Source organism: Heterocephalus glaber, unplaced genomic scaffold, assembly GCF_053883595.1.
Source record: "Heterocephalus glaber isolate CG9 unplaced genomic scaffold, H.glaber_assembly_v1.0 deba00001773, whole genome shotgun sequence".
NCBI classification, from domain to species: domain Eukaryota; kingdom Metazoa; phylum Chordata; class Mammalia; order Rodentia; family Bathyergidae; genus Heterocephalus; species Heterocephalus glaber.
This window is the reverse complement of record NW_028258463.1, coordinates 6,814,137-6,952,748: the sequence shown is the minus strand read 5'-3', so window position 1 is coordinate 6,952,748 and position 138,612 is coordinate 6,814,137. Positions and strand designations below refer to the sequence as shown.

Sequence of the window (138,612 nt, the reverse complement as noted above, 5' to 3'; positions counted from 1 at the left end):
CAAACAAACAAAAAACACCACAGAAAATAAATCAAAGGAGGGAGATGTCCCAGCCTGTTGCACAGACGAAGAGGAGGACAGGAACCAGGGAGGAGAGGGCGGCAGGCTGAGAAGCAGCCCAGGAGAGCAGTGTGCTTCCCGGGCTGAGCGGCATCCTCTGGGAGGGCAGATGGGCGGCAGGTCCCAATGCGGTCCCTGGGCCGTGGGCTGGCTGAGCCTTTAGTCACTGGGAGTGTGCCCCCCCCCCCGCCTTCCTGGCTCCTTTTCTGAGGGCTGAGGGCACGCAGAGGTGTCCCTCGGCTCCGGGTACCAGGTGCAGGAGCTGCGATTGTTGTTCTCCGTGTTTCCCGCGGTGCTTGCTTGTTTGCCAGGCCAGTGCCCAGGGACATGCCCACTTGCTCTATGCCTGGTGGAGCCATGCATTTCGCCACTTGCTGGAGGCCCCTGGTGGGCAGCCAGGTAGGAGGGCAAAGACCCTGGTACCAGGCCCGCTGTGGGAAGCAGAGACGTCTGGCTCAGGAACTGGGAAGCTGAACCTCTGTGGATGAGGAGCCTGTAGAGCTCCTGGAGGGGGCTGAGGGGCAGCCAGAGGGAACAGGGGGTGAGGCTAGGGTCAAGGGGAAGAGAAGCTGGGCTGGAGGTATCTTTTTTTTTTTTTTTGAGACAGGGTCTCTCCATGTAGCCCAGGCTGCCCTGAACTCAGGGCAGTCCTCCTGCCTCAGCCTCCCAAGTGCTGGGATTTCAGGCGTGTGCCACCACGCCTGGCTATGAGCTAGGGCCACTATCAGAGTTCCTTCCTAGTCCTCTTCTCATCTCAGATCCCTTCTTCCCCAGGGCCTTAACTTCTCCTCCAGAGCCCAAGCTTCTCTAAGGCCTGCCCCAGTCTAGGAGTGGGTGAGGGGGTGTGCTAGGGGGTGTGGCCCATCCTCTTCTGGCCCTGCCCAGGGAAGCCCTGTGCTCCTAAGAGCTGGGGTCAGTGACTGCCAGGCCAGCCCTGTTGGGACACCTTGGCCTCCAGACGTGGGACACCTGGACAGCAGCTCTCCCTGGCAGGCCGCCCAGGTTCCCCTCCAGGAGGGAGGGGACTGTCCTTCCTTTGGAAGAGCTCAAAGCTTCTGGCCAACCAACTGCATCCTTGGCCTTCTTTTTCCCCGGGGGCCTGGCTCAGGAGGGACCCCTTCCTTTGCACTGGGGGACAGCAATCTGACCCCTCTGTGGTACCCTGGGGAGACCCTGTCCTGGAGGCCAGGGCTTCGAGCAGGAACTCGAACCTGATGCTTCCTGGGAGGCCAGGCTGGAGGACAAGGAGGGGACCCAGGAGTAGGAACATGAGTGGTCTCTGAGTCTTCTGGAACTGAGACTTTGTAGTTCCAGGAATCTATGAGCCCCGACCGAGGTCCCCAGGTGCTGAAGTCACAGTGGTTGCCATTATGCTACTAGCACAGGCACTGTGACAGAGGGGCATGGCCAGCTCACGGCTACAGAGGAGGCTGCATGGGGTGAAGGTCGCTTGGCCCCTGAGAGTCAGGGGGTCTGGGTTTGTCTGGCTGCAGAGCTGGCTTCCAGAGCTGCTTCTCTGCGGCTTCTGTGGCCTGGACCCTGGATGTCATCGTGTCCCTCGCCTGGTCACGGCTCAGCACTGGGGGAGGGGGTGGATAAGACCACAGCTACCTGTCCCCATCTGGGTCCTGGACAGGCCTCTGCAAATGAGGCCACAGAGGAAGACAGGGGAAGAGGGCATTTCGAGGTGGTCGGTGGCCATGCTGGGCCATCGCAGTGGACACTTGGAGGAAGAGAGGGTTAGAAGGCCTTGGGGTTGGGAGCAGAGGGAGCGTGGCTTAGCTGTGTCCCCACCACGAGCCCATGGGCATCTATGAGCACCCAGACCTGGCTCTCTGGGCTCTTGGTGGGCCTCTGAGGAAGTCCCCGGCATGCACCCGTCTGCAGCACAGCCCAGAGGCCACTTCCAGCCACTCTCCAGCAGAGAAGTGGCACCTCAGGAGATGCCATGCCCTCCCCCTGGGCTGATTAGCTGCAAACAGCTGGAGTGGGACATCTGCGCTTCCCCCAGGGGATGCCCGGCCTTGTCCCCCCAAAGGTATGGAGCCGCACCTATTTTGTGTCCCCACTCAGGGGACAAGGCTACCTTCACAGGCATCCTGCAAGAGAGAGGGAGAAAAGGACCTTTAGTGAGTGCCAGCCTTCAGGCAAGTGGGGACGTCACCGTCCTCATTCTGCCCAAGGGAAAACCATGATGAGGCAGGTGCAGGCACAGGCACCGTCTCACAGGGGTCACAGAGGGTCCCTGCTGTGGATCTGGCTCCAGGGCCTGCCCCTTTCTGGCTGGGGCAGGGGTCTGTGGCCATGAGGCCCTTTCTACCCCAGCCCCAGCTTGGACTCCCGCCCATGAGTTTGTCCACCGAGGAGCCCAAATGTCACCAAATGTCACCAAGGAGCTGAGGTTGTTCCCTGGAGGAGGTGGAGCACTATGAGGGGTGCAGGGGACCTGGCCACAGCCATAGGACCACCCAGCTCCCCCTGCATCCACGCTGTGTTTTTAACAGCTGGCTCTGTGGCCCTGTAACAGTCATACGAGCAGGTCCATTTTACAGGTGAGGAAACCAGGGCTCAGGAAGGCCACAGATGCATCCATGAAGCTCAAATGTGACCCAGCATCCTCTCCACTCTCCCACTCCTGGAGGATGCAGTCTAGGGTGTGTGCTCTCTGTCTCCCGCGACCAGGGTCTGGCTGGATTGAGAGAGAAAACCTTCTCCCCCTGTCCTGTCTCCTCTTTTGAAAAGGACCAGCCCGGGGCACTGGAGGCTGAATTTCTCACCTAGCAGGGGTGTTGCATGGCTGCAGGAGGCAATGAGCTCACCTCTTTTGGGCTCCTTGGTAGAGAGGCGTTGGAAAGGTTTCTGGTGTCCGGAACCTGCTGTTGTTGTAGGGTGAAGAATTGAGAGAGGGCTATTTAAAAAGAGGGGAGGCCAGGAAGTGTGGGCAAGGCTCTTCCCAGCGCTGACAAAGCATGTGGATGGCTGAGCCGGGGACCCAGCAGGTACCAGGGAGGACAGCTGGTCCCTTCCCCTGATGATGTCCCCACCCCGAGGTTCCCTGGGGATGGGAGTTCCCTGTGGACACCAGGGACAGGCACCGCTCCCTCAGGGGCCATAAACCCTAGCTCTGATCCTGTCCTGCAGCCTCCAGACAGGGGAGACAACGACCCGGCCAGTGAGATGGGGGAGAAGATGGCCTGGTAGGAGTGTGGACCAGCCTTCTGGGTGCCGGGTCCCATCAGGCCCATGTGGCCTTTGGGGGGAAGCCAGGGTTGCACTACAGAGTCCAGGCTGGCCTTGAACTCACAGTGATCCTCCTGCCTCAGTCTCCTGAGAGCTGAGATTACAGGCCTGTGGCACTATGCCCGGCTCCCATGCGGACTTTTACATCTCCCTCCTCCTCCCCAGCCTCACTACCTCCAGTCTGACCTTTTGCTGCAGACAGTGCTACTGCTGAAGAACCTTGCTGTAAGTGTGGACTTCCCTTGGTCAGAAATCTTCCATGGCTCCCTATTGCCTGCAGAAAAACATCCAAATGGCTCAGTCTGCCTCTCAAGGTCCTCTGTTAGTGCCTCCCGGGTCCTCACCCACATTGGCATATGTCCTTTGCTCCACCTTCAGTACCCCCTGCACTCCTCACCAACCGTCCTGCTTAGGAAACTCCAATGAGGACTTCCGGTGCGGGCTCAGAAACTGCCTTCCCGGGGCCAGCTGTGGCCAGCGTGGCTGCTTTCCTCGCTGGCAGGACCACAACTCCTCCTGTTTGTACCCTTGGCACCCAGTAGCTGGTACACAGTAGGTGGTCACAAGTGCAGGCTAACAGATTGCTTCTGTCATTCCCCCATCCGGCGACTCCTCCATTTCACTGTGGACTCCATGAGGGTAGGAACTGAGCTCTCCTAAACTGTAGCCTCGATGCTTTAAAACATTGACCCACACAATTTAATGTTCCAAATGAATTCAGCAGCAGCCCAGACTGGTGGTGCAGACCTGTCATCTCAGCACTCTGCGGGGCTGAGCCAGGAGGATCCCAAGTTCAAGTCCACACTGGGCAACTTAGCAACTTAGCAAGATTCTGTCTCAAAATGAATAAATAAAAAAGGGCTGAGGATGTAGCTCAGTCCAAAGGCCTTAAGTTCAATCCCCTGTGTAATAAAAAATAATACAAAATGAATTCTGCAGACAGTGACTGGGAACCTGTGCCTGGCACCGTTTGGGTTTCTTCTTTATTTTTTGTTTTTATTTATTTATTTATTTATTTTTATTTTTGGTACCTGGGATTGAACTCGGGTCCTTGAGCCTGTGGAACAGGTGGTGGAACCACTGAGCTAAATCCCTGGCCCTGGGTTTCTTCTTTAAATGGATGCAAAGTGGGATTCTTATTTTGTTGGGGGCCTTTTGATTGGGAATCCAGCTGACACCCCAAGTAAGTGATATTCATTTCTATTTCTTCATGAAAACACATTTCAAGGGAAGCTTGTTACTTCTGGGCAAAAACAAAGTTGGCTACTCTTGAGGGGGGTCAAGCTCAGCTCTACCTTTTCTTTTTATTTTTGGGGGGAGGTGGGGCAGGATCTCAAGCTGGCCTTGAACTTGCGGCGATCCTCCCGCCTCAGTCTCCTGAGTGCTAGGATTGCTGGCATGCAGCACCATCCCCCGGCTGAGAGCCTCTTCTGACACTGGCAATGTCCTGCCATCAGGGTTGAGTCCTGGCATTCCTGAGGTTCTGCCCAGTGCAGAGAAAGGTCCCTTCTGAACTGCAATGTGAGGCCTGTCTTGCCCGGGAGTCTGACTGCGTCGTCCTGCAGGGGCCACCGTGATCTCCCCTCCCTGGTAGACCCTTGGTCCCACGTCTGAGTTCCTGCCTCAGGGTTCCTGCGGACCCCTCTGCCCCCCGCCCCGGCTCACCTGCTTGGCCTCTGTCCGAATGACACAGTGAGGTTATCCTGGGGTTCAGACCTCAATGGGGGCATTGTTCCCACCTCTTCCAGAGGAGGATCAGAGAGCGGACAGGGCAGAGACTGGGAATATCCCAGGTGCCACACAGGCTGGCTTTGTCCTCCTACTCTTCCCTCTCCCTTCCTGCCTCCTACCCACCAGCCCCTCCTTCTCACCCTTCCCTGGGCCCCTCCATAGCCTGCTGTATAGCTTGGGGCAGTGCAGCTGTCACAGGGATGGGGTTCCGGGTGGCCTTGGGCACTAGTGTGGGAGCGAGGTGTCCCCCTTCATGATACCGGAGCTGGGCTTTTCTTTGGCTAGGTGCAGCCCTGCGTGCCCAGCTTGACTGTATGGCAGCCTGTCTGGTCCTTGTCCCAGGCCTGTCCCCTCCCTCAGGGCATCCACCGAGGGGCCCCCAGGAGGCAGGACAGGCCAACCAGAACCAGGACTCCTGGGCTCAGGTCCCTCTCTGTGTGACCTTGACAGGCTGCTGCTCCCTGGAGGCTTCCTTGGTCGTCCCATCTGTAAGGTGGGTGCCTTGGGCCACCTAAGCACCTGCTGGGCTTTGACCTTGTGCAGCTGCCTCTTGGGAAGTGGAGACACTGCTGGAGACAGCCGAGAGAAAAGACCTCCCGGCCCCTGCCCCTCCTCAACCTCCAGCCTCAGTTTTGTCCCCAGAGCAGAGTGACAGCCAAAGAAAGCTAATGGAAGCCCGCCCTGCTGCAGGTGACACTGATCCCCCGCTCCAGATCCAGTTTCTGCCCTGGCGGCCCCTAGGCCCCCCTCACACCTGCTCTGGGCCCTTTGTTCCCTAGGCCGGGAGCACGGCTGTCTTTCATCCGCCTCCTGCCCCATTCATGCCCTAAGCCTGGGCACCGCCTCCGGCCTCCTGGCTGGCCAGGCGGGCACCAGAGCTGAGCTGAGCGGGTTCCGCTCTCCCCTCCTTTCCCCTGTGAAGACCACAGGGAAGGAAGATGAGGTGCGCAGGAGGAGGGCGCTGTGCCCTACCGGATGCAGCAAGTTCTCAGCTCTTGGGGATTTGGGTCTTTTCACTGAAGAAGGTACAGATTCAGGAGGGCTTCTTGGAGGAGGGGCAGTTTCTCCAAGGGTTTGCACCTGTTTAAACCCAGCGGTGCCCACGAGCAGGGATCAGACCTGCCCTTCCTCTCCGGACTGGCCAGTGCCATTCATGTACGCGCTCATTTATTTATTCATCAGATATTTATGGCCTTTGACTCTGTGAGGCTCGTCCTGGGTGCTGGGAGTACAGCTGGAAGCCCCAACCCGTGTCCTGAGTGAGGCTGGAGGAGACAGACACAGATAGGATGTTAACTGGTTATAATTGCTTAGGGGCAAAATTAAATGGGTAAAGGGACAGGGAGTGACCAAGGGATATTTTTGGTAAGGAACTCCACAGGCCGGGCAGAAAAGGTGACACCTGAGCAGAGACTCAGGTGCAGAGCTGAGGGAAGACACCTCAGGCAGAATGGACAATAAGCGCAGGGGCCCTGAGGCGAGGGCAGGCCCTTTCCCTGTTAAGAGAATTGCAAGGAGGCCACAGGGGTAGGAACGGAGTGGAGAGAGAAGGTAGAGATGAGTCTGGAATTAGGTTTTATATGGTTTGTAGACTGTGGCCAAGGCTTTTGATTTTATTCTGAGTGAGGAAGGGAAGGAGAACAACCAGAGTGCTCCTTCTTTCAGGATGCCCTTCTTCCTTGATGTTCTCCAGGATTAGGGGGAAGTTAAGAGCTAGGTTTGGGGATCAGACAGACCTAGATTTATCTATCTATCTATCTATCTGTCTGTCTATCTATCTATCTATCCATCCACCCATCCATCTACCCACCCACTCATCCATCCATCCACCCCTCATCCATCTATTTATCTATCCATCCACCCAACACCCATCCATTTATCTATCCTTCCATCCACCCACCCACCCATTCATCCACCCACCCACCCACCCATTCATCCACCCATCCATCTACTCACCCATCCATCCACCCATACACCCACCCATCCATCAATCCACCTATCCATTTGACAAATGCACACTGCATGCCTACTCTGTGCTTGCTGCCGCCACTTGTTAGCTGAGTGATCTTGGGCAAGTGGCTTATTTTCCTTCTCTGTAAAGTGGGGCCAGCAATTATCCATTCTTCAGAGACTCGAGAGTTAAACAAGACTGAGTGCTTAACTGCTTCGCACAGCATTGGTATATAGTGAGCAATGGCTGCCTCCATGGCTGCGGTTATCATCACCTTTAGAAGCTCCTCTCCAGCCCTCTCTGTGATCCAAATTCTTCTCCTTCTGCCCCAGCTGCCCCACCCTGCCCCCTGCCCCAAGTCTGGGACCAAAACCTCACAGAACCCTTTCTCCGGGCTTCCCATTATCATTCACCCGCAGACTGCCTCTGTATGCCCAGCCTGATGCCACCTCTCCCCAGAAAAGCAGGCACCCATTTGGTGGCGCCCCTGGGAGTACAAAGGCGAGCCTTCCGGGAAGTGAAACCTGGGAAAAGCCCAGGCTTTGAAGCCCTGAGACCTTCGGAATCAGACCTATTGGGCAAACCATGGCTCCAGATTTAGATCCCTGCAAGTTGCTTCCTGTCTCTAGGCCTCAGTTTCCCTGTCTGTAAAAGGGGACGGAAACACTGCAGAGCTGTTGGAGGACAGGAGGGTGAGAGCACACTTCACGGGTTGATGTCATGGGTGAGGAGCTGGGACAAACACCCCTCACTGAGGCAGGGGGTCTGGACCCCACCTGGGGTGTGAGTCACTTGTGCGTGTGCTTTTGTCTGGAGTCACAAACCAGAGCTTCTTCAGATTCTGCAAGGGGTCCTTGAGCCAAAAAGATGAGAATGGGAGATGGCAAGGCCACAATCTGAAAGAATGCTCTAGAATGTTCAATTGAGTCCATTCATTCTCCAAAATTCATTGATTCAGAAAGCATGCTTTTGGTATTTACCCTGCACCCAGCCCTGTGGGGGACTCAAGGACATCCACTGAGCTAGGTGTGGTGGCCCCACTTGCAATCCCAGCAGTCTGGGAGGTCAAGGCAAGAGGTGGCAAGTTCAAGCCTCGCCTGGGCAACTTAGTGACTCAGGGAGACTCTGTCTCTAAATAAAAAAGGGGCTGAGGATGTAGCTCAATGCAAAGGCCCTGAGTTTAATCCCTAGTATTGCAAAAAGAAAAAAGACAGCAGCACACTCCCAACTCCCACCCCAAGATGCTCCCACTTGGCAGTGGGCATGCTTCCCTTCCAGCGTTTGGAGCATCTCTTCTGAGCCGCCTTCACTGGACTTTTCTGCTCCCCGGGTGGGAAAGGCAGTGCAGGTGGGGGCACTGTTTGAGGGGATCAACTTACAGAGATGCTATGACTGGCCCCAAGCCACAGCCCTCCTCCTGCATGTCCACTGGCCCATCAGGAGTGGACAGCCACTTCCTCCAGGCTCCCTGCCCTGGCATCGTCGGCACCTTTCACCATCCCTTCTCCTCTCCTTGCCCATGGAGGCAGCTCTGGCCCACATGCCTCCCTCACCAGATGCCATGGCAATCAGCTGTCACTGAGATATCTGACCTCTGCTCCCCATTTCTTCTTTGCCAGTGTTGAGTGGTGTCGGGAGAGCCAGGCTGGCTTTGGAGGAGAAGGTGTGGGGAGTTATGAGAGACAGAGGCACCTGCTGAGGGACGGTCCCCGCGCATGCACCCCAGTCCCTGATGCTGCTGTGGATAAGTCAGGCTCCGGCCCACGCGAAACTTCACACACACCTGCAGCTCCAGGCGGTCCCCTCGCCCTCGTCAGGAGCTGGCCCCTCGCCCAGGTCCCAGCCCAGGGCGCCAAGCAGCACTGTGAGGGGCGGGAGGCCCTGCATGTTCCAGTATTTATTTATTTATTTGAAGGGCCAGCATGTACACATACCTGGCTCTGCTTCCCCCCAGGGCCGGGAGGAGGGGACGCTGCTGCCTGCGCCTTTGATGTCAGAGAGGAGAGATGGCAAGATGTGTTGAGGAGTCTCTGCGCTGTGGGGTGTGTGTGCGTGGGGGGAGCCTGCTGATGTCACCTCACTGGGCCATGGACAGCAGGCCCTGTGGCCTGGCCCAGGGGTGACTGGAAAGCATCAGAGTAGGGAAGAAGAGGGAGGCCCTTCCTGGGGCAGATTCTCAGCCCACAGCCTGGTTTCTCCCCAAGCAGGGGTTTGGAAGCATGGCTATCCCCCAAGGAGAAGGCATGGGGCCGCTTATCTCCCTCCCACAGGCCAAGGGGGCCATTGTCACTCCAGGGAGGCCAAACAGAGGCCTACAGATGGTAATGCAGTCCCCGAGAGGTCAGAGGCATTGAGGGGACATCGAGGACCACACCAGAGGGTCACTCAGAGCCACCAAGACACACCAAATGAGCCTGAGAGCCGATCCTCTGTCCCCTGCATAGGCCCAGAGTGGTGAGGGGCTCACTCACGAGCCAGCAAGTGAGGGACGGGTGGACAGAAGTGTTGACCTGATGCACAGACAGGGGACTCAGTGCATCTAGAGGTCACCCCTGGATGAAAAGTGAAGAGAAAACGTGGGGAGCAATACCCAGGGGCCACCCTGGGGAGGGATGCAGGGATAAAGTAGAGCAAGAAGGGTGGCTGCAGAGCTGGGGATGGTGGTGAACACCTGTGATCCCGGCACTCGGGAAGCTGAGGCGGGATTGCTACACGTTCGAGGCCAGGCTGAACCACAGAGAGAGACCCTGTTAGAGTTAGAGTGCGCAAGGCTGGTCAGCCATCCTCCTTAGCTCTGTTCAGAAGGGATTTCAAAAGGTGCACTGTGAGAGCAGTACAGAGAAGCCTTGGAGCTTGCACCCGATTGATCAACTTTTAGTATTTTTGCCCATATCTACCTACCTACCTATCTATCTATCTATCATGTATCTACCTACCTATCTGATACTTCTATGTGCTCCCCTCCCCGAGTCATTTGAGGGGAAGTTGCGTGGACTGTGGTCCTATACCCCTAAATAGCTCCGTGTGTATGTCCCGGGATGGGGACATTCTCTTCCCTAACCACAGTGTAGTTATCGATTTCATTAATTTTCATTGACACAATCTTTTATCTAATCTACTGCCCATATATCCGTATTCCTTTTGTTGCTCAATTTTTTTTTTTAGTTTTATTTATTTTTTTGATTTGTTTTGTTTTGTTTTGGTACCGGGGATCGAACTCGGGACCTTGCGCTTGGGCAGCAGATGCCGGAAGCACTGAGCTAAATCCCAGGCCTCTTAATTCTTTTTACTTCTCTTCCATCTCTTGGTCTTCTTCCCAGCATGTTTCCATACTCTGATCTTGTCCCTTGGCCTAATGAGACCCTTTAAAGCATTTCTCCCATCCCCTTGAGTTCGCAGGAGCCTAAGAGGTCACAGAGGGACAGGGAGAGGCAAAGCTGTGACAGCTGTCGCTGCATGGCGTGTGGGGTTGGGACATCCTGCTTACTCTTTGCAGACCTTGGCAGGGAGAGGGGGTGGCCAGGACCCCTCAGTTACCAGTGCCAGGCGTCCCTGCCTGGCACCCCCATTGCCAAAGTGCCCTGTGGCCCGGATACCTCACTTTCGACCACCTTGGGAAGCTGCCTCCTGTAGGGATGGCTTCCTTCCTCCCTGGCACACACTTGGCATGGAGGAAGGGAGTGGGGCAAGAGCCCCACATCGGTTGTTCCAGATGTTCCAGCTGACAACCCCAGGCTCAACAGGGCCAGCAGTGGCCAGTGGGAAAGAGGTGGCCCAGTACTGGGGGGGCCTCTGGGACTTAGGATGGTGGAGTCTGCTTGGAGTGCCCTTGCAAAGCTGAAACCCCCCTGTTCCTCCTCAGCCTTTTCTGGAATCAGCCCTCTCCCCTCTGAGGGCCCTGGCCTATGCATACCATCTGGCTATGGCTGGAGGTGGACTCCTGTGTGTCCTCCCTGCCCACACCCAGTAGACATCAACACCTGTTTGTGGAAGGAAGGAAGGAAGGAAGGAAGGAAGGAATCAACCAGTGGACAGCTTTCCTATCTATCTGAGAGACCAAATTGGCACTTACAGTCAAGGTCCTAGGACTCCCCCAAACCAGTCGTTGGGTTGCTAACGGGGTCTTCAGCTTTATGCAGCACTCATTCCACACTTTGGCCAAGCTGAGCCCCACCATGCCCCACCTACTGGGAACCATAGAAGGGGCTGGAGACAGAAGGCAAGGTGGGAGCAGGGGGCAGTCTCCAGCTGGTCTTTGCACGGACCGGCTCCAGGCCCAGTAGGTGGGGCTCGAAGCCAGAGGGCTCTTGGTGCCACATCAGGAAGGGCCTCTCGGTGCATTTGGTGTATCTCGGCAGGTTTCATCGTCAACCTGTCTGTAGCCGAGTGGATGTCAGGGGTGCCTTCTGCGCCCTCCCAGACGGGCCTTTAGGGCCCCCAGGCCCAGCCAAGGCTCTGCCCACCAAGCGTGGGTGGCTGGACTGTGGAGATTGACTCAAGCCTGCATCCTTGGACTTCGCCAACCAGGCCAAAGGTGTCCCATACCCTGCCCAGTCTGGGACGGTGTCCAGACCCTGGTCCCCAAGGTCTTCCCACCCTTGCTGGACAGCGGCCTCTCCCAGTGACTCAGCCCTGATGTCATGGGGCGAGCGGAAAGGCCATGGGCGTGGGGGGTGGAGGCTCCCTCCCTCCTGTCCTCACCTCCCTGGGCTCAGTCCCCACAGCCTTCTTCCCTCCCAACATCCTTGTCTTCCTCCCATGAGCCTCTGTGCCAGGAACTGTTGCCCTTGGCCGTGGAGACACGACCGATGTGTGCTTGGCCCCTGTGGGTCATGCATCCACGACACAGTGACACAGAGTGCACCCCACTCCCTCCCCCTCCTGCAGCCCCATCCTAATGGGGGGCAGTGGGGCACAGCCCCTCCTTTGGCAGCCAAGGGCATTCTCTGTTCACACTGGGCCTCTCCTTGCCGCTGGCCCTGGATCCCCTTGTCTGCCTCCCTCAGCTGTTTGATCTCCCCCAGATAGAGTAGGATCTCTGGGTTCCCCCCCAACCCGCAGGCCAGTGCGCTTAGCCTCCAACTCTGTCCTGTTGCACCTGCCCTGCTGGCCCCCTCCTCCACCCCACTTCAAAGCCCAGAGCTAGCAGGAGCTAATTACATGCCCCCCACCCCCCTCGCTTGTTAAGTGTCATTAGCCCCAGTTTACAGATGAGGAAACTGAGACTGGGGAGGTGAAGGACGTCACCCCCTCCATCCCCACCCTGGCCCCTGAGCCAGGGCTGGCACAAGGTCTGGGGGCCCTGCCAAGACTCCCTTCCATTGGACCTGGGGGCCCAATGCCCACTTCCAGCTCCCACTTCGTGCCCCCGCCTTTTCCCCAGCTCTTGAAACTTTCCCTGGGAGCCAGCAGAGCATTTGGGCAGAGCCGGGATCCCCAGGATGGGGTGGGCAGGGAGCCGCTCTGAAATCACACACACGCAAAATGCAAATGAGCCCCCAATTATTACCGAGTCAGGGCGAGGCGCTGCAGGTAATGGGACTTGGGAGTGGAGGGACCCCCACCCTCCTGCTCATCGGCTTGCAAAGGCCCCGCTCTGGGAAAGGATGGTCGATGTTCTCACTCTGAGTGGGCCTGAGTGGGCTAGGGCGGGGCGGTGCTGACACCGGCAGGACCTTGGAGGGTGCAGCTCTGGGGCTGCCAGCCAGGACAGCCCTGCCCTGGGGACGAGAGAGCCCTGTGCCGTAGCTTGGGACAGCTTCCCTCTGTGGTCTGGGAGGAAGGCCAGCTCTTTGACCTTGTTTGACTTGGCCAACTGGGGCTTAGAGGGCTGATGGAGCTTCAAAACACCCCCTTTACAGATGGAGAAACTGAGGCCCGGAGAAGACAGTGATTGGCCCAGCAGGGGCCACACCATGCAGAGGGAAAAGCAGAGGATTTGGAAAGCTCAGTCAATGAGAGTAGGGAAATGCGCATTGCTCAGGAAGGTGTCGCTATCCCGAGGGCTGGGATCTCATGGTAGATTCTTTCATGGGTTCCGCTGGCAGATGGAGCGCTGGCCTGTGACCGGAGATGCATGCTGAGCTGCTCGCTAGCTAAGGTTTTTGGTGCTAATGAGTCCACGAGTGCCGTTGTGATGGAGGGCAGACTAATCCCAGCATTCAGGAGGCTGAGGCGAGAGGATCGCCATGACTTCAAGGCCAGCCTGGGCTACATGGTGAGACCCTGTCTCAAAAAAAAAAGAGTTGGGTAGCAGAGAACCAGTCTAAGAGCCCTATTTGTCCTTTGGCCGTACTCTTCCCTCTTACCAGGGCAGGATGTGAACCTTTTGGGTCCTTTTGGCCTGGTGACCCCTAGGGAGTGTCCAGGGGCTGCGGAAATGACTGGGAAGGAGAGGACAGAAAGCAGAACACAGCGGGGTCCTTCTCCAACTCTCTCTCTTTCCATGCTGGTGACACCACATAGAAAGACATTAGTGGACCGGGGATTTAGCTCGGTGGTTTCGCCTCCTGCTGCACAAGCACAAGGACCGGAGTTCAATCCCCGGTACCAAAAAAAAAACAAAACAAAGAAAGACATTAGTAAGCAGACCTGCTGTAGGTCTGGGGAGGGGGAAGCTCCCTGAGGGTCTCTGTGATATTCACGTTGCTGAGCTCCATGTCCCTTGTGAGTCCCAGCCCCAGAATGCATCTCCTTCCTTGGCTCTTCAGCAGGGGACTCACTCGTCCCCTGGACCTCCTTCCGGTGCCCTACTGCTCTTTGCTGGCTCCTGCCACCTCCCCATCTAGGCAGGGATGGCCCAGGTGCTCAGCTGGATGGAGAGGTCGCAGGGCTGGCTGCTCTCTGGCTTCCCCATTCAGGGGGGATCTGGAGAATGCCCCTGCCCCCAAGAAGTTTGGCCTGGGGCTGGAGCTCTGGCCCTGGTCCCGATTCCCTGCTGATGGGCTCTGGGCCATAGGTGAGGCATTTCCCCTTCCTGGGTCTCACCTTCACTGGGGCGCCTGCACAGAGCCTTCCAGTTTAAATAGTACAGAAAGTCTGTACTCAGAAGCTGATCTGGTCCCACCAATGACCCTGTACCTCTTTAGTTCATTAGAAATCGTAAATCCTACACAAATCTTACAAGTCTCCAAGTTTCTGCTGAGGAGTCTTGCTTTGATTTCTTCCCTCAGTGACCCAAACAAAGAGCTACGCCATGAACAGAGACCCTGACCTGGCCACAAAGGGTGCTGGGTGGGTACCGGGTGGGAAGGGATAGCTGGGGGACAGGGTCAGGAGAAGCGGCACCAGGGAGGGAGGTGAGACATTTCTGCACTTGTAAACTCATCGTGCACCTGAAAGGGGTCCCAGAGAGCTCATAGGGTGGTGAGTGGGAGAGCTCAGACTTGAACCCTTGACTTGCGATTCCTCAGAATGGCAGGCTGACGCTGGAGAGGCTTGGAGGTAGAACCTGGAGAGATGGGGTGGAAGTGGGGGTCTGCCCTGCTCCCCAGCACCCCTCAGGCTGAAAGCTGAGCAGTTACAAGAGGCCAGAGATCTACGGGGAGGGCCAGGCCCTCTGGATGCCAAGGGGTCCCAGACTGTGAAAAACTGGCAGAACCTGGCTGGAAAGGTCAAGGGGCAGTGATCCTTCCTCCTGGTGTTCCTTTGGGGTTCTAGAAGGATTTGGAAAAGGGGGAGCAAAATCCCCTCCCCTTGAGGTCTGGCAGGGTGAGGGAAACCACCCGCCCATTTTGGGCTGCTGGAGACAGTCGAGTGGTGGCAGGGGATGTCTCCAGCCCCATGACCCAAGAGGAAGGCCATGGATGACAGAGGGGCTCACAGTGACAGGCTGCCTCCAACAGCTGGTGTTCAAGGCAGCTCCTTCCTCCTCCTTAGCCAGGGCGGTCATCAGGGCTGCACTGGGGAAGGATGAGGGGTCAGATTCTATCAGGTTCCCTAAACCCTCAGAGGAGATTAAAGCACCCCCACTTTTGCAGGCCTGAGGGGCAGAGCCAAAGGGCAGGGCTTGAGGCTGGGGTGGGGACGCATCTGGAAAGTTGCCGGGACTCATTCTTCAGGGGACAAGGGCCAGGGCTCAGCCACTTCACCAGCCTCCAGCCCCTCCCCTGTGGTAGGCCTTGCTTCTAGACTCTTCTCAAGCCATTCATAGGAGATGGTGGGGAGCCTGTGCATCTGGGTCTCCCCCTTCTTACCAGTGACTCTCTCTCTCTCTCTTTTTTTAGAGAGACAGAGTCTTTCCATGTAGTCCAGGCTGGCCTTGAACTTGCCATGATCCTCCAGATCGGCCTTCTGAGAACTGGGATTATAGGCATGTGCCCCTACACGTGGGTTTTTTTTTTGGATGTGTGACTCTCTAGACAGAGCCCCCCTGAGATGAGACCAATCCCCCCCCAAGCTCATCAAAGTCACAGCCCTTGTCCTGGGGAGACAGTCATCAACCCAATGGGGAGGCAAGACTCCCCTGTGCTCAGGATATAGAAACAGGACGACACAAGAGTGACGTCAGGGTGAATGGCAGGGTTGGGGTGGGGCTAGGGCACAGAGCTGGGCCGATAGAATATGGCAGACTGCATGGGAGAGGGGAGCCAGGACCCCCTCGGAGGAGGAGGAGGGGGCACTGTGTATTTCCCCTCCCTGTGCTCACTGTGGCTCTGCCCTAGACAGCCTGGCCCCAGCAGGACAGGACAGCAGGGCCTCAGTGTGGTCTCGGGATAGGGTTCAGAGATGCTGGCTTCAAGGCCCAGAGAAGGGAGCGGAGATCCTGGGAGAGAGCGTGGAGGAGGAAGGCTGGAAGCCAGAGAGTCGGCCCTTAGTCCCAGCCCAAGGGGCTGAGGGGGTGGAGGGAGGACGCCGAGTCCTCCTGGGCACAGGGGCGGATGGGAGGGATGCAGGGCCCAGGGTCAGGCCTGGGCCGGAGCCCTGACTGCACTCCTGTGCTGTGCCCACTCCAGCCCACCCTGGCTCTACCCAGGGCCAGCCGGCCCCGGCTCCCCCCAAGCCAGCCTGCCAGCCCCCCGCCCCTGCCTGGAGAGAGGGTGCCGGGCTGCTGCAGAGGAGCGGAGGGAGCCTCGGTGGGGGATGATGGGAGACCGCCAGGCGCCGCTTAATAGGATTTTAATTATACAGCTCCAGCAAGAATTTTCCCCCCTGGGCTTGGGCCCTCACAGATACCTCCGTCTCCACCTCAGCATCTTCCCAGCCCTGGCAGCCCGTGCTCTGGCCCCCGCCGCCTGCCCTCACCCACCGCGGGGGACTCTGGCCTGGCTCTTGGTCGCCAGGGAGGGCTTGGCATCCTCCCCCAGCCACAGTGGCCAGGACATGGGCTCCTGGGAGGCCTTGTGTGGGGAGCCCCTGGGGGTCGTCTGCATCGGGCATTGGGCATGGCGGCCGACCTCGGTGCGGGGCAGAGAGGGTGTGACCGCCACTTGATTCTCCGTGCTCTCCAACCTCATTTTTCCGGGGTGATTCTGCCCCCCGCCAGGCCCTCAGGAGATGACTGTCCCATGTGACGCTTAGCACTCTGGGAGGCAAGCGAGCAGATGGAACAATAATCTCCACATTATGGATCGGGAAACTGAGGCCCGAGAGTCGAGGTGACTTGGGAAGGACACGATGACTAAGGAGTCTGAACTCCCTGAGGACTCCACGCTCCATCCGAGCCCCAGAGGAGCTGTGACATCCTGGGCCTCCTCCCTGGCCCCATCTCTCACCTCTGACCTTCAGCGTCGCTGCACTACATCCCCCCAAGTCCCAGTCTGGGTCCCTGACGTCACGCTCCCACAGTTCCTGAATTTGTCCACCGTAACCCATGACACTGTATGGTACTGGTGCTTACCAGCCTGGCCGGTCACCTCCGTGTCCTTGACCCATCACAGTAGAGCTTCCTGTGTCCACCAGGGAGGTGCTGAGAACTTCTGCTATGGCTTTGCTCCGTACAATGTCCTCCACCTTGCAGCTGGCCTGCCGCCCTCCCAGGTCCCCGCAGGCACTGTGAGCCACCAACACGTTACCAACTTCCTCAGCAGCAGCACTTTTGAGTGAAGTGTTTTTTGTATGTCTTCATATTTTTTACACCTACTTTGTAGTTTCGACACACAGGAAAGTTGCGCATGTAGTACAGAGGATTCTCAGATACTTCTCGCCCAGTGTCCCTTATTGTGTTTTGTTTGGTTTGGTTTTGGTTTTGGTTTTTTGAGACAGGGTCTGGCTATATAGTCCAAGCTGGCCTTGAACTCACTATATAACCCAGGCTGGCCTTGAACTCACTATGTAACCCAGGCTGGCCTTGAACTCATGGTGATCCTCCTGCCTCCTGAGTGCTGGAATTACAGGTGTGCACCACCATACTGAGCTTCCCCTTTTACTAACATCCTATATTACCAGGGTACATTTGTGCCAGCTAAGAAACAAAGATTGGTATATTACTATTAACTCAACACTTTTTTCAGATTTTACTATTTATTATATTTTTAATTGCCACAAGTAATACATGAATACATTCTTGTGTGATATAAGCAGTACAATACAGATCACTCTTTCCCCAAGGTCTGGCCTGCCCCAGGGGTAATTCTTCTGCCCCTCCGTGCTGCTTAGCTGCTGGAATTCTGTAGTTACTTGGGAGTGGGGCTGTGGATTCGGAGTGAACCAGGGCTTCAGGAAAGTCACCTGGCTGTCACTGGCGGTGGGCCAATGTGTACAGCAGGAAGGAAGGTATAGGAGACCCAGGGTCTGCCCTCAGGGGTCCCCGGGCCTGTGCCGGAGGTCCCAGCCCAGCCTGTCCTGGTTCCTGGGTGACCATGGCCAGCAGCATTCTGGCCAGGCCCAACTGTGTGCCCAGGGCTGGACAAAGCCTCTGTCTACCTCTGCTGGATGTGGCTTCGTGTTTTCTGCTGGAGGCAGGGCCTGGGCTCAGCCTTGTCAGAGGAGGCGGCTGTCTGGCAGCCTCTTCCACCTCATCCTTGCCTCCTTCCCTAGAGGGCAACTGTGAGCCACGGCTGCAGCCTACCTGCCCAGCAGAGCCTGCTGTCACCCTCCAGGGTCACAGAGGCCTCCACTGATACTGTGCCATGTTTCCCCACACTTTCCCGGAGGCCCTGGGAACAGGGCTGGGGCTGAAAGGGGCTGTGGTAGCTGAGGACCTGTCCACCCGAGGAGCTGTCCATCTCCATATGTTGCTGGCCACTCCATCCATCCCTGCTTCAGCTCTTGCTGGCCTCTGCCAGTCGCAGGGAAAAGAGGAAGTTTGGGTGAAGATAGTGGCAGCAGCTGTCACCCACAGTGGCCACCATGGGGCCCAAGCTCAGGAGAAGCTGTGGAGCTGGCCAGCCAGGGGGGCGGGGACAGCAGCATCCCAGCCCTGCAGTGGCACGAGATGAAAGGCCAAGAGCAGGGCTGTTGGCAGAGGGACAGGCGGCTGGGCGGAGGCGGGGTGGGGGAGGGGAGATAACCATCTGCCAGGTGTAGACATGGCGGAGTGTGGAGGACGTGGGCAGAGTCTTAGCCCTTGGGATGAGGAGCCTGAATTTGGAAGGGTTCCCTGTCTGTGAGGTCATCTGGTCCAGCCTTGTGCCTTCAGGCTCTTGGCCTCAAACCACACAGGCCCTGCCCAGGGATGGCTTCTTGGGGCTGGGTGTTTGCCCCGGCCTTGCACCCAGTCCAGAGCAGCACGTCCTGAGCCCTCACTCGGGACTCTGGTGTGCCTGGCAGGCGCTGGAAGGCACAGCCCTCCCTGGGGACGGTCAGCCAGGCCCTGCCTTCTAAAGTCACCCACTAAATGTGAGAGGCCATCAGCACCTCCAGACTGGGTCCATCTGGGCCATCGTTTGTCCCTGATTCTGAATTTCTCTCACTTAATCTTTGTAATTATTGGCCCATCCCAACCTTGCAAGAGAAGGTTCCTACGTGATGGGAAAAGGTGAAGGAACTTTCTTGCTTCCTAAATCTCTCTCTACCTCTCTAAATTCACCCATACTTCTCTAGCCTAGGCTTCCACCTTTTGTAACCCAGAAATTCCTCCCCCATTCCCCACTCTGGGCCATTTCCCCAGAGCTCCCATAGTGCCTTTCTAACATGAGACTCGAAGTATCATTCTCTGCTCCACACTCGTTCACGAATTGCTCCCCAGAGTCACTAGGGGAGCCTGGCCGGGCCCCGGACCATAAACGCAGGGTGAGACCTTGGCTAGAGAGCTGCCAGCAGCCCAGGGGTGCAGGATCTGCTTTGTTCTGCAGAGCGCAACCCACCCGTGACTCCCACCCACTGAGCCCCAGTCAGGGGCTTCTTGCTCTAAGTTGTTGAAATAAATAGCAATCCTGTCTGCATGCCAGTGTCAGAGGTGGGATTTGTAGAAGCCCTGGGATGAAATAAAACATATATTGATATCCTTGTTAAGTCCTCCTTCCTTTCACAGACATATGTACCATAGGGTTTTTTTTTAATTCAAGAATAAAGTGATGGATTCTTATGTAGAAAAATTTCCTAGTAGGGCCAGGGATTTAGCTCAGTGGTTTCGCCACCTGCTGCACAAGTGCAAGGACCAGAGTTCGATCCCCGGTACACCCCCAAAAAAAGAAAAGAAAAGAAAAATTTCCTAGTGGCACTGAGCACCCATGTTCTTATATCTCTGAGTCCTAGGGTACTCACGAATTAGCAAAGTATTCAAAATAGATGTACATGGCGTGGTGGGTGAGAAACATTTTGATCTGCTAAATAACCTGCATAATTCCACTTGTGTAAAGGAGGGTCTAGGTGGAGCACTCATTAAATTTGGTAGTGAATCTTTTTCAGCACTAGGGGTTGAACCCAGGGGCACTCTACCACAGAATTACATCCCCAACCCTTTTTATTGCATTATTTTTATCTGTTTTGCTAAGTTTCCCAGGCTGGGCTTAAACTTGGGAGCCTCCTGCCCCAGCCTCCTGAGGGCTGGGATTATGACTGTGTACCTCTGTCCTGGCTGATACTGAATCTTTACATTGCCAATTTGGAGGACATTGAACATTGGAATTACAAAGCATTAGATTTTATTTTTAAAATCCCACTTAATTAGATTTACACAATTTTACATTAAAATGTAGATTTAATTAAACATTAATTTAATGTTTTGATATTCATTAACTATAAGTTTATATTCTCCCTTTTAAGGTGTTTTTTTTTTTTTTTTTGGTACCAGGGATCAAACTCAGGACCTTGGGCTTGCGAGGCAGGGGCAGAACCACTGAGCTAAATCCCCGGCCCTAGTTTTTTTTTTTAATTTTGAGGCATTTTCTCACTAAATCACAAAACTGCCAAAACTGGGTTTAAATTTATAATCCTCCTGCCTCAGCCTCCCAGAGTGCTGGGATTATAGGTATGTGCCACCATTCTTGGTTTAGAGTATTTTAGTCACATAAATATTCAGCCATATTAAAAAACTTGGCTTTATGCAAACTTCTGATTTTCTTGTTATAAAGCAATGTTGTCAGTCGAAGTAGAAAGACCATATTTTATTTAGTAATTTATTATCTCAACTTGTGGCCAATTGTATTCCAATTGCACTCTTGTCCTGGGCTCCAAACATTTTGGGGATGGTCTGCTCCATTGCTCTCCATTTCCTGCTGGGCTCCTTGGTGTGGTCACAAAAGCCTGTACCACCCAGCCTCTGCCTGCTTCTCCAGGTCCTTCCCCAGGCCACCCTGGGTGTGGGGGTCCCAGGACACAGACGTCCTGCTGGCCTGCCCAGCCTGATAGGCCCTCTCCTTCCCTTGAGGATGCTACTCCTGCTTGGAGCCTTAACCCGGTTGTGCCTCCCTGGCCCCAGCAGGCAGAGGGGAGTCCTTCCAGGTGCGTGGCAAACAGTTCTCCATCACATGGGAGGCTGGTGAGCAGCCTCCCCATGGATTGGGACCTGCTGGTAGACAGGAATTTGGGGCTCCATGGGCTCTAGGGCTCAGGGTGGGATGCCACGGGCCTGAATACCTCAGAAGTCTGCAGGACTTGGGCACTGAACAAACTCAAACTCTAGGAGAAGCTAGCTGAGGCCTTGGGCTTTGCCCAGCAGTGTAAACCACTGAGTGGGCCCCAAAGAGCCAAGGCTGGTCTGAGGAGACTGGAGGATCCATGATCAGCTACTGTTGCTGCCATCTTTGAGAGCCAGGTGGTAAATGGCAGCCAGGGGCTCAATAAGGAGGGCAGAAGGCAGAACTCTGGCCATCTCGTTGAACCCCACAACCCTCAGAACCGTAGCGTGCCTGTCAGGGCGATGACTACAGACTGCCTCACCCAACCAAGTCTCCTGGCTGACAGAAGAGCAAAGTGAGGCTCGCGGGTAGGGGTGTCTTGTCCCTGGGTGACGGAGAGGTAGAGCCAAGATGGAGTTGGGGTCTCCTGACCCCTCATGAAGGGGTACTCTGACCATCCTTCAGACCTCTGGTTCAAGGACATTCTCTGCCCGGAGCTGGTGGAACCCATAGCAATGAGGACGCAGCCCACTGTCGTCGCAAGTCACATGGGAGAACTTCCTGGCACTGCCATCCTTGGGCCTCCCATGGCACACAGTGCACGGCTCCTCCCAACCCCTCCCGCCTCAGCCTCCTCTCTCTCTCTTGTGGACTGGAGACTCTGGCCTCCCTGGCCTTGCCTCCCCTGCCCAGCCTTCACCCCTGTGGGGGCCTGAGCCTGAGGTTCCATTCATCCTTCAGGGAGGCTGCCTGCAGGGAGCCCAAAGCCACCCCATCAGAAAAGGCCAGAGAGGGCTGGCTCCAGGCCCACCGGGGCATCCGGCAGTGAGCAGAAAGGGGAATGTGGAGCACCTGAGCCTTAGGTCCCAAAACATCGAGGCCAAGAGCGGGTGCAGCGGGACCTCTGGTGCACACCTGTGTTGTTCCAGCCATTTCTGTGTACTCCCAGAATGCACTGGGACAGCCCCGAACACACCTGGACCCTCCGTCTTTGAGCACCACTGCTGCTCAGTCATCCTGTTCCCAACAGTCTCAGCCCCTCGTGGTAGAGCAGAGGCCTCACCTGTCTCCCTTGGAAGCACTGGCCAGCAGGAAGGCAGGAGTGCTGCAGGCGGAACCCTGGGCCAGAGATTGCTGGAGGCTTCCAGGAGGTGCCAGAAGTTGAACCTGCCTAGGTTGGCCACCTTTGCTAGATTAAGCTCAAATAACTGCAACTGCCTGTAGTGAAATAAAATGGGCCAAGTAAGGAGGGAATGAGTTCTCATTACCGGAACCTCACAGGAAGGTGTGGTGACTTATGAAGGGTATAGCTCAGTGAAGCTAGGGGGAAAATATAAACAAATCTGATTGTGAGTTTAAAAATCCAAGTTGGGATAGGGGATTTAGCTCAGTGGTTCTGCCACCTGCTGTGCAAGTGCAAGGACCCAAGTTCCATCCCCAGTACCCCCCCAAAATTAAAAGATAAATAAATAAATAAAAATCCAAGTTGGAGGGCTGAAGATTTAGCTCAGTGGTTCCACCGCTTGCCTCACAAGCTCAAAATCCCGAGTTCGATTCCCGATACCAAAAAATAAAAAATAAATAAAAATTAAAAACTCTAAGTTGGGCGTGGTGGCACAATCCTGTAGTCCCAGCACTTGGAAAACTGAGGCAGGAGAATTATGAGTTTGAGGCCAGCCTGAACCACATAATAAGACCCTGTTTTGTTTTGTTTTTTTAAAAATCAACTTATAAAGGAAATTCAGGCTGGGGATTTAGCTCAATGGTTCTGCCGCCTGCCTTGAAAGCACAAGGTCCCGAGTTTGATCCCCAGTACAAAAAAAAAAAAAGCAAAAGGAAATTCAAAGACTGGATTGGGCAACAGCATCGATGTTCTGCAATAGGTCCTAGTAAGCTGGAAAAGCCACTAATGAACTGGAGAGAGGAATGTGGGATGGAGCACTTGGGCACTAGGGAGCCAGGTGGGTACCAGAGCATCAGAGAGAAAGCTAAGTCTTGGAAGGATGAATTAGACAGAATATGCTGTATCAGATTAGGGTAAAGAGGGATGGGGAAAGAAGAAGACAAATTACAGTACTAGCCAAGTGCACAACAGGGCTGTGTGTTTGTGTGTCTGTGGTCACATGTACAATGTTGTGCATGCAAAACCCTCCAGTGTGTAGACACCCAACAATGTGACAGCATTGAATGGTGTCCAGGTTTGAAGCGGGGCCAACCTGCCCGATCTCCCAGCCCATTTCCAAAATCTTAGGCATGTCCAGGACTGTGTATGGATGTGTGTGTACACTTAGGCACACATGAGTGTGCGTGGACTCCACCACTGTGTTCATCGCCCAGGAACTGTGTATCAGTAGGAGTGTGTACCACAGGATGGGCTGGTGTGGGGGGGGAACTTTGCAGGCTACTCTTTGGGTGAGAAACTGAGGAGCAGACTTTACAGATGCGCATGGCCCTGTGGATTCTGGTGTGCCAGGTGTGACACACTGTGTGTGCAGGAGGTGGGACTGGGGAAGTACGGATGGTGAGCGACCTTTTGTTCTTGCAGGATGGGGAGATGGGGGGGAAGGGCTGGCTGGTGTGTAGCTCTGTGTGAAGCTCTGATTTGCATCAGCCTGGGGACCTCTGTATTGGGGGTGCTATGAGCCAGGGCCCTTCCTACACCAGCCCAATGGGTCGTCCTGTGTGTCCTGCACGGGACCAGTTGCTGTCTGTGTCTCAGCAGGTGAGGAGCCCTGCCAAGGGTCACACTTCTATCCAAAGCAGAGCTGGGCCCCAGGACTCCAAGCCCAGTGCTCTCGCCTTAGTGCCCACCTGTAGCGTGGGGGAGGCCAGTGCTGGGGATATGGTGTGGGGGGGGTGGACGGGGGTGCGGCCCACTGCTGCCTCTGGGACCAGGTAGGGTACTTCCTCCCAGGCCCCTAGGATGCCAAGTGAGTGTCCACCTGCCCAAGTTCTCTGCCTCCATGGGGGCTTCATTTGCACCACCTCCTGGGCTCATCTGTCCCCCGAGAGCCCCGCTCCCTGCCAACCATGCTCCATTCGCCCGTTTCCACCCAGCCGGGTGCTCCAGTCATTCTTCTGGCGCAGGAGGGCAAGGGGGCGGCTTGTGGGCGTAGCGACGCCGTGCTGTCTGCTCAGACCGTCCGCTTGTTATTACCTCTCCTCCAGGCTCCCATTAGCCCGCCTGCCCCAGAGGCCCGCACAGCCTCCCTGCTTCTCGGCACCTTTGTTCCTTAATTATCACTGGGAGCCCTGCTCACCTGCCTGCCACTTTGTAAGAAGCTGTCTGGCTCCCCTTTGCCGCCCGCACCCCCAGGGCCTAAGCCCCTCCACCCTGGGGCGGGGGCTGGTGTCTAGCAGCAGCTTGCCCAGGGCTCCTGCAGGCTCCAGAGCCTCAGGCCTGGCCCATGCCCAGCCCCTCATAGAGGCTTTTTCTCTTAGTCCCTGCCACCTCCTCCTCCAAGGAAGAGGTTAACCCTGTGTTGGGTATCAAGGCTGGAAAGGACTTTAAACTGTCATGTGACTTCCCAGCGACTACCTGGATTGGGCAGCCTACAGAAGGTACTCAATGAATATTCAGAGAGGATAATTAATCTTGCAGCCTCTACTTGAATGCCTCCTTTGATGGGCAGCTCACTCCCTCCCAAAGCAGCCAGTGGCACCCTGAAATGGCTGAGACTACTACCAGTAAATAAAACCATTCTCAGCTGGGCATGGTGGCACATGCCTGCAATCCCAGCATTCAGAAGGTTGAGGCAGAAGGATGGAGTTCAAGGGCTGCCTGGGCTGAGTAGCAAGACTGCTTCTAAAAAACCCCAAAACATAAAGCCACTCTTTTCCCTCATTCAGAATCCACATCTCTCCCCAGCACCTTCTGATTTTCATGGCTTCACATCTAAAGTCCACGTTGCTATGTTCTCAGAATCTGAGGCTTAGTGCTATCTTCCCTACCGGGGTTCATTGCTCATCACCCCAGACAGGAAACCTCCCAGGTGCTGTCCACGAGGTACTCAGTTCTCCTGCCGGGCTTAGGGACACAGGCTTTCCCGGGCCCAACTGAAGCCCCTGGCTCTTCTCCCATGTCCCAGGCCTCTGGCTGCTGCTCCTGGGGTGGAAGGCGAGGGGAGGCCACTTCGGAGGAGGGTGCTCTCAGCACCCGGCACCCAGGCCCAGCGGGGGGTGTGGAGGTGGCCTCACGGTGTCAGTGGGTGACAGGAACCTCATCTGTCAGCCAGGTGCCACCGTGCTCACCCCTGCTTCAATGCAAGCACCAGGGACCCCTCCCGTCAGGACAGTGCCTGTCCCGGAGACGCTGTGTTCCACTCCTGGGAAGTGGGCTGTCAGAGCTTTCGGCTGCCTTTGGACCTGGATCTTCACCCATGGTCAGGCAGAGGAGGGGGGACAGGCAGACTTGGGGGACACTGTGTCCTCAAAGGGTCTCAGGGCCTGGCCTGGGCCGGCTGCCCCCACTGTCCCCGGAAGAGTCCTGGAAGGGCATCTCTGTGTTCTCTAGATGTGTCTGGGTCCCTCTCAGAGCAGGGCCTGTGGGCAGGGTTGGCCTCCCCTCTCAGACTATGGTGCAGGAAGGGTGGGCCACAGCCCCCCACACTGGGTGCCCCAGAGAGCCACAGGGAGGCCAGGGAGGCCCCAGCTCTGGTCCAGGGCCTTCTGGACAAAGACCAGCTGGGGCGGAGGACCATCGGGAGGCCACCTCCTGCCACCAGACCGTGACCTCATCCCGGCTGCCCCGTGCAGCCCTCCGGATCTGAGTCAGTCCCTTCCCAGGCTGCTGCTGGGCAGCTGTCCCCAGGGTTAGCCCCAGGGGGCACCAGCTTCCACCACACGCCCCACCCAGACAGAGGCCTCACCCAGCCCTGCCCAGGTGGCCAGGGCTCTGGGGGGTGTGAGGGGCAGCAGAGGGCGGAGGTCCCCAGCCTGGCCTCCCTCACCCTCTGGCCTCCCTGGCTTTTCTCCTCCCTAAGACAGCTTCTCTGTGTGATGTTGGTGAGCGGGCTGGTCAGGCGCCACCAGGACAAAGGCACCCCCACAGCAGGCCGGGAGCAGAGGGACCCCCAAAAGCAACCAGCAGTTCTTCTGTGATAGCCACTTCCGGGAGGACTCCTTTCTCACTAAATGAAGCCAGTCCTCTGGAATGTCCCCAGCCCATGTGTAGCTGTGAAGGGAGTCGGGGACAGGGGACTCAGGAACTATGGCAGGGGAAGGGTGGGAGGTACTTGCAGCCTCCCCCTTCACCCCAAGGGTCTTCGCTTTTGAGAATTGTTACTAGCGTATATTTGCAGTACATAGTGACTACATTCATCACTGGGAGTTGGAACATGGACAGAGCACATCTTCATTCTTTGTACTTCTCATCTCTTGATCGGAAGGGATCCTCATAAACAGCCACCATCCAAATCCTTCCCCTGCTGCAAGCCCTCCAGTGCCCTCCTATCTCACTCAAAACAGCAAGGCCCCTCCCAGGCCGTGCCCTCCTGTGGACCTCATCTCCTCTTCTCTCATTTATTTGGTCCCAGGCTTTTCTTCCTCATACACCTGGGCCTTCTGCCTCAGGGCCTTTGCCTAGGCCATTCCTTCCAGGTACAGTGCTCTTTCCTGCACTTTTCCTTATTCTTGTTCCTAGAAACTCAAGAGACTTCAAGAGGCCTTCCTCGAGGACCCAGTCGAAAGCCTTGCCCCTTCCTGCCCCGCTCCCCTACCCTGTCTCTCCAGCTCTCTCACTGATTTCGGTGAGCGTGGTAATGAATTGGTTATGGTGTGCACTCCTCCAAGGCCGGTGTGTAAGCCCCAGGAGGACAAGGATATGACTGTAAGCTCAGTGCCTAGCACAGGGCCGGGCACACAGAAGGGCACCCAGATAACCCACGGGCAGGTAGGCCGGCACATGCAAGGAGCGGAAGAGCTGTCCCTGCAGGAATTTAGGGATGACACCTGGTCCTTCAGCTCCCAGGGCTTCGGGATAAGGGGAGGAGGTGGGAGGTGACACAGGGCTGCCAGCCAGGGCCTCCCTGGCACACCCCACCACCTCAGAACACTCTGGAGTTCCCATTTTCTGAGCCTAGGTTTCCAAGGCCTCTGCTGGTGCCAGGCTCCCGAGTTCCAATCCTAGCACCTCCTCCTCCTTCTGGGGACACACTCTGGCCCCTGGCCCTCAGCAGCATCCCCAAGTCGGCCACTGACTGCCACTTCTCCCATACCTGCTGCCCTCCATGCCCCTCCCCAGTGGCCCTGGTCATCCCTGCCCTGTCTGCCCCACAAGCAGCTGGAAAACCAACCTTCAGGCATCTCTGCCTCTGTGGGCTCAGGGCCCCTTGAATTAGGTCACTTTCTCTTCATTCTGACTTCCGGGAACTTGTGTAGCTTCTCTTTCTCCAGGTGTGGAATGGAGATAGCAGAACATTTTGAACACCAAGTGGGAATTTGTCTAATAAGCACCTTGCAAAATTCAGGAAAACAGGTGCTGTTTTTTGTTGTTGTTGTTTTTGTTTTTGATCCCCCCACCCCCCACCCCCGGGTACTGGGGATCGAACTCATGACCTTGCACTTGGGAGGCAGGCACGGCACCATTGAGCTAAATCCCCAGCCAAACAGGTGCTGTTTAATAAATGGGAGGCTCATCATCCCTTTGCTTTCAAGCTTCACCTCCCCGCAGAGGAGCCTGTTGTCATCACTGTCATCCCTGCTCTTCCCTCAATTCCCTCTCCCATCCTACTCGTCTAGCAAAGCCCCTCTTCCAGGAAGCTCTCCTCAAGCCGATCCTGCCCTGATAGCTCTGTCTCCTCCAGAACTTTCTCGAGGGCTGTGCTGTTGGAGAGGCTGGGTGTTCAAGGATCACCTCTGGCCAGGCTGGGCAGAGCCCGCCCCCTGCCCCCCGGCCTCTCCCGAACTTGCTAGGGCATTAAACACATGCTAAGTACGCAATACGTATCTGTCCTTTGATTTATTACAAAGCCACACACAAGACACAAAGATGATGGGAGGCCTCCGGCAGAGGTGAGGTGTTCCTGGTCTTCTGCAGCAGGAACCGAACTCAGCGCTCCATACATTCTCTCCTCATTGTCACCAAGCGGAGAGGCTGCGTCAAGCCCATTTTACAGATGGGAAGACAGAGGCTTGAAGTGGTGCCATGACTTTCCCAGGGTCATGTGGCTACAAGTTGGCAGGACCAGACTTGACTAGGGGGAGTGGAGGGCCCATGAGGAGGAGGACATTCCAGAGGGGAGCGGCCCATTCCTGTTCAAAAGCTCCAAGGGGGAAGGAGAAGCCAAACGGACGGTTGGAGGGGAGTGGGGTGCCTGGCAGAAGTTTGGTTTAGGGTTTGCCCGTCTGAAGAAAATGGAGAAGGCCCTGGTTCTTCCCTAACCAGCCAAGACAGGGGCAGCAGGGCCCTCCTGGCTCAAGTTTTCTTTTCCAGAGAAATCTACAGCTGCTCCTGTCACACCAGCTAACACACTCAGCCTCTGGTCCCAGGCTCAGGGCCAGAGACGACAGTGCCTTCTCCAGTGACCTCAGGTTTCCCGACCTTCCTCAGCTTCCCCAGAGTCACTTGTCCAAATGCTCACAGGCCTCATTTCACAGGCCTCGCACTGTCCCCAGGCCTCGTCCCTGGTACAGCCCTGGCAGGTCTGATCTGTCGCCAGCCCTCAGTGAGGTGGCAGCCTCAGATTCTGCTGTTGGCATCACTTGGAGGCACAGAGACCCAGGCCCAGCTGGAATAACACGGAATAACATGGAATAATGTGGAATAACTCGGCCTCTCTTCCGCCCTCCTCCCACAAGCACCGGACTATTTATGGCTCACCAGGGCCTTCACACCCATGAGCTCACTGCAGCCTCCCACCCGCCCCGGGAGCCCAGCAGCGCAGGCACAATTAGCTCCATTTTGTAGATCGGGAAACCGAGGCTGGGCCCTCCCCAGAGCCCAGCCTTCTGCCTCCTTAGCTCCAGGCTCCTTTCAGTAGCTCCAGGCTCCTCTCAGTTCCTCCAGGTGGGCGGCCCAGACACCTCTAAGTTCACAGCAGGGGACCAGTCCCTGGAGCTGGAAGGAGCCCGAAGGAGCTGAGGCAGCTGGCCAGGGCGGCGGGGCGGAGGGAAGGGTTTCTGCCTCGGCCACTGGCTGAGCGAGTGCCAGGCAGGGACACCTTCAGGGTGGACAAGAAGCAGGAGGGCCTCGAGCTGTCTGGGAACACAGTTGGGGTGTCTGGTTCCCAGAGTAGAGCAGAAGGAAGCGGGGAGGCCCACCCTCAGAGCCTCCTCCTGCGTGAGGGGACAAGGGTGCCCGGATGCTGGCCGAAGCTGGAGGACACCGGGTAGATCCCAGGGATGCCCCATGCACAGGCTGTGCGTGAGCAGAGTTCCTCTGCTGTGTGACCAGGGAGAGTGGGCCCACCCTTGTCGTCCCGCCGAGAGCTTCCTGTGTCCCACCCCGGAGTCCCCTGTCACCACCCTCCAGGATGTGCTGTCCCTCCTAGTGAGCACCGGAGCCCCATGCCCAGAAGCCTTCTCCAATTCTCCCTCACACTCTCCCCAGCTCCTCTCCCAGCTCAGGAAGCTGTGCGTCAGATTCTCTCTGATCTCTGTCTCAGGGCCTGTGCACGGGGAGGAGGAGCTGCGAGCCCCCTGCCCCCAACAGGTGTAGGGAGTCGTGGGGGAGTAGGACTGTGTCTCCCCCATCACATGGTGCGGGTCGCCTGGACAGGCTCTGCCCATAGGGGGCGCCCAAACAGTGTTCCAGAGGCAAGGCCGCTGGCTGCGGCTGGTCGGTGCATGTGATTCACCTGCGCGAGGTGGACCTGGAGATGCGTCAATCACCCTGCAGCCCCAGCTCCCTTTCCAGCCAGCCTTGTGACTAATGGCAGGGAGAACTTTTAGATAAGGAGAGAGGCCTCTCTTTGGGATGGGGGGGGACTAGACGGTGAGCTCTAGAGGGGCGCCCTTGACCTTCCGTCTCCGGGACAGGGCCTAGGGTCCCCACAGTGCACGAGGGACCCGATGTCTGCCTTGTCCCTGTGCTGAACACCTGGGCTCTTAAGCAAAGTCCCTGACTAGGCAACCCCTGTTTCCTTCCCCAAGTCTGTTGGAAAGAGTGGTGAGTCAGTTGCGGCCATGAACTCATCCTAGACAGTAAAAATAGGAAAACAAACAGGCCTCTCCCCCAGCAGGGGACAGGGCAGGATTGGGGGAAAGGGTTTTCCCTTGCTGGACAGAGAGGATCATTGGCTTTTGAAGTCCTCACGAGTGAGGCAGGCATCCTTAGAGCCCTTGGAAACACAGCCACATCAAAGCCACCACAGGAAGGTGCTTGAGGGGCATGCTGTGTCACTCCAGTCACAGTCACACACAGTGACAAACCGAGTCCCTCAGAGGGACACACAGTGACGCACACAGTAGGGTTGAAGCCATGACACCCAGCTCCACACACACTACATGCGAAGCCGGGACCCACCAGGGGATTGCTTAGAAACAGCCACATGGAGGCAGAGCGGACTCACAGGCACACCAGGGGACATGTCCACATGCCCAGCACCCTGCTGCCCTCAGAATGGTCCCTGGGCATCTCACACAGACAGTGCCCATTGCTACACACGTAGTCACACAAACACACAACCACTGGGACAGTCAATGCACCCACAGCAGCACAGCTCCCACACCATGCACAGAGCCACACCCAAGCCACAATCACACATGCATAGTCTGTTACACACCCACCACAAACATAGTTACACACCAATCACGCTGCCTCAGTGACACACGCACCAGCCACACAAAATCTCACTGAGGCACGTCCTCCATGGGGCCGAGTCCCGGCAGGGATTGGCCCTGGGGTGGTGATGGTGCTCATGACTCACAGCTGGCTGCTCCACCGCTCCCTCCTGGCCGCGCTGCCCTGGCCATGCCTCCCTGCACCCTGAGCCCTCATCATTTCATGCCGTCCAGCTTTGCGGAGACCCCATGCCCTGGCCTTAGAGACCACTAAGCTGGCCCTGGGTGCCAGGCGCTGTGCCAGGGACAGAGAGGCTGCTCCAAATCAGAGCACCCTTTTCTGCCGGGGGAATGGGCTATTTCCCAGGCACCCACGTGCGCCGTGTGTGCACCCAGCCCCAATACCTACTTGCGCCCATACCTCAGCCTTGGGGACTCCCCAGCAGGCCTCATACTTCAATTTCATTTCACTCAGCAGTGTGTCCAGGGGGGTGTGAGGTTCTCGGGTGATTGATGCTGAGGCGCGGTGAGGAGACTCAAGAAAGACGGTGTGAACTTCGCCTTCCCTTCTCAGGAGGTGTGAGCCTTCAAAAGCATTTGGGCAGGAAAACACCCTGTACTAGGGTCCAGAGAGCCAGGCTTTCATCCACTCCCAACTTGTCCCCTCTCACTGTCATGTGCAACCTAAGGACAGGGACCCCGAGATGTCAGTTTCTCGCCAGGGCTTTTATTAATATGCAGATTTCTAGGCCTACCCCAAATCTTCTCCATCCCAGAGTTTGATAACCACACCCACTGACTCTGGGCACCTCTGCTGCGCCTTTCAGCTCTACAAAGGCCAGGAAAGTCGAGCCACCTTGCTGGAGGTGGAGGGCTTGTTCTGAGCCTGCTGAGGCCCCTCCTAGTCCAAGGCACCTGGCATACAGGAGTCACTGCCACCTTCCAGGAGTGCCATGTCATCGCTGTGATTTAGTGGCTTGGACCAGTTAAGGGCTTGTGGTTAGAGCAGGTGGTGACCAAATCAGAACTTTCCGGCTCTGTTCTTGGCCGAGCCTGGGCTTCCACAGTGGGCTGGGGCTATTCAGGGATTCCCGGTACCTTTTCAGGACTAGTGATACCCAGGTGTTCCAGGAACCAGGAGAGCCCCTGCTCCCAGACCCGAGCCTGACAGCGGCGGGGCAAAGGCAGGAAAAGTCCCCGAGAAAGTCTTCAGTGCCAGGGACTCGAACGAGGGTTTGGTCTATTTTTCACCCAGTCTCCTACCTCAGGTCACTCCGCTTCCTGGTGGCTTCCTAGCTCCTTTCCTGATTCCCGTGGAATAGTCATGGCATTGGCAGGCCCCTAGCCCATTCCTTCAGCCCATGACGTAGCCCTTCCAGGATGCACCATCAGAAAGGCTGCAGCAGTGGCTTCCGTGTGCCAGCATCTGCTAGTCGCACACGGTGCCTCATTTAATCTTCACAACCATTTCATATGGTTGCCATGATGAACTCCATTTCTCCTTTTGTAGTTTTGGGTTTTTTTGAGGCAGGGTCTCACTATGTATTCCAGGCTGGCCTTAGACTCATTATATAGCCCAGGCTGCCCTTGAACTTGAGCAATCCTGCCTCAGCCTCCGAGTGCTGGGATGAGAGGCAGAGTGTGGCCCCTGGACCACACACCCCTCAGGATCCTGGGTGCACCTTGGTGACACTCTGTGAGGACAGACTGTGTACTCACATGTTGGCAAAGGCAAGGCTCAATCAGAGGCAAACCTCTCCCAGAATGCCTCATTCCAGCAGAGGAGCTGAAATGCAAAATAATCACCCTGTACCCAGTAAAAGGAGTCGGTGACTAAGACTCAAGTGGAAAATGTGCAGTTTTTGAGAGCTTGCGTTATTTAAAATGTTCTCCTTATATGAAACCTAAATCTGCATTCCTGTAGCAGCTTCTTTTTTTTCTGAGACAGGTCTTGATGTATAGCTCAAGCTGGCCTGGCATTTACCACAATCCTCCTGCCTCAGCCTCCCAAGTGCTGGGATCACAGGTGTGCGCCGCCACGCCTGGTTCTCACATACAGAATTGAGAAGCCCTGAATGAATCTTCCGACAATTCTCACATCTTCACTGGCCCTGTCCATGGGGCTGGCTCCCTGCTTCTCTCCAAGTCTTACTCTGGCCCTTGTACTGCCCTCCTGGTGAGATTAGGTTTGCCCACAACACTCCACCCAGCCACATAACCCAGAGACCCCTTCAGGCCCATGCAACTCTGATACTCTGCCTCTGCCTGCTCCTTCATGCCTTAGGAGAGAGGGGGGCTGTCCTGGAAAATCCCAGAGAACCCCAGAGCCAGAGGCCAGGGATCTGATCCCAGCTCTGCCACAAATGGTTGTGCAAGCATGGGTGAGGCCCTGGGTTGCTCTGGACATCAGTTTCTCCATTTGTGAAACGGGGACAGCAATAGCAGCCCCACCTGAGAGGGTGCTGCATGCCAGCCAGGAGGCAGAGACCCCAGCATTCTGGGAGGCTGAGTCAGGAGGGCCTCAAGTTTGAGCCCAGCCTCGACAAGTCAATAACTTAAGATCCTGTCTCAAAAAAGTAAAAAGGGCTGGAGGTATAGCTGCGGGGAGGAGTGCTTGGCTAGCATGGGTGAGGTCCTGGGTTCAGGTCCCAGCCCTGCAAGAAAGACAAAGCAAACAAGCCAAAAAATAAAAAGTTTATATATGCAAAATACCTACTAAGCACAGTTACAGACTAGTTTACTGAATCCTCACAGCCCCATGAGGCTGGGCTTATTATGAGTCAACTCACACATGAGGAAACTGAGGCAGCAGGAGGTTTTACTTGTCCCAAGTCAGTGAGGCATGGAGGTGGGGCTGGAATTCAGATCAGTCTGGTTTCTAGGCCCTGTGCTCCGCTCCGCTCTGCCTGCCAGGGAAAGGGCCAGGATACAGGCACAGGCTCTCAGCCTTGGGAAGCAGAGGCTGAGAGGGAGGTGGGAGGGCTCCAGGAGGATCCCTCTGTGGCAAGAGAAGTAGGGGGCAACATCATGAAAGTTACACTGTGGCCTCTGGGACTCCTGAAGCAGAAGACAGGCGTACACCATTCACACACCTTCTGCCTTTATCCGGTGCTTGTTTACTGAGCATCTATTATGTGCTGGCCCCGAATGAACTCTACTGTGTTAGCTGTTGTGGAAGACCCCACCCCATCTGGATGCAGCAAGGTTAACCAAGAGCAGCTGACTGAGAGGGAAGTGCCGTGGACCACACGCATCCGAGGGTGGCTACGGTCCTGCAAGAGGGATGTCTGAGGAGTCTTAGACTCCAAAAGCTATCGACGAGGGAAGGGAAATCTTCAGGGCAATGCCATTCTGTCCATGTGACACTCATGGGCAGTGGGAAATGTAGCCAACACGGGTCTGCAACTATAAGGAGAAGCAGGGAGGGAGGAGGGGACTGTGATCCTGGAGGGTCCGGGGCAGGGTTTTACTTCGTGGCCTGAGTAACTAGTTCCTAAGGTGCTTTTGTTCTTTTCATTTTATGGGACTGGGTTGAACCCAGGGCCTCACGTGTGCTAAGCAAGCGCTCTGCCATGGAGCCACACCCCAGCTCTGAAAGTCTTTCCTAATCCTTCGTATATGCTTTTGTTTGTTAGCTTTGGGTTTTTGTTACTTTGTTTTTGTTTTTTGAGACAGGGTCTGGCTATGTAACCTGACCTGAACTTGTGATCCTCCTGCCTCAGCCTCCCAAGAGCTGGGTTACAGGCACCACCACACCTAGCTTTTGTGTATGGGTTTAAAAAAAAAACAAAAAACAACCAACGGCCGGGGATTCAGCTCAGTGGTTCTGTCGCTTGCCTAGCAAGTGCAAGGACCCGAGTTCGATCCCTGGTACCAAAAAAACAAAACAAACTAACAAAAAAAACCACTACTTTTTTCCCACCATTTTAATATACACAAATGGCCAAATTCACTGTTGTGTGGGCCCTGGGGCAATCTTCCAGGACACCCTACACAGACGCTGTACCTAGGAAGTGCTACGAGAGCATGAAGGAGCCAGAAGTGGGGTAATGGCCCCGACACAGGCACAGCCTCAGCTCCAGGGACAAGAGCTCATGTCCTCTTTGAAGTTTGCAAGCACCAAAAGGACTAAAGCCATCTTTCCTCTGATAGTCTGGGAAAAATTGAGCCCTAGACTCCAGAATTCTCTCCTCCTCCCCTCAGCCCGGCACAAAACCACAGAGTGAAGCAAAGAGTCCTGACTCAGAGCCAGACTGGGAAACCAGTTCTGGGCACACCATCAGGCTTTCCCCGGCCAGGCCTGTCCCGACCAGGCCTCAGTGTCCTCATTGGGAAAATGGGGCAAGTGAACCACCTACTTCACAAGTTAACAGGAGGCCCCCATGCAGGGATGGATGTCAGAATGCCTTGGGGAATGCCATGTTCCTGGCATACTTCTTTTTTGAGGGGGGGAGTTAGAGACAGGGTCTCACTATGTAGTCCAGGTTGGCCTTTAACTCACAGTGATCCTCCTGCCTCAGGCTCCTGAGTGCTGGGATTGCAGGTGTGTGCCACCAATGACACCTGGCCCTTGTGTCCTTTTCCTTTTTTTTTTCTGGTATTGGGGACCGAACTTGGGAACTTGCGCTTTTGAGGCAGGCGCAGGAACCACTGAGCTAAATTCCCAGCCTCCCTTGTGTACTTTTAAATGTCTTATTACCATGCATTCATCCTGACTCCACCAGTCCCCCATACCCAGTGATTTTGCCAGGAGGGCTTGGAACAAATCCTTATTCGGATTTAGAAAGACCTTCCAACCCCAGCCTGGGTCCTCCAGCTTGTGAAGTTCTGGGCTGGACTTCAGGCTGATTCCAGGAGCAAGTTCCCCAAGTTGGAGGAAGCTCAGCTGGGAAGGTGGCATTCCAGGCAGCATGTCAGCTGGTGAGTCAGGGCTGGGGCCGCCCTCCAGTCTGTCCCTGGAGCGGGGTGGGGGAAGACCTGCCTCACTGGCCTGGGGTCCAGGCCACTTACTCTCATTTGCATACATCTACATATATGCGGGTTTCACCTGTGCACACTGGCGGGGCGGGGAGGACACCTGTGCAGAAGATGCAGCTGGCTGTCTGCTGGAGGATCAAGCCAGAATCTTGTCCATGGCACGTGTGCCCATCAAATGGGGGAACCTCTGAAACAAACACATGGCTTCTTCCGGCTGCCCTGGGCAGGACTTCAAAGACATAAAGACATTTCTTCTACCTCCCCTTCCAGTAGTCACCAGGCACACCAGGGTTTGCCTTTTTTTTTTTTTTTTTTTTTGGGAGACAAAGTGTTGCTATGTAGTTCAGGCTGGCCTTGAATTCACAGCAATCCTCCTGCCTCAGCCTCCTGAGTGCTGGGATTACAGGTCTGCACCACCACACCAGGCACTGTCTTTGAGGCACTTTTCTCATAGTTTTCTTCCTTTCCCTTGCCTCTACTGCCACCTCCTTGGACTCTCCTTCCTCACTGTGCACTTGACCTATTGCAACTCCCTCCTTACTGGGTTCCTGGACACTGGATCTCCCCTCCCCAACCCACTCTCATCCTGCCCTTTCCCCTGCCCTTTCCCCATTTCTTAAACCTTCCAGCCAGGTGAATGAGACCCCACCTCATGGCTTTTCTCTGCCTCAGTCTCTGAGCCTGTAAAATGGGGATGAGAACAGAACTCCCTTTCCGCACTTGTGTGAGGATTTCAATGAGGCAGTGCATGTAAAATATGACACACAGGCCTGCATTAATACCAGTCAGAAGAAACCTCAACAGCATTTCTTCTCTTCCTGGCTTTCCTGGGGTCCCTCTGCCCCCCAGCCCTTTCCCTGCCCTTGTTGAATGCCCCTTGCAGTAAGACAGCTCCATCCAGGGAGGTTAGGAAGGCCAGCTAGCCAGCTTTTGAGGTGAGTTATTTGCTTTCTGTGCTTCATTTTCCTCACTCATAAAATAGCGACAATATTGATATCTACCATACAAAGTCTTGTGATGATTAAATAAAAGGATGCATGAAAGTAAGGGCGTAGCACAGTGCCGGGAACACTGGACCATGCTTAAGCTTAAGCATTCGCTTTTATTGTTACTGTTACCCAAGGCACAAGGCCTCAGATCACTCCCACTCCCCTCTGGGGTCCTGGGCCAAGCTCCCGAAGGTTCCTTAGAATTTAGACGTGTCTCCAGAAACTACGGCTTCTTCTGGGTCCTCCTCTGCTCTAGGCACCCAGAGGACCTGGATGAGGCCCTCCAACCTTTGACCTGCAAAGCACAAAGCCAGAGGCAGCAGTGATCCCCTGGGCTGACTGGTGGTCGGAGTGTAGGCTCAGCTCCCCTCTCAGCTAGTTCTGCTTCTGGAGCACGTGCCACTCAGCCCTTGGGGTGCAGGGGACTTCTCCCCCTCCTCTACCCCACTGCAGAGCGCTCCAGGCCAGGCCGTGCGGACTGGCCTGCAGGGAATGGGCACAGGCACTCTCTGCTCCCCTAGGAGGCCGCGGTCCCTCAAGCAGCCCTCACCCCCGGGTCCTGTCACTTATCTGCACCCCCATCCCCACCTCCCCAGCTCCCCACCTCCCCAGGCAGCAGTTGGTGAACTTCCATTGTGATCTTTTTCCAACAGGAATCCATGAAGGTGATGGACGACTGGGGCGGGTGCGGGCTGAAAGAGATGCAGGAGGCGCCCTAGGGGGCCGGGCCCCTCCCCTCGGCCAGCCGCCCCCACCCCCGGTTGAGCAGGCTGGGGGGAGGGGTTGGGAAAAGGGGAAGCAGGGAGGGCGGGGGAGGGAGCGCTGAGCTGCCCTCTCACCCTGCGTCGCCCACCTCCCAGCACACCCGGAGCCCCGCGCGGGGGCGCTCGGAGGGAAAGGCTGCGTTGGGAGTTTTTTGTAAAATTGAGATTCTTTTTCTCACTTTGAGGGAAAGAAGCGGGCGCGCCTCGGGTGCCGTCCTCCTCGGTCCAGCGCCGCAGAGGAAAGGCTGTCCCGTGCTCCCCGACTCCGCAGCCCAAATTAGAGTTCCCGCGCGAACCCTTCAGTCCAGACCTCCAAAGGGTCTTAGTTCTCGGGAATGAGAGTGAAAGCGATCACCCCATCCACACAGACCCTCCGCCAAGTCCGAAGATCCGCGGGGTGGGCGTGTGCTGTGCGTACGAGGTGGCCGTGTGCACGGTGCGGGTGTTGTACGGTTGCCAGCGGAGCATGTACTGGGGATACTGTGGGGGTCCATTTCTGCGTGTCTACCACGTGCGTGTGTTGTGTGGGATTTTGCAGACGCCCGTGCACACGCTCGCTTGGATTTTTGTTTGTTTTGGTTTTCTTTTTTTCCTTTTTTTTTTTTTTTTATTACATAGGGTCTGGATGTGTAGCCCAGGTTGGCCTTGAACTCAAGGCGATCCTCCTGCCTCAGCCTCCCAAGTGCTGGGATTACAGGCATGCGTTACCACGCCCGGCATTCGCTTGGTTTTTGCAGGTTTAGACGCACCTTCCAAATCCCACCGTGTCCACCTTTAGCTTTCACCCCAGACCCAGCCGTGAAGACGTCGGCAAAGCGCCCTGATTTTCGTGTCCGGGTCTGAGAAGGTCTGGAGATACCGGCCCAGAAGCCTTCGTTCCGGGAAGGGCGAATTCGTTGTAGCCGGGTCGGCCTGGGGCCCCCACTAGCTCGCGGCGATCGCGGGCGCCAGGCGCGCGGTCCTGGGTCTGTCCCCTCTCTCCGGTCCACCAGTGGGACACTGGCTGGGACGCCCGGCGGCCTGCGCGCCCCGACTCCGGGCCAGACCCGCTCCTGAGCCCGCGAGGTTCAGCCGCATGGCTCCCTCACCACAGAGGCGCCGCCAGCACAGCTTCAAACCGTCCTGCTTTGGGTTAACCGTTTTCTTTTAGGGGTCGGGATGTCCTGGTTAAAGAATTGTTCGTGCTTTTGCTTTTAACGTGTCTGGTGATTTCATATCCGTGTGCTCTTAAAACGTACCGGTCAATCCCGAATACAAAAATTTCCTGCAGCGGAGACGCGCGGAGAGCGTGAGCGTGGAGCGTGACGGAGACCTCGCAGGGAACCCCAGGCGCGCGCTGCGGGGCCGAGTGGCGCTGTCGCAAGGGCTCTCCCCTCCCCCTCCTCCGACAGCTTCTGCGGGGCGATTTGGAAAACGGGCGGGAACTCCCGAGAGGGGTCCTTGGAGGTGAGCCACGGCGAAGCGGGGCTGGCATCGGCCTCAGCGACCAGCCAGCACCCCCGCTTGGGCCGGCGCTCATTCAATGCTCAATCAAAAAAAGGAAGGGACCCAAGGGTGCCGTATGAAGAAAAGTCAAATCGAGGAGGTGCACAGGCCTCTGCCAGCTGCGCTTCCCCAGGCCTCCGGGCCAGGATTCGATTCTTTTCATACTGCCCTTCTTGCACAACGGAATTATTCACTCTCCTCCAACCGAAGTACCAAGAAAAGTCCCATTTAAATGTAAAACTCACTGAGAACATATAAAACAAAACCAAAATTTCATTTCGGGATGGTGAGTGGGATGGAGACGAAGCGTCAGGCGAGTCACAGCTGAGGTCCTCCAAGCTCCGAGACCTGGGGTAGCCGTCGCATCTCCTTTTCCCTGAGCAGATCCGGGCGGGGTTACAGCCCCCCCCCCACACACACACACCGCGGAGTTACGCCCAGCGCCCGAATCCAGGCTCACAAGCATCCCTTTGCTCCGGTGTGATGGGCAGAGCCCAGCAACTACACTGAGGCTCCTGTACATCCCCTCGTGCTCGGGATGCCAGCCTCGAGCAGCCAGGACGGTGCGGGCTCTGGTGGAACTCCTGGTACTGAGGGTCAGGGCTCGAAGGAATGGGAGGAATGGGCAGGGTTAATACTGCCCCAGAGAGTTTCACCCAGTCCAGTGGGCCAGCGTTTGTGGTCTACCAGCAAAGAGCTGGAGCCTGGCATGGTGGTGGATGCCTGTAATCCCAGCATTCTGGGAGGGAGGAGGATTTCGAGTTTGAGCCCAGCCTGGGCAATTTAGCAAGATCCTGTCTCAAAATAAAAAATTTTTAAAACAGCTGGTGGAGGAAATAGCTCAGCGTGAAGCCCCTGGGTTCAATCCCGGAGTAGGGGTGTGTGTGTGTGAGGGGATAGCACAGGCCAACAACGCCCTGAGGCAGTGATGTCATTCCTCCCCCGAAAACTCAGGACCCCCTCCTCTGACTCAGGGTGTGGCCTGGATGCTGGGTTCTCCAGCATGACCCCCTCCATTAAGGCGGAAGATCCATGCGGGGAAAACCTTAGGATGTCACTTTGGGCTCTAGCAAGCCTCAGGGACTGCAGCACTGGTGGTGATAGAAGAGTCAGTTCCATTTGTTTTGTCCTCTTCCCTTCCTCATTTCCTCCCTCCTTCCTTCCTTCCTTCCCCCCCCCCTTCTTCCACCACCTCCCCCTTGTCAGTTTTATGTTTTGGGGTCTGGGGTTTTGCAGGTCACCGTTTAGCAAATAACAAAGGCCTGGAATCTTGGGCCAGCTCCTCACTTTTATTCCTTCTGGTAGCCTCAGAGACAGGAAAGGGCTGACCCAGAATTTCACAGCCAGCCACTTTGGAGCCTGAGGTGGGAGAGCAACCCAGGCCTCTGGCCTCTGAGGCCAGCCCTTCGGCCATTCTGATCAAATACTCAATTATGGCCCTTCTTAGCCCTCCTCCCCATCACTTCCGCCTGCCCTGGGGAGTCTGCATCTAGGCAGACACCCAAGGTTTCCCCACAAGGTGCCCCAGCCCCATACTCTTTGGAGTATGGGAGGAGGGAGGTGTGATGAGGGGAGAAGTTTCCTCCTTTGCAGAAGGGGTAATAATAGAACCTACTTGGCAGGGTTTCTGCAAAAAGGCACAGAGCTTGGATGTTGAGTGTTTGTTCGGTAGGGTGCTTCCTGCTGATGCATAGGGTGAGGGTCCTGCAGGATTCAGAGAAACCCCATATGCACAGAAGAGCTTAGGAGAGGAGTGCACTATGGATGGCCAGCTTTGGAGGATGCCTGGAGCCAGCTGCTGTGGGGCCTGCCAGACAACCCACCCTTGCCCTTGCTAGGTTGGACACAGGACTCAGGGTTCTGGGAATATGGCCTGGGAGGAAGTACCCCTATCATCCTTTTAATCCCAGCCCCAAAGCATCTCCTTTGTGAAACCTCCCGACTGCCAACCACACCTCATAGAGCATCTTCCATGTACCCAGAGATGCCATGCCGGGGACTCCCCATCCCAACCCCTCCAGAGGGGGCTGATGGTGCTAGGAATGTTGGAAAGGAGCGATTCTCAGAGGTCAACAGCTCCAGCTGTAAGGAGGTGGTGGCAGGGCTGGGTAAAAAAAGAGGAAAAGGTGGCCCCACATGACAATGAATTTTGGGGGGACCAGACCCAGGGATATTCCACCAAGGGCTGAGCTACATCCTCTGCATTTTTAATTTTTTATTTTGAGACACAGTCTTGCCAAATTGCCCAGGTGGTAACTGAGCTTTCAATCCTCTGGCCTCAGCTTCCCAAAGTGCTGGGATTACAGGTGAGTGCCACTGTGCCCCCAGGGCAATAGCATTTCTCCACTGAGCAAAATCTCACACCCTGTTGGATGACAGGGGAGTGGGTTCTCCAGCCTCCCGGGGAAGGAAGAGTCCCTGCCTCAGAGCTCTGAGGCTTCAGGGCAGAGAGCTCCAAGCAGGCGACAGGGAAGTGTTTTTCCTGGGAAAACTCACTTCTGTCAGTGGTGAGGGGGTGTAGTTTGAAGTAGATTGCTCTCCGCCCTGCAGGACATCCAAGTGTGGACTTCAACCATCCCTCACACCCCTTGATTTTCTGTCCCTTCAAGGAGGATGGCCATGGCCACCTTCTTTCTCTGACAGTTGTCCTCTCCCATCCTCTGACGCTGCTGCCTTCACTCTGAGCCTTGATCACAAGAGCATGTGTGTGTGCTTGTGTGTGCAAACATGAAGATGCCCACCAATTTGTACACAGTGGGAGATGTGCGGGGTGCTAGGGAATCTGTTCAGATTTCTGGGCTTGGGGCTGACACTCTCTTTCCTAATTTGAAGCAGCTCATGTATGTGTGGACAGGTATCTCTCACAGGGTAGGTACACGTACACAAATGCTATGCTTGGATTTTCTGTGATTGTGAATATTCATACAAGAAATTTGACTTGTATACTCGTAGGTCTCTGGAAGAGATAAGTTCCTGAATTTTACGCAGGGATTTACTATTCACCTTGGGTAGGTAGAGTGTGTACATCACAGCCTAAATAAACTCCGTGTTTGCAGATCTATGTGTTTGCGGGGAGCTCTCTTTTCACGGAGGGACGCCAGTGTGCACATCTGTTTAGACACCTGTATATTGGTCTATGCGAATAAACACGTTGTATTTGAATGGATTCCCCGTCCAGTTGGGCACATATGCCAACAGATGCTTAGATCTGTGGACATGTGTCCCTCCAATCCTTGGGTGCGAATACTTAGAGGCCAGTCCTGCAAACAGCCCTGGGAAATGCATACAGGGGGACCCGCCTGCAGTGTTTCCTGCGCCTTCCAAGGAGCCATCACACTGGGCTCAACCCCACTCCTAGATCTCGTCTGGGCTCATGCCAGGCTTCAGCCGCACGCGGCGCCAGGAAAGGCGAGGCGCAATACAGGCTAAAGCTCAGATGGCAGATGCCTCCTGCAGCCGCCGCGGTGTCGCAACCACACGGGGGCCCCTGCCGGAAGCGGAAGCCGGCACCGGGGGCGGTGAGACGCAGTTGCGGCTGTCGCGGCGTGCCAGGCCGAGGGCGCTCCGCGGGGGCGTGCGCGGCTCGCGCGTGCGAGGCCCGGCAGCACCTTCCCCGCCTGGCGTCTGTTTACCAACAAACTGCCAGCGCCGGGCAGCTACGCATTCCGACGCGCTGAATAAGCTGCGGGCGCAGGCGGGCGGCTCCCGGCTCCTCTGCAGGTCCGAGGCAGCAGAACCAGAACCAGCTCGAACCCCGACCGCGGGCAGCAAGAACGCAATCCCCTGCGTCTCCGCCTCCTCGGCCCGCTGCGCTGCTCCCTTCGCCCATGGGCGACCCAGACCCACCAACTGTCCAGCACATGTGCCATTTCCACCGAGGTCCCCTGACGGCACCAATCACCCTGCAACTTCGGCACCGTTCGTGGAGCGGACCCGGAGACAGACGCGCCCGGAGCTCGTGCAGCGCACCCCTCCCCTTTCCCCGCACGCGCTACCCCGGGGGGCGGGTCCCAGCTGCAGGCCTCGGTGAGGTCACCGCATGTGGCAGCCAATCCGGGGCGTCTAAACGGGAGGGGGGCCTTCGGGTCCTGGGATCCGAACCCGGACGAGGGTAGGGGGGCCCCCATGGACATGAAGGGGGGAGGGGAAAACCATGGGAGTTCCCCCCAACCCCTTTTCCGGATGCGAGGTCTCAGCTGGAAGAGGCGCTGAGAGACACTTTCTCTGGGATCTTAAGTGTATGGGTGGCTGGCTGGGGGCTGGGGGCTGGGGGCTGGGGGCTCCCGCACAGGGCTCGGGAAAGGGTTGGTGCAGGGAGCTGACGCCGTATCCGGCTGTGGCTTAGGCCCTGGGCACCAGCCGCCATGACCTCCCTGCCCTGCCCCCTCCCTGGCCGGGACGCCTGCAAAGCTGTCTTCCAGGACCTCGTCCCCGTCCCGTCGGTGGTGGCTGCCTACCCGCTTGGCGTGTCCCCCGCAACCGCAGCCTCCCCCGATCTGTCCTACTCTGGGCCGTTTGGCCACCTCCTGTCCTACTCCTACACCAGGCCGGCGACCCTAGAAGACTCCTACCTGTCCTGCCAGCAACCTGCGGCGCCTTCACAGCCCCTTCGCGGCCCCGCTGAGCTCCCACAGGAACCGGAGGCAGGTAAGTCCGGCTGCGGCGGCGGCTCTTCCCACCTCTGGGGTCCGACTCCTGTGCGCCCCTAAGCCTCGCCTTCGTCTGTTTGCACGGAGCTAGCGGGGTTCAAATCGGACTCGGATACCGCGGGATCTGGGATAAGGAAAGAGCAAAGCAATGGGATGAGCTGGGGGCGGAGGCGCGGTGGGGGGGCAGTTGCTCTAGGGTCTCCTTTCAAACCCGACCTGGTTTCGATTTGCAGTTGTGTGAAGCCGGGCTGGAGGGCTCCCTACCCCACCCTCTCGGAGGAGCGGAAAGTTGTGTGTACCGACGTATAACGGAAAACGGCACCAATCCAGATGTGGGGGTGGGGGCCCTGCCCTTCCTCCGGGTTCTCCCCATCCTGCACGCTCCCCCTTCCCTTTGTCCCCCCTCTGCGAATTCATCTGGTCTGGAAAAGCAGTGCTCAGGCCAAACCCTGCTAAATAGAAATCAGGTCCCTGCTGAAGGGCTGTAGACGTGGAGGCGGGGCTCTTTCATCTTCTTCCCGGGCCCCACCCCCTTCCCCTGAAGGTGCCTGACTTTGACAGGAAGTTGGCCAGGCCCAGTCTGGGAGTAGGACCCACCACCCATTGTTCAAAGAACAGAGCCGCAGGCTGGTCCGGCAGTCTCTAATCTTTCCCTGGCCACCTGAGCCTTCCATCAAAGGAACGGGCCACGCCCACCAACTCTACCCTTGATTGGGGGTAGGTTGGGCCTCAGTTGCTTTTGCTTGGAGAATTTAGAGCTCCTGAGAACATGCTCCCTGCAAGGCCTCAATGGAGCCGAGGAGGTGGCTGGCCTTCCTGGCTCTGGGCCTCACCAGCGCAGGACCAGTGCCCTACCCTACACTCGGCTGCATGGGTCCGGCTTTGAGGAAGGCCCTCTGCACCCCTCCCCCCACTTCAGTGCCCCCACCATAGTTTTCGGTGCAGCCTCCTCCCAGGGCCACACCCACCAAGTGCCTCCGCTGCAGTCCCTGTCTCTGACAAATCAACTCAGGAACCAAATGTTGGGAGCTCAACCTCCTTGGTTTACCAATGGGCAAACTGAGGCACGAAGGAAAGGTGTTCCTGTTTTCCAGGCTCTCGGCCCTTGCAGATCCACTTTCTCGGAGTGGGGACAGGAAAGAAGATTTTAGGGAATTTCCTCCACCCCCACCCCCAACGTTAATTGCCCGTGGCAAAACTGGAGCTGCCTCTCCCAGACTTCTGGTTCTGTTTGGAGCAGGGGCAGTTGGGGGGTTTCCTATAAATGAATCCCTTGGACTCTTATAAGTAAGTGCTAATTGGGTGTCAGCGCGCACATTCACGCAGGCGCGTGCGTTTGGGGGCACGTTTGAGGTGCGGGGTGGGAAGAACCTGACCTTCCCTCCGAGAACTGTTGGCGATGGGATGGGTTCCTCTGGCCAGTCTTCACCCCTCCGTGCCCTCCCTCTGGTTGTCTAAGGGGTCCCTCGTGGGGATTCCATTTCTTTAGTTTACCCGGATCCAACGAAAAGCCACGCACACGTCCGCACGATAGACCGTAACATCTCTATATTGGAACTGGGGCGCTCAGCCCACTCTAGAGTGAACGATTGGGGTGTGAGAGGGATTGGGGTTCACCTCCGCCCGAGGGACGAGTTTGGCCAAAACCCCTTGGAGCCGGTGGGTGCGGCGGCGCCTGGAGGGAGGCCCTGAGGTTAGGTTATCGAGACCAGAGCTGATCCAGTTGTGACTTGCTGTAACTGGTGTGCAGAAAGGCAGCTGTCCCGGGAGGAACTTGGGGGGGTTCCGCTCTGAGATTGAGGCGCAAAGGCTCGGAGTGCTCAGCCCGCGGCTCTGGGCGTCACTGCTGGAATTGCGCGCTCTGCGCAGCCAGAGGCGCGGGCGGGCGCTCGGCTGCCGGCCCGAGGCTGCTCGCAGTGGAGTCGGAGCTGGGGAGGCCGGACAGGCGCGGGCGGGATCGGAAACCCAAGGGCTTTTCTGGGAATCGGCAAGGGTCGAGGTGGGGGGGAGGATCTGAGAAACCCGCAGCGCCCGAGGCCCCGAGTGAGGGATGCGGGGGAGGCGAAGGCGACGGGCGACTGTGGCTGGCCCAGGGCCGGACCCTGACTTGAGTGTGGAGTGAGCCCGACTAGAGAGATGGGCAGGAGGCGCGCCTGGGCTCTGGCCGTTCTCTTGTCGTCTGGGGTCTGCAGGCTGACCCACGCCCGCGGGTAATCCGGCCGCTTGGGACTCGCGCAGGGGCCAAATAGAATGGCTCGGGTTGGGGCCCCTTGGCCTCCACCTTCGATGCCTATTCTAGGTCCCAGCGCCCGTTCCGGGGAGTCCTGGAGAGCGAGGCCTGAAGGAGGGAAGGAGGGGACCACATCTGCTCTTCCAGTCCCAATAACCCTGCCTAACGCGGGAACCCACTGTGCCGGGTGGGCAAGTGTAGGACAGGACAGCCCCACACTGATCTGGCTTTTGGGGCCGCAACAAATATCCCCTCTGCACCTGGTGGGGAGGACAGGGGAGAAAATTCCGGGGTCAGTTCTCACCCTCTGAGGCCTTTCGCACACTCTGGCCTGTGAACATTGCTTTCCAGGTCCCTGCACTGCGAATGCCCAGAGCTTTTCCCCACCAACCCCAAGCCACTACACTGGAGCAGATCCTGGGCACCCTCGCTCTTGACCCTTGGCACTTTCTGCATTCAGAGCCCCAAAATGGGAGCTCCCTGGGGAAAGGAACAAACGGCCTTGTATCACTGGGTGCAGCCTGAAGGTGGAGGTTGAAAAGCCAGAGAAAGGCAGGGGCCAGGCTGCACTTACTGCTTGCTCATTCTTCCCTGGGACACAGACCAGGTGAAGATGAGGCTATGGGCACCCCTGTCCTACCCTACACACACCTCCTTATGCTGTCCCCAGAGCCTTTGGAGAGACACCCCCAGATCCCCACCAAGAAGCTTCGAAAGCCCAGGACCATCTACTCAAGCCTGCAGCTGCAGCGGCTGAACCAGTGTTTCCAGCACACGCAATACCTGGCATTGCCTGAGAGGGCCCAGCTGGCAGCACAGCTTGGCCTCACCCAGACCCAGGTGGGGCCAGGCCCGTCCTTCCCATGCCTGCCTCTGGGAACTCTCCCCAAGGTGTGAGTGGCCACCAGTCCCCTGGCCATGTCGCCAACTTCTCTCAGGAGGTGTTCATAGCTGGGCCTCAGCGAGGATTGGCGGAATGTACTAGAAGTGGGTTGTGTGGGAGGTTCAAGTAGAGGAAGGCACCCCAGACAACAACCGGAAGTGCATACTAGCTGGGGAGGGGGAGCTCCTGGGCTATGGAGAACCACAGCAAGTGTTCCCAAACCTCTGCCCCCCTCCTGGAACCTGCTGCCTAGGGCTGGGTCCCTTTCTCTTCCATGCATTCTCCTGATCTTTCATTCTGTCCCCTCTTCTCCCCAAAGGTAAAGATCTGGTTTCAGAACAAGCGCTCCAAGTACAAGAAGCTCCTGAAACAGAACTCTGGGGGGCAGGAAGGGGACTTCCCCAGGAGACCCCCCTCCCTTCCTCCTTGCTCCCCACCCCTTCCATCCCTCTGGGATCTGCCCAAGGCAGGCACCCTGCCCACCGGTGGCTATGGTAATGGCTTTGGAGCCTGGTGTCAGCATCACTCTCCAGATGTGCTGGCTGTGCCTCCGATGATGTGAGTCTGGGGCAGGGCGCCCCTGCCCTCCTGCCAAGCCCAGGATCCAGAGCACCTGCACCTCTGCTGGACAGAAAGAAGCCAGGCCCATGTAGGTTTCCCCAGGAGGAGGAGCTAGAAGAGAAAAAGGGGTGCAGTGATGTCGGGCTAACTCAAACAGCTAAATCAAGGACTCAGCCTTCGTTATCAGCCCCTCCCACTCCTGCAGGACAAAAGCTCTGGCGAGTGCCCTGGGCTGGAGTCTGAACTGCCCTGGGATACACCTCCCCTTCACAGGACTGCAGTTCCACCGAAGTCTGGAGTCAGAAACACTTTGTATTTTTTTTCTATGTGAGCCTTGGACCCTGCTCATCTCATTTTGTTGTTTGTTTGTTTTCCTGACAGGGTCTCACTGTGTAGTTCAGACTGGCCTTGAGCATACTGGGTACCCTAGGCTAGCCTCGAACTCGTGGTGATCCTCCTGCCTCTGCTTCCCAAGGGCTGGGATTACAGGTGTGCGCCACCACACCCTGCTACTCACTCCATTTGTGAGCAAAAGCAGAAGTGGACATCTAGTCTTCAGAGTTGGCCACCAGCAGGTCATACCTGCCCAGTTGTGATTTTTCCTGGTGTTCAGATGTGACTTCAGGAACAAGGGTGTGGCTCAGAGGTGGAGCACACACTTAGAAGGCATGAGGTCCCAGGTTCAATCCCAGCACCAAGACAAAAATAAAACAAAAACACTCAAATGCTACAGCTGCAAAATGTGTTTGTCTCCTGATGTCACCAGGGTTGAGGCAAGTCACTCATACCTTCTCTCCCATCTAACTTGTCCTCCACTGAGCTAAAGCCAGAGGCACTGGATTCTGTGTCCCTAGCTAGCTCTGTTGCTCCTGCTCTGCAGTGTTCTGATAACGTCCAGGCCTCCTATGCTCCAGTGGTGAAACCAGAAGACATTCATGCTGGGAAGGACTGATTCCTGAGTGGTCTTCCCTGCAGATCCTCTCCTGGCCCAGTTGTGGAGAGAGCCAGGTGCCTCACAGTCCCCATTCTGCACCTGTAACCCCAGGTGGAGGCCTGCTCACCTGGAGAAAGGACATGCCCTTGAGCCAGCCCAGTGTCCCCTGGAGAAATGTGTGCTGGGATGGAATGGCCTCAGCCCACCTTGGGAAGGAGGGGGAAAAGGAAAATACCAGAAGCTGAATTCTCCTCTATCCAACACACATCTTAGATACGATGGTGACCAAGGCAGACCCTTCAGGGATCTGACGAATGACCCAAGGCAGTGTGACAGATGCCAGATGAAGGGCAGGACAGAAGGCAGTGTGGATACTACCCAGGTGCTGCGGTCCAGCCTTGTCAGGGGTCAGGGCCCAGTGCAAAGGCTGGGGAGCGCCAGGGCCCAGCGGTGACTCCTGACCACTGTACCCCTTGGCACATGCAGCACGGTGATCAGGACAGGTGAGGACAAGGGCGGGCGAGTCATTCAGGAATCCAGCCAGGTATGGCCTTGGGGGCTGGGGAGGGGCCTCCAGTTCCAGGCAAAAAGGCTCCCAAATCCAGCTTCCCTCTTACTGCCTAAACCTGTTCCCAGGCACTGCAAAGGAAGGGCCAGGGTGCCCCAGACTGAAAAGCCCTCTCAGGAGTGCCCAGCAAACCCAGCACCAGTGAGAAGCCAACCTGGGGTCAATTCTCCAAAAGTTGGGTAAAGAGGGTGTCACTTCAATAGACGCCCTTGGGGCGCTCACAAGCAGTCCTTCCTGCTGGGTCAGTGACCTCCCTCACTCCCCAGAACACACATGGAGGAGTGCCGGGGTGGCAGATGACACGGGGTGGGCCAAAGCCAAGGCCCAGGAGCAGCAAGGTGCTGGAGAGCCCCAGGAGATGCACCTGCCGCTGTTCCCCTCCAGTGCCCTTTTCTGTTCCTCAGACATGGGGCAGTACTGCTCATGGGTGGCCTGGCCCCAGATGCCTGCCCTGGGCCTTCTCTGAGGCCACAGGCCCTGGGGCAGCTGTTCCCTCCACTGCAGGTTGCACACTCCTCTTTCCCCAGAGCCCAGATAAGATCTACCACCCATCTCGGAAAGCCTCCAAAGGCAGATTAATTGGACAGCCCAACTCCAGTGGCAGTGTTAAAACAACAGCCCGGTTGTAAAGTTAAGTAGCAGAAGGAGTGTAATTGCTCTCCCAGCCATGGCCCGCTGAGCTGACAGCGCCCCTTCCTCTCCCTGTGCCCCCGAGCTTCCAGGGGAAATGTGAATCTCTTTTCCACATTCCTCTAGGCTCCTGGGTGGCAATGTACCCTAAACCTCCCTGAGGAAAGAGGCACCCCATTCCCTTCCCTCAAGCCATCAGGACTACAGAAGGGCAGTCCTGCCAAGGAGGAAGCTTCACTGGGGACTCTGGATCAATAAAGGAAGGAACCAGGCATGGCGGTGCACCTCTGTAATCCCAGCACTCGGGAGGCTGAGGCGGGAGGATCATCTAGAGTTGAAGGCCAATTTGGGGTATACAGTGAGTTCAGGGCCAGCCTAAATTACACAGTGGGATCCTGTGTCTCAAAACACCAGGAAAAAAAGGGGGCGGGGCAGTGGTGGGGACAAGACTGAGTGGGGACTTTGGTCTCCAAAGAGTCCCAGCTCTGCCAGGATGGAGCTGGGTGGCTTGTGGCAAGTTTCTTCACTCCTCTCTGAGCCCTGCCTCCCCGCTGGGATGGGAATTCTAATAGGCCTTGCTTCCTGCTGTGGTTGTGATGGTGAAACGAGATAGTGTTTGTAACAGGCTTGACACGGTGCCTGGAACACAGCAAGCACTTAATAAATGGCATTTATAGCTGCTGCTATGATTATCGGGGAGGGGAGGGGAGTGCACCCTGCCATCCGTTCACCTCTGGCCTCTGGCAGACCTCCCTCCCTCCAGGGTGGGGAGGCGGGTGGGGCTCCATGCGTCCCTGTCACCAGCCACCACTACTTGAGAGCAAGGGCCAGGTAGGGTCCAAATGCAGAAGGGCCTGCGCATCTGCTGTCTGCTGACACTGGCAGAGGATGTGTGTGTCTGAGTGCCCAGGACGCGAGGAGCTGCTGTCACCTATGTGGGACGGGGGTGAGGGCTTCCCCCCTGTGGGTCACCGCCTCCCCTCTCCCCATATACTATTTTAAGGCAGGCCCCCCATTCTTTCCCCCAACGAAATGAGATTCAATTAATTCAATTAAAGTAATTTTGGAAGTGGCTCCTGAAGCCTTTCGATGTGAGATAATTATAAGTAATTTGCTTCTGTGAAGAGGAAAAGGTTACATGGGGTCCTGGGGGAGGGGGCGCCTCACCAAATGCACCCAGATCTAGAAGGATTCCACACTGCAATCATAGCTGCCCTTCCATTGGCCAAATTACTTGCAGGTGGGACGAGGGAGGGGGTGGGAAGCCCGCGTGACAGGCTGCCCCTCCTCCACCCCCAGCTCGGTGGTGCGGGTGGGGGCGGGGAGGTGCTCGCTCCCGACAAAATGTCTGCGTGGCCAGAGCCGCCGATTACTCAGCTCCCGGCCTCGTTTGAGTTTGAATGCCCGGACTTGCCTCTGGGATCGAATCCAGAGTCAATGGAATGTTATCCGGGTAGCCGAGGCCTGTGTAGACGGGAGGTGGGGGGGGGGGGCTGGAGATCAAGGACGTCCCCAGCACTTACAAGGGATGAGGGGAGAGGGGAGCAGCCAGAGAAGCCGGGCGGTGACTTCCTGCCTCCCAGGGCTGGTGCCACTCCCATTCTGTTCCCCCACCCCAAACCCCAGTTCGGATTTCTGGTTCTGCCTGGGGTCCAGTTCAATTCCTCCCATCACAGTGGTGGCGAACCTCTCAGTTCTCTGTCCTCTTCCTTTCCCAAAGCATCCGACAGGTGTCCCCATCCCCAACTTGCCTGGGGTCGCTCTTCACCTTGCAGGCTTCCTCTGGCTTGGGAGGGGACAGTCAGGGATGTGATGGGACCCAAGCAGGGAGGGTGGGCCTTAGGCCTCCTCAAAGACCCTCACTGCCAGGTGTGGTGCTGTCATCCCGGCACTTGGGAGGCTGAGGTGGGAGTTCCATGCCAGCCTGGGCTTCATGAGTTCAAGACCAACTTGAACTACATATCGAGATCCTGTCTCAAAAACACACAGAAAAACCCAAAACAAAACAAAAACCTAAGACCCTATCAACCAATCCTGGCCACAAAGGAGCTTGGTCCCCCTTTACCTGGGAGCTCCTATCTCAGACGGTAATGTTTAAACAATTATGGTGCAAAAGAAAAAGTCGCCGGGGATTTAGCTCAGTGGTTCCACCACCTGCCTCTTGAACACAAGGCCCCGAGTTCGATCCCTGGTATCAAAAAAAAAGACATTTAAAAAAGAAAAAGTCAGTGGACCCAAAATATCTCTTCCATGTCTTCCCCTCTTGTTCATTTCTCTCCTAGCTTCTTTCCTTCCAAGGAGCGGGTTCCTTTGACGCCAGCTTCTCTCCACTCTACCCAATTTTACCCCTTCTCTGACCTGTAGGGCTGTTGGGTGCCAGGGAGAGAATCCCTCAGGGAGTCCTTGGGGACTGCTGTCCCTTCGAGGTGGACAAGCTCAGTAAGGGAGACGTGGCCTCTCTCAGGCTCCCCGTTCCTCAGCCAACTCTGGGTGAAACCATGCCTCAAAATACAAAAGCCCAGTCAGGCGTGGTGTTGCACACCTGTAATCACAGCACTCTGTGGAGGCTGAGGCAGGAGGATTGCAAGTCTGAGCCCAGCCCAGAGCACTTAGCAAGAACCTGTCTCAAAATAAATTTTCAAAAAAGGGAATGTGGAGAGAGGGAAGGATGCAGCTCAGTTAGTTCCTGGGTTCAATCCCCAGTAGCACAAAAAACAAAAATGAAGACCTCAGATGAATCGTAGCCAGGCAAGCTGAGACCAACCCAGGCACAGGGACTGAGTATGCACACGTAGGCAGGGGGCACACAGGATTCATGGGCTGGGTGGAACTACATGGAGAGACAGATGGGTGCTTGAAGCATCCCTGGGGTTGTATGGGGCACACAAAGGGAAACAGCTTCCAGGCTCGTGGAAAGGGAGCAATAGAGACTCCCCGGGACTTCATGTGGGCAGAAGCAGAGAGAAATGTGTGTGGAAATCTCAGACTGGCTTCCTGGGGCGCTGATCCCCCCACCCCCTGTTTTCTGGGAACAGCTCCCTTTGGAGGAAGCCTGGATGGCCACAGAAACTCTGTAATTTTATTATGACTTTATTTTCTTTGTTTCCCGAAGCCCTGTCTGCTGTTTTTTCTGAGCTCTAGCAAGAAGAGCTCCTGTCCTCAGCACTTCCTGGCACAACCCATGGCCCCCACACATGGCTGTGGAGTCCAGCTCTGTAGCAGGAACCCAAACTTAGTTAAGGGGGGAGCTTTGAGCTCCCCATGATCCCTCTGCTCTCCTGGCCTGACACTGACTCCAGCCCCAGGGAGCAGGGAGGGGCCTGGGACTGCAGGGTGGCAGGGAAAGCATTGCTCTTTGGGACTCTGACCTGAATCTGCTACTACATGCTGTGTGACTTTGGGCAAGTTACATACCCTCTCTGAGAGTCGGATAATTTCTCTTTTTAAATCCTGCGCAGTGCCTAGGGGGGAGGGGGCACAAGCATGTGTCTATCACCACTTTCTACTCCAGTCTGGGGCCTGGGAAGGCAGAGCCTGTTTTTCCCGTCAGATAGAGGGCTCTGCCTCCTCCATCAGATTGGAGGAATCCTGAAGCTCTTCGGGACCCCATCTTGTGATGGTGCTAAGGCACCGGGCCCCACTGGCATCCCTGGGGTGGCAGGCGTCTGGCCAGCCCAGTGGGCGCAAAGGAGTCGGCTCCAAGCTTCCTGGAAACATCAAGTTCTCTGATTCAGCACCTCCTAGTGCCAGGACTTCCAACCCCTGGCCTGAAAAAAGACAGATGATTTCATTTCCAGGGTGGGTGCTACTCCCGGGGGAACCATGTGGGCCGTGTCCCTCTAGCTCCATCCAAACCACCCCATTCACTGTGGTTGAACTGTGGGTCAGATCCTTTGCCACCCCAAGCCAATTCCATGCTGGCCCCGCTTCCAGGTGGTAGATACCATACCAGCTAATGGTGAGGCAGGGCCTACACATCTGGGTGACCTCACTTAGATCCGGGCTCCCTGGGGCTACCCTCCACCCAAGCCCCCCCTCGCCTTCTCTGTCCTGCTTTGCATATTAGCCTGACCCGGCAGGACTTGGCCTCCTCCTTCCACCTGGAGGTGGCCAGAGAGCAGGGGCCCAGCTGGCCTTTCTTTTCCCCCTGGGGCCCCAGGATCCATTCTGGCCTGCTCACCCCTCTCCCGAGTCTGGTCCCCCCATCTCTGGGGGAAACAGAGTCAGCTCAAGGGGTGGAGAGAGGAGAGAGGGGTGGGGCGTGTGGCCCTTGCCCAGGTCCTGCCCCTCCACTGCCCCCCAGGCCCACGCAGGGCACCAGCCCACTACCCTCACTGGACTCTGGTGGGAGCTGCTTGCTCTGTCCCTGCAAGCCAGGGCCTGCCACAGGCTCATCCTCCCAGTCCTGGAGCCAGCCGCCGCCGGGAATTCTTTGCTCCAACAGATCCCTGGGGAAGCCAGACTGCATAGCCCACTGACAACGTGCCTCTGCCTGGCTCCTGTCACATTCCCCAAGCACAGGGGGATCTGTTGGAGCCACCTTGTGACCCCAGGTCTTTCCCTCACCTCTTCAGGGCCTTCTCCCTGCCTCTCTACACCCTGGATTCTGCCTAGGGATGCATCCTGGCTTTGGGTCCTTGGGTAGCCCCATCTGAAGTGAGAAGTCTCCTCTCCAAGAGACTGGGAAGCCTCCCTGGGAAGCCTCTGGAATGTGGATGATCCGCCAGAGCCCTTGGGCCATCCACTTCACCTTTCTGGGTCTCTACTTCCGCACCTCTGCAGGGGGATAATGATCAAAATGATGTCTTCACAGGTCATGGAGACCTGGAGAGAGCACCTCGAGGAAGTTGCGAAACATACCACCTGTGCCTGCAGATAGGCGGCTTCCTCCTTCACCTGGCTGTGCCAATTCCATGGCAGCAGTGTCTTCCCTTAGCTGCCAAAGTTCCCCTCTGAGCCACCAGCTTGCCATGTAATCTTACAGAGTACAGTTCTTTCCACCTCAAGAGCACAAAATAATAAAGTGCCAGGTTCCCGAGTTCAAGTCCAACTCTATGACCTTGGGCAAGCTTCCTGACCTCACCTTCTTCACCCAGAAAATGAAGATCACACACGCTTCATAAGCCTATGGTGAGGATGAAGGCTGGGAACAGAGCTCAGTGGTAGAGCACTTGCCTGGTGTGTGTGAGGCCCTGGGTTCCATCCCCAGCACAGGGGGAAGAAGTTGTTATGAGAACAAAGTTAATTAAAACAAAAGGCACTATAATACAGCAAGGATTCGCCAGAATTATTAGTAGTATCTCCAACTACCAAGGGCCATACCCCAGCCATTTTTATTTTGATGCAGACTCTCAGTAAATTGCCCAGGCTCCCTTCAAACCTGAGATCTTCCTGCTCAGCCTTCCAGACATTCACCACCACACCAGGCTGGTCAGGAGGGATCTTATCCAAGCATCCCTCTGTTGTTCTTCTCTGCTTGGTGGTGGGAGATCTCTGTTCCCATTAGACATCTTTTTGGGCTGAGGACCATTTGTGAGTGGAGCCCTGATATGGGCTGTCTTCCCAGATGCCCAGCAGCACAGGCGGTAGTAGACAGAAGCTGCTTTGTATGAGAGGAGGAAGCTGTATCAGAGGCAGCTAGAGGATGAGGAGGTTCTTCTGGGACAGTCCCTGTGCACCTCGGGGGGAAGATACCTGAAGAGGCGGGGTCATTCAGGGCCTGCCTAGTTCACAGCTAAGAGGGAGGCAGACAAGGCCCTGACATCCTCATTCATGAACTACTACCCTTCTAGTAACCATAAAACCCTCCCTCCCCTCCCCCCTCCCCCCCCTTCCTCCCTTCTTCTCCCCCTCTTTCTCTCTTGGTCTTGGGGATTGAATCCAAGGCCTCCTACATTCTAGGCAAGTGCTCTACCACTGTGCTATCTATATTCTCAGCCCCCAAAGCAACTTCTTTGTACTACTATTTGATCAAATACCTAGAAAACTCAAGAAACTAGAAAGGTGCAAAAGAAATAAAAAACTTCTAGAATTAAATGAATTTGGGTAAAGTGGCTGAATACAAGATAAATAAAGACAGCGAGAACTGTTCTCTAGCATAGCAATAAACTAGGAAAAACGTTCCTTTTTATTTTTGAGATAGGGTCTCGCTGTGTAGTTCAGGCAGTCTTGAACTCACTATGCAGCCCAGGCTGGCCTTGACTCTTGAGCCACCATGTCCGGCTAAAACATTCCTCTTACAATGGCAACATAAAACAACAAGATACTGTAAGTACATAGATGTGGAGAGCAGCTCTTTAGCTAATCAGTAGCTGAAAAATATCAGTACTGCCACTGTCCTTTCAGGGGTGCTAAGCACATGGCTTTGTTGTAGGTGACCATCCTTCTATTATATCACAGCAGACTTACATTGGAATTAAGCATCCTTTGGTTTTGTTTTTTTGGTTTTTTTTCCTGGTACTAGGGATTGAACTTGGGTCCTTGTGCTTTCGAGGCAGGCGGCGGAACCACTGAGCTAAATCCTGGGCCCCTACACTGGAATTAAGAAACCACTTTCCTGCCAGGCATGGAGGTACACACCTATAATCCCAGCACTCAAGAAATTGAGGCAAGAAGATTGCTGTGAATTTGAGGCCATCCTGGATTACATAGTGAGCCCAAGGCCAGCCTGAATTATAGAGTGAGGCCTTGTCTCAAAAAAAAAAGAAAGCACTTTCCCAATAGAAGAACAGCCAGCTAGGGACTTACTAAGGTGCCTAGGATTTCCTAGGCCAATTGAGAAGTCTTGACTGCCTAGGGCTGATTTAGTTGAAAGCTGACAGTAAAGTTTGTTGAGTTGCCATCATTGTGCCAAGCTTTGTGCTGCATCTTTTATGTGTTATCTCATTTAACTTCCCCAGCAGCCCTATAAGAGAGATATGATTGACTCTAGTCTATTGGTGAGAGAAAGTAAGGTTCAGAGAGGGCTGGTGACAGACCTGAGATTGCACAGCCTGTGAGCTCCCCTGTGAGATGGCATAGCATGATGATGGCAGTGGCCTTAGAGTTGTAAGGAATTTAGATGAGACTGCCTGTGAAAGCTGCTTGCATAGGGCCCAGCACACAGTAGGTCCTCACTTGGCACCTTCCCTGCCCCCACGGTGGAGGATCCATCTGCTCTTAGGAACAGTTTCCTTCTGGCCCCTTCCTTCCCTGTCTGGCTCCTGTGCCCTCCAGCTGGCTGTGGGACTTCAGCAGGGGCCCCTCCTCCCTGTGCTGAGAACACCTCACCCTCCTGTCCCCATCAGTGATTCCTGAGCCAGGGCCAGGCCTGACTGGCCCTGGGGGTGGGTGTGGGACAGTGCCACACGCATTGCATGACGTGGCGGACACACTGCGTGCGCGAGGAAGGGCGCTGCTGCCGTTTGCCAGGTGCATGGAGGGGGCACCCCCCACCCCCCACCCCCGCTTCTCCCCGTCCCTCCCCTGCCCGGCTAATCCTCAGGGCGTGGAGTCTTGCTCCCTGCTTACTCAGCACACCCTTCCAATCCTGCTCCAATTTGCCCTGGGAGACAGGAGAGGAATTTGGACCTCGGGGCTCCACCTCCCCTCTGTCCCCCTCCCCAGCTCTGCCTCCACCCAGAGTGCTTGTCCTGGCTGCCCCCCATTCTCTGACTCTCCACCTCTGGCAGAGGGACCCCAGGCCCTTCCTTAGTGTGTCTGAGGCCTCTGAGCTTCCCAGGGCTCCCCTGGTCAGCAGACCAAGTCCCCCACCCCCAGGAAGCCTCTGCCATTTACGGTCCAGGTGGACAGAAAGACAGAGCTGGACTTCCGGGGCCTGCAGCCACCTCCCTGGGGCCACCTCCTTGTTATCCAGAGCCCGAGCTTAGCTCTCCAGAGGTTAGTGGGTCCTGTCCAGGTGTGGCTGGGGTGGGCAAGGAGCCCCACTGCCTCTCCTTCACTGTGTGACCCTGGGAAGTCACACAGTGTCTCTGGGCCTTCGTCCTGACGGCTGGAGGATGAAATGCAGCTGTGCAGGACTGAAAATTGGGTGTGGGTGTTCCTCTGGTCACTTTTTACCCTGGCAGCCTCGACAGGGGCAGTTACTGTGCCCTCGGCTCTGATGCTGAGAGGGGACAGTGTGAGGGGCCCCAGAGAGCTCTAACGTGTCCTGTATTTATCCATGCACCTGACGTCCCCTGAGCGCCCTGCTCCTTCAGCCCAGGTGAGACACCAGCCCAGGTGAACAGGCCCAAGTCCCTGCCCTTGTTCCTGGTGACCCCAGGGACCTTGGTTAAAAGGTGGCCCTGGGACCCTTGCCTTCCAACCCAGCAACCCTCCCCAGGCAGAACAAAATATGCTGCGAGGCTCATGCCTGTGTGACAAACCTGGGACGAGCAGCAAAGAAGGCACCACGTAAGCCAGGCCTGGGCAGAGCTGGCCACAGAGGCCTAGAAGGAGTCAAGACTTGGTGGTGACAAGGGTGACAAAGGTGAAAGACTGGGGCTGGGACCCAAGCTGGAGTTGCAGGAAGGTTTCCCCAGGAAATGACCGGTGAGCACAAGGCCTTCTGGGAAGGGGGCGCAGGGCCCCTGGAGGAGCTTGGCTGGCCGGGCCGGCCCGACTTCTGGCCCTAGCCTGCTCCCCAAAGCGCCTCCCTCTGTGCCCGCTTGCCCGGAGCCCCACTAGAGCCCTCATCAGCTTCCTGCCCCCTTCCCTGGGGCTGAGGAAGCTCATCTCCAAGCACTTTTTGGCTTCTCTGTCTCAGGCTGTTGGGTGGTTGGTAAACAGCTTATTAAGGTGATTAACTCGGCAATTAAAGCTCGAACAACAGCGGCCAGGGTGCCGGCTGAAGGTCCCCCCTCCTTCCCTCCATCCCCTCTGGGCTGAGTTGATGCAACCCTGCTGCCTTGGCCAACCAGGGCCCATACCTTGGGGCTGGGAAGCTGGGCTGAGGCTGGGGTGCAGGGGTCCCCGCTCAGCTGCTCCCCATCTCTCTCCGGATCCCAGCCTCAGAGTGGTGGGTGCTCTGCCGGGTTGGAGGAAGTGGTGGTGACATGTGGGGGGGGAGCGAGTTCAGATGGGAATTGGGTGAGGTCTCTAAGGTCCCCTAGAAAAGAACCTGGGGCACCACCAGACCGGGTTGGAGACCCCTGCAGCGGGGCACCCCTGAGATGCCGGGTACTTTGACCACGACCTTTCTGCGAGCTGAGTGCCCAGGAAGGCATCCAGGGGCCTCTTCGTCTGTTCCTGTCCTCCCTTCAGCACTGGCCTGGCACGTGGAGTCCCGGGGTGAGAGTCACTCTGCCGATGAGGTCCCTGGGGAGACCGTTCCCTAGACCCTCCTCACCTTCGCCTGTTGCATTCCCTTCTTCTTTCCGGGCATAATACAGATGCTACCTCTTCTGGCCCTGGAGCTCCTAGCACAGGGTTTGTGCCTTCCTTTCCCAGGCTTTGGCCATCTGACAGATAGCAAGTGCTCAATAAATATGGGCTGATTCGTTCCAGGGCCTTCACACTGAGCTGCATCTCCAGCCCTTTTCTTATTTTACATTTTGAGACAAGGTTTCATTACATTGCTAAGTTGCCCAGGCTGGGCTTGTATTTGGGATCGTCCTGCCTCAGCCTCCCAGAATGCAGGCATGTGGAATTACAGGCCTGTGACACCAGGTCCAGCTGACTCGCTGCTTTCTGAGTGTACCTAGATATGATAGATCAACCGATGGGGTAGCAGGACTCACCAAGCGCTGGGTACTTGGTAAGCATTTCACCCTGCTTATGCAGTGTAATTCTCTCTGCAGCTTAGCTAGGTAGGTGCTTTGCAGATGAGGAAACTGAAGTTTAGAAAGGTCAAGTGACTTCCCAAAGTCACACAGCCAGCAGAGGGGTGGAGGCAGGATTCAAATCCAGGTCTGCTGACTCTGGCTCGAACATTCCCAACTACAGTGTGGAGCTTTTCGAAGACCTGCCCAGGGAGGAAACCCTGGCCTCCCCTCCAATTCTCCTCCCCTAAGAACCCAGGGAGGAGGGGGTGGAGCTTCAAGTGCTTCAGCTCTCTGTCCTCTGCCCCAGACATCTTGGGAAACTGATGCAGAAAAGCCCCCAGTAAGAGCACTTGTTCCCTGTACAGACCTGGGTTCAAATCTCACACTGTCAAATAGCTTTGGTATGTGACCTGGAAGGAACTGAGCCTCTTCCTTATTTTTCCTTCCTTCCTTTTTCTTTTTGTGCTGGACTTCAGACCCAGGGCTGCACGCTAAGCACGTGCTCTCCTTCTATGGCCTCAGTTTTCTCATCTGAAAAATGGGCCCTGTACTCACTCACCAAGCTGTTGCGTGAGGATCACATGCAAAGTGCCTGGCAGAGTAGCAGGTCAGCAAATGCCAGCTGAGCTGTCACTGAAACTTGGAGAACTGTGACCCTCGGGGCAGCCAGGGGTTCCCTAGCCTTCCCCTTTCTTCTCCAAGGTTGTCACGAGGTAGTAGGTGTTGTCAAGGAGCCCCGGTAGCAGCTGTGTCGCCCCAGCCTTGCATGCTGCCCGGCCCCCGCCCAAGCCCCTCAGCAGGGTGGTGAAGAGGGTGACCCTGGGGCCCAGAGAGGAAGAAGGAGAGGCCAGGGGTGGGGCTGACCCCCTTGGAAGAGGTCACCTGGGCAGTTAGGCCCGCCAGACAGAGCAGGGAGGAATTAGGGAGGTTGCAACACCCTTTCATCTGCCTGCCTGCCCAGCCTCCTCTCTCTTCCTCTCTTTCTGCCCTTTTTCCCTTCTCCCTCCCTTTGCTGGCAGCCCAGCCCTAATAAAATGCAGTGTCTCCAGCGAGTCTGCCCGGCTGCCGCCTCCTGCTCCTGCTGCTGCTGCACGCAGCCCTCAAACCAAACTGCTCAGCTTGCCCCGCCTGGCAGCTGCCACTTAACCCTCGCCAGCCCGCTGGCGTTCGTGGGCTGAGGCCTCCTGAGCCCTTCTGGAGGGTCTTGTGGATCCAGCCTCAGCGTGGCAGGACTGTCCACCGAGGAAGGCACTCTGCACCCTGAGGCCCTTGCCTTCTCATCCCTCCTTGGCTTGGTGCCCCCCAAGATCCTCAGACACCAGTAGGGTGAGGATTGTTATCCCATTCCACAGATGGGGACGCCAAGGGGCTGGCTGTGAGGTTCTCAGCTGGGCTGGGTCACTTTGGCTGCTGGGTGGTGTTGCTGATTCTTTAAACAAGATTTTCCACTGCAGGGAGCTGTCTTTGCATCTGCCCCTGCCTCTGCCTCTGCCTGCGTGCGTGCGTGCGTGCGTGCGTGCGTGCGTGATGCCCGAGTGACTTCAGTGTGTTTCTGTGCTTGCATGTTGCGGTCCCGGATCTCCCTGAGCGTCGTGGCTTTGACTTTGCTCCACCTGTGTGATGCTACTGTGTCTCAGCTGTGTGTCTGGGTCCTTAGAGGTCCCTGCAGATGACAACCTCCTGGCCTCAAGTGGGAGCACATGGATGGGTGACAACAGAGAGCTGTCACCCTATGTCAGACAGCGAGCTCCACAGTGTGTGCCTGTGTTCACGCTGTCCCTATCTGTGCCCAGACGTGGCCCTCCCCGCCCTCTCTCGCCCCAGCTCTGGGCGGCAGGGGGGCAAGGTCCTGAGGTCGAGCCCTCCCTGAGCAGGTGAACACAGACTTCACCTCACCCTTTTGTTCCTCTCCCAGCCTGGCGGGGTCCCCACCAGCTGTGGGAGCAGCGGGGTTTCCCCTGCCTGAGGCCCCACCCTCACCCCAAGCTGGGAGGGACAGATGGGAGTCGAGGGGCCGGGAGTGCCTGGGTGTGGAGATGGGGTTTACACGCGTGTGCAAGCATGTCTGCGTGTGAGCTCAAGATCAAAGAGCAGCCCCGAGGTGACCTGGCAGTGGCGGTGGCAGAGGGCAGCTGGCTGACAGAGAATGCCACGCTGCCGAGGGAGCAGAGCCGAGTCAGGGAGGCCACAGCTGGGAGCCTCCTGCCCGGCCCTGCCCGGCCCTGCCCAGATCAGGGCCAGCCATGGGGCCAGGGGCACCTGCCACCTGTGGCCAGCATCCCAGCAGTGAGGTCCCCCACGAGCCCTGTCTCCCCCAGCCGCTAGCCCCTGGAGCCTCAGAGGTCCCCAAGTCCCAGGCCTCCCCCCCAAGAGCTGCCTGCCACCAGCCTCCTGTTCAAAGAGCACAGTGGTTCCTTTCTTCTTTTTTATTAACATTACATATAAAGATGGGTCCAGTGAGGAAGCAGAACTGAGGCGGCCAGGAGCCTTCTGGTGGGAGCTGGCTCCATTCCTGTCCCAGGTGGGACTTGGAGACCTACCACTTCTCTCCTCGCCCCTACACCTCCCACGAAACCCAAATCCAGCCGGAGCCCACGTCCTTCTCCTCTCAACGCAAAGGGAGGATCCATCCAGGAGAAAAAGGGTCACATAAATAGGAAACCACAGGAGGGAGGAGGCCGCTTCTCTCTTGCTCTTAAAAAAAAATACATACTCTCTATATATAGCTACAGTCCTTTAGCTCTCTTTTTCTTCGATGTTTTACCACATCAGGGGTGGAGATGAGTTAGCTTTGGGGGGACGCTGGCCAGGGAGGGGCACCACCAGCAGCCCTCCTGCCAGCCACCCCTCACCCTAAGGCACTGGGTCACAGCCCTCCCCTTCCCGCCGAGCACCGCACTCACCCCGAATTCTCCAGCTCAGCAGAGCTATCTATTTCCAAGGCCACCGGAAAGGGGGTCTCGAGGCGTTTGTCTCGCCTAGCATGTCTCTGTGGAGATCTGGGCTTTGGCGCCCAACCTGCCAACTTATTGGAGAGGAGGAGGAGAGGCGGGGAGGCGGAGGAGGACTGAGCTGCCCACCAAAGGGGAGATTTAGTCCTATCTGGTAACAATGCCCTTTGTTGTCTTATTTTTCAACAGCTTTTAAAACCAAGGTTGTGCAAAGTCCTGTACATGGAGAAGAAACGGGGCCCTTAGGAGAAGCAAAGGAGATGCCCTCCCAGCAGACAGGGAAGGGGTGATGGCTTCTCTAATTCTTCCCCCAAAAGCCCCCAGATAGTGAAAGAGTCCCTCACTTGGGGCGTTTTCTTTGGTTTAACCCTCAAATCTTGAATGAGGGCTAGAAGTGCGGGGGCCGGGGTAAGGCTGACTCCCCACCCTGTGTCCAAGGCATGATGTCCAATGTCTTTTTGGCAGAAGGGCCATGCAGGAAGGGGAGGCCCCAGGTTGTTTAGGAGGAGCCCAGCGTGGCAGGGGTCAGGATCCATCGTGCCTGACGTGGCGCCCCAGCCCAGGCTCAGCTTGCAAACACTCCCAGTGTCCCTGTCCCCTGGTCTCCAGTCTGGGGAGCGGTTGGGTTTGACATGCTCGGAAGTGATGAGCCATTAAAGCAAGTCCAGGCTCCCAGAGCAGAAGGGGCACCACGGTTCCCCCTGGGGTGAATGTGCCCACATCTGGAGGGGCACCCCAGTTCTAAGCAGGGCGAGGGAGGTTCAGGGGTCAGTCTGGGTCCGTGCCAATTTCATCTGGAAATTCTTGGGTCCCTGGAGAAGGGGCAGGGGAGGGGAAAGCTGGCCTTTCTTTCCCCTGTGCTCCTCGGTGATTCCTGAGTGTTGCGAGGACGGAGGCACTTCTGCCTGGTCCCGGGTCCTTCAGCGGGGCACAGGCCGGGTGGGGCTCAGTACACAGCCCCGGGGTTGGGTGGGGGTCCCGGGGAGGCGTGGTGCAGGGTGGCTGGCTGTGGCGGCTGCTGCTGTAAGGGGGGTCCGCTCAGGTTCTGTGCATGGTACCAGGAGTTGGTGGGGTCGTCCAGGTAGCTGGGGGAGGCACTGTACGGGAGCGGCGGGGGCAGCTGGCTTCGGGCAGGGGCCGGCGTGGAGTGGGAGGAGGTGTCCCAGAGGGCTGGCGACGGCGGGGAGTTGCAGGCCATGGAGTCGCTGTTGTTGGGGCTGTGCTCCAGAGGCACCTCCCCGTTCTTATACAGCTTCTTGAACTTGGAGCGGCGGTTCTGGAACCAGATTTTCACCTGGGCCGGAGAAGAAAGGGGCAGCTGGTTAGCATTCAGGATGCGGATGGAAGCCCCACCGGAAATCCAGCATGGACCACGGACGAGGCCCTGCCAGCACCTGATGTCACCCAGTGAAAACCAGGTGAAACCAGGCTGCCACAGTCCCAGGCCAGCAACCCTTTCCACCTATCTAGAACCAAGGCCGGGCACATTTGACGGCCTGGCCCAGGTTCTGATCTGCTAGGTGTGACCTCGGGCATGCTGCTTAACCCCTGTGGTCTTGCCTTCCTCTCCTCTGCAAGATAGGGACAGGCACAGCAGTGTTACCTCATAGGGTCACTATGGGGCTCAAGTAAACTAGGACACTTGAAAAACTCAGACCGGCCCAGTATACAGCAAACACTCAGTAGCCCAATAGACCAGGTGGGAGATGGGCAGTTTGTGACATTTCATTCACGTTAGCTGCCATAAACAGAGGCGAGAAAATACACAAACACACACCCACACACACATTTCCATGCCCAGCCACGTACCCACTCACAGTTTCACACAGAGACAGCAGCATACAGAGCGCCGCACACACAGATCCACCCAGGTAAACAACGCACGGACCCACCCACGTTCACACACGCGCTCCGGCGCCAGGTCCTCTTGGGTTCAGGCTCGTAATGGGGGTGACCTGGGGATGCAGGAGCAGGTGAGCCACGGTTCCCCAAATTTCCCCTGGGGTATCTCCCCATCCCCCTGCCACTCCCCACCCCATGACTGGCACAAACAATGAATCAGCTCCTCACCGGGTGACCCAGATTCCCGGAGGACAGGGCTCCACGCAGCCGAAACCGAGGCCGGCCTGCCAACACCTGCAGCCAGCCAGGCGTCCTCACTCCTCCCCTGAGCAGGGACAGGCTGCTGGGGTGGCTGGGGCTCCCTGTCCTGACTCCTGGCAGAGGCAGGGCTGAGCTGAGCACTTGGGGTCAGAGCAAGAACGGGGTGTCTTAGCCCCAGGGTGTGTTTGGGCCAGTCCTCAAGGGTCGCATGCTCGCGTGTGCACAGACCCTGATGTGCAAGCAAACGCACATGCCCACCTGTCCCTGTGCCCAGGTACACCCTTGCATACCCACACAGCCTCGGGGAAAAGCGCAACATGGACTCCTATGATTCCAACCACACAGCTGGGGATCTCGGAAACCCGGCATGGGATCACAGCGGCACCCCCTACACACTAAAGCAGAACCTTTCCACGGAATCAGATTTGAAGTCCTCTACACTACAGGCAAGCGTTCCCGGAGCCTGCAGGGCCCGGAACGTCTCAGCTGTGCCCGGGGCCTCTGGGGTCCTGCGTGCTCTCACCGGTCCCCCAAGCCCTCGACGGCCCAGTACCAACCTGTGTCTGCGTGAGGCCCAGCTGTGCAGCCAGCTCGGCGCGCTCAGGCAGCGCCAGGTACTGGGCTTTCTGGAAGCGGCGCTGCAGGGCGGCCAGCTGGTAGCTGGAGTAGATGGTGCGCGGCTTTCGGACCTTCTTGGGCTTCCCGTTCACCATGCGCACCTCGGCTTCCGGCTCCTCCTTCACCGACACTGCAGGGACGCACGGGTGGGGGGCAGTTCAGCCTCGGCCTGCGACCCTTGCGCCCTCCGGGCCCCTCAGGACGGCGCCCCCTCCCGCGCTCCCGGCCTGCCCCGGCCCGCGCCGAGGAGGGAGCCGCGGCTACAGAGCCGGGCCGGGGGCCGCCCACGACGCGGCGCTCCCAGCCCCGCATCCGGCCCAGCAGCCTCCCGGGCGGGCGGCGAAGACCACGGTGCTGCGCCCCGACGCCCTGCGGTCGCCGCTGCTGGGGCCCCAGTCCCCCCCCCCCGGGTTGGGGGCTGCTTCTCCCCTCGCCCTCTGCAGCCCTCCCCATCCTGTCTATTTTAGAGTAGTTTTTGATTTTCAGAAAAGTCCCAGGAATACTTTTCTTTCTTTCCTTCTCCCCGTTTCTTTCCTTTCTCCTTTCGTTCCCTTTCCTTCTCTCGTTTTCTTCCTTCTTTGTCTGCCTCCTTCCTCCCTTCCTCTCCCCCGCAACTCTCGCTGTCTCCACTTTTCTTTCTCGCCTTCTCCATCTCCAGTCCCTTCCGAGCCCCCTAATTTTGCTGTCCTTCTCCTTGCACCCCCCGCTCCTCTGGGTCTCCCCAGTCCAAGTCCCGGGCAGGGCCCTGGAACCACGGGTCCCCGCGAGATGCCCGCGGTCGTGGGGCTCCCGGGAGGCCGGAGCCCGCTCCTCGCCTCGAAGCCCACCCGGGTCCTCGCTGAGCCCGTGGCTCGCAGCGCGACCCCGCGCCGGGGTCGTTCGCAGCCTCGGGACAGGGCCAGGAAGGTCGCCTTCCCGCGGGGGTCATCCGGCCGCCCCCTCCGAGCCCAGGCAGTACATTCTTGCCCCGGAGCGATCCCTAGGCTCAGCTTCAGTCCCCGCCCGCCCGTCTCGGCGCCGGGAACCTTCCCCGGCCCGCGCCCTCCCGGCGCCCGCCCTCACCTGGGTCCTGGGCGGGCAGCGGCTGCTCGCGGTAGGCGCCGTACTGCCGGTAGGAGGCCCCGTAGGTGTATTCCGACTTGGGCGAGTAGGCGCCCGTGCCCGCGAGCCCGTTGAGGTTGAACTGGTGGTGGTAGGAGTAGGGGTTCACCGTCTGCCCGTACGGCTGGCCCGAGTAGTAGTCGTGCTGCGGCGCGCTGTAGTAGCCCAGGTCGGTGACCGAAGACTCGGGCAGGGTGGGCGAATCCTTGGAGCCCGCATGGCAGCTGAGCGAGCTGGAGATGTCGGTCAGGATGCTGCTGAGCTTGCGATCGAAGGAGCCGCTCATGCTGGCGGGCGCCGCACCCCCAGGCTGGCTCGGCGAGGACGGGGGCGCGCGCGGGGAGGGCTGGCCGTGTCTCTCGGGGAGGGGGCGGCCGAGGGCGCCTAGACCATCGCCGGCCGTCGGGCGGTCGCTTCGCGTCCCAAGCCACAAATGCAGCCAGCTCCGCCCGGCCAGCCGGTTATAGACTCAATGTTGGAGTCGCAGAGGGAGGCTCCTGCGCGCTGATTGGCTGCGAGTCCTGCCTTCCAGGCAAAACATGCCTAGGCGCTCTCGCTCCCCCCATTCTTTGTTGTTACCCAAAACGAAGGCGGACACACACACACACACACACACACACACACACACACCCCACGGCTCGTTTCTCCTACAGCTCCAGCCCAGAGAGCCCCTCTGAATGAGGAGTGGGGGTGAATGCAGGCCTCCCCGAATCTGTCTGTCTGTTTCTTCTTGGCTGGGGGTGGGCTTAGAGGAGATGAGGAAGGAGGGGAATTTTCCCACTTGGGGTTTGTGGCAAGAGGTGGCCCGAAGTGATGTGTGTGTGTGTGTGTGTGTGTGTGTGTGTGTGTGTTCACTATGCTAATAACAGGCAAAGTGGTGAGGACCCAGGGTTCGTGAAATCTTAATCTCTCTTAAAATAAAGAGGAAAAGAATTTCTAGGTTGAAGAAAATGTTTGAGATATTAATATATTATCTTTAGAGTAGTGCAATCGTAAAATGATTTTTTAAAAATTGAGGACTCACCAGGCAAAAGCACTTTGGGTTTACAGAAATCCTAAGTTGACCCTGGGAGCATCCTACGGGGTTACCCTGTGTGGGTTTAGGGGCTGAGGGGAGGGGGAAGGGGATGCCTCAGCTGCCTCCAAACTGTGGGTGCACGGTTCCAGCGATGACTGTGGCCAAGGAGGGGGCAGAGACCTGGGCTCCGCAGGAGTTCTGCAGGACACGGACTGAACCTAGCTTCAGCAGTCTGAGGGCAATTCAAAGCAGAATGGGACAGCACTGGTGCCTGGCTGCGTGACGTGACGATTTCACGTGCCCACAGCGCATAGGTGGACCCACGAGCACGCGTGTGTGTGAGATGTAGCAGTGCGTGGGGCGGGGGCTCAGGCAGTGGGAGCAGAGGGCTGTGGGAGCCACGCTAGGTGTGATGCGCAGGTGTGGAGACCTCAGTTCCTTCCTAGTCCCAGCAGCTGGGAGCCACAGCGCTCCATCACGAGGGCCCTGACGATGAACGGGCTCCTTTTTCTGGGGACCCCCAACTCCTTGTCCTGCTGGCCTGCAAAACCCAGTTCGCAAGTCATCCTGGCCGTTCCCGACGCCTGGTTCATTTCTTCCTTCCATCCCACTTCTGCTCCCTGCCTGCCTTCAGAAGAGGGGGAAGCTTCTCCCAATCTCACTTCTTAGCTCGCCCCCCAACCCGCTCCTTGTTCTCCTGCCCGCGGGCCCGCCCTAGCCCGGCTGGGCCCGAGGACACGCAGTGCCAGCGCGCCACCTCGTGGTCACTTGTGGGCTCTGCAGCCTCCCCGAGCCCAGCGTCTCGCCGGGCCCGGGGGAGGGGTCTCCTGCGAAGACCCGGCCAGTTCAAGAAGCATGCGTGGGTCTCCACGTCCCTGTCCAAAACCAGAGCCTGCAGCACGAGAGCGGTAGCTGGCGGGGACAGGGTCGCCTTACGCGCCCAGGGACAGGAGCCGGTGCGCGCCGAGCCCGCGCCCTGGGGCGGCCGCCGCGTGGGAAAGGTGGGGGCGGGGGCGCGAGGGCCGCGCTATCTGTCTATCTGCGCGTCCCGCAGCGCCTATCGCCCGCCGCTCCGAGCCCGTGGCGGGGCGAGTTGCCACCCGCTCTAGATGCCGTCTGTTCTGCTGCCAAGAAGGCGCCTTGAGAGCCCGCGGCGCAGGGGCAGGGAGGGCACTGGGCAGGGGGGCGCCGCCCCTGGGGTGGCAGGGGAGGGGGCGGGGCCTGACCTGGACCCCCAGCCCCCCACGGGGAAGGGACAGCGCCGGGCAGGCCCTTCTCCGGCCCATTCATTCCTCATCTGCGCCTTGGCACTCCGCCCCCTCTGCAGCCGGGGCTCCTGAGCAAAGCAATGGGGGGGGGGGAGGTCAGGATAATTTTTAAGCGCCATTCTTCTGCGCTCTGGAAATTCTCAGATCTAGAAATGGACTAAAAGTGCAATATTAGGAGCTTCAACGAGTAATTAAACAACTGGTAACGTGGGGTTCACATCTGGTTCCTCGTGGCATACTGTGCCAAGGACTGCCTGTCCCACTCACCATTACCTTCCAGGCACCTAGGACAATGCTAAGTCGGTGTTTGTTGAGTGACTAAACTAAACGAGACTCCCTAACAGGGACCCCTGGCTGAGGCGAGGTGGGCTTGGCAGGAGACGGGACAGAGTCCTGAGCCTGTTGGAGGTGGGGGGCACAGAGGCAAAGGGAGAAAGGGCGGCGCCTGCTGATGTCCAGGTCAAGGCTCACAGCCCGTCCGGTCGCCGGCACCGAGGACAGCTGCTTGCTGGAACAAACTGTTCCCTGGAGCCCAAGTATCCAGTGGCCGCATCAACTGGGCTCCAGAGGGCCGGGCTTGAGGGCAGGAGTTCAGGACAAAGGCCAGCCTTGCCTGGGGAGCGGGCGCCATCTAGTGGTCACGGTGGAGAGGCGGTGAGACCCGAGGTCCGACCGCCACCTGCCGGGCAGGGCCATCGTTCCCGGAAGGAACAGGAGCCCAACTCCCGCTGAAAATTCACATCACATCCCTCCTGGGCTTCCCCCTGCCCTGCCCAACCACCTTCGGCCAGTGGCTCCTTCCTTGGGGTTCACATTTGTAAATCAAATAGTGGATTGTTTGATGGGCGCTGAGGTCCCCTCTCCTCTGATAGTCTCTGATGCCAAATTCTAGGCCTCCTGACTCCCAGGGGGACATCCCCTCACCTCCTTCCAGCTCCCTTGGAGAGGCGCCCCACTCCACGCCCTGTGGGGTTCCCATCCCCGTGGCAGACAGATCTTTAGGCTGCGCCATCCCCATGCTGGGTGCCTGGGATGTGAGGATCGAAACTCACACGATGCCCTCTCGTGGAGCCCAAGTTCTAGCGGGGAGTGGACACGCAGGCGAGCAGTTGCCTGAACGCTCGCCAGGGGCAGGAGGGTGTCTGAAGGATGGGTGAGACTTGACAGGAACAGCAGGGATGGGAGAAAGGAGCAGCCCCGGCCAAGGCCAGCGCCTTTGCAAAGGCTCACGGGACTCCTAGGCACAGCGGGGTGAGGAGAGGTGAGAGGGGTTCAGGGACCCAGAGTTCGAGCACCGAAGCCCGGAGTCGGAGCGCTGGCTTTATTTAGAGGCTGCGGGGAGGACAGAAAGGTCTGAGTCTTGGAGAGACGCGACTGGGTTGTCCTCTGGCAGCTCTGCAGGCGGATCACAGGGTCCGAGGTGTGGAAGGGCGCCTGCTCTGGAAGAGACTTCCGGGGGGTGCGTGGTCGGGAGGGTTGCGTCAAGGTCTGCTGGGAAGCAACGTCTTCCGCACTAAAAGCCTGGAAAGGAAGGCAAACGCCAGCTCCACTCCCAGCGGCGGAGACCAGTTTTGCCTAGTTTTGACTTTTATATAAACGGAAGTACAGAGTATATACTTCTTCGCGGTTGGCCTCCTCCTCTCCCTCTCCCCCTTCTCCTCCTCTTCCTTCCTCTGTGCTGGGAATCAGACTCAGGGCCTCATGCATGCTAAGCACCTGCTCTACCACTGAGCTACACCCCCAGCGTTGTATCTGACTTCTTTGGCTCAACATTGTGTTGTGAAATTTATCTTTGTATTTTTATTTATTTATTTTTGTCATATTGAGGGTTGAACCCAGGACCTTGGCCCTGCGCGACATCCCCAGCCCTTTAAACATTTTTTTATTTCGAGACAAGGTTTTGCTAAGACACTAAGTTGCCTGACTTGTGCTCAAACTTGCAGTCCTGCTGCCCCAGCCTCCCAGTGGGATTATGGGTGTGAACCACCATGCCAGGCTGAAATTTGTCCATGTTGTTAAGTATGTTTGTAATCACCCCCTGTCATCACTGTGAGTATCCCATGATGTGAATATCTAACCTATATTAATCTATCCTACTATCGATGGGCATATGGACAGTGTGTGTGTGTGTGCGTGCATGTGTGTGTGTATGTGTGTGTGTGTGTATTGCTGTTGAGTACCTGAGGGTGGAATTCTGTGTCACACGTGTACATATGTTTGGCTTTAGTAGCTACTGACAAATAGTTCTCCAAAGTGGTTGTGCCCTTAGTGCATTGTGATTGTGTGGAGTCTGAGTCTTGGGGCCCAGGGAGGGGCTGCCCAGCAGTCGCTCGCCACAGGTGACAGGGATGTGGAAAATCGGGAAGGAAGTTGGGATTGGAGGTGTGAACAGGGCGTGGTTGGCGTCTTGTAGTAAGTGGAGCCTCTGAGACGGGCGGGAAACACAGGGCCACTCAGGGTCCCAGCAGAGACCAGAGAGCGGCGGGCGGGGCCGGCGATGTTGCTGTGGACCGGTGGTTTGGCCGGGGCAGGACGAGGCCCGAGATGAGCCCGCTGGGCGACAGCGCCCTCTGGAGGAGGCGGTTGGTGACAGCGGGCAGCACCAGCTGGAAGGAAGCAGGAGAGACTTGGAGGAGCTGGGCTGGCCGCCCTGTCCCGTTGCGGCAGCTAGGGGGCGTCTGGTCCGCTGCAGGGGGCGGGAGCGAGCCATTCTAGCAGGAAATAGGGTAAAGGAGAGCGGCCCTCCGGGTAGGTAGGGAGGGGGCAGATGAGAGGGTGAGAACCGCCTTCCTCGTGCCAGGCTTAACTCGAAGCTTTCTACACACGTGAGTTCACTCACCACTCCGAAAAGCGGGCGCTCTCATTTCTCCCTTTTGGCAGAGGGAATCTGAGGCACAGAGAAGCTAAGAAAACGGTGGGGTCAAGATCTGAGTCCAGCAGGGCGACCAGGTTGGTGGTCAGCAGGTGAGGTGAGAAGTCAGGGTGTTTGTGACTTCCCTCTCTGTGCTTTTCTGTGTGTTCGAGACATCTTAGATAAAAAGAATTGTTCAAGCCACCTGGGGGTCCCACAAGGGTGGGCACGCAGAGCAGGTGTGGAGTTAAGAGCGGATGAAAAGGAGGGGGTAGGAGAAGGGGTTTCGGGAGCGTGAAGAACCATGCACAAGTCAAGGTGTAACTGGTACCTGGGCGTGGGTACCCACCTGTAATCCAAGTACTCTGGGAGGCTGGGGCAGGAAGATCACATGTTCAAGCCCATCCTGGGCAAATTAGTGACTTAGCGAGATCCTGTCTCAAAATAAAAAATAATAAAGGACAGGGAATGTAGCTCAGAGTGAAGGCTGGGGGCTAAATCCTCAGTACAAAAAAAAAAAAAAAATTCAGAATGGGAACAGCTCCATGTGGCAGCCAGGTGCTGGCTGCGGCCAGAGCTTACTGTAAAACTAACAAAACTTATGTTTCAGGGCCCCTTCTAAAATAAATAACGACTCTTTTCTCTTTGGCTATTATGTCTTTTTTTATTTTGTTTTGTACCGGAGATTGAACTCAGGGCCTTTTCTTGCAAGAACCACCAAGCTAAATCCCTGGCCCTGGCTATTATGTCTTAATCCCTGGAATCTGCAAATTTTTTTGAGGGGGGGTGTGTGCCAGGGATCGAACTCAGGACCTTGTACTTGCAAGCCAAGTGCGGTGCCACTGAGCCCTGGACCTGCAAATTTTTAATTGGAAAAAGATCTTTGAAAATAAGTCTCAGTTGAAGACTGAGGAGATGGTTCTGGGTTATCCAGTGGGGCGTGAGTGACATCACAGATGTCCCTGTGAGAGAAGCAGGGAAGAGAAGGCAGTGTGACCACAGACAGAGAGAGGTCTGGAGATGTGGCCGCCAGCCCAGGGATGGAGGCAGCCAGCAGCAGGGGATGGGACAGGGTGGATTCTCCCCCGGCTCTGGCTCAGCAAAACTGGTTTCAGACCACTGACTTCAGATGGTGAGGGGAGAACATCGGGCTGTCTTAAGCCACCCCAGGAAATGGAGACAGGACCCTTTGAGACTGGAAAGAGCCCTAATAATATGTCCACAGGGTCAGATGTTTGTGCATGAACTGGCGGAGTAAATCCAGCTTGGCTCTGGAAGCCGGAAGTGATGGTTCTTGGAGAGGAAGTAGACAAGGTTTTAGTGTCACTCAGGATGCTGGTACAGCAGGGAGGGGGCTGGGAGCGAGCTGTCAGGGTCTCGGTCCTGGGGGCTGTTAGCTCAATTGGTGGGTGCCAGACAAGGAAGGGTAGAAGTCAGTGAATTTGGAGGACAGTGGAATAAGACAAAAGAAGGAAGTAAGATAGGAAAGAAAGAAATATATGGCCTTTGTTCACAGATGACATGATATCTATACAGACAGTCCTGAAGAAGCTGGTCATGGTGGCACATGCCTGTAACCGCAGCACTCGGGAGGCTGAGGCAGGAGGATCGCTGCTACATAGTGAGACCCTGTGTCAAAAAAACTGAAAAAAATATTACTGCACACCCATTGTAATGACTAAAATCCAGAATTCTGACCCTCCCTGGAGGGTCTGATGTCTCCCTGGAGTCGGTTGTGGGGAAATAGGAAGTCTCATCTATGACACAGCTTCTTAGGAAGCTGAGCATGATCTTGCTGTATAACCCAGTAATTCTGCTCCTAGGTTTTTGCCCAAACAAGATAGAAAACTATATCCACACAAAAACTTGGACAAGAATGTTTATAGCTGCTTTCTTCATAACTGCATTCAACTAGAAGCAACCAAAACACCCTGAAGGGAATGAATGCTCAACAAACTGTGACGCATTCCTACAGTGGAATATTGCTTGGTGATGAAGAAGAAATGAGCCAACAAGACACAAGAAGACAATAGAGGAAGCTTCACTATCTATAACTAAGTGAAAGAAGCCAGTGTAAAACACAAATGCATAGCTCTGAAAAAGACAAAACAGTTTTGTTTTTTAGTTTTAGTTTTTTTGTACCTGGGATTGAACTTGGGACCTTGCGCTTGCGAGGCAGGCGCTGGAACCACTGAGCTAAATCCCCGGACCTAGTTTTGTTTTTTAAATCAGTGGCATAGCTGGGCAAGGTGACACATGCCTGTAACATAACTTCAAGTCTGGGAATGTGATGCCTCCCAATTTGCTGTTGTTACCTAGGATTGTTTTTGCTCCCCGTGGGTCTCTTCTGGCTCTGTGTGAATTTTAGAGCTGTTTTCTCCATTTCTGTGAAGAATGCTGTTGGTGGGCAGGGGATTTAGCTCGGTAGTTCTGGCACCTGCCTCACACTCAAAAGGTCCTGAGTTCGATCCCCAGTACCAAAAAAGAATGCCATTGGTATTGTGGTTATGATTCCATTAAATCCGTATTTCAATTTTGGAAGTGCACTGTATGGCCATTTTGACTGCACTGGTTCTGCCTGTCTAGGAACAGGAGATATCTTTCCATTTTCCTTCTTTTTCACACTTTAAATTTTTGGGGGTATTTTATATATAATGATATCATTCATCATAGGGAATTTGTACCTGTACATGATGTATCTTGTTGCTTCTTTTTCTCCCATTTCCCTCCCCTCCCTTCACCCCTTTTCCCCTCCTTATTTACAAAAACTTTGTGTCCGTTTTTTTCTTCTATTCTCTTTTTTTTCTTGTCCCTCCTTTCCTCCCCTTCCCCTTATTCCCCTTCTCATTTGAACATTTTATTCCCATTTCCCAATATCTATTATACATTTTGGTCTTCATTTACACTTTGGTTTCTCTCACCACAGAAGCAATGTGGTATTTACACATGTGTGTCCAATTTATTTCACTTAAGCATAAGGTCTCAAGGTGCATCCATTTAGGTAGAAATGTCTCAAGCTTATCCTTCTTTATTGCTGAGTAGTACTCCATTGTATAAAAACCCCCCACATCTTCTTTATCCATTTATCAGTTGATGGGCAATTAGGCTGTTTCCAAGATTTAGTTATTGCAAACTGTGCTGCTAAAAACATGGGTGCGCATATATCACTGTGGTGTGATGCTTTTAATTCTTTGGGGAAGATACCAAGAAGGGGAATAGCTGGGTTGAGTGGAACTTCTAGTTTTAGTTTTTTGAGGAATCTCCACACTGATATCCACAGTGGTTGCACCAGTCTACACTCCCACCAACAGTGGAGAAGGGTTCCTTTCTCCCCACAGCTCCTCCAGGATTTGTTATTGGCTGATTTCTTGATCATACCCATTCTTTCTGGAGCGAGATGGAATCTCAGCATTGTTTTAATTTGCATCTCTCAAATGATGAGTGATTTTGAACATTTTTTTCATATATTTATTTGCCATTTCTACTTTTTCATCCGAAAAGTGCCTGTTCATTTCAGATGCCCATTTTTGTATAGGGTCTTGAATTTGGGAGGTCTGATTTTTTGAGTTCTTTATATATTCTAGGTAGGAGTCCTTTGTTTGAGGAACAGCTGGCAAAAATTTTTTCACACAATGTGGGTTGTTTCTTTGCTCTGTTGGTGGTTTCTTTTGCTGAGCAAAAGCTTTTTAGTAAGATGTGATCCTAGTTGTTGATTCTTTGTAATACTTCCTGTACGATCAGGGTTTTGTTCATTAAGTCTTTGCCTACACCCATGTCTTCAAGAGTTCTACCTCTTCTATTTTCTAGCAGATTTAGTGTTTCTGTTTTAATATTTAGATCTTTTTTTTTTTTTGGTACCAGGGATTGAACTTGGGTCCTTCCACTTGCAAGGCAGGTGGCAGAACCACTGAGCTAAATCCCTGGCCCAATATTTAGATCTTTGATCCATTTTGATTTTAGTTTAGCACATGATGAAAGATACGGGTCTAATTTTAATCTTCAGCATGTGGAAAGCCAGTTTTTCCAGCACCATTTATTAAAGAGGTTATCTTTCTTTTTTGGTACTGGGGATTGAACTCGGGACCTTGTGCTTGTGAGGCAGGTGCTGGAACCACTGAGTTAAATCCCTGGTACCAAAAAAAACAAGACAAAAGAGAGCGGTTGTCTTTCTTCTAGTGACGGTGTTTGGCTCCTTTGTCAAAGATGAGGTAGGGGCCAGGGATTTAGCTCAGTGGCACTGTGCCTGCCTTGAAAGCAAGCACAAGGTCCTGAGTTCGATCCCCGGTATGGAAAAAAAAGTTGAGGTGGCTGAGTGTATTTGTAGTTTTTTCTGTACCTTCTAATCTGTTCCACTGATCCTTAAGCCTGTTTTTCTTTTTGCCAGTATCATGCTATTTTTTTTTTTTTGGTACCGGGGATCGAACTTGGGTCCTTGTGCTTGTGAGGCAGGCGGTGGAACCACTGAGCTAAATCTCCAACCCTGTATCATGCTATTTTTTTCACAGCAGCTTTGTAGTATAATTTCAAGTCAGGGATTGTGATGCCCCCTGCCTTGCCTTTGTTACCCAGAATTGCCTTTTGGTCTCTTCTTATTCCAAATGAATTTTAGGCTCGTTTTCTCTAATTCTGTGAGATACGCTATGGGTATTTTGATGGGGATTGCATTAAATCTGTACAACAATTTTAGAAGTGTGGCCATTTTCACTATATTGGTTCTTCCTACCCTAGAACAAGGGATATCTTTCCATTTTCTGATATCCTTTCCAATCTCCTTTTTCAAAGTACTCTAGTTTCCCATGTAAAGGCTTTTACTCCCTTCATTAGATTGATTCCTAGATATTTCCTTTTTTGGATGCTATTGTGAAAGATGTTGTTTCCCTAATTTCTCTCTCAGTGAGTGTGTTATTTATCTGCAGGAATGCTGTTGATTTTTTGGGTTTTTTTTTTTTTTGAGACAGGATCACATTATGTAGTTCAGACTGCCCTGGAACTCACTATGTAGCCCAGGCTGTTCTCAAACCCAAAGCAATCCTCCTGCCTCAGCCTCCCGAGTGCTGGGATTACAGGTGTGCACTACCAAGCCTGGCTGATATTGATTTTTGAGTGTTGAGTTTGTATCCAGCTATGCTACTGAATTTGGTTATTAAATCTAGAAGTCTTTTGGTGGAAATTTTAGGGTCTTCTATGTAGAGTATCATGTCATCTGCAAATAATGATAATTTAACTTCTTCCTTTCCGATCCTTATTCCTTGTATTTCTTTCTTTTGTCTAATTGCTCTGGCTAATGTTTACAGAACTATATTGAATAAGAATGGTGACAGTCAACATCCTTGCCTTGTTCCTGATTTTAGAGTGAAAGCTTTCAGTTTTTGACCATTTAGTAGGATGTTGACTGTTGGTTTGTCATAGATGCCTTTTATCAAATTGAAATAAAGACTGTCTATTCCAATTTTCTGTAGGTTTTTTTTTTGTACCAGGGATCAAATGCAGGACCTTGCACTTGCAAGGCAGGCACGGCACCACTGAGCTAAATCCGTGGCCTATCTTTAGGGTTTTTATCATGAATAGGTGTTGGACTTTATCAAATGCTTTTTCTGCATCTATTGAGATGATCATATGGTTTTCATCCTTGGCTCTGTTAATATTGTGTATTACATTTATTGATTTGCATATGTTGAACCATCCCTGCATCCCTGGGATGAATCCTACTTAGTTATGGTGTATAATCTTCTTGATGATTTGCTGCATTCTGTTTGCCAGTATGATATTGAGGATTTTTGCATTTATGTTCATTAGAGAGATTGGCCTATAGCTCTCTTTTTTTGTTGGATCCTTCTCTGGTTTTGATATCAGGATAATGCTTGTTTCCAGGAATGAATTTGGAAGTATTGCTTCTCTTTCAATTGCATTAAAGAATTTGAGAAGTAGCGACATTAAACTTCTCTAAATTTCTTGTAGAATTCAGCAGTGAATCTGTCAGGACCTGGGCTTTTCTTTGTTGGTAGGTTTTTAATTATATCTTCAATTTCATTGACTGATACTGGTTTATTTAGAATCTTTATATCTTCTTGATTCAGCTTTGGTGATTCACATGTATCTAGGAATCTGTCCAATTCTTCTGTGTTTTCCATCTTATGAGAATACACGTTCTAGAAGTAGGTATTAATGATCTTCTGGATTTCAGCAGGATCTGTTGTGATTTCACCCTTTTCATTCCTAATTGCATGAGTCTTTTCTATCCTTTTTTTTGGAGGGGCGATAAGGTTTGCTAAGGACTTGTCAATTTTATTTAATTTTTCAAAGAACCAACTCTTCGATTCATTGATTCTTTGTATTGTTTTCTTAGTTTCCATTCTATTAATTTTTGCTTTTATCTTTGTAATTCCCTTTCTTGTACAAGCTTTGTGCTTGACTTCCTCTTCTTTTTCTAGAAGATTGAGGTTCAACATTAGGTTGTTTATTTGAGCTTGCTATGTTTTCTTTTTCTTTTCTTTATTTATTTTTTTGTTTTTTGTTACTGGGGATTGAACTCGGTTCCTTGCACTTGTGAGGCAGGCGGCAGAACCACTGAGCTAAATCCCCAGCCCATGTTTTTCTAATATGGGAATCCATTGCTATAAATTTCCCTCATAGGACTGCGTTCATTGCATCCCATAAGTTCTGGTATGTTGTATCAGCATTATTTAATTTCCATGTGTTCATGAAGTTCTTGTGGTTTCTTTTGCCATTGATTTCCAATTTCATTGCAGTATGGTCTGATAATATGTATAGGATAATTTCAATTCCTTTGCATTTACTTAAGTGTGTTCTATGAGTTAGCATGTGGTCTGTTTTGGAGAATGTCCCATGTGCAGCTGAGAAGAATGTGTATTCTGATGTTGTGGGGTGGAACATTCTGTAGACATTTACTAGTTCATTTGTTCAAAAGTTTGGTTCAGTCCTGACATTTCTTTGTTGATCTTTCATCTGGTTGATCTGTCTATTTGTGACAGTGGAGTATTGAGATCCCCCATTACACTTGTACTAGCACTTATTTGATTTTTCATGTCTCTTGGTATTTGTTTTATATAGTTGAGAGTGCTGGTATTTGGTGCATATATATTTATGATTTTTATCTGTTCCTCTTGGATTGTTTCCTTTACAAGGATGTAGTAACCTTCTTTGTCTCTCTTAATCAATCTTGGCTTGAAATCCACTTTGTCTGCAAATAGAATAGTTACCCCTGGTTTTTTCCAGGTTCCTGTCACATGGAGTATTGTTTTCTAGCCTTTGACTTTCAGTCTATGAATTTCTTTTTAAATTAAATGTGTTTCTTCTATGCAGCATTTTGTTGGATTTTGCTTTTTGATCCATTCTGCCAGTCTATTCCTTTTGATTGATGAATTGAGACCATTAACATTGATATATATAACTAATATGTCCTGACTTATCCTTGTCATGTTATTTTCCTTTTGTTGGTTCCCCTTTTCCCACCTCTGTTTAATTGCTTGCCTTGCCTGGTGGATTCATTCTGTTGGGGATCATGGATTTGTAGTCTTCATTATGTCTTTGTAGAATGTCCTTCAGACATTCTGGTTTGGTGGTCATGAATTTCTTCCAGTGTTCTTTGTCATGGAAGTATCTTATTTCTTCATCAAGTTTGAAAGATAGTTTTTCAGGGTACAGAAATCTGGGCTGGAGGTTGTTTTCTTTTAGGGCTTGAAATACTTCACTCCAAATTCTCCTTGACTTGAGGGTTTGTGTTGAGAAATCTGCTATAATTCTGATGGGCTTTCCTTTATAGGTGATTTGTTTCTTCTCTCTAATTTACTATTAGATAAAAACTTTTAGGGGTGAGGATGTAGCTCAGTGGTGCTCCACCTGCCTGGCAAGTGGAAGGTCCTGAGTTCAATCTCTGGTACAAAAACAAAAGCTTTTAATATTCTGTTCTTATGTTGAATTTCTGGAATATTGACTATTGATGTATTTTTATCATGGATAATTGGAGTTTTATATGCCTCACTTATCTGTATGTCAAATTCTTTTTCCTTCTTGGGAAGTTTTCTGCCATTGCTTCTGTGAACAGGTTTTTTATGTTGTTTGTACTATCTCTTGCTTTTTCATTGACTCCAATCAATCTTATGTTATTCTTCTTCGTATCATCTAGCAGCTCTTGGATTGATTTTTTTTGTCCCTTGCTATTTTTAAGAAATCTTTCTTTTCAGGATTGCTAACTGCAGTCCATTCTTCTATATCTGATATTCTGTCCTCATGTTGGCTCATTCTGCTGCACATACTTTCAATGGAATTTTTAATCTCCTGGATATCTGAATCTGTTTCATGGATTCCATTTCTTTCCTTTTTATTAATTTATTTTTTTTGGTACCAGGGATCAAATTCAGGACTTTGCACTTGTGAGGCAGGCAGTGTAACCACTAAGCTAAATCCCTGGCTCACCATTTCTTTCCTATGTTGTGCATTCATGGTGTCCAACATTTTCTTAAGCTCTTTTTTTTTGGTACCAGGGATCGAACTCAGGACCTTGTGCTTGTAAGGCAGGTGCCGGAACCACTGAGCTAAATCCCTGGTCCCCAAGCTCTTTTTTTTTTTTTTTTTTTTTTTATCTGTATCTGCTCTAGAGCCACTAGCCATATCTTTCCTTATGGTCAGCATCTCTGTAGTTATCTGAGAAATTATTTCTGATTTTATTTTTTCTAGAGCCTCATCATCTGCTTTGTTACTTCCACTGTTACCAATTCAGAGTTCAGTTTGTTGGGTTTCAAATTGTTCCACCTACTTGCCCCCTGGGTTTGCTTTTAGTGAGCTGGAAGTCTGGGGTTGCATCTTGCTTAAGTGTCTTTTTGTTTTCTTTCTTTTTTAAAGTTTAATTCCTGGGTTGATGCTTGTAAATTGCTTATGGCAAGTGGCTTTATTGCTAGTATTTAGAACACTTAGGAAATGACTACTCATAGATATTTTCCAGGTGTAGTTGGGTTTGGAGTATTGAGTCTGTTGCAAGATCCTACCTCTTTAATTTATTGGGGATGAGAAGTTAGTGCATACTTGGCCTACTCCTTGTTTGTTTTTTTAAAACAGTGAAACATTTATCAGTACATTTTAGGCATGCATAGTGATAACACTTATCATAGGGAATTTGCACCTGTACATGATACCTCCTGCCTATTTTTTCCCATTGTGTCCCTCCCCTCAAGCCCCCTCCCCTCCCTGTGTACAAAAGCTATGTTTCCATTTTTTCCTTCTGTTGTCACTTTTTTTCTTGTCCCTTCCTTCCTTTCTCCCTCCCCCCTCCCTTGTTCCCCTTCCCATTTGAACATTTTCTTCCCATTTCCCAATATCTATTATACATTTTAGTACTTATTTCCACTTTCAGTTTCTCACACTAGAGAAACAATGCAGTATTTAAAGATGTCTGTTCAATTTATTTCACTTAAGAGTATGGTCTCAAGGTGCATCCATTTAGCTATAAATGTCTGAAACTCATCCTTCTTTATTAGCCCCTGGTTCTTTGGCACTAGCCTAGAGTATTTTTTACTACCCTTAAGCAAGGTCAGACTTGGCAAGAACAACTGTTTAGAACAATTATGTCATCTTGTCTCTAGTAGTACAATCAGCAATAACAGTAGCATCAAACAGCCTAGAAAATGACAAACTGTGGTAACTATTAATTTGCCACCTTTAAACATATGAACTATATTTGTGGTTAGTTATATAACAAAATCTAACAGAAACCAAAAAATTGTATACAGTAAATATGCCCTCAGTATGGTGATTTTACCCTCAGGGGAGAAAACTTTAAAGGGGCTGGGGTAAAAAATAGAGAAATAGAGGAAGAGAAAGAGATTAGAAGCAAGGCTGGAGGACAAAGGAAGATTATGCAACCTTTGGGAAAACTGTGAAGAAGAAAGGAGAGAGAGAAGGAAGAAAAAACAAGAAGAGAACAGAACAACAATAACAAAAAACCCCTAGGAACAATGTTCACACTCATATATAAACAAGAACAAAAGGGGCTGGGGATTTAGCTCAGTGGCACCACACCTGTCTTGCAGAAACAAGGTCCTAGGTTCAATCCCTGGTACCAAAACCCCCCAAAAAACCAAGAACAAACAATCAATGAGCTGGGGATTTAGCTCAGTGGTGCTGTGCCTGTCTCGCAAGTGCAAGGTCCTGAGTTTGATCCCCAGTACTAGAATAATAAACAAACAAAAACAATCAAGAAAAACAAAAACAAGAAAATAAGAAAAAAGTGTTCACTTCAAGGCTTATCTCTGCTGTCACTGGTAGACAGAGTGGGCAGACAGAGTCCATATCCATCTTAATTCCAGAGAGCCAGCTGTAGATTTATGGTGGGGTAGTAGACAATCCCAGCAAGCCTTCACCTTTAGTTCCACTGGAGTTCAAACTGGTTTCTGGCTGTGAGGCTGGCACCGATTTGTTTGGCCTGCAACACTCCATGTGCCTCCTGCTGCCTTGAAGTCGGCTCCTTGACCTCCTGCCAACTTGAACTCAATTCCACCTCACCCTGACACTGGGAGCTGCTAGATGGAATCAGCCCACAGCTGCTCTGAGTTCTGAGCTCAGTTGACCCCTCTCCAAGATAGCTACTGACCAATTGCTCTCTCCTGGGGCACGTCCTGTCCAGACCTGGTGCCAAGCCTCTGATCCCAGTGCTGGGTGATGGAGCCAAACAACATCCTCTCAGAGCTGGTGGCAGGATGGCCAGGCATGAAGCTGACAGCCCTGGTGGCCCCACTCAGTGTGGTGTCCAGGTGCAACACAGTAACCACCGCTGAGGGCAACAGCTCCAGTGCTGGCTGGCAGAGGGTCCAAAGGAGGATGGCCATGGCCACAGCACTGCTGAAATGTGGGCCAGGAAGGCAGCCATGATCCCCGACAGCTCCACTGCATCCCTGTCACAGTGTCCTACAAGGCCAGCAACAGGGAGAAGAGGCTCCGAGCGCCAGTGAGGCAGACTGTTGGGCACACATGCCACTAGGCTCATGGAAGTGGCACAGATGTCACAGGCCTGGTGCAGCAAAGCATGGCCACTGGAGACCACATTGAGGATGCCTCTGTGGCGGGACCTGCTGGCTCCACAGAACCCCAGGGAAGGTGTAGGTGCCCAGGTGTCCAGGCCAGGGTAGTAGCATCAGAGCAGGGAACAAGGCCTGCAAGCCCCCAAATGTGAGCCAGACCAAAGCTTCCATCAAGGCCAAGTGCAGGACACCCGTGAGTACTTCAGGCAGCAGGCTGTAGATGAAGGCCAGGAGTCAGGCCGGGGAGGCTGGGAGGAAGACACAGGCAGGACACTGAGATCCCATCACAGGGTCAGGCCGTCCAGCACCAGGCCCACCACGTGCACCGCCAGGTACACAGCCTCCACACGCTACGAGGTTGGCCCAAGGGAAGGCTGGCTCCAGGATGTGTGCATCTCCAAGGGTGTCAGTGTCCTGGGGAGTTGAGAATTCATCTGAAAGGAAAGTGAGCAATCTGTAACCCAGGGAAGAGCAAGATCTAAGGAAGAAGTGGACTAGAATGGAGTCATGGTAGAGGGAAAGGGGGCCAGGAGCTGCTCCAAGAGTCCTATTTTTGTTGTTATTTTTTATTTTTATTCTTTTGGCAGTACCAGGGATTGAACTCAGGACCTTGTGCTTGCAAGGCAGGTGGGGTGTCACTGAGCTAAATCCCAGGCCCTTGTTGTTCTTTAGACAGTCTTGCTATATAGCCCAGGCTGGCCTTGAACTCCTGGCCATCTTCCTGCTTCAGCCTCCCAAGTGCTGGGATTACAGGTGTGCACCACCACGCCTGGCTCCAACAGAGTTTAAAGAGGATAGAAAGAGATATTATAAAAACAGTGTTATATTTTTCTCACTCATTTATTTAATTGATCTTCTATCAAATAATATGATTGCCTCTTTTTCTGTTTTTTTGTTTAATAGACTTTTTGGACCATAAAGGTTCATAATAGAAAAAAATATCCAATTCCAAATAAATACTTACCTTCGTATTTTGACATAAAAAAATACATATGTCAAACATGTATTTTCGTGTCTCTTAGTCTTGGTCTGGTGTGGCTGGGTTCCAGTTTGACTCTACGAAGTCGAGGGTAAGGAGACTCGCTGTCATCTGCAAGCCAGGCCCAGGTGGCCCCTGTGACAGTGACAGCATTGTTCGTATGATGTCACTGGGTCTGAGCTGCCTGTCTGCTGTCCTTGGTTCCCCTCTCCCAGCAACCACAGCGGTGAAAGTGTTTTCCAAGCTGGGCGGTGGGATCGAATTTCCTCGGTGCCTCTGGGTCACGCCTGTCCCTGCCCAGGAGTCACCTGCTGTCTCCAAGGGCGTGGCTGCGCCTGGGCCCTGTGGAACCAGGGTTCCCTCCTAGGAGGCACAGGAACCCTTCCTGGAAGCAGAGTAGATGCCACACAGCAGGCACAGCTGCCCATTACCCCATGGCAGGGAGCCAGAGTGCTTTCTGCTAAATCGCTTTTGCCAAATCCCGAGAGACAAACAAACATGCATCCACTTTATCACTTACTGTATTATGTTGAAATGATCTATCGCTGCATCTTTCACTGACAGCACAGGGGCCATTGCTGGTTTCTGCTGTGTCCTCTGCACCTTGCACACAGCCAGGCACATAATAGATGCTCGGCAGTGTCCCTGGGGGCCTTCCACCCTTGATTCACAGTTCACCTGCACCTTTCCTGGAATTCAGAACTGTATATCCTGGCTGGGTGTGGTGGCACACGCCTGTGGAAGCTGAGGCAGGAGGGTCACTGTGAGTTGAGGCCAGCCTGGGCTCCATAAGGAGACCCTGTCTCAAAAAAACAAAACTGTCCTCGTGTCTTCTGAGACATGGAGGCCCACAGGCAGCTCAAAGGCCATATTCAGGAGCTGGACCTCACCACCTTTGTCCCTTAGTGTTCCCTTCCAAGGCAGCCCCATTGTGCAGTCAGTCATCGGCCTCTCATGGGGTGCAGAGGGTCCCATCCCAGGTGTGACCGAGCCTCCTTCCAAACCTCTCCAGTTCCATCCTCCCCCGGCTGCCCTGCCCCAGCCACAGCCTCTCTTTAAGGACTTCCTGCACCAGGCCCTTGTGCTCCACATCCCTGGTGGCAGCAGCGGGGTGCAGGGCTGAGGATGGTGGCTCCCCAAGCCCTTCCATCCATGCAGACCTGAGCACTGGGCCTGCAGGCTTTGAGCCGGGCAGCTCTGCGCTGCCTGGGGTCATCAACTTTTGGCCTTGGTGCACATGCACCCCTTCGTCTGACCTCTTTTCCAGGTGGCCAGTGTCTTCTTGCCCGGAAGTGATGCTGGCTATAAGCAGCCCTCTATGCTGCACTCGAAGCCCTGAGCTTCCCTCTTCCTGCCTCTTGGCTCCTTCCCATTCATTTCTTCATTCGTGTTTTCAGAGTGTGTCTCATTGAGGGCTGCTCTCAGACGCCACAGTAACATGGCTCACTGTGACAGGGTCTCTGTGGCGACAGGCTCGTGCCATCTCCCTGAAGCCTGCAGGTGCCCAGAGGCAAGGATGATGCCAGCACTTCCCTTCCCAGGCACGTGGCCAGTTCTCCTCCAAGGTCACAGGCATGGACCAGTGGACCAGCTCCAAGGGGGCTGGCAGAGTTTCCAAGGGCCAGCTGGCCTCTGTCACACAGGAAACCAGCCACAAATGACACAAATGCTATTGTATTGCTAAGCAGCCAGGATCCGGTCATGGATTGGGTTTGCCAACCACCCCAAGCACCTCCACTTTGCTCCCAGTGAGACCTTGCAGGTTTACACAGCTCCTTGAGGACCAGAGTTCGGCCTTGTTCTTGCCCTGGACTCCCCATCACCCACATGGACACGACAGAGCAAGGACAAGGGACAGTTACTATGCACAGCCATGCAGCACTTCCTGGTGGAAAGAACACTTGTGTGCCTCATCCCGCCCTCGGCCAGCCCCTGCCTCCTAGTCTCGGGCAGTCGGGCTCCCTGAGACCTGGCCCCACTGATGTGCCAGAGATCAGTCAGCAGCCGGCAAGAGGGGATCGGGAGGAAGTCCCAATGGTTAACTGTATGTGGCAACTTGACTGGAACACAGGTCCCCAGATGTTCAGTGGGATGTGATTCTGGGGCCTCATGAGTGTTTCTGATGACTTCCACACTTTTATCAGTGGGCTGGGTGAAGCAATTGTGCTCTGCAGCGGGTGGGCCTCCTGCAGTCAGTGGAACCACAGCTGACCTTACCATGAGCAGTACATGTTCTCCAACTGGGACATCAGTGATTCTTGTCTTCAGGCTTGGACCAAAACAGTAGATCTTCCTGGGCCCCTGACCTGCTGGCTGGGCCTCTAGCACACAGATCCTGGGACTTGTCAGCCTCTGCCATCCCGTGGGCCACTTCCTCATAATAAATCCCTTTACACACATGACAACCTGTCCTTGTTTACCTGGAGACCCATGCAGTTGCCACCCTAGGACACCTGGGAGGAGCAGGCATGGAAAAGCATGGGGGCTTTGTTTTATGATCGGAAGGGGACAGGGAAGACGACAGCTGAGGCATCTGGCAGGGAGGCACTGGCAATCGGCCAGGACACCGTTAAACTCCCATCAAGTCAGGCGCACACCTGTGTTCCCGGCACTCAGGAGGCTGAGGCAAGAGGATTGCCATAGGTTCAAGGCCAGCTGGGGCTACATAGTGAGACACTGTCTTAAAGAGAAAAAAAATTTAAAAAAGATCCTATTGAGTGGCTTTGTGGACATGGGGCCTTGGCAGGGGCTGAGGCAGGGAGGAGCCATGGGGATGCCCCTGATGCTACCAGGCCAGCCTGTGGTCACCCATGGTCCCTCTGAGGGCTCTTGTTTTGTCCCAAGTATGTGGAGTTCAAGAGGAAGAAGGAAATGGATGTCCCGGCTGGGCAGTCAGTGCTGTCACCAAGCCAGGCAGGCAAGCAGACGACACCTAGCGCCACAGTGTGCTCCATAGCTGGCCCCTGAGGCTGAGCAGCAGGACAAGGTGGGAGGGGCAGCTATGACCTCGGGGCCTGTGGGAGGAGGTGCTGTGGAAATCAGCCTGGTGTGGGGAGACAGAGGGACAGAGAGGATGGGGCAGAATTCCTGCCAGCTGGGCCCTGGGCCCTGACCAGGGCTGCAGTTTTCCCTGTGGCCACCAGGTGGCAGGCCCGCCCACCTCTAGAGGGCTCAGGCTGCTGGGAACTCGAGATAAACTTGATGAATGGATTTGCTTATTCATCCGTCATTTATCTATCCACTCATCCATTTATGGTTTTTCTTTCCCAAGCACTTTTGATTCCTCAGGTGTCCCAGCAGGCACTGTTCTGGGTGTGCCTGGGCCAAGGCGGATGCTCACTGCTCCTGCAGGCTGCTCTGGCATTGGTTGTCAGCCAGGCCTGCTGCTACCAGGATCCATGCCTACTGCAGCCACGTGGGAGTGTGGCCCTTGCCCTGAGCTCCATGCCAGAAACCAGCGGCCAGTGGGCTCTGACCAAGGTTTGGATCACCTCCCTCCTCTGCCTCAGGTTCCCTGGAGCAGGGCTCAGGTGCAGCCACAGTCCCTGGGGCTCAGCTTCCCCAGTCTCTGTTCTTCCTCCAACCAGGCCTGACCTCCAGCCACCAGTGCATGCCCCTTCCCCTCCACCAAAGGGGAAGAGCCTGAGCCACCTCAGCAAGGCCACAGGAGACCCTGTGCTTTCCAAGGATGCTGAACCAAGCAGGAGTGGGGTGGCACCCATTGAGGATTAACGCCCCTTGGGTTCCTTGCCCAGAGCCTGGGAGCCCCATTTCCTGGAAGCATGCCAGCCCCCGCCCTGCCCTGTTCCCCTCTCCGCTCTCCTGTCCCACCTTCCCCGAAGCAGGACCCCCTCCCTCCGCCAGCCCTGCCCCTAGTGACTCACAGTGCAGCTCAGCTGCAAAGCATCTGGCTGTGCCCACAGCCCTGGCACCTGGCCCGTTTGCTCCACAGAGGGGGCAAACCCTTCCCCACAGTCCCTGATTTAAGGCTGTGCTCACTGAAATCTCCTCCCAAGAAAATCCCCTCTGAAAAGCAGAGGTGGTCAGTACCCCAGCCCTGGGCCATGCCAGGTGGAGCTGGACTTATCAGCTCATCACATTCCACGCATTCCCTGTGGGCAGAGGGAAGGCAGTGGAGGGCGAAATGCTTTGCAGTCTTGGGGTTGCATTGCTCCATTTTCTCTCCCGCTGCCGTGGCTGCAGGCTCAGCTCTGTGTGGCTCCCACTGTGGACTCCGGGTAGAGGACTTCCTTCTCAAGGGCTGCCTTTCCTCTCTGCTCTGTTGTTTCCCCTCCGTTCTCCCCCCACTCTCAGACCTTGCCTGTCTGTCATCCCTGGACTTCATGGAGAGAAGCCGAGACCAGCTAGGGTCTGTGCAAGGCCTCTGTCCTGGTGGTCTGGGCTCCGTGTTCCCCAGGGAGGAAGACTTCTTTCCAAAGCCTCCTTCCGAACGCCACAGGGTGGCTTTGAGAACCGCTCCTCCCTACCTGCCCCCTGGGCCTGGTACCCCTTCCTCTCAGGCTGGAGGGGTCTCTGCTTGCCCACCTTCCTCATACGCATCTGTGGACCTCTCCTCCAGGACCTGGGCAAAGTTGTCCTCTCCAAAACAAGCACATGTGTGTCCCGTGCCCTGGCTGCCTCCCTCTCCTGACCATGGGCAGTGGCTGAAGGAAGCTGAGTCCTACTTCTTCCCTGACCCCTACCTGGCTGTGCTCCTGAGTCCCTAGAGTTGCGCCCTCCGAAAGCAACTCTTTGTGGTTTTTCAATTAAACATGAGCAGCCGGTATGCAGGGATCCAGGTCCTTGGAGCCTTTTCTGATTGGAAAATTGTGTCCAAACAAGCAGCACTGTGAAGACACACACACACACACACACACACACACACACACACGCCAGGCCTAATGGTGAAATGTTCAATGCTTTCCTACTACGATCAAGAGCAAAAGTTCCACTGTTACCCTTTTTTTTCCGGTACCAGGGACCAAACTCAGGACCTTGCGCTTGCCAGCAGGCACAGCACCAACTGTTACTCCTTCTGTCTGGCTCTTCTAACTCTAGCAAGGCATAAAAAGTTAATTTTTTTTTCTGGTACCAGGAATTGAACTCAGGACCTTGTGCTTGCCAGGCAGGTGTGGCACCCCTGAGCTAAATCCCCGGCACCATAAAAATTTAAAAGAGCAATTAGGCATAAAAACTTAAAAGAGTGTAAAGGCCCCAAAATATGCAAACTGTTAAAACGAATAAGTGAATTTAGCAAAATTATTGGATGTGAGATTGGTATAAGAAATGAAGAGTTTTTTCAGTTGCCTATCATGGTGCAATAGAGGAAAGGACAGCAAGTCCCAGAGCTCTGGGAGGCTGAGGCAGGGGGATCACAAGTTTGGAGACCAGCCTGGGAAGCTTAGTGACTTAGTGAGATCCTATCTCAAAAAAGCAGCTCAGTGTGAAGGCCCTAGGTTCAATGTGAAAAAAAAAGAAGAAAAAGGAAAGAAAAGGAAAAAAACCTATCTGCACCATAAAAGTATCAAATACCTGAAATAAGTCCAACTAAAAAAGTACAAGATCACTCACTAGACAGAAAATTACAAAGCATGTCTGAGAGATACTTAAATACACATACATTTATGGAAAGGTACCATGTTCAAGATTTAGAAGATTCAGGCCAGGGATTTAGCTCAGTGGTTTCGCCGCCTGCTGCACAAGTGCAAGGACCCAAGTTTGATCCCTGGTACCAAAAAAAAAAAAAGATTTAGAAGATTCAATATCACAAGATTGTTAATCCATCTCTAGATTCAATGCAATCTCAAGCAAAATCCTAGCAGGATTTTTGTGTGCGTATAGGTAAATTTAGAAGTTGATCATAAAAATGTATATGGAAATACAAAGAATAGCTAAGACATGTGCTGTAGTTCATACCTAGATGCCCGCACGAGCCTCGTGAGTCAGAGGCACGGATTTTGGAAGGTGTTGGATGTCATGGTGGCTTAGAGCTGACTGGCTGATAGGAGGTCTGGCCGGAAGAGGGCGTCACTGGGGCGTGGCCTAGAAGGATTTCTCTTCCTCCCCGGCTCCTTCCCTCGCTGCTGAGGGAAGGAGGTGAGCAGCCTTCCTCTACGCAGACCCTTCCTCTACGCAGACCCTTCCTCTCTGCCACAGACCACGCAAGGACTGAAATTTCTAAACTGTGAGCCAAAATCAAACTCTTCTTTTAAGTTGTGGGCTTGGTGTTGTGACTCAGCAATGAAAGTGACTAACGCAACACTCTTCAAAAAAGAGCAAAGTTGGGAGACTTTCAGTATCAAATATTAAAAGAATGTGCTATTAGGGCCGGGGATTTAGCTCAGTGGTTCCATCGCCTGCCCCGAAAGAGCAAGGACCTGAGTTCAATCCCCGGTACCAAAAAAAAAAGAATGTGCTATTAGTGCAAGGATAGATTTGTGGAACTTAGCAGAGACCCTTGAAATAGATACATGAAAACATTATCATTTGATTCTTTTTAAACAAAATAGATATTGCTGTGCTATCCTGTGAAAAGTGGGATCTTTTCAATTAATAGTGATTGATCAATTGGATATTCATTTGGGAAAACAAGATGTCTCGATCCCTACTTCACACCATACACAAAATAAAATTCTGCGTAGAGTATATATCTAAATATGAAAGGTAAAAGAACTAAAAGCAAACGGTATATTCATGATGTTGGGATAGACAAATAGATCTTTTTTTTGGTACTGGGGATGGAACTCAGGTCCTTGCCCTTTCGAGGAAGGCAGTGGAACCACTGAGCTAAATCCCCAGCCCTGAAATAGATCTTAAATAGGACACCAAACGTGCTAACTGAAAGGAAAAACTCACTAACTCAGTCTCCATTACAATTAAAACTTCAATTTATAAAGCTCACCATTAAGAGCATGAATGGCCAGCATCAGAGTTGGAGAAGGTGTTTGCAACACAAAGGGCTTGTGTCCAGAATATGTAAAGAACTCTCACGGATCAATAGGAAAGAGACAGACAGCTAAACGGTGAGTGGGCAGAAGGTTTAAACAGGCATCTTACAAATAAGGCTTTCCAAATGCCCTGTCATCGTGTGGGAAGGTATTTGATATCATTAGTCGCCAGGGAAATGAAGAAACCACAGCTGGCTAAAATGAAGAAGACCGACACCACTAAACATTGGCAGGATGGAGAGGAAGCAGCACACTTGTACCCACTGGTGGGGGTGTAAGTTGACACAGCCACTTCGGAAAAGTGAATGACAACATTAACTTTTGACCTAGAACTCCACATCTGGGCATGTGGCCTACATTGTGCCTCCGAAGACATGCATGGGAATGTTCATCATGCATCATTGCCAACAGCCTCAAATGAGCAACGACAACAAACCCAGATGTCCATCAGCAGTAGAATGCACTAAATGTTGGTCTACTCCTGCAGTGGAAAACTATACAACCGTGCAAAGGAATGAATCACATGCAAGAAACAATTCTGATCAATCTCACAGGCTTAACACTGTGAAAGAAACAAACAAAAAGAAAGAAAGAAAGAAAGAAAGAAAGCCAGACACATACTGCTATACACCTATAATCCCAGTACTTAAGAGACTGAGGCAGGAGGATTGCTGTGAGTTCTAGGCCAGCTTGGGCTACATAGTGAGTTCAAGATCAGCCTGAACTACATAGTGAGACCCTGTCTCAAAAAAAAGCCAGACACAAAGGTTACATATCAGGGGGCTGTGGTAGAGCACTTGGCAACATCCACAAGGCTCTGAGTTCCTCCCCAGCACCTCCAAAGAAAGAAAGAATTTGAAAAAGGACACATAGTCTATGATACTGTTCAAAACAGGCGTTAACATTCAAAACCAGGCATAACTAATCTATGGTAGATTGGGAAAGTGGAGATTGGGAGACGTCACAGGGGACTTGAGGGAAACTGGGAATTTTCTATTTCTCCATCTGGGTTCTGGTTACAAAAGTGTGATCACTTCATTGGGCATAATGGCACATGCCTGTAATTGTAGCACTCAGAAGTCTGAGGCAGGAGGACCGCTGCAAGTTGGAGGCCAGCCTGGGCTACACAGAGTTCAAGACCACCCTGAACTACATAGTGCGACCCTTTCTCAAAAAAACAAAAACCAAAATAAAAGGAGTGTGATCATTTCATGAAAACCCATCCACTTTTCTGTTACAATAAAACATCCCATTAAAATGAAATGAAATAAAATTAAATAGTGGCCTAGAGAGACTTATTTACTCACACAGCTCTTAGATGGAAAGTTAAAATCCCAGGTACCCTTTCCTGCTAAGCCCTGAGCAAATTGCTTTCCCTTCTGGGACTCACTTGCCTGCTCTGCGCAGGCTCAGATGACCCAGCAGGCACATTTGCTGTGGTGAAAACTGGCAGCCGAATTCCCCCGAGGGAGGGTGACAGCTCTGTTGGGAAAGGCATCTCCAGGCTCCCAGACCACTCAGGACAGAGTCCCTGAGGGGAGCTGTGGAGAGGGACAGAGGCAGCGATACTGACAAGATAGGGGCAACGTCACCCCAGCGCCAGGGCGACCCCAGCTCCCACTGCCTTGGGCGGTGAGTGTTTAAGGAGGAGTTAAAGAGAAGGGGCTTCGGTCCACAGCTGGCTGCCGAGGTTCAGAGCCGACAGGGGAGCACCGGAAGTGTGGGCAGGGTGGTGCTACAGAACAGAGCCTGGACATGTGGAGACGCAGGTGCTTGTGCCTGTCCCTTGGGCTCCATGGGAAGCAGTGGGGGTCAGACGTGGTCCCCAGACCACCCAGCGCAGCCAGCTGTCCCTGAGCCCCATCCTAAAGGACTCAGGACGGCCGAATGCTGGCCCCTCTGGCCAGATGGGGACAGGGAGATGTGGGGGTATGGAGGATGCGCCAGAGATGGGGCTTGATGGAAAGCTGGGCCCATCCCCCAGACCTGGGCCTCTGCCCCTGAGAAGCCTGGGATCAGGCACAGGCCCCAGTGCCCTGGAGTCAGTTGGCCCCGAGCACCAGGAGCAAGGGACCAGCTGCATGCAGCAAATCTCCGGCAGCTTGTGGGGAGGCGTGTGGGAGACAAGGAACGGCACCTGCAGTGTGGCATCTGCCTTTCCCAAGGCGGGGTTGCAGGATCCTGAAGCCTTTCATTGGTCATCGTCAGGAGCCTATAAGGGTCGTGTTTTGGGGTCACTGTTGATCAGATGGAGCTTTAGGGCATCTACTGGGCAGATGAGTTTTGGGAGACTCCACCCCCTGCCTATAGAGGTGCTGAGTCTGTAGGGAGGGGGACGAGGTGACACCTGCTCGCTCACTGTGGTTCAGGAGGCTCCAGGCTGGTGCAAGGGTGAGGGGGAACAGGGTGGACGTAGCCCCCGGGGAGATGGGACGCCCTTCTTCGGGGCTCATCTGCAAACGCCGCCTCCTCCAGCAAGCCCTCCTGGATGCCTTCATCCTGTCTCCCAACCCCTCAGAACCCAGAGCACACCAAGCCCCGGCCTGAGTGGGATGTCTCTCAGCTAGTCTGGGCTAGTTGGACAGGGGCAGCGTGGTGGATTAACTAATGGTCCACTTGGAGTGCCGAGCTGCACCGAGTCAGCGTGGCTGGGTGTGGAAGGGCCACCCGAGGACTGCTGCCAACGGCATCAAAAGAGAACTGGAGGGGAAGATCGTTTGCTGTTGATTTTCTTAGAGAAGCTTGCTGTGACTGGTTTTCCTGATGCAAACTTGCCTGTTCTCACGTTTGGAGGAGCTCAGGGCCTTCCTGTCGCTGGGGATGGCTGTTGTTCTCGTCGGGAGAGCTCTGGTCTTCGCCTTGAGCGTTGCTTCCTGGCTCCCGTGCAGCTCCCTCAGCCTGGTGGCACCAAGCCTTTACCCCACCAGCTCAGGCCTTCTAGCTTCCACCACTGGCCTTTGGGCCTTCCTGGGGCAAATCCTCGATATGGACTTGCATGAGACACCGCTGAGGGCTCTAGGCCTCTGGCTGGATTCTTCCGGTCTCCGGGGTGTGGACAGATCTCTTGTACTCCTCTGCATTTGACTTTTGGGGTGAATATTATAAAATAATCCTATAAATTATATGTCCTGTATTAAATCAGTTCCCTTGCAAACCCTGACTACAACAGGCAGACAGCCCTCTGGGTGTCCCCAAGGCCCCTGTGAGGACTTGGTGAGGGGATGAACCGGGGCACGCTAGACTGCAGTGTGCCACTGAGCCACTCAGGGCTCCAGTCCTCTTCTCCAGCACCTCTTGAGTCTACTAGAGAGCAGGCGGCTCTGACCGCCCGCCCAGATCCTTCCCGAGGAAGGGGGGCAGGAGTCACGGAGAGACAAGCCGGGGTAAAGGAGCGCTGGGGGCTGGGAGGGCGCGCAGGTCTCCTCTGATGGCGGCATTCCCACTGCCCTTGCTGTCCTGGCTCGGGACCCCCAAATGTATGGAAGCCCTGCTTGCCTGGCCCGGCTGGGCAGAAGTTGGGGATCTCTGCAACTCCCTGCTCCTCCTTTCCCTGCACCTGCAGGCAGGCCTGGGTGTGCCTCAGAGCTGTGGTGCCAGAAGTGTGACCATGGGCCTGGGGAGGTGACTGGTTGGCCCGGACAGCACCCCCACCCCTGTCAAGCTCCTTGATTATTTTTTCCTGCTGGCTTTGCCTCTGGGAATAGCCTCCCACCCAGGATGGGAAGCAGGCAGCAGCTTGCTGGGCCTAGCCTGGCCCTGGGGGTCCTGGTTAGGACCTGGGAGAAATGGCCCCCCATCCACATCCTGGGAGCTGGTAAGGGCCCTTCTGGCCACAGCTCCTCGATCTCCTCTCCCAGAGTAGCTCCAGCGCGCTGGGCTGGGCACTTGGGACGCAGCCAGCCTCCTGCCAGGCTGGTGGGGGGGGGGGGTAGAGATGAAGGCAGCTACCGTCCCCATCCCCCAGCAGGCTCCTGCCTCCACCGCTGCTCACCACCCTGCTGCCCGGTGAGAAGAGTAATGGCCACAGTGTAGGGCTGACCCGAGGCCTTGGCTGTGGGCCCAGAGCTGGGAACGCAGTCTGTAAATATTTGGGGAGTGAATAATGCCCGCTCTTCCCCATGCAGCCAGCTAGTTCCTGCAGCCCAGAAGCCCTCCTCCAGGGAGGAGGCCATGGTGTCCACCTCATCAACATCTGGACAGCTGGACAGGTTTGGCCACAAACCACAGAAGGGAACGGCATCTTCTTTGTCAGCCAGGGGCAGTTCCGTCTCAGTGTCCCCTTGCCTCTGGGCTGGCTGGCTCCCTCTCGGGCCCGAGGCTCCAAGCCTCCTGTCCTGGGTACAGGATCCTAGCTGCTCCACCAGGACTCTTGAACTTGGCTCTGGGACAGAAGTGACACCTGGCCTGGCCTGGGTCATAACTGGTCCTCATCCTGCTCTTCTGCGCCCCTCCTGGAAGAGCTCAGCCAGGGAGTGCCGATGTCCCTGACTGAGCTCCTTGGGGTCCCCCTGTTTGGCCCACTAAGAACTTGGAGGGGGCACGGCCCTTGACCTTCTCTGACCTTCCCCTCTCTGCTCTGGCCTCAGATAGAGGCAGGGTTGTGTTTTGAAAGAGGTCTCGGGATGCTTGGCATGGCAGGCAGCTGAAAATTTGAGGTCACCACGAGCCACCTGCCAGGGATGGTGGAGTAGTCTCAGGACTGTGCCACTCTTGGGCCTCAGAGAGGAGGCTCTGGGCTGGGGGAACCGCGGAGCTGGGCAGAGGTGATAGTCAGTACAATTTCCCTCCCTGAGTCTAGTGGCGCATTTCCTGGTTGTGTAATATTGAGCAAATTCTTGAAATCCTCTAAGACTCAGTTTTCTCATCCCTAAAATGGGAATAATAGCTGGCCCTGCTGACATGTGCCGGGAGACCCAGCACTTGGGAAGCTGACACTTGCTTTAGCCCAGAAGTTTGAGTCCAGCCTGGGCAACATAGTGAGACCCTGCCTCAAAATAAAAGATTAAAAGGGCTGGGGATGTAGCTCAGTAGTGGAGCACTTGCCTTTGATTTGATCTCTAATACTGCAAAACTAAATAAGTTGGCATAATAATAGGAACTCCCCTTGTAGGATGTTTTTAAAGCATCAGAGGAGATATGCGTGCAGTGCCTTTAGCACAGGAGAGAGTATATAGGAAGTGCTCAATAAATGCTGGCTGTGGTGACCAAGGCGAGTAAGATGTAAAGGCCAAGTTCCTTTTCCCAGTTCCCTCAGTCTTGAGCCCTGAGCTGTGGTGGGAGGAGCTGCCCGGGAAGAATGTGCCCTGCTCCACCCCCTGGCCCTGGTCAGGCCAACCTGCTTCCACCCACCCCAGATCTGGCACCTCCCTCCCACACTCACCAGCCTCACCTGATGGGTGCCTATCCTACCCAAGAAGAGGGGCATAAACACAGCTGGTGTGGACCAGGGCCGGGCATCCTCTCCGGAAGCCACTGGGGGCTTCAGTCTGCATCAGGGAGTGTCTGGGGATTCCTGGGATGTGGTGGGGGTTCCTTTCCTGGACCCAGAGTCGGGTGGGCACTGCATGGTTCAGGATGCCTAAGGGCAGGGTTGTCTCCTCGGTGGCTGTGTCCAGCCCCAGCCACCCCGCCTGCCCACTGGTGGCATGACGTGGGACCTCTCTGGTCTGATTTGCATTTCCCCAGTGAGCCATGGTGTTGTGCACCTTTACCTGTGTGGTGGCCCCTTGTATATCTTCTCTGGAGAAATGTCTGTCAGATCCTTTACAACCACCTCTCTGGCCACAAGCTCTAGGCTAGCCTATCGGTTCCCTTCTCCCCTGCAGCCCAACTTCCCTCAGGGTTTAGCTCCAGCCAGGCCCTTCTGCGTAAACCTTCAATGGCTCCCCATTGCTTGCAGCCAAACTTGGCAGATTCTGTTCTGTGGGAGTATTTTCTGGGAGGTTAGGAGCGGCTCCTTTGAAGATGGTTTCATCTTTAAACCACAGCCAAGTTTGGGGCTGCGCTGTGTACGCTAAGTTGTTCCAGGCATTTGCCAGCATGTATGGGCACGTGCAAGGCTGGGGAAGCCCCCAAGCGAGTGGCACCCCCCCCACAGCGTTCCCCAAACTAATTAGGTGACAGAGTCACACATATACCCTTGCATTGTATTTTGTTGTTGTTTTGGGTTTTTTTTTTTTTGTTTTTGGTACCGGGGATCGAACTCAGGACCATGCACTTGTGAGGCAGAAGGCGGAACCACTGAGCTAAATCCCCGGCCTCCCTTGAATTTTATTTTTCACAACTTTATTGAGAGAGAATCCACATATTACACAACACACTCATTTAAAATGTATTATTCAGTGGGTTTGCGCAGTCACACTCCCCATAGCAAGGCCTAGGTTAACCACAGGCCATGCATTGGGTGGTGTACACCATACAGCTAGGTGTATAGCAGGCTACGCCATCTGGGTGTGTAAAGCGCACTCTGATGTTCACACAATGATGATATCACCTAAGGATGCAGTCTCAGAACGTGCCCCAGTTGCTGGGTACCCCCGTAACCCCAGCACTCAAAGGCTGAGGCCGGAAGATTGCCACAAGTTCAAGGCCAGCCTGGGCTACGTAGCGAGACCCTGTCTCAAAAAAGAAAAGAAAGAGGGCCAGGGATTTAGCTCAGTGGTGCCGCCTGGCTCACAAGTGCAAGATCCTGAGTTCGATCCCCAGTACCAATAAGAAAAGAAAAGAAAGAAAAAGAATGCGTCCCACTTATTGACACACGACTGTGTACACTCACAAATGTACGTGCAAATGTCAGTGCAGCCATTCTGGAACATTTTCACCACCCCTAAAAGAAGGTTCATACCCTTTAGCTTCCACTCCCAGCTCACCCACCTTTACCCCAGGCAGCTACTGACTTATCTCCTGTCTGTTCTGAGGCACTTGCACCGTTCTGGGGTAGAAGTGTTGCACCGTCTATAAGGACAAGTGGCCTTCCTGGGTCAGAGCATAAATCAAGCAATCACACCATTCTATGCTTTCACCATCAGAGCTTGAGGCTCCGATCTCTGCAGTTCCATGGTGCTTTTTCCCTGACTTTGCTCTTGCTGGTTTCCTGAGCTCGGGAGGTGTCTCACAGTAGTTTTGATTTCTGTTTCCCCGACGCCTGATGACCTGAATATCTTTTCAAGTTCTATTGCCCATTTCTACGTCTTCCTTACTGAGATGGAAAGATTATGTCTATTCAGATTCTTTGTCCTTTTTTTTTTTTTTTTCAATTTTGTGAGACAGGGTCTCGCTGTGTAGTTCATCCTGGCCTTGAACTCACTGTGCAGCCCAGGCTGGCCTCAAACTCACAGCAATCCTCCTGTCTCAGCCTCCTGAATGCTGGGATTATAGATATGTACCATCATGCCAGGGCTTTGTCCATTTTTAATTTGGGCTATTTTCCTTTTTATTATTGTATTATAAGAGGCCTTTATATGTGTCGGACACAAATATCTTACAGTTTATATGTTACAAATATTTGACTCCATTCTGGCACACAAAAGTGTTAAATTTTGATGAATTTCAGTTTAATCTATTTTTTTCTTTTGTTGCTTATACTTTCAGTATTTATCTAAGAATGCAGGGCCAGGGATGTAGCTCAGCGGTGCCATGCCTGCCTGGCAAGCACAAGGCTCTGAGTTTGATTCCCGGTACCAAAAAAAAATAAAAAAAGAATGCATTGCCAAGTCTAGTCACAAAGATTTATTCCTGTGTTTTCTTCTAAGAGTTTTATAGGTTTGGCTCTTATGCTTATATCTGATCCATTTGGAGTTAATTTTGATATATGATCTGAGGGAGAGGTTGAACTTCCTTTTTTTTTTGGGATAGGCTCTGGCTAAGTCACTAAATTTTCCACATTGGTTTCGAATTTGCCTCCCACGGTGCTGGGATTACAGGCATGGACCACCACCCCCAGCCAACTTCATTCTTTTGCTTGTGGGTATTCAATCCTCCCCACTCTGCCCTAGGGCTCTCCGACCTGAACAGAACACTGTTCTCCGGTCAACTTTGCTTATCACCATGGATGATGGCTCTGCTCCCCACTTCATCTGTACCAAAATATATTTACCGAGCTCTGCCCTTCACTGAAATAACAAGTTAGTGAGTGAGTAAAGGAATGAGTAGAACTGCAATGTCTGAGCTGGAAGGCTCCAGGACGGCTGTGTGATTTGAAGAAGGGGCTTTCTGCACCTCACGGGGGCCATTAGCTGTGGCAGAGGCCATGCGGGGACCCAGCCTCTTCGCCCCCTGCCTGGCAGCTGTGACCACGCTGGCTGCGTCTCCGCTCACTCACAGTCACTGTCACTGTGTGCCTCTCCTGGGCCTGCCCCAGGCTGAGCTCTTCTGAGGCGAACAGGAAAAGAGCCCAGGGTCCCTGCCCTGTCTCTCCTACAGGGACACGGGGAGGTGGCCTGGCAGAGCGCATCTGGGCTTTGGGCCCTCCCGTCTTGCCTGCTGTGCTGCGCCATCCCCTGGACTCGGGCCCAGCTCTCTCTGTCCCTTGGAGGGAGCGCCAGGGGCACAGGGCGGGCCGGGAGGAAGGGCCCTGGGCCGGGTCATTTCCTGACACACTTGTTTGCCACATGCTCCTTGCTTCTGGTGAGTTTCCTCCCTGCCCATGGCCTCCTGGCTGAGTCCTCCCACCAGCCTCGGCCTCTGCTATCCCTTGGCAGGCAGAACCCTGCCCTTGGAGCCTGGCAGACCCCATAAGGGTCCTTCTCCCCAGTGCTGTGTGTCTTGGGGATGCCACAAACCCAGGCCAGGCCTCTGTCTGTCTCCTCTTCTGGAAAGGGTAGAACACGACTAACCTCCCAGGCTTGTTGTGAAGAGGAAAGGAGACATAGACATAAAGGGCCTAGCACCATGAGACTCCCAATAGAACTGAGACTCCTTTTCTTTTTTTTTGGTACCAGGGATCAAGCTCTGGTCCTTGTGCTTGCAAGGCAGGTGGCGGAAACACTGAGCTAAATCCCCAGCCCTCTTTTTTTAAAAAAATAAATTTTACTTTATTTTATCCCATTCTCCCCCTCCATCCCCCTGGGACTCCTTTTTTTTTTTTTTTTTTTTTTTGGTACTGGGGATCGCACTCAGGACCTTGCGCTTTTGAGGCAGGCACCAGAACCACTGAGCTAAATCCCCAGCCCTACCTGGGACTCCTTTTCTCAGTCTGCTTCTCTCTAGGTGCTTCCTCCGGGAAGTCTTCCAGGATGCCCACTTTCTTCTGACTCCTTGTCCCTGGACTCTGGGCTGCTTCCCATGTCTGGCCTCAGTTTACCCCCTACAAGCCTGAGAGCCCACATGATTACCACCTCTTTGCAAATAAAGGAAGGGAGGCTGAGAGGTGAGTCGGATCTAACGTGTCTTGGGGTAAAGGGCCTTTTGCCTGCCTGTGGCCCAGGGCCCAGGCCCTGTTTGCACACGGTGGGGTGTGTGGGTGTGCAAGAGAGCCATCGAGGGAAGGCTGCCTAGAGAGCTAGAACAAGGGGGCTGGGAGGAGGAAAGGCGGCTCTGGGGCCTGTGGGAATGGGGACCTGGGGGCCATCTTGGGGGACTGCTCAGCCTGTGGCCCAGCCTGGTCATACGGAGCCAGGCCAGCCTGGTCCAATCAATGACACAGGGGAAGGACTCAAAGAATCTCTCTTTGCTGGTGAGTTTGGGGTGGACTTCCTTGGGGTTCCTTTGCGGCTGTGGTCTCCCTGCCCCGGACCCATCCTGGGGCTTTGAAAGATTGCCAGCCGGTCCTGCAGCTCCACCTGGCAGGCCCTGGGGTTCCTACAGACTCACTGGTTGTCCTTACCCTCTGTGCCCTTACCCCAGCAACCCACTAGCTCCTGGCCACAGTGTCCCCAGACATCTGTGAGGCCATGTGCATCTCCACAGCCCCTCGCAGGCATCAGGAGAGCCCCTCCCATCAGGCCCCAGGTGGTCTTGACTTCCCCAGGCAAAGCGTGGTTCTGCCAGGCTGTCAGCTCCATCCCTGGAGACCATCTGCTCCCCTTGGTCCGGGGCCAGCGTCCTGAAGCCAACCCTGGGCCCGCCGTGTCTTCCTGAGCCTGAGCTCGGATCTCTGTCCCACCCTGGGCCCTGGATCTCTCTGTCCTTGTCTTCCCCACAGCACCTGCTCCCCACCGCCCTGTCTCTGTCTCTGCAGTCCAGTTGGGCTGTGCCTACTCTGCCTCTGAGCTACCCCCGTCAGGGCTGCCACCCCGAGGGGTTCTGCCATTTGTAGGAGTGGCCTTGACATCCCTCGGGTCCCATCTGGCTCCTCCACTCGGGGAGTCCCTGAGGTCCAGAAGCACCGGATGGCAAAGGCTGAGGCCCTGGGGGTACTGTTTCCCAGGACAATTCGCCATTGTCCCGGAGGTGCCATCAGTTAACCAGAGAGGGGCCCCCAGGGGCCTGTGTGGGACCCCTGCCCTGCCCTCCAAGCAGCCCCCCTAAATCTTTCTTCCTCCTAGTCCTTCCCTGGCACCCCCACCTCACGGGCCCTGACTCATCCTAGCCTGGAGCCCTGGCGGCAGTGATGCTGTCATATCCTGTGCCCTCACTCCCAGGTAGGGAGGGCTCCCTGCTCGTGAACAGGAGCTTTCAGGAGGCAAAGCCCTCACCCAAGGTGAAAATTCCTGGGATCTGGGAATGAAACGCAGGGAAGCCATCATAAGGAGGGATGCTTTCCGCACCCCCAAACTCCATAAGCGCCGCAGCCTTGGGTGGCCCCTCCACCTACCCCACGATGGCGGCCTCCTTAGCTTTGCTTGAACTAGCAGGCAGGTTTCAATGGGCAGCAAGTGTCCCCACAGCCCTTCCCAGGTCACCCCCAGGGTGGGGACAGGAGGCTCGGACTGGGCAGCAGTGCCCACCTGTGTCCCTCAGGGCCTCACCGTCCCGGAAGGCGGAAGTGAGTCAGTGGGCCCAGCGACTCACGCAGCACAGCTCTGACTCCTTTTCAACCCACTGAGCCAAGAAGTTTTGTCCCAACAGGATCCTGGGGTGGGGAGGGCGGGAGCCGGGGGTGTTAAAGATACAGAGCAGCCTCTGGCTGGCCGCCACTGCTGCCTTATTTTAGGGCCATAACACATGTGTTCCCCGATGGAGTTCAGCTGGTAGTGTAGGAGCTGAGCACCCACCGAGTGCCAGGGACTGTCGCTGGGGCTGGAAACACAAGTGCCATTCCTTGGGTGGAATTCTGGGCCCCAGTCTTGCTGCTTCAACAAACCTGGGAGTTTGGGTTCTGTATGTGCGTGCGTGCGTGTGTGTGTGTGTGTGTGTGTGTGTGTGTGTGTGTGGCTGTAGGACAGATTAAGCCCAGGGCCTTCACACTGAGCTACATCCCCAGCCCTTTTTTAATTTTCAGACAGGATCTCACTAAGTAGCTAAGTTACCGAGGCTGGGCTACAACTTGTGGTCTTCCTGCCTCAGCCTCCCTGAGTGCTGGGATTCCAGGTGTGCACCACCACATGCTGGCTTGAACTTGGCATCTTCGTGTCCGATTTAAAGATGAAACTGTATCCAGCCTGGCCGGAGTCCACATCCCGCACTTGGGAGACACTGGCCTGGGTAGCTTCTCATCCCTCTCCTCGGCAGTGCGGAGAGTCACCCTCAGCAGAGATGTCGGGAGAAGTTCAAGAATTAAATTCTGAGCAAGTCTAGAGGTAGGATGGACAATTATTTTACAGCGGCCTCAGCGACTTGGACAAATTCCTTGATGACTTTGAACAGAGCCCCTTGGATTATCTCCAACATGTTCGGAACGCATGTGATTCTAACCGCCGTTCAGTTCCTTCAGAGGTGGCTCTGTCACAGCCACCTTTACTGCTACCACAGGACGGGCAATGTGCTGGTAGTTAGGCCACCTCAGAAACATGCGAGGAAGCAAACGAGATTTCCTTCAGTGAAAAAGCACTCCAGGGACTAACTTCTCTACAAAATGAGAAAAATGTAACAGGACCGGATCTCCTTTCTTCCATGGATGGTGGGGCTTCAGATGATGTCCAGCCTTCATACGTGAGATGTAATAAACCTGTCCGTGACCTGAGAAGTGACACGGGTAATGGCTTATGCAACTAATAGTGAAGAAGATATTTAAAAATTACTGGGGCTGGGGATTTAGCTCAGTGCTTTCGCCGCCTGGTGCGCAAGCGCAAGGACCCGAGTTCGATCCCCGGTACCCACAAAAAAAAAAAAAAAAAAAAAATTACTGCCAGGGCTGGGGATTTAGCTCAGTGGTTCCGCAGCCTGCCGGGCAAGCACAAGGTCCCAAGTTCGATCCACGGCACACACACACAAAAAATTACGCCCAGATACCAGATGACTTCAAGGCTAATGCAGATTCTCTGACTGGATTGGGTTCCTCTGCAGTTTCAGATGCTCTCTCTGTCCCATAGCCAGACCATGGGAATGGTCCTGTCACAGAAGAGCAGAATGATGTCAGCTCTGACTTACAGAACAGAGAAATTGGTGGTACCAAAGTATCAGGAATAAAAGTAGATAGGACACTTTCAGACTCCTGTCAATATGATGGAACAGAAAATTCAAAGGATGAAAAGATCTCTAGTCAGTTAGACCCAGATGTTGACTGTAACATGGCCTCTGTTTTGACTCAGCAGGGTTCCAGAGTTTGTGATACCAAAGATAACCCAAGCCTGTCATGTGAGTTAGTAAAAGGTAGTGGCTGTTTGGTGAAACAGGAAATAGATTTGGTGAAAGAGGAAGTAGATATGAAGCCTAAGTGCTTTGCCTTGCATAAGTCTTCCAAAAAGTGAAAGTTTGTGCCTAAGTGACTCAAACTCAAAAGCTGAAAATTTCAAATCACCTGACCTTTCCTGTCAGGGAGATAGAAGTCTTGTGTCTATGTAACAATCTGCAAAAGAAGACTGGAGAAATTTTTTTTTTTTAAGAGAAATTTAGACCTTAAAGATAATAGTGATGCAATCCACGATTCCCTGTCAGCTCTCCATGTTTCCAGTGAAGATACACCCTCCAAGTTGTCCTGTCTTCCAGGACCTGGCTCTTTGCACTGCTCCCTCATTGACAGTAAAGCACACAGTGATTATTATTATTATTATTATTGTTTTGGTACTGGGGATCGAACTCAGGAACTTGTGCTTGCGAGGCAAGTGCTGGAACCACTGAGCTAAATTCCCAGCCTGACACTGTGATTATTTATCTCAAAAGGAACCCAAGGATTACATACAACATACAGGGATGGTGCGTGAAGAAACGCAGAAGAGCGCTGTTTTAGACAGGGAGCCATTCAGGCAGGCTGATCTTATGAAAGAGAAAAAAATGCAAAAGTACACTTCTTCAGACAGTACCTAAAGAGAGGGGAGGAAAGGTAGAATGTGAGCAGATGGCTTGACTTAGACTACTTCAATATTGATGAAGGCATGAAGAGAGGCACACTCATTAGCGATGCTGAGCTGGATGACTTTGTGACAGAACGGTACCTTCAGACCTCTAACTTAATGTCTTTTGAAGGAGATGTAAGTGGCTCAAATCTCAGATGAATCAGATAGATATGAAAGACCTAGGTGATGGAAATGTCAATGATATTTATTTCAATGCTGAAGCAGGAGCCACTGGGGAAATTGATGGTATTAATATGATTTATGAAGCGGTTGATAAACAAAACACAAATCTTTTTAAAAGGTGAGGAAACATAGGCCAAGGGTTGAGCAGGGACTCACTGTAGGCCCAGGCTGGCAGTCAGGTGCAAGGCCTGGAAGATCCCAGTGACTGTTTGTGCACCCGTGTCCGTGCGGGGTGGGGGGGTGGTGAGGGAAGACTTCACTGAGACCATGGAAGCTCATGAGGGATTTCAAAGAATCAGTGGACAGGGCTGGGGATTTAGCTCAGTGGTTCCACCTCTTGCCTCGCAAGTGCAAGGTCCCAAGTTCGATCCCCGGTACCGAAAAAAAAAAGAATCAGTGGACATTTTCCAAGTGGACTAGAGGATAAAGGGTACTTGGGCAGAGTGACAGCACGTGCAAAGGTCGGAGGGAGGCCCAGACAGGCCCTGTGTGTTGGTGGAGCTGTCCCAGGCGTAGGGCAAGCCCTAAGACAGAGGCTGGTGTGGAGCGGCAGGCTGGGGACGAGGATACAGAGGAGCCCTTTCTGGACATGTGGAGTCCGCAGAGCCTGGAGAGGCCAGCTGGAGGCACTGTGAGGTCCAGCATCGAGGCTGGAGGCTGGAAGCACTGGGGTGGTGTCATCAGCACAGGGTGACACACAGGGTCATCTGGTGGGGGACCAAAACCAGAAGCTTGGGTGAGCTGAGGACTCCTGCAGGGGGAGCAGGCTGGGAGAAGCGGGCAGGTAGGTGGACCAGGACAAGGGGAAAGGAGTTGAAACAAAAGACAAAGGGTGAGCTTGACAGGCTGCCAAGAGGGGAGGGGCTGCAGCCAGGTAAGCGAGGTGGAGGGCCGCAAGGGCCTGAGGTGCCACTCCAGCTTCAGTGGAGCCCATGCGGGACTCAGTGGCGGTGACTTCTAAGCTGTGGGACCCTGAAGTGACGGGGGCAGGGAGATGGTACAGGCAGACTGGAAGATGGGCAGGGCCACCAAGGGAGGGCACTGCGTCCTGAGGGCTGCAGAGCCATCAGAGGTGTCAAGGGGGAGAGGGCCCAGGGTAGAGGAGTAGGAACCCACTCTGGGCACCGTGCAGAAGGGGAGGGAGGTGCAGGCAGAGAAGTGACACTGACATCACTCCAGGGAGAAGGGACAGAGGCCAGTGACGAGATGCCAAGGGGCCAGACGAGATGGTGCATGCTTGTGATTTCAGCTATTCAGGAGGATGAGGCAGGAGGATAGCAAGTTCAAGGCCAACCTGGGCCACTTAGTGAGATCCTATCTCAAAATAAAATAAAAAGGCTAGAGGTATAGCTGAGTAGGAGCACTTGTCTAGCAAGTCCAAGACTCTGGGCTCCATCCCCTGCTGCAAAACAAAAACAAAAACACCCCCACAGATCCAAGAAGGTGAAAGCTGAAAGCAGGGGTACCCAGGGCTTGTCTAAGTTGGGCAGAGAGAAGGAGAGGAGTCCAGGCTTCCAGGTGGGATGAGCGCCTGGGGGCAGAGCAGGCTGGGGGCACCTGTGGGTCACTTTGGGGACCTGTGAGGAACTTAGATTTAGCAACCACATCTACAGGGCTGGAACTTGGGAGGGTGCTGAGCTAGGAGTTAGTTATTAGGAGCCATCAGGATAACTTGTGTTTTTTTGGTACTGGGGATTGAACTTAGGACCTTGTGCTTGTCAGGCAGGCCCAGCGCCACTGAGCTACATCCCTGGCCTGGCTTTTGTTTTTAGACAGGGTCTCACTATGTAGCCCAGGCTGGCTTGGAACTTGTGGTGATCCTCCTGCCTCAGCCACCTGGGTGCTGGGATTACAGTTATGCACTACCACACCCAGCTACCAATGGGATAATTTTTACCTAAGTATCAGAAGACACAATGGAGACAGGATTTCCTCCTTGGTAGTTTAATCTCTATTTCTACCTGGGCAAATACCCTCCTTTTGTCTCTTTTATAGCAGATACACTCCAACATCATTGGTATCTTATTACAAAGAAGGCAACAAAATGCAGGAATTAGTGAGCTGGGGTGATGCTGGTGTCTAATGGGGCAAGTCAAAGTGGGTCAAGCTGGATGCCACTGTCACCTACTGAGCCAGCCACTCCCCAGCACCCTATTAACCCTGACCACTGGACCAATCACTGCCTCTGGCAGAAGGATATGGACCCTATCCCTGAGGAAGCCACTATGGAGGAAGGGACAGGGGAGTGCACAGGTGAGCACACAGGGACCATGTGGAACCCCTGCCCCCGGTGGGGAGTGAGGGGTAGGTGAAGCCCCCACCTGCCCAGATGCCCCACATGAGCACAGAGTGCTGCTGCAAGAAGTCTCCTCCCGGAGATGGCCCAGCTGTGGCAGGCTGCCCCTGCCATGTGGACACCGGGGCCTCTCACCTCCAAGGGGTCAGCTTGACTTGAGACAAAGTTCTGTAGAGGTCATCAGAGCTAGCAGCCAGGCAAGACCGGCCAGAACTGGGGGGTGGCGGGCCAGGCCAGGCCAGGCCAGGACACAGGTCGGCTGTCAGGCCAGCTCCCTGATGTTTGGGACCCATGAGGGCCACTTCCTCTTTCTCACTTTGCCCCTCCCTCTGCTCAGCCCGCCCACCCCTCAGATCACACAGCAGCTCCGTGGGTCCCCTCCCTGCCCTCCTAGCCATGTCAACTTCCTGCTGCAGCCAGGATGTTCTTTCTGACATCTCCACCAGCTCCACGTTGCTCCACCAGCACCAGCCCTAAAATCTAGCGCAACATGGGTTCAGGCTGTGTAAGGTTGCGTTTCCAGAATGAACCCCAGCTTCCGGAAGAGGCCCTCACTCATCTTAGGCACTATAGTTCCACAGGGAGACTGAGGCTGAGGGATTCCGAACCGGGGGGAAGTGGGCCGCTGGGTCACCTGAGGAGAAGAAAATCTGATGAACCCATTCAAGGCTTTGAGCCTCCTTCATCCCTACCTCTCTCCTCTGTAATCTGCACTTTCAGTTCAAGTCAGAGATAGAGATTTGGTCCACTTAGCTCAGCAGATATGAGGAGCTTTGAGATGCACTGGGTACCAGCTGGGGACCAAGGAGGACATTTGACAGCCCTTTCCTTTCACAGATGGAAAATCAAGGCAGGAGCACGAGGGTAACTCGCCCAAGGTGAGAAGACAAGAGACAACTGGCACACACCTGGCACTCACCTGGTCCCCAGCCACGCTTCATGCTCAGAAGCCGCCTGTATGGAGAACTGACATTGTCACATTCCAGCCGGGAAAACGTCACCCAAACCATGCCCCGCCTCTTCTGCCTTTCTTCTCCCTCAAGCTCCCAAGGACAGACCTGTGTTTGCCCACCCAGGAAGCCTCCCACCTGCAGCTGAACACTTGGCTCACTCTGTTGCTGTGCTCACCTGCAGGGGCAGATGGACCCGTCCCAGGTTTCATTCAGATGTCAAGACAAGCCTGGTGCCCTGGCACATGCCTATCATCCTAGCACTTGGGAGGCTGAGGCAGGAGGATCACTGTGAGTTCAAGGCCAGCCTGGACTACATAGCAAGACCCTGTCTCAGAAAGCAGTTATTAAAAAATATATGTCAAGATGAATGACATCAGGTGCACACCAACAGGGCAGGAAAATATTCATTAATTACATAATTTTGGTTTCTGATAACAGCAGGACCAGCCTTTCCAGGGGCTCCTAAATGGCTTGAGAGAGCCAGGAAAGGAGGTTGGCCTGGTTGGGGGTGAGCATCCAGGTGGAAGGAGTTTGTGGCTCTCCCTCCCTCAGGTCCCTATGGAAGCAGCCCCAGGATTCCCTTTCGTGGATCAGCCTGACTGGGTGCCAGTGCAGGCCCTAGGGGAGAGGGAGTATGGGGTGTAAGAGCGGTCAGCAAACATCAGCAGCTGTGCTGGGACTCTTCATTTCACGCATTTCTCTTGTGCGCTTGCTTAGAGGTCTGTTTCTAGCTGTCTCCCTTCTCCAGGGGAAGAGTTGACAGTTAAAGAGTTGGTTGACATGATAAAGCCACTTGCAAGACATGAGGCTGTCACTGAAAGGATTTCAGCCCTGTGACATGAACTTGGGATGGCTCTTTCGCCATTTCTCCCCTCCGGACCCTTCCTGTCTCCAAGTCTGGCTCCAGCCCAGGCCAGCTCCCCCAGATCTGACACTCCCTACATTCCTTAGCCGGGCCCTCCCCCCAGCTCCCTCCCACATTCCCTCTGGACGCACCCCTGGACTGGAAAAGCCATCCTGAGTCCCTTTCCTGCTCCCAGGCCCTGGATGGGACATGCTGGTGATTCCTGTTTGGGATGGCCAGAGAGATAAGGGCTGGCATGGAGCCATCTGTCATGGCAAGACTCAAAGCTGTTTGGGGGAGGACAGAGCATCTGCCCTCCTGGGCCTGGCTGTCTCCCTATCTCTAGGAACAAGGTGGAGGGTCCCAGGAGCAGCCAGGGAGTGAACTCAGTGGGCTCAACTTCCCTCCAGCTTCCTGTCCTGCCACCCCGGATGTCTCCTAACTCTTGGTGGCCCTGGACCAAAGATGAACCATGACAGAGGCTGGGTGGCTCTGGGACTCACTGCTCAGGAACAAATGGTACCTTAAGGGCATTCAAGGACAACTGTCCACTCCCCCATATAGCACCAAGAAAGCTGTTATCGCAGCTGCTTCTGTTTAAGCAAGTCTGGTAGTCTGCACATCTGCCTGGAGTTTGTCTTTTAAAAGCACAGCTGTGGTCAGTGGCTTCCAGCCCTAGCTCTGCCTCCCATTTGTTGTAAGATCTGGGACAACCAGATCACCTCCGGAGGCTCAATTCCCTCCCGAGGTGAATGCAGATGTAATCTTGACTGGAGGAGACTAAGAGGATGAAAAGAACCTACACACGAAACAGTTTGTAATCTGTAAAGTCAAACTGGGGCCCCATTTCCAACTTCTAATTCTTTTTTTTTTTGGTACCGGGAATCAAACTCCGGATTTTGTGTTTGTGAGGCAGGTGGTGGAACTACTGAGCTAAATCCCCCGGCCCTTCCAGCCTCTAATTCTAATGTTTTTCATTTGTTTGTTTGTTTTTGACACAGGATCTCACTGCATAGTTTAGACTGGCCTTGAATTCACTATGTCACCCAGGAGGGCCTCAAACTCAAAAGCAATCCTCCTGCCTCAGCTTCCAAGTGAGCGGCTCACAGTCGTGGACCACCACACCTGGCTTCCAATTCTAATCTTGTACTAATTCCCCCACTTAAGAGAATGCTAAATTGTATAAACTTCAGGCCCCACCAAACCTGGATCGGCCCTACATATTGTACAAAGGTTAATTATTAGCTTATATGATTAAGAAGGGCTCTAGGGCCAGATGACACAGGATTAAATCTTAGCTGTGTGGCCTTCGCCAAGTTGCTTAACCTCCCTGTTTTCCTGTCTGAGATAACACCTCCACCATCCATATGAAGATTTAATTTAATAATATTTCAAAGCATTTAGCGTATGTGCTTAATACACGGTATTTTCAGAATGTTCAGGGCAAATGGATCTTTGTACTGTTTTAAAGGAAATCTGAGATTCTAGAAAGTCCGTAGTGACCTCGAAGTTCCTAGCAGTCTCCACCTGGCACCACCTACTACACGCCCATGAGGCTGCTGTCCCCGCCCAGCCTCCTAAAGCTCCGTGCGACCTGGGTGGGAGGAGGGGGCTGGGCTGGGCCCTAAGCCTGGTGCGCTCCCAGGAGGGACTCATTCCACCCTGCCAGTTTAGCCCTAGCTACGAGAAGGCGGCCTGAAGCGGAAAAGGCTTCTTGCTAATTACAGCTAGCGGTGTTTGGTGATTATCACTGCCGAATATCTCACTGGCGTTGACGGGGAGCCAGTTCCAGCTCGGATCAGGATGGGTGGGGATGGGCGTGCAGGAGAAATAAATCTCGACCGAGAAAGGGAAGGGGCCGCTGCGAGCAACAACGCCCAGAGACCTCCAGCCACTCTTAGGGACTCAGAGCGCTGGGAGGCGAGCGGAGCCTTGCAGCCAGCGGCGCGCGGACCTCGGCCCCAGAGGCGCCGCCGCCGCTGGCCCGCCCGACCGCACAGCGAGGTGCCCGTGCCTGGAACCGCCTCTCCAGCAGCCGCCGCCGCAGCACAGCGAACCGGCAGATCCCACCCCCGGCCCCGCCCGTCCAATCCGTCTGCCTCCGGAGGGGCAGTTTCCCGGGAGAAGTGAGGGGCGGGGATGGGAAATCCAAGCCTTTAGGGGCTCCCGACAGGTGTCTGGGGAGCGGGCGGGGCCCGGGTAGGAAGGATGAGAAGGGAGGGGCGGCGCTGCCCCTTTAAGAGGCGGCGGCCGAGCCGGGACCTTTTCTCTTTCCCCGGAAGGAAAGCGGAGCCCGCCTGGGCTGGGCTCGCAAGGTGGGGAGGTGCGGGGCTGGGCGTGGGGAGGCGGGGCGCACGGCGAGGGGGACCCCTCCCCCGCGTCTTCCTTGCGGTTGACCTGCCCTACCGCCTAGATCCGCCGCCCAGCTGGGATCGCGGGCTACCGCACCGCCAGGGGGGCGCGGCCGGGGCGAGCTGCGGGGCCGCCTGCCAGGCGCGGGGACAGTGACCCAGCTGCGGGGCTAGACTCACGGGCCTTGGAAGGGGATCGGAGGGCGCAGCGCTGAGCAGACGTGAACGTGACCAGGACTGGGGCAAGACACCGCCGGCTCTAGCGGAGCAGGGGCGCGGCGGGCTCGGGTCCTCCGCGGCGCGGGAGCAGGTGAACAGGTCCCCGTACCCTCGCCGCCCCCGGCTCCCGGCCATGGGGCCCGGTCCCCGCCGCGCGCCCTGTGCCCGGCGCCCGGTGCTCTGCGCCCTCGCCTTGATGGTGGCGGCCGGCAGCCGCGTCGCCTCAGCCTTCAACCTGGACACCCGATTCCTGGTGGTGAAGGAGGCCGAGAATCGGGGGAGCCTTTTCGGCTACTCGGTCGCCCTCCACCAGCAGACGGAGCGGCAGCAGCGCTACCTGTAAGTCCCACTGGCGGGGTGGGAGGGGAGGGAGTCTGTGCGGGGGTCGGGGTGGGTGGGGGTGCAGATTCGGATCCGGAGCCAGGTCGGAGCCCTGGGCCCACAGGCCCTAGCGAGCTGGGATGGAGGAGGCGGGTACCCGGGAAGCCCTTCGATTGCTGGGCTTGGACCGAAGTGGAGGCTGGGGACCGGTAGTCACGGGCAAGTGCTGACCCGCCCAAGCGTGTCTAGACGCCGCCCTCCATCCACCCTCTAGACTTCTCCGTGGACGGAAGTGGGGTCTCAGCAGCCGGAGCCCCTGGAAACCAGTACCTACCATTAGCCTCTTCGCTCTGGGACTGGGAGTTAGGGACAATTGCAAGTTAAACACCTAGCTGCCCCGCACCTTGGCCTAGGAAGAACCGCGAACATTTGCATTTAGCTCCCCTTGCACCTCGCTTTTAGTCAGTGGCCACGCCGGCCACGCCCTCTGGTCGGTTGTCTTGAGGGCTTGGCATTGCAGGGGGAGCTGATGGGGAGACTGGGTTTGGAGCTGTCCAGAGGCTCCCTCTAATTCACAAGAGGGGGCAGTGGAAGGCAGCGGAGGCCTGGTGCACCCATCCTGAGCGAGAGCGGAGTCCTCTCCCACCAGACATCTTCCTGCATTCCACAGATGCATGTTGGATCGGCAGCTCTGAGTGTGTTTGTTTTGGTTTGAGGAGGGGAAATGGTGTTTTTCTCTTTTCTCCTCTTCTCCCTTCCAACAGTTGCAAGGAGAAGGAGCAGAAAGAGCTAGGCTTAGGGGAGGGAGGGAGAGACTTCGTCCGGCTGTCTGCCCCCTCCCCACCCTGTGCACTCAGGCCCAGAGTGACCTGTCAGGTTCCAGAGGTTTCCAGTGTAGGCTCAGTGCACTGGGGTTGGCATCTGGGGGAAGAGCGGGCCTGGAGGAGGTGAGGTTGCCCCGGGAAGGACCTGCCAGGCATCTCCACTACCTGGCCTGTGACGCTCGGAACCGAAAGACATAGGCAGGTGGAGGGTGTGCTGAAACCTCTCCCAGCTCTGCCTGGGGCCTGCAGAAACTCTCTGAGGAAGCCTGCAGTGATCAAAGTCCAACATGCCTGTTCAGTCTTGGCCTCTGCCCTGCTGCCCAGCCCCTGTCCAATGTGCTACCTGGACTTAGCCTCTACTCCACCCTGCTCCTGTGAAGGCAGGGCCACCACGCCCTTCCTGCCCGGGCTGTCTGCTGTGGTCTGGCCTTGACTGACGCTGTCTTTTGGAGGCCCTCAGTGACCATGGGTGGGTGCATGTTTCTATGACACCAGCCCAGAAAGCTATTATCGTGTGTTTCTATGCTGAACTTGCATGACATAAGGTAACACCGTGAAAAAAGAGATCAGCCTGGTAAGCAATTGTGAAAGGTGATTCTTCAACCCCTCCCCCTCTGCTGTGCCACCTTGAGCAAAGTATTTCCTTCCTGGGGCTGGTCCCCACCCCCACCCCGCCCCCAGGTAGAGCAGAGGAACCTTTGTCTACATGCTCCTTGCTACCTCAGGCAGCCTGGCATTGTAGGAGGGAGGAGAGGCTCCCAAGTGCCATTGCCAGTGCTCTGTCCCGGATCCATCACTAACCCCTGAGTCAGGCTCCCGTAGTGTGTGTGTGGGGGGGGAGGAGTGGCTTCCGTATTGGGTGTTAGTGTGTAAAATGCCCTGCGTGTGTCCACTTCACCAAGGAGCAACTGAGGGCTCTCTGGCTGAGCCTATGATGTGGTGCCCCTCCTTTGCCATGGGCCCCACCCAGGATGCCCAGGCAGGGGCTTCGGTTTTTCTTCCTATGCAACTAGAGGGGCTGCAGAGCTCCTGGACCTCTGAGAGACAGGTGGGTTAGATACACCTGGGTCCAGACTGAGTCCTGAGTCTCCTATTGGGTGTCTTCAGCCTTGCCCAGGGGTGGTTTTACATCTTGGCTCAGTGCCCCATCTTACTGAGTTCAGCACCCGGCCCTTTGGGAGAGCCACCTGGCCTTAGCTGCAGCCAGCTGTGGAGCCAGATGTGAACAGCTGTCTGCAGAGCTCAAGGCAACCAGCAAGCCAAGCTGTAACCTCAGCTTGGAAGAGCAGGAAGGTTCCTGGTCCCAGACAGGCCCTCTCTCTGGGGTTCACAGGTCTTTAACAGTGCAGGGTCTCCTGAAAGTATATGCGAAATCACGTGTGTTTTCACATTATCCTGTGGCCTGGAGGGGAGAGTGTGGCTTCTGTATTCTCAAAGGAGGCTTTGTTCCAGACATGGTTAGGACTCCAGGGTGGACCCTCTTTGCTATCCATCACCTTCATCTCTGGACTGGGGTTCCCTGCCCGCATCCCAGTCCCTGAGCTCCCCATCTCTGCTTTCTGGAAGTGAAGGGCAGGAGCAGGGGAGAACCAAAGCACTTTGGCCTTCTTGGAGAGATGCATGAGGCCCCTTCTGAGAGTGAGGAGTGACAGGAGAGGCACTGTTCCTCCGGGAGTGGCTACTGACACCCCCTAGCCCGGCACCCGCTTTGCTCTTCCCTCCTGGGGATCCTGGTGTCCTGTTCTGGCCTGACCTGCTAGGCTGTGGCTCTGGAAATGAGGTCACAGCTGAAGCTCAGCTTACCTGCTCTGCTCTCCTAAAACATGTTTCCCCGAGCAGGGCGGGTGCCTGGCAGCCTCCGAGGCTCGTGCCCTCGGAGATGGCCCGGCAGCTGTGGCTGCAGACAGGCCAGCCTTTTCCTCTGGCTCTCTCCAAGGACCAGTCTAGGCCAAGGGGCTTTAAAGTAGGAGGCTGAGAAGGCCCGAAGGGGCTTGGTCAGAGCTGGGCAAAGGAGGAAGAGGATGTCCTTTGCAATAGGAGAGATTGAGGTTGGAGGACAGAATGCTCTAAGGGGTCAAATATGGAGAAAAATACCAAAGAGCCCAGGAAAGGGAGAAGAGGAGAAACAGCCTTGTTCTCGCTGGAGCTTTTTAATCCGAGGCTCCACCAAGGCCTCTTTCTCATCCTTCTCATTCTCTTGCTCCCCCCCAGCTTGTTGCTCTAGTTGGAGGGCTGAGTCACCGAGGGAGAGCTGGGGATCCTTAGCGGGAGCACGGGAGGATGGGGGGTGCTCAGTTTCAGCCAAAGGAGCAGCCTCTGGGGAGGTGGCTTATTTGGGCAGCAGGGCTGGCATAGAGCTGGGATCCAGGAATCCCAGAGTTGCCTTCCGCCGTCCCGGGGCTCAGAGTAGGAGGGGAACACAGGGAGCCGAGGGCTCCAGGAATAAGGATGTGGAAGTCCAGGGGCCTGAGTGCTAGACTGTGGGGTACCCCTGTGAAATCTTCTCATTGGAACCATTCACATCTCCTCGAGCTGATGAGATCTGGGGAGCTGAATGGTATAGACCAAGGCGTCTTCCTCTAGGGTGAGCCAGCCTGACGGCCTAAGGCTCCTGGGTCCATCTCAGGCTTCTCGGATTCTGAAAGGTCTCACTTAGCTGCTCCATTAGCTTCCAACTACCCAGTTGGGGCGCTGGGGCAGGGTGAGGAGGAGCCCTTCCACCACTCGACTCAGAGGGCTCCCCAGAGACCAGGAGGGGTTTTCCAGCTGGATCCAGATGAAGGGCTGTTGGAGAGCCCTTGGGAGCAATCATTCCACCCATCCACCAACTTCCGGGGTTGGGGAGGAGGTGGTCCCTGCTCTGCTCTGCCCCCCCAGCCCTGCTAATTCCAGGAAAGGAGAGGTCCCTTCTGTCTCCTGCCTTCTGTCTGTGCCTGAAGATGGGTTTAAGGGTCAGTTTTTGGATTCAAATCTAGACCTGACCCAGCAGTAGGTAGCTATGGGAGATGTTCATTTGCATGTGATTTACACTTTCATTTGCATATCGGCAAGCTCCCTCCCATCCTACCATCCTCCCTCCCATCCTCTCTAGCCCTCAACCACACGCCCACCTGGTATGGCTGGACCTGATCTTTCCCTGCACAGCCTTCCCTCATCCCTGAGCATTGGATCCCAGGCTGGGAGCCAGAGAGCCTTAAAGGGCCTCAGAACGGGCCAAGTAAGAGCTAAAAATACCCTAGAGGGTGGGGGGGGGGCTGTGGAATGTCCCAGGAGGATAGAGCCTGGGGTTAGGGCACTGGCCCTGCCCCACCCCCATCCGTGGGCACCGCCTGGCTTGGGGCAAGCAGTGGGAGGGTATAGGTCCTGTGAGGATCTATTGCAATTCAGCTACCACTCGAGTCCAGCTCTGCCCTCTCAATCCCTCAGGAAGCGATGAGGAAGGGTCCTTCAGCCTCCTTTGGCTGAGGCCAGGGAGTTGGGGGGCATGGAGACCCTGTTTCTTCTCAGGATTCTCCTGCCCAACAGACAACTTGGGCAGGTCAGCGGCAGCAATGAGGACACTGTGCTCTCTCCCCTGGAAGCCTATAGGCCTTCATCAAGGTCATCATAGCCGCCCAACTCCACCTCCTGCCAATTTTCAGCTCTTAGGGCCTGCAACCCCTCACTCTAGTGACTGCCTCATCCTCAGGTCTCGAAGTCCTACTTCTGTGCCATGGCCTCCTCGATGTCTGTCCTTCCCTCTCTGCTCTCATTTCCCTAACCTGGCAGGCCAGAAAACCTTGGGTCCCTGGAGGACATCCAGGTCAGGCGAGGCCAGTCCTGGTATCTTAGGTGCTTCACAGTCAGAAATGCTTTTGCAGAGTGAAGCCATTTCTCCCTCCCACAAACCTGGACAGCGGCTGCCACACTTTATAGCTGAGGCACTCAGGGCTCAATAGGGAAAGGAAATTGCCCAGGACCAGGTCCCCAGTGCCCAGGCTGCGATGGTCCTTTCCCAAGGGCACCACTGCCTCCTCTTCCATCTCAGGCACACAGGGGCATAGATGTCCACAGATGGCCAGACAGTGACCTCCTCTGGGCACCTCCCCAGGCCAGACAGAAGGTGACTGACAGCAGCCCCTGCCAGTCCCTGAGGTGCTCAGAGCACAGTTCTGCTTGGGGGAGAGTGGCCTCAGCTCCCCGGCACACCTCCCAGGGTGAGGTCTGAGCTGCAGATGTGAGGTGCAGGCAGAGGCCCCGCTCCCTTCCCTGGCACCCCGAGGCAGTGCATTCCTGACTCCCAGTGGGCAGAGGCACCCAGGCCCCGGCATGCCCAGGCCTGGCCCTGCCTACTCTCTGGCACCCTCAGGCTGCAGGTCCCAGGCAGAGGCACAGGCACGGGTTGTGGGGCCATTGGTGAGGCCATTCGTGGCTGGGTGCTTCCTTCCGCCTCTGGCAGGAGGCCCAAGTTCTGAGCTCAGAGCTTCAGGCTGATAGTGTTCCTGGGGCCAAATGGGGGTGCCTCTGAAGCTCACTGGATTGAGGAGGAGTCCCCACGGAGAATACCAAGAGGCTTCAGGGAGATGGTGTGGGACAACCGGGGCCTCAGATCCCATTCGGATGGCCTGTGGTTGGTCAGCTGAGGAATTTGCCTTTTTTCATAGATGTTCCAAGGACCTGCGGTGCTGAGGGTCCAAGGATTGCCCCCAGTGCCTTCTGCTCTAGTCACCCCTCTGCTGTGGGATCGGTTACCAGGGCCCAAGCACCCTTGCCTGCCATCAGTGTCCCCAGACACAGATTCTGGGGGCAAAGCAATAACCCTTGCTCGCTCTCACCCTCTGGGAGCCAGAGTTCTTGGGGCCACATTGTCCATATGTCCAGACTTTGTGTGCTGTCTCAAGGGTGGGGATGTGGACACCATGCTGGTTATTTAGGGGCCCGGACCTCCTAGATCATTTTTTTTGGGGGGGGGTGTTGAGACAGGGTCTCCCTATGTAGTTCAAGCTGGCCTTGAACTCACTGTGTAGCCCAGGCTGGTCTCAAACTTGTGGCAATCCTCCTGCCTCAGCCTCCAAAGTGCTGGGATTACAGGTTTGTGCCACCATATCCAGCTCGGGACCTTCTAGATTTAAAATGGCATTGGCCGGGGATTTAGCTTAGTGGCACTGCGCCAGCCTCTAAAGCAAAAGGTCCTAAGTTTGATCCCCGGTACAAAAAAAAAAAAAATGGCATCAAGAAAATAATAAATACAATGGCATCAAGAGCAAGGACTCAGGTTTCCATCACTCTACCCCATCCCCTCATAAGCGCTCTGTCCCCTACCCCCTGTGCTGGAATTTGGGGCAGGGCCACAATTTCTTCTGTCTTGCTCTCTTCGGGTCTACCTTCATCTAGAGGCCAAGCTCTGACCATGTCGCTCCTTTGCCTAAAATCCCTTCAGACTCTCCAAACCCCGCCCTCCCCTCGGGTCTCTTCCTGATGTTCTGGACTCCATCTGTACCAGAAGGCCTAGTCCCTGATTCACCCTGCTTGGTCATCCTTCCGGGCCCTTGCACACATGCTGTACCTTTGCCTAAAGCACCCCTTCCTGGCACTGGGTCACCTGGGTCATCATCCTCCAACCCAGGGCTCCTGTTCTTCTCACCTCCCTGTGGAACCAGAACCGGAACCGGAAGCAGGTGGATTTGATCCTGCTTTCCTCCAGGGAGTTCCCTACTGAGTGTGCCTGTTTCCTGGCCCGGCCTCCCCTACACTGGCTTTCCGGAGGGGATGGCAGGATCCCATTCCTGGCTTGGTTCCAGAGCCTGGCACAGAGCTGATGCTCAGTAAATGCATGTTGAATAGCAAATTGGCTGGCAGGAGTCTGGGGAAGCCCAAGCCCCTGCCCACTGCCTCCCCGCCCCCAGGCTCCTGGCCGGTGCCCCCCAGGACCTCGCCATGCATGATGGCTACACCAACCGGACTGGTGCTGTGTACCTGTGCCCCCTCTCTGCCCTCAAGTACGACTGTGAGCGGATGGACATCATGGAGAAAAGTGAGGGGAAGGGGCTGGAGGAGATGCAAGGCTTGCTGGCCTGGTTTCTAGTGACTTCCTGTCCAGCTGGGAAGAGGGAGGGAGTCCTGGAGGGGATTGGGGGAGCTCAGTACTGACGGGCTGGAGAAGGGCTGCCCTGCTGGGGTGGAGGGCCCAAGGGGGACATTGCCTGCCCTCTGGAGGCTCTGGGCTGGGATATGGGGGAGGTGTTCTGGCTCATAATCCCTCCCATGCCCACAGGTGACCCTAACCATCACATTATAGAGGACATGTGGCTTGGGGTGACTGTGGCCAGCCAGGGGCCTGCAGGCAGAGTCCTGGTAAGTGAACACTGACGCTCAGCCTTGCTTCCCTCCCTCCTCCCTGTCACCAAGAGCTTGGAGGACAGCAGAGGGTATTTGTGCAGGCATGTGCCATGGCCTTTGCAGTGTCCCTTGTGGTGGCTGTGTATCTGCACTGGCCTGTCTGTCCCCTGCTCCCTGCACCCCTGCCTGGGGAGGGCTGGTGTGTGTGACAGTCTCCCACAGCTGAGCATGGTCTGGGTCCTGTCTGAATCATCACCCACTTCCTCCCTGCATCTACGGGGTCCTCAGCATTTGTGGGAATGAGCAGGGAATGGAACTCGGAGGAGGAAAGGGCAGAGAGGGCCCCAGGCGGCAGGCGCTGGCCTGGCTCCTTCCTGGGAATCTGGCCTCCGGAAGAAGCACAGCCCTGCTGGTGCTGCTCACCCAGCTCTGCTCTGGGGGCCACTCCCTGCTGTCAGTGGTCACCTCCTGCCTACATCCTTTAGTGTCCTGGGGTCTCAATTTCTGAGTCCCAAATAGACCTTTTTTTTCATTGTTTAAATTGTGAAATGTACAGATTTTAAGTTTCTGTGAGTTTTGACAAGTGTCTACCCCTGTGTAACCAACACCCATGACATTAGCTACTTACCCACCCATCGATCCATTCATTCAGCAAATATTTAGTGGACTCCTTCATACTCTGTATGGGGCAGTGTGCTAGGACAGGCTCATGTGACATGCTAGCGGCACTCACAAATATGAGGGGACAGAAAAAGCAAGTAAACAAAACTGAAACCTGTTTCTTGATTTTGCTTGGGCCCAGGCTATTTTAAGAGCTGCCCCCCCTTTTATTTTTGCAGTACTTGGAATAGAAACCAGGTCGTGTGCATGCTAAGCAGAGCAAGCACTCACGCACTGAGTTACTTATCCACTCTAAAAGACTCTACTTTGATCCAATACTTTGAGTGCTGTATAGATACAGTTGAGCACCTGCATAGATTCTCCTTCAAGAGGCAGTGCAATGTCATCCATAAGAGCTCAGGCTTTGGAGCCAGGCAGCTTTGTTTTGAAAATGTTTTCCGTCCTTGTCTAGATGTGAGATCTTAAGTAGGTGCTAACCAATCTGTGCCTCAGCATCTAAAACAGGGCAAAGCATTGTCTATACAGCATAGCGTTGTCAGCGAGCTTCAGAGTTTATATGGGAAGAGCTTACAATTGGGCCTGGCATATAATATGAAGTAGGATCCAAAAATATGGCATATATTTAAATTTTTAAAATTTATTACAATAAAAGACGCAGTGCCATGAATCACCTTCGCAATGCTTCCCTTTGCTTTTGAACACACATATCCCATTTTTCTTGCCATTTTCTGAAGCAGCTCTGGAAGTCCTCTTTTGTGACTGCCTTTAAATTGCGCTATCATGGCCCCCTTGATGTCCTGAATCCATTGCAAACATTTACCTTTCATAGTCATTTTGACTTTAGGGAAGAGCAAGAAGTTGCGCCAGTGAATAAGGTGCATGATGATGCCCTATACGTACTGCTCACGAGGCTGCCTTTCTGTTGGATGGCACTCGACAGCAGCATTCACCACATATAAATATATATATATATATATATATATATATATATATATATATATCCCCCCCCGTTTGGTACCCCGGATGGAACTCGGGACCTTGTGCTCTTGAGGTAGGCGGCAGCACCACTGAGCTAAATCCCCAGCCCTATTTTTTTTATCATACCTTGTAAAGATACTCAGGACAGAGGACTTTCAGAACTTCTTCAGAAAGTGGCAAAAACCATGTTCAAAGCAAGGGGGAGGATTTTGAGGAGGATTCGTGGCAATGTGTCTTTTACTATATTAAAATTTTTAATTTAAATATCCAGCATATTTTTTAATCACCCTCTGTAAGTGCTCGGTAAGCATTTAGCTGATGCTATTATTGTGAGTATTGTTATCACCATTTAATAGCATTCATTTCATTAAACACAGGGTCGTTTGGGGACAGAGAGAAGCAAGCTCTCTGTGAATAGCCCTGTTAGACCCAAGAGCCTGAGCCCTCCTCCCCTCATACGCTCCTTTCCTCTCTCCAAGATCTCTACGCCGCCTCAGACCCACACCTGTGGCTCTCTGAAACTGCTCTTGACCTTCGCAACACATTTCTGCATGCTGGAAAGTGGGTGGAGATTTAAGTATCACTGTGGGAAGAAAAGCAGCCAGGAGTCCTCCTCCGGCTCCTGTCCCGCAGAGCCAAAGCTGCGGGGGCGAAGGGGACAGCTTGCTACTGTGGGTCCTGCTCTGAGCTAAGACATCGTGTGTTGGGCTCCCAGGTCTGTGCCCACCGCTACACCGAGGTGCTGTGGTCAGGATCGGAGGATCAGCGGCGCATGGTGGGCAAGTGCTACGTGCGGGGCAATGACCTGGAGCTGGACCACAGTGACGACTGGCAGACCTATCACAACGACATGTGCAACAGCAACACTGACTACCTGGAGACGGGCATGTGCCAGCTGGGCACCAGCGGTGGCTTCTCCCAGAACACAGTGTACTTCGGCGCCCCTGGTGCTTACAACTGGAAAGGTGGGGACCAGGGCGGAAGGGAGGAGGAGCAGAGACCACCCACCCCCAGGGAGCCGATGACTAGCCCTTCCACACCAACCACCATGCCCTCTACTGTGCTAAAGCATTTACCACGTGCCTCGGGGTGTTTTAATCTTGAAACATTTTTATGAAGCAAATAGTATTAAGGTCATTTTACTGAGCAGAAAACTCAGGCTCAGAGAAGTAGGTTGCCCACAGTCAACTATAAGTTATGAAACACAGATTGGAATGCAGGCCCGTCTGACTTCAGCTTAACCACTAAAAAAATTACTTTATTTTAACTTGTTTTTTTGAGACAGGGTCTCACTTTGTAGTCCCGACTGGCCTTGAACTCACAGTGATCCTCCTGCCTCAGCCCCGCCAGGTGTTGGGATTACAGGCATGTGCCACCATGCCTGGCTAAAAGCTTATTTTTACAAAAAAAAAAAACATGCTCCTAATACAGCTCCTAAATGGTACAATAGGATTTGGTAAAATGAATAAAAATGCCCTTGCTCTGCCCATCATCTTCCTCATCCCATTTCCCAATTGTAATAGTGTCTTGTGACCCAGGCAGAGAGGCACACACACGTAATCTCAGCTACTCAGGAGGCTGAGACAGGAAGACTGCAAGTTCTAGCCAGTCTGGCCAATTTAGTGAGAGTCTGTCTCAAAATAAAGTGAAAGGGCTGGGGATGTAGCTCAGTGGTGGAGTACTTGGCTAGCGTGTGTGAGGGCCTAGATTTGACCCCCAGTAACACGCACACACACACACAGTTCTTGTGAATCCTTCTAGACTCACTTGGTACAGACATATGGGTACATGGGTATCTTAAAAAAAATAAAACACACTGCCAACAGGATCATTCGGGTACTTTCTCTTTTCATTTATCCAAAGTCATGGGCATTTTTCATATTAATACATAGAGGAGCAACCTTTCAGGGGCTGCAGAATATTTCCGTGTGTTATGACCCATGCTACATACGGTCTCGCAGGTATCTGATAGCTCACACTCCCTCCACCTCCTTGCCTCTGTGACAGAGCCCCGATAGTCACAGCTCTGGGCTGAAGGAAGGCAGAGGCTCTGCTCTGCCCCTGGTCCCACCTCCCTCCCTTGGTCCTTTAGAACCCTTGGCAGGCCTAGAACTCAGGAGCAGGGGTGGGACCACGTTAGTCCAGGGGGTGGGGAAATGTCACCTAAGCCTAATCCCCGGAGAATGGCACAGAATGGCAGCCTCACCTCTACAGCTAGCTCCCATGTGATTGTGAGCACAACAGTTTCCTGCCCTGGAGCCTCAGTTTTCTCATCTGCAAAATGGGAGTCATCACTCCATCTCACAAAATGCTCACGAATAAGAGGCACTGTTATTATTATGGGGGGCGTCCTGGATACGGTGGAGGAAAGGGGTGGTGACTGATATTCCCCTATTCTCCCTTCCCAATTCTTGCGCAGGAAACACCTACATGATTCAGCGGAAGGACTGGGATTTATCTGAGTATAGTTACAAGGAGCCAGAGGACGAAGGAAACCTCTATATTGGTGAGTCCAGTGCTGGTGCTCGCTGGGTGACAGAAGGGGGAGGCAGCTCAGTCCCTAGCACCCTGTGCCTGGTGGAGGAGTGAGGCTAGGGTGCGGCTGTGGCATTTGATTCAACTTGCATGCACTTAGTGAGCATTACCTGTATGCCAGGGCCTGTACTGAGCTCCCAAATGCAAAGCCGCCACTCTTGGGGTTCTCAGTCCTATGTGCAGGCAGGACTGGGGGCGGGGAAGGGGCAGGGCCTCCGGGGCCTTGATGGAACCCCTTTGCCTCTTCCAGGATACTCAGTGCAGTTAGGCAAAGCCGTCCTGCACCCCTCAGACATCACCATTGTGACCGGAGCCCCTCGGCACCAGCACACAGGCGCCGTCTTCCTGTTGAGCCAGGAGGCGGGCGGAGACCTGCGGAAGAGGCAGGTGCTGGTGGGTGCACAGGTGGGCGCTTATTTTGGCAGTGCCATTGCCCTGGCGGACCTGAACAATGATGGGTAAGACTCTAGGGCATCCTCTGGGGTTGGGGGAAGAGGAGGGGTACATGGACACGGTCGGGGGAGGCAGGGAAGCTTTGCAGTCCCGCTGTTTGCGGGGCTTTGCTGTTTTGGGAAGTCTGCATGTTTGCGTGTCATATGCATGACACCCGCACGTGCCTGTCTGTGCCTGCCATTCTGATGGCTCCCGTGCACGTGGGCCATTTGGGTGTCATTTTTGCTTGCATGGCTTTCCTGTGACATGCATTTCCTATTTGATGGGCTTTCCGTGTCCTTCCCACGGCCCGTGGCCATGCGCTCTGCACAATCACGCCTGTGAAAGAAGGGCCATGACGCACACTGGGGCTGGCCTCACACTCCCCTCCCTCCTCTCCTTGTAGGTGGCAGGACCTCCTGGTGGGCGCTCCCTACTACTTTGAGCGCAAAGAGGAGGTAGGGGGTACCGTCTACGTCTTCATGAACCAGGCAGGCACCTCCTTCCCGGCTGAGCCCTCCCTCCTCCTCCACGGCCCGAGTCGCTCTGCCTTCGGCTTGTCTGTGGCCAGCATTGGTGACATCAACCAGGATGGATTCCAGGGTAGGCGCCAGCACCCCTCCCCCACTGGCTGAGTGCCAGCTGTGTACCAGGGTGGACAGATCCTGCATAGGCCCAGGCCAGGGCCCAGGTCTGGTTTGCTCAGAGCAGCCCTAGAGAGGAGAGGGGACAGGCGAGCTGGGGGACATCTTGGCGGGTGGACAAGTGGCTGAGAGTGTGCAGTGGACAGGAATGGAAGGGGGGCAACACACATGCAGATGCACTCAGATCTAGCTAGCGGGGTGGTGTCCGTCAGACAGGCCGGGGGTGGCATGGGGGTGAAGGTGGGGCGCTGAAAGCCAGGTGTGGAGCTGGGCAGTTTGGGTAACAGGACAGGGGTAGTGGACAACCAGAGAAAGTGTGGGAGCAGAGATGTGCTATAGCTTGATACCTTAAAAGATAATGCTGGAGGAAGAGGTGCAGGATGCAAGAGAGGCAGGGGAGGTAACAAGGTGAAGAATGTAGTATATATCGCCCCGGGCGTGCTAGCGCACACCTGTGATCACAGAGCTCTGGGAGGCGGAGGCAGGAGGTTTGCAAGGTGGAGCCCAACCTGGACAACTTAACAACTTAGTAAGATCCTATCTCAAAAGAAGAAATAAGAAAAGGACTGGGGACTAGCTCAGTGTGAAGGCCCAGGGTTCAATCTTCAGTACCACAATGAATGAATGAATGATAGGAGATGTAGGATGACAACGGCGGGAACAAGGTGGAGTCCTAAATAGCAAGGTTATCTCCAATGCTCTGTAGGACTTGGGGACCAGTCTCACCTGAGGTGCCATGGAGAGGGACAGGTGAGGGCCTGGTCCTAGCTGCCATGGGAGTGCTTGACTTATCCGGAAGTTGCTTTTCTGTAAACCTGTTTCCCAGGGCACAGCTAAGAACCAAGAGGAAGCAGGGGCCTCAGCAGAGGCAAAACGGTGCTGGGAAGTTCAGCCCACAAAGCCCACACACTCCCTACAGAGGGCCTTTGGTTTCTGCTTAGGACCACAGACTCTTGGCATGCTTCACTGGCAAGCTGGGCCTTGGGGTGCCAGGCCTGATCAGACCAAATGCATCGACAAGAAAGTCCAGTAATTTTCTTTTTTTTTTTTTTTGGTACCGGGGATTGAACTCGGGTCCTTGTGCTTGTGCAGCAGGTGGCGAAACCACTGAGCTAAATCCCCAGCCCAAAGTCCAGTAATGTTTAAGAGGAGCATAAAATGGTTTGGGTTTCTCATGGCAACAATAGAAGTCAAGTCCACTCTAGTGTCAGGATTAAAGTCTCAGCCCCAGACTTAGGCAGATGTGGGCTCAGACACCCTCCTCTCCTCTCACTCGTGCTGTGATTCTGGGTTTTCTGAGCCTGCTTCCTCATCTGTACACCGGGGACAAGAGTACCTACCCCACAGCACCCTTGGGAGGTTTAACAGATGAGTGCTGCTGGGTGTGGTGGAGCACACCTGTAACCCCAGCTCTTGGGAGGCTGAGGCAGGAGGATTGCCTCAAGTTCGAGGCCTGCCTCGGCTACATATTGAGTTCAAGGCTGGTCTGAACTAAATGGTGAACTCTTATCGAGAGAGAGAGAGAGAGAGAGAGAGAGAATCAGTGCTTTAATCAAAGGTGGTTGCCAGTGGGGACACTTCCTTTTCAGACCCTGCTGGTAAATGTCACAGAAGAACCAGGGTGTCCAGAGGAGACGGTAGGGGAGTGGAAAGGCAGTGGTCAGGGATCAGGTGTAGCTCGACTGTGGCATTGACTTGCTGTGTGACTTTGGGGAAGTCACTTCCCCTCTCCTGAACACCCTTTCCCGCCTGTAAAAGGAGCCAGGTGGCCCCCGGTGGTCTCAGTTTTTAACCCAGGGCTGCAGGACTCTGCTGTTTCCCCAGTGCTCTGAGCACTGCCTGCAGGCCGAGGTCAGGGCCTTGCTGGGTTAGGGAGTTGTGTGGGGCCTGCAGTCCGTGCGTGACCCTGCCCTGCCTCTCCTCCCCAGACATTGCTGTGGGCGCCCCATTCGAGGGCCTGGGCAAAGTGTACATCTACCACAGCAGTTCCGGCGGGCTCCTCAGACAGCCCCAACAGGTATGGACGCAGGGGGTCATGGCTGCTGCCCCCACATGCTGAGGTGGGCCTTCCTTCCTTTGCCCATTCCGCTGGGACCTGCTCCCTAGAGCCTACCCCACGGCCTGTCCCCCCCATGTCCCCCATCCCCAGGTAATCAGCGGAGAGAATCTGGGACTGCCTGGCTTGGCCAGCTTCGGCTACTCTCTGAGTGGGCAGGTGGACGTGGATGACAACCTCTACCCAGACCTGCTGGTAGGGAGCCTGTCGGACCACATCGTGCTGCTTCGGTGAGCCAGGAGGGCACCGGATGGGGCCCCGCCCCTCCGTCCCGGTCTGTATAGAGTCCCGTCTCTTTCTGTCTTCTGCACCAGGTCCAGGGAAGCCTTCAGTCCAGGAGGCACTGATATCTGCCTGGTTCTGTTGTCTCTGCAGGGCCCGGCCCGTCATCAACATCCTCCACAGGACTTTGGTGGCCAGGCCAGCTGTCCTGGACCCGGCACATTGCACGGACACCTCCTGGTGAGACTCAGCCCCTGCTCTCCTTACCCACTCCTCGTGGTTGAGCAGGCCAGGAGGCGGCCCAGCTCCAAGCCCTTCCTCTGGCCACCCCTGATACCCGACCTTTAGAGCTTTTATTCTGGGGCCAGCACTGGCCACCCTCACTGAAAATAACGATTCCTTGCAGGAGCCGATGGGTAAATCGGGGGCTGTAGAGCCCAGTGGTTGGGAACGGGAGCTCTGGCCCTCCTGGGTCAAGCCCCAGCATTGTAGGGCCAGAGAGGGTACTGTGTGGACTCTGGTCCCAGAGGGAGAAGGGAGAGGAGTGCACTTAGGTGGATGTATGTGGGGAAGCGGGGAGAGCCTCCTTGGGGAATTATGAATCTCCCATGTCTCAGACTTCTTTCCTGTAAAAGCATTAATACCCATTTCACAGAGCTGGTGATAATTAAATGAGATAACGCACAAAACGTTCCTAGCATGGCACTTGGTATACCTTAAGTGCTCAAAAAATGTTAGTTGCTAAGAAAGTGACGACCATGATGGCAGTGAGGCCCAGGTCTTTATGTGATGACATTGGGTGAAGGCACAGGGAAATAAGTCAGGGAAGCAGGGGGGGCGTGGTGAAAGGAGATCCCAAGACCTGGGTTCGAGACTGGGCTGAGCCACCTGCCCATCTGCTCTCTGGGCCTCAGTTTCCCCACTGGTGACCTCTAATCTTGCTTTCTTAGCTCTATTGGGAATGAGAAGGAAGGGGCCAGGGAGAGCTTAGGCTGGTTTTGCGGACACCCCGGTTTTTTCTTTCCTGTCCCCAGAAAGGCCCTAGGTTCCCTTTCCGTCTTACAGGAGCCAGTTAGGGCACAGTCCCCATGTCCCCCTGTGACCAGGTCCTCCTGTCCATCCCCCCAACAGTGTGCAGGTGGAGCTATGCTTCGCTTACAACCAGAGCGCCGGGAACCCCAACTACAGGCGCAACATCAGTGAGTGCCGGGCGCAGGGCGAGGGGGAGCGTGCTCACCTGGCGCCTGCTGACTGCCCTGTCCATCTGCAGCCCTGGCCTACACTCTGGAAGCTGATCGGGACCGCCGCCCGCCCCGGCTCCGCTTTGCCCGCAGCCAGTCAGCCGTCTTCCACGGCTTCTTCTCCATGCCCGAGATGCGCTGCCAGACACTGGAGCTGCTCCTGATGGTGAGGGGAGAGCAGAGGCAGGAGGGGCCCCAGGACCCCGGGAGGAGGTGACCAGTGTCCCCCCCAGGTCAAGGGTGAGGGACAAGGGACGCCCCAGAGACAGGTTGGAACACTGTAGGTCCGATGAGCAAGAGGAAGTACAGTGCACAACACCCAGCATGTGGCAGGGGAAAGATAAGACCCTGGCAGTGAGGGGTGTGGGAGCTCACCTCTGGGGAAAGCGTCCCTCATTGGAACCTCAGAGGAGGGGAGGGGAGGCGAGAACTCACCTTGGGGACCCAGTGATGAAGGGAGGCCCAGTCCTCCACCACCCCACTGGGACCCCGCTGGGGCGGAGGTCAAGGTGGTAGAAAGACTCAATTTGTGGTCAAACTAGAGGGGGTTCAGCTTCTCCCCATGGCTCAGGGGCTGTGAAGATTCAACCCGGGGAAGGGCAGTGCAGGGCCTGGCTCAGCTGGCCTTTGCTCCCCAGGATAACCTCCGCGACAAACTGCGTCCCATTGTCATCTCCATGAACTACTCATTACCTCTGCGGATGCCCGAGCGCCCTCGGCTGGGGCTTCGGTCCCTGGACGCCTACCCGGTCCTCAACCAGGCACAAGCTATGGAGAACCGCACAGAGGTGGGCGATCCAAGGCCAGGAGGGCTGTGGGCTGAGAGGTTGCTGTCAAGGTCCAGCCCCTCATGCCCCCGACTGTCCTCAGGTCCAGTTCCAGAAGGAGTGCGGGCCGGACAACAAGTGTGAGAGCAACTTGAAGATGCGGGGGGCCTTTGTGTCTGAGCAGCTGCAGCGGCTGAGCAGGTGGACACTATGCTAAGAGGCACTGATTGGCCAAAGGCGTGGCAGGGTCCCATTGGCTAACAGGACTTGGGGGCTGGATCTCACCAGTCAGGGCAGGGCCTCATTGGCCAATAGGACTTGGGGGCAGGAGCTCGTGGATAGGCAGAGCTTTCTCCAGCTGAGACAGCAGGGTGGGGGCGGTGGGGCCCACTGCTGGAGAAGACCCCCAGCCTGGTGGATCTGCTGCATACCCTAGGGGAGGGGCTTTTAGCTCAATCCAGGGCTCCTTCCTCAGGCTCCAGTACAGCAGAGATGTCCGGAAATTGCTCCTGAGCATCAACGTGACCAACACCCCAAGCCCAGAGCGAGCTGGGGAAGATGCCCACGAGGCGCTGCTCACCCTGGAGGTGCCACCCGCCCTGCTGCTGTCCTCTGTGCGCCCTGTAAGTGCACACCAGCCAGGCTAAACTCAAGCAGAGCTCCCTCACTGATTTGCATGCCATATGCATGTCATTTGCATGTGCAATGTTTTGTTGTGCTCCCGCCTCCTCTAGGCTGGGCCTTCTCATGCCTGCAGAATTTCCCTGCTTGGGGGATCTGGTTCTCTGGCCTCTGGGGTTTCTGGAGAGACAAGCCCACAAGCCTGACACTGACCATCTTTATCTTTCTTCCTCAGCCTGGAGCTTGCCAAGCTAATGAGACCATCCTGTGCGAACTGGGTAACCCCTTCAAGCGGAACCAGAAGGTGAGCCCTGGGCCTGGGGCTGCTCCTCTGCCTCCCGGGCTGCCTTAAAGCCGGGGGTGTGTGTGTGTGTGTGTTAGGGGATGGGGGAGGCTTAGGCAACTTCAGTCATTTCCTCAAGGTTGTGCAAAAGTAGCAGAAGTCTGGAAAATAGCAAGGCTGTCACCCAAGGGAGAAAAGGGGGGGAGGGAGACGGGGATAAACTAGGTGAAGACCCCTCCCCTGGAATGGGGGCAAGAGGACACCAGGGAGCTGCCTCCCTCGCTGAGCGTTGGCCCTTCTCTTCCCCATGGTGGCACCCTGTGGGTCCCCAAATCCCCCGGCTACTTCCCTGTCCCTGGCGGCAGATGGAGCTGCTCATCGCCTTTGAGGTCGGCGGGGTGACTTTGCACACGAGGGACATTCAGGTGCAGCTGGAGCTTTCCACGTGAGTGGCTCAGCGAAGCCAGGCTGGCTGGGGCGGAGGTGGTGGCTGGGTCTCCTTCTGACCCCTGCACTCTCTCGCCAGGTCGAGTCACCAGGACAACCTGCGGCCCGTGACCCTGACACTGCAGGTGGACTACACGCTCCAGGCCTCGCTCAGCATGTGGGTGCTGCTCTGCTCCCCACCCTACCCCCAGCCTGCTGTGCCTGAGCCAGGGCCTCCCTGTCCCCAGGTGTCTCCTCTGGCCTCCACTTCCTCTGGGTCACCCTTCCCTAAAACACCATTAATGTTATTGTCCCAGTAGAGCAGGTAGGAGAGGAGGACTCACAGCACTGGGGCTAACATGTTGGTCCTTGCCCTTGTTTTTTTGGAGGTAGAACCCAGGGCCTTGTGTGTGTTCGGCAAGTACTCTACCACTGAGCTACATTCCCAGTCCTTTTTCCCTAAGTTGCCCAGGGTGGCTGCAGACTTGCAATCCTCCTGCCTCAGCCTCCTAAGTAGCTGGGATTATAGCTGTGCACCACTGCGCCGCATTTCAGCCATTTCTTGAACACTCGTGTGCTAAGGATTTTGTATACATCATCTCTTTGACTTCTCCCAACTGCCCTGTGTTGTACCAACTATTACGCACTCCACTTTACATATGAGGAGACAGTCTCAGAGAGGATGAACTTACTGAGGCCACGGGTGAATGGCAGAGCTGGGATTTCTGCCTGACATCAGAGGAGCTGTGGGTTACCAGTCTTGGTGCCCACCCCCTCTGCCAGGGCTCAGCCTCCTGCCCACATGACTCAAACACTTTTCCTACTCCTAGGGTGAATCACCGGCTGCAAAGCTTCTTTGGTGGCACCGTGATGGGTGAGTCGGGCATGAAAACTGTGGAGGACGTGGGAAGTCCCCTCAAATACGAATTCCAGGTAAAGGCGCCTTTGAGGTTCTGGCTGGGGGCCTCTGGGAAAGGAGTTGGGGTTTGTTCTGGGTCTGGGGTCCGAGGGTGGGAGGTAGTTTTTCAGAAGACAATAACCATGACACCTCTTGTGCCCACAGGTGAGCCCTGTGGGGGAGGGGCTGGCAGCCCTGGGGACCCTGGTGCTGGGTCTGGAATGGCCCTATGAAGTCGCCAATGGCAAGTGGCTGCTGTACCCCACGGAGATCACCATTCATGGCAATGGGTCCTGGCCCTGCCAGCCTGCTGGAGACCTGGTCAACCCTCTTAACCTCACTCTCTCTGTACGTTCACCGGCAGGATGCTTCATTTGCATCTCATTTGCATGTCATGGGGCAGGCAGAAAAGCCAGTGTCTTTTCCTCCCTTCCCTCGTGCCCTTTGGGAGGCTGACTCACCCCCCTTCCCCCCTCCTACTCCTGCTCCCAGCTCTTCCTCTGCCTTCCCAGCAACTCTCTTCCCCCTTCAGGACCCGAAGAACAGGCCACAGCGCAGGCGGAGAGAGCTAGACCCTGGAGGAGACCAGGGCCCCCCTCCCATCACTCTGGCTGCGGCCAAGAAAGCCAAGTCTGAGACTGCACTGGTAAGTGGCCAGGGGAGGGCGGTAGAGTATGAATGTCACCACTGCCAGGTTCAGGGCACCCAAGGGTGCACAGAGACCCAGGCTGATGAGGCAACGTGAGCCTCACCCTTGGGAGCCTTCAGACTGGGGGAGACTCATCTCCTGCCCTCAGTGCCCCACTCTGATGGGGGAGTGGGTCCCCAACAGTGGACCAACGCAGCGGATGCTGGCTGTGCTCCAAGGAGCCCCAGCACTCAGAGCCTGGTCACAAGGGCTGGGAGCGGGCAGGGCAGAAGGCTGAGCCAGGGCGCCCCCTGTGGGAGGAAGAGGGACAGGCCTGGCTGGGTGGAGAGGTAGAGGGTGGTATCCTGGGGTGAGGGACTTGGGGGCCTCGTTCACATGCCAGGGACTAGGATTTATGTTATCCATCTTCCTGGCATCACATGGACTTGGCCCAAAGAGTGTGTCTTGAGAGCGGGGGATGTACATGAGTGACAGAGTGAAGTCAGGGCCCTTTGGGTCACTAGGGGTGGGACAAAGTCTAAGACTGATGAAGGGTAGGGAGCAAAGCATGAAGACTTTGGAGACTCAGACTGGCTCCTGTCTTGTGTTTCCTGCCCACCTCAGAACTGTGCCACTGGCCGTGCCCGCTGTGTATGGCTGGAGTGCCCCCTTCCTGATGCCACCTTCACCACCAACGTGACCGTGAGGGCTCGCGTGTGGAACAGCACGTTCATTGAGGTGGGTGCTGGGTGCTGGAGGGAAAGAGCAGAACCAGGAGGGTCCTGTGACTCTGTGCCAGACTCTCGTGCCACGCTTGAGTGAATGAGTGAGTGAATGGTGTATGTGTGGGTGTGCAGAGGAGAGGCCCAGCTGACCCTTCCTTTGGGGGTGCTGCTTATGGCTGCTGCCTGGCAGGAGGGGAAGGGGGTGGGTGCTTAGGGTCCAGAGAGAGACTCAGGGGGGCTTCAGCTGCTCCCTTCATCCACACTGCCCGCTTCTAGGATTACAGAGACTTTGACCGAGTCAAGGTAGATGGCTGGGCCACTCTCTTCCTGCGAACCAGTGTCCCCTCCCTCAACATGGAGAACAAGACCACATTGGTAAGTGTGCATGTTGACGAGGACAGCAGGCTGTGCCCAGGCACAGGGCACAGGGCATTTTTGGAGAGCATGTTGTCACCTGGAGCTGTATGCTTCTCCACCTTGGGACATGTTGGACTTGCCTGGAGGCCTTCTGGTGGCTGGATATGCCCCAGAGTGTCTGAGTCTGTGTCTCTGGGGTGGAACCACAGTACCCTGTGTGACCCTGATGTGCAGCCAGGGTTGAGAGCCACCGCCTGAGCTCATTCAGTCTGCACAGTGGCTCCAGGAAAAAGAGGGCTGGGGTTGTATCTCTGTTTAGGGATAAAGAAACTGAGGCCCAGAGAAACTGAGTGGGCTTCCCAAAGTGGCACTGCTTGTCAGAGGTGGCACCTAGGCACAGGTATGGGGAAGGACTGGGTTCAAAGGCCCTGCACGGTCACAGTGCCAAGGAGCTGAGGGCAAAGCACTGCACTGACAAGGGGGTGTCCCTGGTGTCCTCCGAGCCACCTCACATCCACGTGTGTGACTGCACACATGGCAGAAAAGAGAAGCAATTGAGTCGAGCATGGTGGAGCACTCCTGTAATCCTAGCACTTGGGAGGCTGAGGCAGGAGGATCACTGTGAGTTCGAGGCCAGCCTGGACTATGTAGCGAGACCCCCATCTCAAAACAAATGAAAAAAGAGAGAAGCAGCTGAAAAGCAATTGGGCCAAATAAGAGAATCATGAGCCAAGCATGGTAGTATGCCAATAATCCCAGCTACTCGGGAGGCTGAGGCAGGATGATTGTTCCAGCCCAAGAGTCAATATAATCAAGTTGTCAGTTCTCCCCAAATTATTCCAGTCTCAGTAGAATTCAAGAAACTTGGGAGAAAAAAAAAAGGTTCCCAAACTTGATTCTAAGTTACATCTGGAAGAAATGGCTAATAATCTTTGTGAAAAGAATGTAAATGGAGGGCCGGGGATTTATCTCAATGGTTCCAGCAACTGCCTGGCAAGCACAAGGTCCAGAGTTCGATCCCTGGTACCAAAAAAAAAAAAAGAATGTATCCCGGGGATTTAGCTCAGTGGTTCTGCCCCCTGCCTCGCAACCGCAAGGACTCGAGTTCGATCCCCAGTACCAAAAAAAAAAAAAAAAAGAATGTAAATGGAAATATGTAGGAGATATATATAGGGAAATGGAGGACTAGATAAATAGATTATTGTACATTTCCTAAAATAAATTACTGTGGTGTGAAAGAGGTGTAGGAAGGGGCTGAAAGATCAATGAAACAGAAATTTGGTTTGATACAGATTGCATTTTTAATCAGTGGAGAAAGATTATTGAGTTGTGTCAGAAAAACACATTTGGAAAATAAAGACAAACCTCTACCTCGCACCATAAACAAAAATACATGGGGTTAGATGAAATATTTAAATGTGGAATTAAATGTGTGCCAGGATAAAATACAGGGACTGGTTTAATAGGAACCTTTAATTAGTTGGGCTTCATGGCCTGTAATTCTGGCACTCTGGGTGGCTCAGCAGAAGGATAAAAAGCTTAGGCCCGCTTTGGGCAACTAAGCAACTTAGTGAGACCCTGTCTCAAAGTTAAAAATGGGCTGGACCAGGCACAGTGGTGCACGCCTGTAACCAGCACTCAGGAGGCTGAGGCAGGAGGATCACCAAAAATTTGAGGCCAGCTGGGCTGCACAGTGAGTTCAAGACCAGCCTGGACTATATAGCAAGACCCTGTCTCGAAAGACCAATAAAACAGATGCGCTGGGGCTGTAGTTCATTGTGAAGGTCCTAGGTTCAATGCCCAGTACTGAGGGGAAAAAGGTAACCTTTAATTATGAAGAGAGTAAGTTATCTTATTAAATTGGGCAAATTAGAGTAAATGAAAATTTAAAGGGCCTGTGATTTAGCTCAGTGGTTCTGCCGCCTGCCTCGCAAGCGCAAGGTCCGGAGTTCGATCCCCAGTGCCAAAAAAAAAAAAAAATTTAAATCTGTATTAGTAAAAGAGACAGTAAAGACACTAAAAGGGACAGATATACTGCTTTTTAAAAGTTTATAGAGGACTGGGGATTTAGCTCAGTGGTTCTGCTGCCTGCCTCACAAGCACAAGATCCCGAGTTCAATCCCAGTACCAAAAAACCAAAATTGAGTAAAAGTTTACAGAATATATGACAAAAGCTTGATATATATATGTATATAAACTTTTAAATATAAAATATATAAAGGAAGAGTGTACATAAGAGGAAATACAAGGGCCAGGGATTTAGCTCAGTGGTTCCGCTGCCTGCCTCGCAAGCAGAGAGTCCCAAGTTCGATCCCCGGTACCAAAAAAAAAAAAAGAGGAAATATAAAGTTTGTTTTTGTTTTTCCAGACAATGACTCACAGTGTAGCCCAGGCTGGCCTGGAACTCCAAGCTGATCCTCCTGCCTTAGCCTCCCAGGCACTGGGATTACAGACGTATGCCACCATGCTTGGCCCAAATCTTCAACTTATAAAGAAATAAAAATAACAGACAGGGCAGGAGATTTAGTTCAGCGGCACTGTGCCTGCCTTGCAAGCACAAGGTCCTGAGTTCAATCCCCAGTACTGCCCCCCCAAAAAATACCAACCCAGAGACAAGATTTTTCCCCGTCAAGAGTGGAAGATACTAAAAAGAGTAGTGCTGTCTGGTGCTGATAGGTGGAGCGAAATGGTATTAACTGGAGTATAAATTGGTGGATTCCTTTTGGAGATGAATTTGTCAATATCCATTAAAATTTAAAGGATCCATTTCCTTTGCTCAAGCCCAGGATAGTCTGTCCTCAGGAGCTAATGAGACAAGTACACAAAGATAGATGTACAGGGATATTTTAGAGCATTGTTGAGGAGGGCAGAAAGCTAGAAACGCCCTCAATGTCTTTCAGTGAGAGATTGGTTCAGTCCAGTGTAGCACATTTCCTACAATGACAGCAGCCCCGGACAAGGTTGGCCTCTATCAATTGACAGGGATGACAGTGAGGTCATGGAGATACTTGTTTCTAGAGAACAAAATTCATGGGAACCTTTAATTTTCTTTGTATCAAACATTTTAAAAATACAGATGAACCACAGAGTGGTAAAGTAACTTAACCCAAGGTCACGCAGCTACTGAGTAGCACAGCTAGACTCCGAACCCAGGTAGTCTGGCTCCTGAACCTGTGCCTTAGTACCTGTGCCTATACTCCAAACGAGGTAGGCATTTTGATGTCCTTATCAGAGGGCGCTGGATGAAGATTCAGGGGTGTAATTACTTGTCCAAGGTCACACAGCCCATCAAGGATGGAGCTGGTACCCAAGTGAGATTGTGTACACAGCAGCAGATCTGAGGCTGCTCCCAGGGAGCCAGGTCTGTGTAGAGGCGAAACAAGCAGGCCACTGCACCTGCTGGTGTCAGGTGGGCAGGCAGGGGCTTTTTCCAGTCCCTGGCTGCCCCCTACTGGCAGGAGGTCAAACAGCAGGGCCTCGGTAGCAGCCAGGAAGAGAAGGGTGCGTATGAGGGCTATGGGGCCAGTGGGGCGACACAGGGCTGAGTGGCTTCTCTGTCCCCCAGTTCTCTGTGGACATCGACTCAGAGCTGGTGGAGGAGCTGCCGGCCGAGATCGAGCTGTGGCTGGTGCTGGTGTCCGTGGGCTCGGGGCTGCTGCTGTTGGGACTGATCATCCTCTTGCTGTGGAAGGTTAGCACTCAGCCCGCCTTCGGGGAACTCCCACTCCCGCCAGCCCATGCTCACGATCCTCCCTTCATCCCGTGGCTCCCCATTCCTCTCCTCATTTCCATCACAGCCCCCCGACCCCAGCTTTCAGTTCTCCCCTGCCTGGGTTAATGGGGGGAACTGCAAGCTGGAGTGGGGGCACCCAGGAGCTCCGGCATCTGGCCACACCCCCAGGCTGCAGCGGGCCGGACTCAGGCCTCCAGGCTCCCCCCCCGGCCCCGCCCCCAGTCCTGTGGCCGGGCCGCCCAGGGCCCCTGATGGCGCCTCCCACCTCCTCCCTCCAGTGCGGCTTCTTCAAGCGAGCCCGCACTCGTGCCCTGTATGAAGCCAAGAGGCAGAAGGCGGAGATGAAGAGCCAGCCGTCAGAGACAGAGAGGCTGACCGACGACTACTGAGGGGCAGCCCCCGCCCCGGCCCACCGGGTAAAGCGGCCTGCAGGCCCAGCTCCGAGAGCCCCGGAGCCGGCCGGGGCCTCTGACTCTGTCCTGTCTGCTCCTCCTCCTCTAGGGCTGGCTGTGCCCTCGCCTGTCCCCCCCAGTGCCGAGGAGGGCAGGCTGCCCTGTCTGCCTTCCTCTCTTCCAAGGCCATGATGGACTTGAACCCCAAGTTGTGCCCTAAGATCCTCCCCACGATCACTTTCCTTCCTGGGGACTGGAAAAAGTCACAGCCAAGGCCAGGACCCATGGGGGGTCGTCCAGATTGGTCCTATACTTGCGTCCCTCCCCAGGGAAGGAGGGGAGCCAGCACTGTCCCTTCGAGCACCCCCACCCCAGTAACCAGCTCACCCTCCCAACCCGGTCTGGGCAGACACCCTCCCTTCCTTCCTGGCCACGCCGTCCTAGTCTCTGCAGCTGCCTTTCATCTCCATCTGCCTCCCTCCCCTCTCCTCTCTGCCTTCCTCACCTCCTCTTTGCCCTGGGCCCGGGGTGGGCAAGCTCGGCCCTGTGTCTGTCTCAGTGCAGGGAGACAGGGCGTGAGTCGAGTCCTGGCTTTGGGGACTGGTCAGGGAGGAAGACACCGGGTGCGCCTTCCTCTGCTGGAGGCTGATGCTGATGTGCTTTCTCTTCTCCCCAATTCCAGTGTAACTTCTTTAAGCGGACCCGCTACTACCGGATCATGCCCAAGTACCACGCGGTGCGCATCCGGGAAGAGGAGCGCTACCCGCCTCCAGGGGGCGCTGTGCCCACCAAGAAACACTGGGTCACCAGCTGGCAGACCCGGGACCGATACTACTGACATCCTCCTAGCCCACGCGACTCCCCACATCCCGTTCTTCCTATTTATCGTTAAATTATGCCTCTGACAGCCCACAGGGGGCACCACCGCTGGCCATCTCCCTGCAGGACTTGCCATGCCAGCACACTGTGCCCTGTGTCGGGGTACACGGGGGGCTCGCTGCTCCTGGCCTGTGCTTATGCAACACGGATGGTGCATGGACTCGCTACATGCCAGCCTTTGCCCGTGCCAAACCAAGGGCCTCTGCCAAAGCAGGAGGAAAAGGCCCCCGCATGGTGACACCCCCCCTTCACACTGGGTCCACCCTGAGCCATACCCACTGGACCGACTTTGCTGCCGAGAGTAAACTACTGACAGGGCCCAGCTGTGAGTCCTCGGCCCCTATGCACCACAGCTGGGGTCCCGCCAAGGGCTGCCCAGGGGCCATTCTTGGGACCTACCTGCTCACCCCAGAGAGCGAATAAGCCAGAAAGCAGGTCCCAGAAAGGCTTCCTTCCGTGAGTCTGTGACGCCTTTCTCCTGGGCCATGGGCCAAACTAGCAGGGAACACAGCCCAGAGGGACAGAGAGACAAAGGGAGGGTGCAGATGGGACACTCTGGGACGGCCCCGGAGCATGGTGGCAGCCCTTGGGGAGCAGGAGACCAACCCTGGGCCAAGCAGACACTACAGGATGAGGAGATACCAGTTCCCACCCATCCCTTCCACCCCAGCCTCCGAAGTGCCTGGGAGACCCTGCAAGATGTCAGAGGGAGCGACGCTTGAATGTAGGGCAGGGACAGAGCCCTGTCCCCAACCCAGCTGGCCAGGCCCCACTCCGTCCTCACTGACCGTGGAATGGGGCCTAGAGGTGGCGTTCTTGGCTGTCCTTGGCTTTCAGAGACACCCTGGCTGCCCCTCCTTCGTGGGCTGTGTCTGAGGCCCCTAGCAGTTGAGGCTGGTCCCCAGTATCTCCACTGGCTGCCCCTCCTCCTCCATGGTACTGTAGCAGGGGGCTCCCCCCTTGTGCCTTCTTTGTATACAGGCTTCTCACGGCAAACAATAAACAACTCCCAGTTTGTACACCTGCCTCTGCCCCACATGCCTGGCCCTTAGCAGCCCTAGTTCCATCTGAATATATCACCCAGCTAAGCCCTGGCCTACAAAGCCTGGTGCTGGGGTCTCCGAGGCTTGGGGATGATACTGACCCCTGCTCCTGGTCACAGCTCATTGATGAGATCCTAAAGTCAAGATACAGGAAGAGTCCTCACTGGGTGGAATCCACCGTGGCCCTGGGAAGTCCTGGTCAGCGTGGAGGGAGGCTGGGTACAGGGACAGAGACAGAGCCCTTGGCCTCTGTTCCCCGTCAATGCTCCTGGGCACTCAATGAGGGCATCAGAAGGTGAACCAGTGACCCAGGAGCTCTACTCTTCTGGAAGCTCCCCGGAAGTGTGTGGGTACTGAGCTTAGGTAACTGCACTGCTTGGGTAAGCAACCCCTTTTGTACCCCACATTTTCTGGGGTTCCTGAGCTTCCCCTTCTGTGCCAAGACTGTCCCCTCCACACAGGCCCTGGGATGGAGCAAGGCTCCCCCTGCCCACCCTGATGTTTTTGTCCCAAGTTGTGGTGCAGGTCCTCCTGTTAGTTTTCCCCAAGGCTGGGCTGGGGATGTAGCTCAGTGGTAGAGCGCTTGCTCAGCATGTACAAGGTCCTGGGTTCAATCCCCAACACCAGGGAGGGAGAAAGGAATTTTCCCCAAGTCTGTGACCTCTACCAAGACTACACTGATGGCTGAAGTCACTGCCCAGTGAAGCATAGAGCCAAATCTCCAGCCGCTTTCACGGCCGTGGCCCCACGCCTCTCAGGAGTTCCACTCATCTACCTGGAAGTCTACCAACCTCAGCCCTGGCAGCTGTCTGCCCTCCACTCCCTCAAGCAGGGCCCAACGTGACAGAATGCTGGGCCCAGTGTCCAGTCCCTGGCTCCCTCACTTTCTGCACCGGGATTTGCCCATTCTTGGGATGATGGACAGAGATGCCCCATCCCCCAGGAAAATCTCACCCCCTACCCAGAGCAAGCTCTCAGAACCCTCTGATCAGGGACCTTACTTGTTTTCCAGAATCTGGAATTCACTTGTTTGGAAACAACAGCTCACGTGGGTTCTGAAAGCCCAGCTAGTGCTGTCCTTATAACCATTTCCTGCCTAAGTCAAAGCGGGGTTATATGTGCTGCTGCTTGGGTAAGAACACACACTCCTGCGAATAAGTCTTTTGCAGGATTAGTGCGCTACTCTTACATGAAAGAAATGTAAGTGGCAGAGATGCCACAATACCCACCACAACAGGACCCTCTGTTCTGCTATGCTACACTTCCTGAGGTCCTTGGAGTGGCAGCACTTCTACACCCCTGTCGAGGTGATTCTTCCCCTTCTGTGAACAGGTGGGGACGGCCCTTCCGGGGCTCTCCAGGTTGGATGAGGCCATGTGATTAATTTAGGCCAATGAGATTGAGCGGGGGCAGTGGCTCACTTGTAGGTTGAAGCATTTATTTCCGGGCGTGGGGGCTTTTAGCGCTCCTTCCCCTGACCCCGCAGCTGTGATAGCTTGTGCTGAAAAAAGCGCTGGGTCCCCGA

At 54.7% G+C, this 138,612-nt stretch overlaps 3 protein-coding genes, 2 long non-coding RNA genes and 1 pseudogene across 6 annotated transcripts in view; 4 read left to right on the top strand and 2 right to left on the bottom strand.

The window, feature by feature from the left end:
* Positions 1-1,359, bottom strand: part of LOC147821027 (uncharacterized) — a 3,020-nt gene extending 1,661 nt beyond the window's left edge. Inside the window, exon 1 of the long non-coding RNA XR_015447717.1 lies at positions 1,272-1,359. This is a non-coding gene — a long non-coding RNA (uncharacterized LOC147821027). The remainder of the gene's footprint in view (positions 1-1,271) is intronic.
* A 41,387-nt stretch (positions 1,360-42,746) lies between these two features.
* Dlx4 (distal-less homeobox 4) lies at positions 42,747-47,910 on the top strand. The gene is made up of 3 exons (XM_021240308.2): positions 42,747-43,504; positions 46,407-46,576; positions 46,939-47,910. Exons 1-3 carry the CDS (start codon positions 43,222-43,224, stop codon positions 47,179-47,181), a joined length of 696 nt encoding a protein of 231 aa, XP_021095967.1. The 5' UTR covers positions 42,747-43,221; the 3' UTR covers positions 47,182-47,910.
* A 13,576-nt stretch (positions 47,911-61,486) lies between these two features.
* Positions 61,487-66,261, bottom strand: Dlx3 (distal-less homeobox 3). The gene is made up of 3 exons (XM_004859669.3): positions 65,790-66,261; positions 64,667-64,857; positions 61,487-63,300 (listed from the first exon to the last, which is right to left on the bottom strand). The coding sequence occupies exons 1-3, from the start codon at positions 66,112-66,114 to the stop codon at positions 62,953-62,955; spliced, it is 864 nt and encodes a 287-aa protein (XP_004859726.1). The 5' UTR covers positions 66,115-66,261; the 3' UTR covers positions 61,487-62,952.
* Positions 66,262-98,404: 32,143 nt separating this feature from the next.
* Positions 98,405-101,502, top strand: LOC147821026 (uncharacterized). Its single transcript, XR_015447757.1, has 3 exons — positions 98,405-98,549; positions 99,132-99,291; positions 101,370-101,502. It is a non-coding gene; the product is annotated as an uncharacterized LOC147821026 (long non-coding RNA).
* Positions 101,503-101,870: 368 nt separating this feature from the next.
* On the top strand, positions 101,871-103,190 carry LOC106010620 (zinc finger FYVE domain-containing protein 16-like; annotated as a pseudogene).
* A 6,939-nt stretch (positions 103,191-110,129) lies between these two features.
* Itga3 (integrin subunit alpha 3) lies at positions 110,130-137,063 on the top strand. Of its 2 annotated transcripts, XM_004859671.4 has the most exons (26): positions 110,130-110,482; positions 117,174-117,301; positions 117,542-117,621; positions 119,921-120,170; positions 121,625-121,711; positions 121,991-122,198; positions 122,579-122,775; positions 124,745-124,833; positions 124,966-125,102; positions 125,248-125,334; positions 126,226-126,293; positions 126,365-126,501; positions 126,974-127,123; positions 127,206-127,303; positions 127,578-127,725; positions 127,959-128,027; positions 128,372-128,451; positions 128,533-128,610; positions 129,263-129,365; positions 129,496-129,678; positions 129,863-129,976; positions 130,583-130,696; positions 130,960-131,058; positions 134,606-134,731; positions 135,052-135,189; positions 135,848-137,063. In XM_004859671.4, exons 1-25 carry the CDS (start codon positions 110,277-110,279, stop codon positions 135,160-135,162), a joined length of 3,147 nt encoding a protein of 1,048 aa, XP_004859728.1. In that variant the 5' UTR covers positions 110,130-110,276; the 3' UTR covers positions 135,163-135,189; positions 135,848-137,063. The 2 variants fall into 2 exon arrangements, with proteins under 2 accessions (XP_004859728.1, XP_004859727.1); XM_004859670.4 differs by lacking the exon at positions 135,052-135,189.
* Positions 137,064-138,612: the final 1,549 nt, after the last annotated feature.

Excerpts from the sequence above, each read along its gene's own strand:
- Dlx4 (XM_021240308.2), top strand. The coding sequence starts at position 43,222 with ATGACCTCCCTGCCCTGCCCCCTCCCTGGCCGGGACGCCTGCAAAGCT. Across the intron at positions 43,505-46,406 it reads CCCACAGGAACCGGAGGCAG|AGCCTTTGGAGAGACACCCC; the intron begins GTAAGTCCGGCT and ends TGCTGTCCCCAG. Across the intron at positions 46,577-46,938 it reads TTGGCCTCACCCAGACCCAG|GTAAAGATCTGGTTTCAGAA; the intron begins GTGGGGCCAGGC and ends TTCTCCCCAAAG.
- Dlx3 (XM_004859669.3), bottom strand. The coding sequence starts at position 66,114 with ATGAGCGGCTCCTTCGATCGCAAGCTCAGCAGCATCCTGACCGACATC. Across the intron at positions 64,858-65,789 it reads GCTGCCCGCCCAGGACCCAG|TGTCGGTGAAGGAGGAGCCG; the intron begins GTGAGGGCGGGC and ends GCGTCCCTGCAG. Across the intron at positions 63,301-64,666 it reads TGGGCCTCACGCAGACACAG|GTGAAAATCTGGTTCCAGAA; the intron begins GTTGGTACTGGG and ends TCTCCGGCCCAG.
- Itga3 (XM_004859670.4), top strand. The coding sequence starts at position 110,277 with ATGGGGCCCGGTCCCCGCCGCGCGCCCTGTGCCCGGCGCCCGGTGCTC. Across the intron at positions 127,304-127,577 it reads CAGCTGCAGCGGCTGAGCAG|GCTCCAGTACAGCAGAGATG; the intron begins GTGGACACTATG and ends CTCCTTCCTCAG. Across the intron at positions 128,611-129,262 it reads CTCCAGGCCTCGCTCAGCAT|GGTGAATCACCGGCTGCAAA; the intron begins GTGGGTGCTGCT and ends TCCTACTCCTAG.